Source organism: Gopherus flavomarginatus, chromosome 3 (assembly GCF_025201925.1).
Source record: "Gopherus flavomarginatus isolate rGopFla2 chromosome 3, rGopFla2.mat.asm, whole genome shotgun sequence".
In the NCBI taxonomy this organism is placed as follows: domain Eukaryota; kingdom Metazoa; phylum Chordata; order Testudines; family Testudinidae; genus Gopherus; species Gopherus flavomarginatus.
This window is the reverse complement of record NC_066619.1, coordinates 37,475,674-37,619,852: the sequence shown is the minus strand read 5'-3', so window position 1 is coordinate 37,619,852 and position 144,179 is coordinate 37,475,674. Positions and strand designations below refer to the sequence as shown.

Genomic DNA, 144,179 nt, shown 5'->3' with positions numbered 1-144,179 from the left:
AAGTGGATCTAAGTACATTGACTTCAGCTACGTTATTCACGTAACTGAAGTTGTGTAACTTAGATCAATCCCCCACCCAGTGTAGTCCAGGGCCCGATAAACATACATTTCATATGTATAAAACAGCTACATCATGGTGGGAAGGGGAGATTGAAACCCAGACAGTCTTAATCCTCCTCCTACCCAGTGTCCTCCTGGAGTCAGAACTATGCAGGGAGACTCCCCACCCTCCACCCCCAACCTTCTGGTGTAGGCAACTGTATCTATACAGCCACATCCTTTTCTCCAGACTTTTCCATTTGGGGAAGAGAGAAACTGCTGAGAGGAGGAGGAGCCAGCACTAGAAGACGCAAGCAGCTTCAACGGGGACTGTCAGATGCTGATGACATGATCAGATTCCAATGGTTTTTTTTTTTTTTTCAGTTTTCCTCTGGGCATTCTCTCCCTTCTGGTCTTTGTTCCAGCTCCCTTTCCTCAGTCTCTATGCCCTCCATTCTCCCTTCTTCCCTCCTTTTCTCTTGCCCCTTCTCTTCAATGTCCTTGGTGCCTTCCTTTGTCTCTTCAGCTAACCCCCTCACTACAAAACGCTACTCCAAAAAATTACAAGCAATACATTTGTGGGACTAATGCACCATTTACAAAACCCTCACTCTGCTTGTATGTTCTATCCCTGTACTCTACCTATCTTGTCTATTTGGACTGTAAGCTGGAACTGCCTCTTGTTCTATTTGTATAACATCAAGCACAATGGGACACTGTTCTGGGTAAGCCTTTAGACATCATAGAAATAACTAGTATTGTCATGGTGAAAAGTGCTAATGGTGGCCATCTTGTATGTCTTTTATCCAGAGACAACTGCAAAAGTTAAGCCAATGGGTGTGCTGGAAGGAACAATTAAGACACTTGGTGTAATAGAGACTGTTCCAAGTGGTGGAAGGACTGCCCAAGGCACATAATAGGTCAAAGCTAAGCTGTGTGAGCTGAGGCTTTCCCAGCTTGGAAACTCTGGGGTAAGGATGTTGGTTTTGCAACCCATGTGAGTTTAGAAGCAGAAAGTCTGGAGGAGTTGCAACCCTGAGATCAGAGGTGAAAGTAAGCCGGTACACCCCAGGCTCTTTAAATTGCCAACAGAGCCCCACTGCTGGAGCCCTGGGGTTGTGGCAGTGGGGCTCTGGGGGCTATTTAAAGGGCCTGGGGCTCCCGCTGCCTTTACAGCCCCGACCCTTTAAATAGCCACCAGAGCCCTGCTGCCAGAGCCCTGGGGTAGCAGAGGCAGCCTGGGGCTCCAGCAGGAGTTTAAAGGGCCAGGTGGGGGAGAGCACTTACCGGTACAGGGTGGGCCAGGGCCTGCTCTGACCCACTCCTTCTGCCTGAGGCCCTACCCCTTCTGGGTGCCAGAGACAGCCTCCAACCCAGCCCCATACCGATAAGTTCCTATTTCTACTTTCACCCCTGCCTGAGATAGAGGAAGAAAAGAGACATTGAACTCTCTAGAAGAGCACACTAGGAGATTTCTGAGCAAGCAAATGGCCTGCTGCTCTGTTTCTACTGTGTTGAGGGAAACAGGGCCTCGTGTACATTTGATATAAATAAATGTAAGCAGAGTCAGGATGAGCTCTACCCTGACATCTGGCGGTGAATTATGGGAAGTGTGGAAAGAATTTCAGGAAGTGTGGAATCTCAGATATTTGCATGGGCACACCCAGCATAGCCCAAGGCAGCCTGGGATGGTTATTTTGACAGCTCTGGGATCCCCAATTTCTTTGTTATTGGGGCAGGATAAATAAAGTGTTGCCACCTGATTATGTGAATGAGGAACTACGAGACTGCTTTATGACAAAGATGTCTCAATATAAATTAAGTGACACTTGCTAGACAAGGGGCATGATTTCCAAAACCCAGTGAATGGAGAGAGGTTGGGGATTGGTGTGTATAGCTGATGGTATGGGCCCCTTTTGAGGGCCTGGAACACCAATTGCACATCCTCCTCTCTCCACTGTTAATGAGTAGAGTTAATTTTGTTTCCATTAGGAATCCATCTAGAGACTGCTAAGCTGAATTCATGTTGGGCTAATGGTGTACCAGCACTAGGGCTCCCCTACTAAGAGCTGAAATCACTGAGTGCTGTGTTAGCTAGTGGAGGAGCCTGAAGACATATCGCTAAGCAGCTGGCAGAGCGGAGCAGTTTGCAGCATGTTGGAGAAGCCCATGGAACAGTGAGTGGAGTGGAGTGGTTTGCAGGGACGGCTGGAGTGATTCATGGGTTGGCTGGAGGAGTGGCACAGCTGGAGCTGCTCGTGGTGAAGGCTGCAGCAGAACTCCACGGAGAGGTGCAGCAGTTGGCCCTGGCCCATGTAAGGTGCCCCTTAACACCCTGTGTGGGCTTCCCCTCCCGCACCCAGGCTGGGGGAGTGTAAAACTCTGCAGATAAACTTTTGAACTCTGGGGTGGCACTGACCAGCGACTTTTGGGTTGTTGGACTTTGGGGTGATTGGACTTAAGACCCTAAGGGTGAAAGGACATTGCCAGACGTACTTGGAGGTGGGTTTTTTTTTTGCTTATGGCTTGTGCTATAATCCCGTTTGTGGTATTTCTCCAATGTGATGCCACATTGTTTCCCTCCTTTATTAAGAGGATTTTACTACACTCAGACTCCGTGCTTGCGAGAGGGGAAGTATTGCCTCCTGGAGGCGCCTGGGGAGGTGATAGGTAAGTGTTCCCAGGTCACTGGGTGGGGGCTCGAGCCGGTTATGCACTGTGTTATTAAAACGGAACCCCTGGATACTGAACCCGGCCCTTGTTGCTGCCAACTCAGAGGGGCAGAAGGGTTACATAAAGACTACATCAATGAATGCACCAGTGTCATCGATTTCTACTTCTCATGGAAACTCCTCTACAGGGCTCTGAATATTGGCTAACTGCTTGGACCAAAGGGGCGGTGGCAACAACAACAATAATAGCATAAACAAGGTCCCCTGCAAAACTTAAAGGGGAATATTTATCACTTTCCAGTGGCAACCATATGTGAAGATGAGGCCTGTTGCACTGGGGAAGAGGGGAGAGACTATCCTGCTAGTAGTGTCATAGACCTCTGATTTGAACAACTTGTTCTTGTTGTACTGATCACCATTCACTTTCTGCTAGAGTCGTTTGTGCCCTTTACACGTCCTAGTTTTCTCTTTTTCCTGGAAGAGGGTCATTGCTATGTAAACGTTTTGGCATAAGCCTAAGGTTGAAAACCTTTGTTCATAGGTGAAAACTCTTCATTGTGAAACTCCAAACTACATGAAGGTCACCTGGTTGTGAGCACATGCATACACTCAAACCAGCCAAGTTTAGCTGGAAATATTTTCGGGCCTGGAAGTAATCCTGATTGGCAAGATCTTAAATACTGAGTTTCACTGGTGTGGTTTTGGAGTCCATTTGGGTTTGTCCTGAAAAGTTTCCTAGTGTGCAGTAAGTCCCACGTTAGTAAGTCTCTTGGGTCCTAGGTTGTCATTGTAGTGTATGTAGACATACCTGCTATTAAACAGCTGTGGCTAGCCCGTGTCAGCTGATGCAGCTCAGGCTGCAGTGCTTTAAAATTGCAGTGTAGGGACCTCCTTGATATCGTTACCCATCTCTTGTCTGCATCAGCCACCCCTAAGGAATTTGGCTAGGTCTCTCTAGCCATTGAGTCAAGCTGAGTCCTGCAGCTCAGTGAGGTGGAAATTCACCCTTCTGTGTTGCTGTACATTGTTGAACAGCTGCTGCATTCCGCTGTAGAAGTAACTGTGAAACAGCCTAATTAATAAGTACTGTATTATTAATAATAAAAGTTTAGAGAATCGCCATGAATATTGTCATAAACAGTTCATGTTTCATTTGCTTTTCTTCAAGGTGCTCTAACAAATGTATAGCAGTTGTAATCTGTGTGCAATACTTTTGCAGTTTGGGATCCCTGGATCAAAGGTACCGTATAAATGTTATTGGTAGTCCAAAAGCATGTTGGTTGTTTGTTATAGTGGGCAGATCCTTTCTCCACGTTTTTTTTAATGATTATTTTCATTGCATTTAAAAGGTCAATATGACATTCAGGGCAATATGTTATAAAACCAACAATGGAAACAATACCTGACATCAGCCATGATTCTAGAGAGCCTCTGGAAAAATAATGGAATAAAATAATAGTAATAACCCAGTTAAACAGGATAAAATTATGACTAATGATCACTATAGCACCTCCCGCAGCAAAGTGTGGGATTTTTATTTCTATTCTAATCCTGAAGTTGTCTACTTTTCATTGTTTTTCATGTCTGGTAAGCATTTAGAATGAGAAAGTATTTGCTGATAGTCTGGGTGGGTGCAAGTCTGCTGGACTGATTTGCATGATGTTGGCTTTTATGTATGGGATAGATCTGCCAATATTTTGGAACAAGAATGTAGATCATGTGGGAGGGGGCAAAGGTGACTTTAACCTACTTGAGCTGCTCCCAGATCCTTGGACTGATTTATGCCAGCCAAGGTCCCTGCTACAAGTTAGAGGTGCTGTTAGGCTGTTCTAGCTTTATATCAGCTTTCCAGGGTGCCTAACAGATCATTCCATTGGCCAAGGATCTCCAAGACCTAGAGATGCTTCAGCTATGCCCCCTTTGTCCCGAACACACTTCCTCTACCAGTGCCAAATGTGAAGATGATATAGGTGTACAGTGCTGCTACTGTGGCTCTATGCCAGGAGAGGCTTCTCCTATACAAGAGGCATTCTTAAGGAGCCAGATAAGCTAGATTTAAGGCTGCTTCATTTTGCAAAGTGGCTGGAGTTGAGCTGAGGAATGGCCCACTGAAATGTAAAATATTCTCTGAGGTGGCAGACTGGAGCAAGCCTTCCATGAGATTGTTCTTCTGTCTGATATGTTTCCTCACTGTTCTTTGGGGTGCAGCCTCTTCTTCCTTTTAATCCTGTAATAGCAAAGAATGGTTATTATGGCTGCATATATTGACTGTCATGGTGATGTGCATTATCATCATGAGGTAATTGTTAGACACACTGGTTGAGTCTTCCAGGTATAGAACACATGTCATGAGGTCTCAGCTGAAAAATGTTTGTTATTCTGTATAATGATAGCATATAATTCCTAGCACACATGCCATCCATAAACACGTTCTATTTTTGCCCTTCAAAAGCTTCTTTGGTTACTGATTTACATTTAGGATCATTGCAGTTCATTTTTTCATAGGCTCAAGGTTAATGACGTAGCAATTAAAAAGGTCTTGTCATGTGTTCTTTAACAGACAATAACTTGTTCATTTTCTAGGTGATATGCAAATTGCAAACTTTCACTAATATGAATAATAGGACTTGGAAAGTCATGAACATTGTGTTTGCAGTAGGTCACAAAATAGATAATTGTGTTCCTTCTCAGTTATAATATAAACCTTTGAAAGTTCTGCATGAACACTGTGCACATGCTACCAGGCATCCAGGGGCTGGTAATTTGGGAAAAGGTTAGTCTCTAGTCATAGTGAAATGTTCTGTGCTTCAGTGTGGGGAACAAGTAAAAGTTAATCACAAAAAAATAAAAGTCCTACAATGTTCCTGTGGAAAGACTTTTTGTTACTTTCTCAAAGGGTAGGCCATCAGCTGAAGCACTAATTGCCACCATTTTTCTTATCTCTTTATCTTTTGGATTAAACCCTGCTGCTTTCAACACCTTGTCAATTCACTGAACAATTTACAGTGGTGTCTACTGCTAATGGTCACCAATTTTACACTGCCTGTAGAAGCATAGCAGAGTTGCAAGCTGGCTTTGTCTGCTATTACTTGTAACATTAGCATTCAAGAAATATAAATTTGACCTAGCTGAAGTGACAGCTGTATGACTAATAAGAGCTTTCATTACTTTCTTGCCATCCTCCTCCTGCCCCCAAGAGACTTCCCTGCTAGCTTGAGGGCACCTTTCAAAGGCCAGATTTTCAGAAATTGTACTTTCTTTTTGCACCTACAAATTGTAGGCACAGCTTTGTTCCCACAATTACCATCACTTGACCATCTAAGCAGGTGTATTTACATGTATCATTCTACTATGGAAACTACATGCTAGAAATGGGGGGAAAGATTATGCTTGTAAACTTTTTAATTTGCAGGTTTTGAAAATGTAATAACCACATTATTAAGACACATCAAGGCATTTATTTTACTCCATTATCACACACCTCAGTTTGTTGAAGTAAAAAAGCTGCTGCTCATGCTTCACAATGTATTAAGTGTGTTCATTGGCCTTTGAAACATGCCTTGCCATGACTCAAGGCACTTTCACAAATTTGTGAAAGAACAGATACAGTATTGGATACATTTGGACACCCATAGATTCAGCTTTCAGTGTCTTCAGAATTTAATTCACCATATTAAAATACCCAGGAATGATGCTGCAAAGACTTAGGCATGTGCTTAACTTTAAAAAGCCTGGGTAGTCAATGGAGTGACTCAGTGTGTAAAGTTCTATACAAATGTTTAAGTGTTTACAGGACTGGGGTCTTTGAGCTAATTTTTCCCCTACCTAAGAGATTGGTTACTTCATAAATTTGGATTTACAGGTGTTCCCTCAATGGGGGCAGCTTTTCTCTACTGCAGATTAGACAGAATGGTTGGCCCAGAGAACCTGCAAACCTCTTTAGATACATATGGGACTTCTGAGATCTGAGAGAGACAGGGACCTTCTATGGAGAGTCCCTGTGCTTCTGCACTGCCTCCAAGTTCGCTTCCCCAAACTCCATGGCAAAATGACTCAACTCAGTTCACATAAGCAACTAAAGAACCATCAGATGATAACTTCTAGTCTCTAGTGACTTGGGTTGGATTTGAGCAATGATAAAAACATCCCATTACCAACCCTCTGTTAGGCACTCAAACCCAACGTTCCCTATGGGTCTGACTACACTCTAATGTAAACCCGGGCTCAAGCCTAAGCCCCCTTGTGTCTATACTGCAATTGCTCTAACGCAGGCTGGAGGGTCTGAGCTCAAGTCGAGCCAGGACCCAGGGTCTGAGTCCTATTGCTTTGCAGTGTAACTACAACCCTGGCTGACTCAGGTCCCAGAGTCATTTGGAGCAGGGCCATCCTTACTCATATGCAAAGTACACAGCTGCGTAGGGCACCAGGAAACATGGGGCACCAAACTTCCTGGTGCTCTGCACAGCTGTGTACTGCTCCAGCCCCTGCCCTGCCTCTTTCCCAGGCTCCTCACCCCAGCCCTGCCTCTTCTCACTCCTGCTCAGCCCAGCCCTGTCCCCACTCCACCCCTTCCCCAAAGCCCCCGCCCCTGCTCCACCCTGCCTCTTTCCCTTCCTGCTGTGCTCCAGCCCCGTCCCTGAGGACTGCAGCAGGGCTGGGCCTGCACTCATTGGCAGTGGGAAGTGCAGGGACCTGACCCCAGCTGTGCTGCCAGTGATGGGGGGCGGTTCTCCCCTGCCCCCTAAGCCAGCCTCCCCCCCATGGAGGCCTGGGGCCAGCCCACTCCACCTTCACGGAGGCCTGGGGCCCCACACCCGTCCCCCCATGAAGGGACTGTGTAGGGCCCCAGAATAGCTAGGGACGGCCCAGTTTGGAAGTATTCCACAATTCCACGTGACAATGTCTTTAGTCCTCTCTATCCCAACAATCTACAATCCACTCTACTGAAAACCGAAGCCCCCTCAATTTTGCAAACAGCAACAGCTCAGGTCAGCATTAACCCATTCTCTTCTGATCACTGATCTGCAAGCACAATATCAGTGTCTTCTGGGTTTGCAATGGAGAGCAAACAGATCAAGCCATTTGCAAAGCAAGCTGCTTCCTGGTAACGTGCAGGGTAGGCAGTAAAGTTTTCCCACAATGTGCCATGGTCCTAGGACTAGAGCAACCACATTTTGGGGAAGGGAAGTGCTAGGGACTCTGGGATATGGTTATCTTGACTCAGGTCTGTGCACTGCAGTGTGGACACCAGAGCCCTAGGTTCAAGTATAGGTTAGAAAAGTCTTAACATAGGATTAAAGATACAATTCTGGGTATGTCTACATGTCAGTGTAAGCATAGGTTTAGTGGACTTGAGTCAACTGACCTGTGTTAAGGAACCCTGGACTAGAGCGATAGGCAGCATGTAAATTGCCTGTTGAGTGAGGCTAGCCCCCACCCTCTGCTGGAGCTCTGAGACCCCCACTGTGGCCAGAGGAGCCCAGCCTCAGCCGTCCTGAGTCACCCGGCCTGCCCAGTGCGCTGGTTAGCCCATCCTAGCCCCAGACCCGGGGCACCACCCACTTCGGGGAAGAGCAGCAGCCTGAGCTGGAACCACTAGGGAAGAGCAGCAGGGGGCCTCAGGGTGGAGTGTGGGTGGGGCCATGCCTGGTTGTCTGGGGAGGTTTAGCTTCCCCTGGCCTGCAATACTCACTGCCCACAAGTTGAGCGTTTACCCTGGGTCTGAGCCTTGGGGCAGTGCAATTGCAGTGTAAATGCAAGTGCAGGGAGGAGAAGGCTTAAGTCTGGGCTCACGTTTTGGTGTAGACATACACATAGATCTCCATATTTTTATGAGAAGAATTCCCTCATGGTGATATGGGTTAACTCTGTCACCCCACAAAGGCAGTATATTGTACAATTTTTCTTAGACGTTCCCACCTGGAGCATTTACAATGCTGTTAAGAAATAATTGCATTTATTGAAAGGCCTCTGAGGAAGTTCCAGCAGACTGTGAATGAGATGGGGGCAGGGTTTTGGTGTTGTGAAGAGGTTCTCAGCTTTCTCTTTTGGAAGCTTGTCTATTCGGAAAGTCAGCATCAGCAGTATCCTGAGTGCTTATTACTTGCTCATTGTCCTTCAGACAGCATAAGATCCTCTGCATTAACATATTAGTCACTGACGATGGGTAGCCCTAGCTTTTAGCCAACTGGATTTCTTCTTATAGAAGAAAAAAAAAGAATAGCATGGGAGCTAAAAGTAAACAGGAAGATCCCATGCGGCAAAAATGAAAAGCACTTAGATCATACTGACTGTTACTAAGCAAGTATGACCATTTTAGAACTCACCCATAGCAAGATCATTTCTGAAACACTTGGGAAAGGTGATTAATTTCTTTAGGAGCATTAATATTGTAAAAGAAGGTTTATGGATTTGTATATTAGTCTAGAGAGAGAGAGAGGATGAACAATCGTTTATGCAGATGACATTTTAAATGTAACAGTGTCCCAACCTAAGTATTAAATCAAATGGCGCATAATTGGGACAAGATTTAAGAGATTTTTAAAAAATCTATTAAACTCCTAATTCTGATATAAATGAAAGGAAAGTTAACCCCCTTCAAAACGTACGAGTATCAGTTATTTATCAACCAGTTAATATTTGAGAATAATTCCAGTAAGTTTGACAAGTACAAAAAAAATGCATACGGACTGATTCTTCTCCCACTTTTATACCTCTAGGTAAATTAGCCTGTTTTGGTCACTTTTAATCAAGCACTCCATATTTTGGATAAGATATGTATGAGATAAAAATGTGTTTAGTGTTGTTCTTGTCAGACCTTTGAAACCCAGCTGTGGGGTGGCTATTGTTCAGTTTCAATGCATTTTAGTGCATACTAAAGTCAATTTCCTTTCTGCTGAGGCTCACGGATATATGTGACAGCTTTTTTATTTTAATCACACAGACCTTTGTGTCCCTCTAGATGGCCTGATAAGCAGCCTGTACGTGTGTGAAAGGAAAGGAAACAGGAATTCCGTTAGGAAGGGTGACAATCTTACTCAATGAATTGCTAGCTCAAGGCAGATGTTCCAGGCAGAAATCTGCTGAAGTGCATCTTAAAACTTGCATAGCTGCCAGAAATGAAACTCACATTTATTTTGGCTCTTATTCTAATCATTGACCTTGTGTGATTTAAAAAAAAACACACACACACAAAAACTCCAAAAACAGCTATAGGGGTGCCAAGAATTAACGTTCAAGCATGTTGATACATGAAAAACAGGATCTGGCAATATAAATGCAACAGAATATGGTTGCAATGGCTGTATCATTAGCCTTTTGTTTGAAACATTCAGATTTCTGTTTTATTATAACACCTCAAAAGTGAAACCTGGTATTTCATTAAGGGTATGCTAATATGGTACTTGTAATGTAGACATGAGAGATGGAGAAGACCTGTTTTGTCATCCTGTATATTCCCCATGCAAGAATGTTTCCTACACCACATCTTCTGATGTTTAGTCTAGCCTCTTTTTAAATGTCCCAACAGATGAGACTTCTGTCACTACCCTGGGGAGATTATTCCATAGCCTAAGAGACCTCCCTGCCAGGAAGTGATTCTGGTATGATCCTTTTCAGGATTAGGGCCACACTGCTTAAATGTCCCTTATTTAATTTCATCCCATTACCTGGCCCATATGCACCTCAACTGGAGCATTGCTCCCTTACATTGAAACCCTGTGAGGCAGTGATAGAGAAGTCTCAAATGGTCCCCAAAGTAAGAGGTGGTTACAAGCCATACAAGCTTGGAACTATATAGCAAACCACAGTTTGGATGGATTCTACTCTGGCGCACTCCTGTAAATCTGGAACAGCTTTACTGAAGTAATGCAGTTGCTCTGGATTCACTCTGGTTCAACTGAGAGCAGAATTTAGCTTCTGAAGTCCTGAGCAAGATGGGATTGGGGGAGTACAAATTCAGAAGACTTGGCAACCAGTAAAAGTTAAATTTTTCAATAGTAGAGGTAGAGAATATACACCTATTAAAGAGGCTGGTGCTCAGAGTTGCTGAGCATCCTCGCTTCTCCCACCCTAGGCAAAGCCTGAGAGAAGAGGTGAGTTTTTCGGAATGTTGGGAAGGCCTCCCAATCTAGACTGGTGAATCAAGTTGGGAAGCGAGGTACAGAGTCCAAGATCTCTAACAAAGGACTTCCTACCAGCTACTCTGTAATAAATAAAGCAGGGAGCTATTACTCCAAGGCCTAGGATTAGTCTACACTGCCCTTGCTTCACTGGAAGAAAAAAACCAATATAATTCAGTGAACTCTAACTTTGTCATTGTCTTTCAAATGCTAATAAACCAGCCTAAACAAAGGATAATAAAGAAGGAGGTTAAAGCCCTGATTATCTTTAGAACAGAGGGCTTGAAGCAGCTTGGCTAAAATTAAAACTGAACTAACCACTGAGTAAAATTCAAGCAGGGCCTAAGCTGGAGCTTTTACCAGGTTTTTTTTTTCCTGGCTGCTTCTGCCCACCTCCCACACTCGATGGAGAATGTCTTCTTGCCCACAAGCCTATGCTACCATGACACACAGCACTTAGGAGTAAACCATTCATATTATCCTGACAAACCTGTGGTGGTTTGGACTGTGCAACTGGGGTGAGATGGGGAGGATAAGCTGATGGAGCAGAAAGTGACTGTCTCCTTGCCATGTCCCTTTGTGCCCTAGATCTCTGGAACTCAATTTTCAGAGGCAGTGGAAGGCCTTCTGTGAAACCATAGAGACAGCACACAGTGTGTGGACCTGATTCCCCTCTGGTGACTACGTTGTCAGGATTTATGGATTTATACTCCCCTCCCACTCTCAGAAGCAGACTGGAGCCCTTGAATTTAGGTGGCAGAAGGCTGGATGAGCTAGGAATAGCACCTAGGGGCCAGGTTGTCAACCCTGCTGCACTTCTTGCAACACTCCATAGTGCCTTGCATACCAGGCAGTTCTGAAGGGGAGTCCCTGGGTCATGCACAGCCTGCACAGATCTGGGCCAGGCTCTCTAGTCCTTTGATTACGAAACTGTCTGTTAGGGTGAGATTTCCTGCTTGATTCCAGAGGCCTCTATTGTATGTTTGCTGGAAGAGCAAATCCACACCTGGCCCCCCACAGGAAACAGCCTAGCCAAGCCTGATTGGATGAGTTGGCTACTGAACTTTACACAGTATTAGTACACGCATGCAGTGGGTATTGTGTTCAATCCTTCTGGGTCTCAGGACTGCGAGGGGTTGGCTCCAAATGATGTTCAAATTATGTAAATTTCCAAACCTTGAATGAATATTCACTGCAAAATTAAAGCACAGCAGTTAATGTATTTATTTAGACCCATAGACTGTAACACTTTGCTGGTGCCAGAACAGATTTCTAACATTTTTTTAAATTATTTCTTTGCAGAATTACGATTTTGCTAACAGCTGTTCAGTCCTGGAGACTGCAAATATTCCGTTGCAGGATGTATTGAATCCATATGTTGCTCAGCCACAGTTTTATTAGTCTCTTTGGTTGACTGGCATTTTCTTTCTCTCCCCATCCAATAAGAGTTTGATGTCTGGCAGAATTTAATCACAGCAGTTTTGTTCTCAGGCAATTTAAGCAGTGTGGTTTTTACCTTCAAATAGAGTAGGACAAGAAAATGTTTTAGCAAGTTATAGAGTTATGCTAGGACTAGGATGTAAATAGCAGGTAAAAAAAAGTAACCATTTAACCTATTGAAATTCAATTGGTAAAATGGGGGAACTAGGGGTGTGGGGGTGATGCAAATCCCTATGTTTTACACAGGGCTCTGCTGTCCCCTCTGCATGCCCAGGATCCCACAGCCACCCTCTCTCATGCGCCTGGGATCCCAGCTGCTCTCCCCGCATGTCCGGGGTCCCACCTACTGGCCCTGCATTTGGGGCTCTGCTGCCACCAGTGCCTGGCATTTGGGTGAGGGGTCATTAGCTGGGACCCTGTGCATGGGCCAGCAGCAGAGCCCTGGGTGCGGGGCCGACAGCCAGGACCCTGTGCATAGACCGGCAGCAGAGCCCCGGGTGTGGGGCCGACAGCTGGGACCCTGTGCATGGGCCGGCAGCAGAGTCTTGGGTGCGGGGCCGAGAGCCAGGACCCTGTGCGTGGGCCAGTAGCAGAGCCCCAGGCACGTGCAGGGCAGCAGCTGGATCGCGGGCAAGTGGGGAGGCAACAGAGTTTAATCATTAACTGGAACTGATAAGCATCAAGCATCATAGCCTAACCAAAAGAAGGTTGAGGGGGGATATGATTGCTCTTTATAAATATATCAGAGGGATTAATATTAGGGAGGGAGAGGAATTATTTAAGCTTAGTACCAATGTGGACACAAGAACAAATGGGTATAAACTGGACACTAGGAAGTTTAGACTTGAAATTAGACGAAGGTTTCTAACCATTAGAGGAGTGAAGTTCTGGAACAGCCTTCCAAGGGGAGTAGTGGGGGCAAAAGACATATCTGGCTTTAAGACTAAGCTTGATAAGTTTATGGAAGGGATGGTATGATGGGATAGCCTAATTTTGGCAATTAATTTTGGCAATTGATCTTTGATTATCAGCAGATAAGTATGCCCAGTGGTCTGTGATGGGATGTTATATGGGATGGGATCCGAGGCCTGGTCCACACTATGCTGCTAAACCAATTTTAACAGCGTTAAATTGATTTAATGCTGCACTCGTCCACACTACACTGCTCTTTATATCGATTTAAAGTGCTCTTTAAATCTATTTCTGTACTCCTACAAAACGAGAGGAGTAACGCAAAAATCGATATTACTATATCGATTTAGGATTAGTGTGGATGCAAATCGACATTATTGGCCTCATTCTTTTACAAAAGCTACCCACAGTGCACCGCTCCAGAAATCGATGCTAGCCTCGGACCACGGACGCACACCACCGAATTAATGTGCCTAGTGTGGAAGCACACAATCGACTTTATAATATCTGTTTTACAAAATCAGTTTAAGCTAATTCAAATTTATCCTGTAGTGTATCCTGTAGACGTACCCTGAGTTACTGCAGAGAATTCTTTCCTGGGTGCTGGCTGGTGAGTCTTGCCCACATGCTCAGGGTTTAGCTGATCGCCATATTCGGGGTCAGGAAGGAATTTTCCTCCGGGGCAGATTGGCAGAGGCCCTGGAGGTTTTTCGCCTTCCTCTGCAGCATGGGGTATGGGTCACTTGCTGGAAGATTCTCTGCAGCTTGAGGTCTTCAAACCACAATTTGAAGACTTCAATAACTCAGACATAGGTTAGTGGTTTGCTATAGAAGTGGATGGGTAGGATTCTGTGGCCTGCTTTGTGCAGGAGGTCAGGCTAGATGATCATAATGGTCCCTTCTGACCTTAAAGTCTATGAGTCTATAAACTTTTACATCCCTAGTAGGATCAGGTTTCAGTAGTTTTTCTCAGGCCAAGTCTGGGTCAACACCTATTTTCATAGGCAGGTCTCTTGGGTAGGAGGACATGCATGGTCAAACTTGATGAAGAACAGCAGAAGAATGCAAAATTGGGTTTGTTTTTATCATTGACTAGTAAATTGCAGATACAATGCCCACAAGGATATCAATCCAGTAAATAACTTTAGATCAGCGAGGATTGGAGAAGGGTCCAAACAAAATCCCCAGATCCCACCAAATTTAGCTTCTCTTTTGGGTCCTGATCTTTTGACTGACCTCAACTCCCACTTAAGTTAATGAAATCTAAGTGCACTTAGTACTTTGTAAGGGCCAGCCCATGAATCTGATCTGTGTAGCTTGGAAGTGCCTCTAGGAGGGATGTGATACTTTCCCTGTTCAGAATAATTTTGGATATCATCCATACAAGTCTTAACTATTCAGATCCAGAGTGCTGATCTTCATTCCTCAAATATAAGTATCCAATCATAAATTAATCTGCTCTAAAATCAAATTTAGAACTATATACAACAAAAACAAATTGGTTGAAACTTAAGGAAAATAAATCAATCATCCTGCTGCATCTCTTCAGGTCTTCTCTTCCCTAGTTTTAGCACTTCTAATCCTTATAGCAGGCCCCCTTCATAATTTTTATCATAGCAGAACTCTAGCTTCACTATAGTTAAGGTTAAGGATCACCTTGTTTAAAGATGGACTATTCTAAGTGCTCTCAAATCCTTTCTGTGCCTCAGGAGGATGCTGGGTAGTGTTAGTGGTCGAAATTTGGGGAATATTTAAGCAAAGGATTCCCAAGATACAGCCACAGCAAAGCCCCCAACATTTTACAAAATTATCTCCTAATGTTTTTTTGTGCATATCTGCAGGGTAGACTCTAGACATTTCACCGCCCCCAGCATGGCGGCATGCTGCGGGGGGCGATCTGTCGGTCGCCGGTCCTGCGGCTTTGGTGGACCTCCCGCAGGTGTGCCTGTGGATGGTCCTCTGGTCCCGCGGCTCCACTAAAGCCACGGGACCAGCGGACCCTCCGCAGGCACACCTGCGGGAGGTCCACCAGAGCCGCAGGACCAGCCGACTCTCCCCAGGCATGCTGCCGAAGGCTGCCTGCCTGCTGCCTTCCTGGTGACTGGCAGAGTGCCCCCTGCGGCATGCTGCTCCAAGCATGTGCTTGGCGTGCTGGGGCCTGGAGCCGCCCCTGCATGTCTGGGGGAGCCTCAAACTGGCTCTTCCCCATCTCAAACTGGTTTCAGTCACTTGGGATTTATGTCAGCTAGTGCATAGCACCCACTTACCTTTCAAAGGGGTTAGTCTGAAGAAGATATTCAAGGCTAAATTTGGCAATTTCAGGGGCCCCTTCCATAAAAAAAAGTTGCAGTACTATAGAATACTATATTCTCTTGTGAACTACTAACTAATGCATATTTGTTAGAGAGCAAATTGCCCCACTTCCCGCCTCCTGCCGCCCTGGGCAGCTCTGAGAAAAATAAACATTTAAAAATAAACATTTAAAAATCTTCTGCATCTCGGCACAAACCCAGTTTTGAGATAACTTCTTTTCAGGTCACCTTTACAAGGTACCACTGGTTCTCAGCATCAGCTAGTACTAAAAGGAACTAAAGCTCATTAAAAGGGTTGGACAAATATTTTCCGTCAAAACGTTTTTTGGATCAAAAACTAGGGAGTTTTAAAAAGCAGAAAAAAATCATAGACAATGTTTGCTTTCCTTCAAGATTTGTTGTGGTTTTTTTAATTGAAACGCTGAAATTAGTCTGCCAAAACCTGAACATGGTTTGGGGTTTCAGAAGTGTGTGGCCAAATATTTGCTGCCTGCTGTGTTTGTTTAAAGATACAATAAAAAATATTCTGCTGTAAAATAATCCAAAACTTTTGAACCACCTCAGCTTGTGACCAAATGCCGAGCCCATCCAGTCGGAGATTTTTCTAGGTTTCTGATACTCTGCTGGCTTCCTTGACTCATATCTGTCTCCATAACTTTGGGTTCATTTAGCTTAGAACATGAAAATGACCATACTGGGTCAGACCAAAGGTCCATCTAGCCCAGTATCCTGTCTACTGACAGTGGCCAATGTCAAGTGTCGCAGAGGGAGTGAACCTAACAGGGTAATGATCAAGTGATCTCTCTCCTGCCAGCCTTCTCCACCCTCTGACAAACAGAGGCTAGGGACACCATTCCTTACCCATCCTGGCTAATAGCCATTAATGGACTTAACCTCCATGAATGTATCTGTTTCCTAGAGACTGGCTCCACGGGGTCCCTCACAAACTGGAGATGGTTACTGCGGGTTTGTCTTTAGTATAGCTTATGTACATACTCCATGAACTCAGCATTTGAGCTTGTTCCAGAATCTAGGATGAGCCTGTGTTGTGAAAACTGAAATGCTCAAAATAGCACATGCATGTGAATGGACACAGGGTGCTAAAATTAAATTAACCCAGGGGTTCTCAAACTGGGGGTTGCGAGGATATTACTCGGGGTCAAGAGGATATTACTGGGGGTTGCGAGCTGTCAGCCTCCACTCCAAACCCCGCTTTGCCTCCAGCATTTATAATAGTGTTAAATATATATAAAAAAGTGTTTTTAATTTATAACGGGGGGGTCACACTCAGAGGTTTGCTATGTGAAAGGGGTCACCAGTACAAAAGTTTGAGAACCACTGACTTAATCCCTTTGGAGCCTTGGGAATGCAGGGCAGGGGATGGGTCTCCCTTGGTAGGGTTGGGAAGAAGGTAGATGGTTTGGATATTGCTCTTCTCATGTGACCCCTCCCCCATGGAAAAGATAACAGCTTGGTTCTTTGTATTAAATAGCTGCCTCAAACTGCTGAATGAGCTTTAGGGTAGGGAAGGCTGTGCATTCCCAAACAGCCTGGCCCTGCTGCCTATCTAACTGCAATCCACTTCCTGCCCCCCGACTGCCCCCCTCAGAATCCCTGACCCATCCTGCTCCTTGTCCCCTCACTGTTCCCCCGAGACCCTCTGCCCCCTCCCTGTCACCTGACTGTCCCCGGGACTCCCTGCCCCTTATCTAACCCCCCGGCCCCGGGCCCCTGCCATGTTGCTTACCCCCACCTCTCCCCTCTCTCGGAGCCTCAGCGCACTGCATCCAGGAGCTGCCCTGGACAGCCCTGCAGCGGCCTGGTTCCAGTGGGACCTGAGCTCCCGCTGGTTGGCCCGGACCTCGCAGCCCTCCCCCTTACCATGCGGCACTGAGCGGGGAGGAGTTCAGGCCCCGCTGGTGCCACGCTGCTTTAGCTCTGTCCAGGGATGCTCCTGGGTTACCCCCACCTCTCCCCTCTCTCGGAACCTTAGTGTGCCACGTCCAGGAGCTGCCCTGGCCCCTGGACAGCACTGCAGGGGCATGGCTCCAGCGGGACCGGAGCTCGCAGCCCCGCCCCCTTACCATGCAGCTCTGAGCGGGGAGGAGCTCAGGCCCCAATGGAGCCACACCACCTTAGCTCTGTCCAGGGCCGCTCCTGGACGCGGCACACTGAGGCGCTGGGGAATGGGGAAAGGCAGAGGCAGGGCCGGAGAATCTCATGGGGGCCCCTTCGGGGCCCGGGGCATGGGGCAGATTGCCCCACTTGCCCCCCTACCCCCCTCCATGGGTGGCCCTGCTTAAAAAAGTAATGCATGTGCATGCACAAAGACTAGAGCTCTGTTAAAGCAAAAGGATTTCCAGGCAACCTACCATTCTAACTGGGTGGCTCAAGGTGACATATTGTGGTTATTGAGCCTGAGCTATAACCATGCACTGTGAGCTTGAGTCCTCCTTAGCATTTTTCAGAGCTTTGATTTAAGGTTCTTGAGCTCTCTTTCTGCCCTGTCTCTGCTTCTTTTTGGGGAACAGCAGTCACTAGTGCTAGTGCCATAGGGACCAATATGGAGGTCCTCTTAAATTAAATTACCACTGAAGTCCATTTGAGTTTTTCCTGGGTAAGAACCTCAGGATTTGGTTCTGTAACACTATCGGTTTGGCCATGGGTCCTTGGAGTGGATCTGCTAGGGAAGCATCCAACTTAGCCAGCTCTCTGTCCCTTCCAAACCTGAAGCCCTTGCAGAGGGACCATATAGGAGTGAAGGAGATTATGCCTTGGAGGCGGTACCCCATTGTTCCACACCCTCAAGCCTGGTTCAATGAATGCAGGCTCCCATCCGTGTGAGGAAGAAAGGGAGCATGGGGTACTATCCCTTTATATACGGTATCTATATACAACTGCTAAATGAACTACTGAATGGGTCTTTCTTGACCTTGGTATAACAGCTGGAATGGTTGTTTGGGAAGGTGGGCCATGCTATGTGTCACTAAAATGTAGAGAGAGGTGCCAGAGTCAATATAACCTGCTGTCCGTTCCCTGCAGAGGAAATCCTGGGTCAATCTTGCACATTTGTTAAATGGGTGTGAGATAGGTAGAGGTTAGGGGGGATTTGTTGTGTCACACAAGCATCCACATGGAGAGGAGGTTTGCCAAGTTCCAGCAGAGGCCAAGGTGACCAGGAAACAGGCTTCAGGAGTGACGTAGAGGAAACTTGGTGGAGTTGCTTAATTAGATCACTCCGCAAAGAACAGCAGAATTAATGGCCAATGCAGTTGGCAGAAATCTTTTTAGTCCTTTTGCTCCCTAACAAACATGCATTAGTTAGTAGTTCACAGTTTATGCCTCTTCTTTTTTCTGACAAATTAATTAAACTGGTTTAATAGGTTTACACTCACTTCCTGTGCTAGGAAACAGTGTCTATTTCCTTTCTCTTTCCTCTAAGCTCTTGGCAGCCAAGGACCTGAAGGGGATTCCTTTGCTGCCACTGTGTATGTAGGCTGTCAGGATTTTATTTTTAATTTTACATCTTCTGTGAAGATGAAAACCTGGCTGCAGAAGCTTAACATGAGTAGTAAAACCAGATACCCTGTACTATAGGCTAGACTGTGAGATATAGCCACAGCCCTGTGTGGGGGTGGCATGCCTCTGTGCTGTCCCTGGCAGTGAGCTGATGGGAACACACCACTCTTGGAGAGGATGCACTCTCTTTTGTTTTGGTGCCTTGCTTGGAGTGGGGGCTACAGCTGGGGTAAAAATAAAGTAACATTTTCATTACCATTTAATTAGTTGAAATTTTGGTAAAAAATTACACTGTCATTTCAAATTTCATTTAGTGCCTCTGGAGTTGGTCCAAGCAGGGCCAGCTCTAGGCACCAGCGTTCCAAGCATGTGCTTGGGGTGGCCCTTTTCAAGAGGTGGCACATCTTTTTTTTTTTCTATTTTTTTTGGCTTGAGATGGCAAAAAGCCTGGGGCCAGCCTGGGTCCAACATTTTAAAATTTTCTCAAACTGCTTTGTCAACATTTTAATTATTTTTTTAAAAGTTTTTGAGTATTCAACTATGGATTGTTTTTTCCAAATTTTGAAACATTTTGACCAGTAAGGCCATTACAGCAGCTCCTCCTGGCCTGCTTTACAAAGGCTAATTGCTTCTCAGTCTCTTGTGGCTCATGCAGCTTATAAAATAAATTAAGGTTCATCAAGAAGTTGAAACTAACAGAACTTCCAATCTAGGGTTTTAGTACCTGCTCTGTAGGCATGTGTGGTTTCTTACAGAGAAATGGCAGGGTCTTCATACTTAGACTGCATCTGGGATCCTGTTACAAAACTAAGACTATGTCTAGGCTACAGCCTACAACTGGCTGTAGCTATGTTGGTCAGTGGTGTGATCCCGGACAGGCATAGCCGTGCTAGCAAAAGCTGTTAGTGTAGATTCAGTTATACTGGCAAAACTGCGCTTTTATTGGTATAGCTGGTTTCACTCGTGGGGTGCTGCATCCATGGTTGGAATGCTTTGCTGGTATAATATAATGGCATTCCATAAAGTGCTCCTAGTAGAGACTTAGCTAAATATTGATCTTGCTTGTAACTTCTACCCCCTGCCCCCGCCACCCGAAAAGGAAGAGGAATCATGTGTTCTCAGATTTTATATCTAAAACATACTGTAAAAAAGTTGACTAAAGTGAGTATGTACTTCTAGAGATGAAGACTTTAAACTGACTTTTTGAATTGTTTGCAAAATGTTCCTTTTGTGTGTGTGTGGTGAAATCGGCATCCCTTTATCTTGTTAAGGGAACTGTCTGTTTCACAAGCAGTGGAAGGGAGATGTTGTCCATAATCATTCTTGTTCTTGCTTTCAAGTGCTTGGGTTTTGGAAATGATCTGAGAGGTAAGACATTTTTTTGATATTGGAATTTCACAGGGAGCAGATCTATTGAGCCAGAAAGTGCTATTTTTACATACTGCTCTTTCAGGTTAGACCTGCACTAGAAGCAAAAGAAGGAATTTCCCTTCTGCTCCTTACCTTTCCCATTACAATCTTTCTTCTTTTCCCTTCCTTTTGTCTCTTGATTTTGTGTGTTAAATTTGTCTTAAATAGCCCTGTTGCCATGGAAACCAATGTAGCTGTGTTACAAGAATCAGAACACCAAAGTTATCCCCTGCTGTTTCATCTCTGGTTTATTTTAGTGAAAGCATGCAGGAGGGTGAACTGTGTCTAATGATTGGATCCTTGCAGTGCAGTCACGCAACTGTGTCTTCAGCTTTTGCCAACACTACAAAGGAAGGAATAAATGTGATTTGCATGACTCCAGTACTATGTAATCTTGGAGGGAGAAATGGTTAAAAAAAAAAAAGGAAGTAGATTAGTGGATTCTTGTGAATTTTAGTTCATTTACATTAAATAAGGCAGCTTTAGTGAAAGATTCATAGAGTTTAAGGACAGATGGTAGATCATCTAGTCTGCTCTCCTGTATATGACTAGCCATTAAATTTCACTCAGATACCACTGTATTAAGCTCAATAATTTGTGTCTGAATAAAACATATTTCATGTTTGGTTAAAGCGTATTTTCTAGAAAGGAGTCTAATCTTGCTCTGACGACATCAAGAATCCACCACTTTCCATAGTAGTTTGTTCCAATGGTTAAACACCCTCACAATTTAAAAATGTGTGCCATATTTCTAATTTGAATTTGTCTAGCTTCAGCTTTGTGCCATTGGTTCTTGTTATGCCTTTCTCAGCTAGATTGATAAAAAAAACCTTTCTGTACCTGGTACTTTCTCCCTGTGAAGGTATTTATACAATCACATAATCAAGTTCCATCTCAATCTTCTTTCTGATAAGCTAAACAGTTTGAACTTCTTATGGGCTTGTCTACACATGGAACTATCTAGGAACAGCTGTTCCCCAAATATTGCCATGTGTGGACACTCTTATTCTGGGATAATGGTGTCTTGTTCCTGTTTAGCTTAATCCACTTGGAAAGTCTCTCACACTAACGTGTTTTTCTCTAGCCTTGAAATTGTATAATTGGCTCTTTCCTGCAGCCTCTTCCATTCTTCAACATCCTTTTTTCAAATGTGGATCCAGGAGGAGGAAAAAGTATTCTAGCGTCGACCTCTCCTTATGAAGCGCCTTGTGAACTGTTGCATTCTTCCTTATCTTTAATTTGTTTTCCCTGTACTTTCAGTGAATCTATTTTCCTCTTTTTCCTGCTATTTCTTTTTGCCTCCTCTCCTGTTTTGAGGGGAGAGTGCAGCACAGAAAGTAGCTTTTAAGTCACCTTTTTTTGCCAGTGACATTCTAGGCTGCTCTGTTGGCTGCAGCAGCCAAAAACATTGTCGGTTTAAAAAAACCAAAAATTTTAGTGCTTGGGGTTTCCATTAAAAATTGTAACATTTTTGTGAAAAGTGAAAAAAAAAAACCCACCACTTTTTTTTCTTTTGAAAATTTTCAGACAATGCTGACTATTCTCTAAGCAGCTCTGTATGGGATATTTACTCTAGAAGAGTCCAGTCCATCAAGCTCTAATCTGTTTTGCAAAGGCTGTAATCAGTCTTTCACTGCTCAAGATGCTGGAAAGCAAGCTGCTCATGATGTGAGCAGAAAGGCATGGTGGGGAAAAGGCTTATTTAAACTTGTCCATTGCTAAGTGACCACATGTACGTGATGTCATTGGCAAAGCAGTCATGTGCCAGCACGTCAAATAGAAGTGAGTGTTCATCCCTCAACAAATTTCTTTCTTGGCAACAAGCTGCTGTGTGGGGCAATGAAAAATTGCTTCTTCAGAACTCCCTGTGACATGTAAGAGCACATGGCATTGCCGGGGAGAGATGGATGTTGGGAAGTACATCTTTCTTGTCAAACTCATTGCTGTGTTTTCAAAAGGATCGCCAGCCGCAGAGCTTTGAAGTGTCCTGAGCTTTTTAGCCAAGCGTTACAACTGTCCTTGCTAGGGTTGCTTCAAAGTCCGATTGTGCAATGAAATCTGTAACAGTTGCTAAGGAGCTTAAATTGAAGTGATGGATAATTTGAAATATTTGTTTCCTTTTTTTATGGATCTGTTGCTTCCATGGCAACACTGAAATCAAAGCCTGAGGGTAGCACCTTGCCAGATTTTTACCATTGGCATTTACTGATGCAGGAGATCATGGGCTTGATGAATTAAGAGCAGCCCATCCAAAGGATAAAGAATACTAACAGATTTAGTGCAAGAACTAGAGCTGCCAAATCCCCCTTACCATAGATATGAAGCAAGCATCACTTCACAAACACAGCAAGCACTTTAGCCTTTGCTAGAAATCGTGCTTTGCAAGGGCAAGAGAAGCATGTCTGCTTACCAAGAGAATCAGAGAATGCAGGTTACCTCTCTACTTTAAAATTATCCAGTTTGTGTGACAGATGCAAATGCAAGTATCACAGTTAAACTTAGCCTGAGGTGCTGGGGAGATTGCAAGGCTTAGCTGTTAGCCATGGGGGACAGAGATCAAAGGCAAAATACCTAGTAGTGATCAGTGCATCCTCTTGAGCCCCTATCTCTTGGACTTTGTGTTTGAATTATAGGCAAGGCTGTTAGTGCCACTTATTAAGGTTACTTGACCCTTCCCATTATAAGGCTATGTTTTTACTTTGCTTAGAATTTTTTCAAATTTACTGTTTGGGCTGAAATTTTCCAAGCCAAGTGTTTTTCTGAGGCTGATTATTTTTGGAAAATTTCTGACAAAATAGTTAGCGATATCCAAGAACAAGGCTGGGAGAATATATGTTTTACTGATGTTAAAAAATTCTAATGACCCTTTTTAAAAAAAAAGCCCTAGTCACCCCCAAGTTTTGGATCAGGGATTTGAAATTTGGCCAGAGGTGGCCTTTGTATCAGGCATGTGTCTTGTGATGTGTCACCCAGGCCATCCAAATTTGGCTAAGTTACAAGCCTTTGAAAAATCGCACTTGGCACATGCTCAGCAAAGACTTAATTTTGTGATGTAAACATACTTTATGCTGACCTAAGGTATGTCAATGTACAGCCACCTCAGTAATTAAATCACTTTTGTATGTCCACACTACATTCCTCGTGTTGCTGATGAGTGTCCTAACCAGGAGCGCTTGCATCGATATAACTGCCAGTGTGGGGCATTGTGGGACAGCTTCTGAAAGCCAGAAAGTCTATGTAAGCAATGCAGCATCTACATTGACACTGTGTTGGCCTAACTATGTCAGCCTAAGTGCTATGTGTCTTGCAGAGGTGAAGCCATTAAGTTGGTGGGGAGGGTGAGTTACATTATCAGGAGCAACGTTTTAGTGTAGACACTTACAGAGTTAGGTCTACATAAGCTGTTTTGCATTGACCTAACTCTGTGGTGTATATCAGGGCTTAGATTGTAGCTAAATTCCCTGAAGATTCTGTCTACACTGAGCATGCTGCAGCCTGGGGTGGGGACTTTCCCTGCCATTGCAGCTTTGGGCTGCTGAGGCTATGATAGATCTAGGCACCTGAAATAAGAGCAGAGTGCCTGCTTTCAGTGACCCCTCCGCACCCTGCTGGGTCCAGGCAGCCTGGAGGAGAAAGCTGCCTGATTCAAGTATAGAAGGGATGAGAGATGGATCTGCAGGTGAGGTGGCATGAGCGTATGGAGTGTGAAGAGAGTATAATGGGGCAGGGAGACTGGGACTGAAGCAGTGGCGCTGGAATAATTTGTACAGTGATGGTGCTGAAAGCCGGGAGTGGGACTGTGGCTGTGGGGAGCCGGGAGGATGCAGACAGGGGTAAGGAGGCCAAGGCTGGGACCCCATGTGTGGAGCCAGGAGTAGAGCCCCCAGTGTGGGGCTGGCAGCAGCTGGGACCCCATGTGCAGATGTAACACTGATGGACCCCAGTCATTGGTGGGAAGGCTGTTAGCTAAGGCTGTAGAGCAGACTCATTAATTGCTCTTTAAGTGGTCTCAATGCCACTAGATGGGACAGAACACCACGCCCAGAAGGTGTGTGGGTTACACACCATGAACAGAGCCCCAGGTATGGGGCTGGCAGACGCTGGAATCCTGTGTGCAGAGCCCTGGGGTGTGGGGCCAGCGGCAATTGGGACCCCCCATGTGGGGCCAGGAAAAGTGCCCCAGGCAAAAGTCCAGCAGCAGCTGGGACCCCGCATGGGGGGCTGAGAATAGAGCCCTGGGCTCAAGTCCAGCAGCAGCCAGAACCCCATGTCCAGGGTCGGGAGCAGAGCCTCAAGTGTGGGTCCTGCAGCCAGGAGTTGGGACCCCAGGTGAGGGGACAGGAGCGGAGCCCTGGGCACTGGGCTGGTAGCACTGGGACCCTCAGTGTGGGGTGGCGGGCACGAACCCGCACAAAAACTGGGGGTGCTGGAGCACCCCCTGCATCGCTAGTTCCCGTGCCTATGGACTGAAGGCTGGCAACAGGGGAACAGGAAAGTGGGACTGGAAGTGGGGGCAGAGACTGGTATTGGCTGGGCAAAGGGATGGTGACTGGCAACCAGTAAGTGGGGGTGAGGGAGACTGAAATCTGATGAGGTGACTGCCTGGTCTGAAAGACACTATACATCAGCTAGAGATAAGTGACTCTATGCTACCAAAGAATTCTTCTCCGTCAAGGAGAATGCTTTTCTGCCCTCTTAGGGTACCTTTCTGGCTGTTTTGTGCTGCTGAGCAGACAGAACTGTAGTCAACTGTCATTATTTGAAATCATTTTACAAACCTTTTCAGGTCAGAGTAAATAACATTCATGAAATCTGAACTCTCAAATCCAGGCTGTGTTCATTAGTTATGATTAGTTACATGTGCTATTCTTTCTGTTCCCTGACTGGATGCATATAACTCCTTTTATGATGAGGTTTCTGGTGTGAATAATATGGTTATACCACATTCTGGCCTCAGAAATTCACAGGTATCAGGCTGCATGTGTTTGAGTCTTGAATCTGTAGCTCCTCTGTCAGCATTATGCTCCAGTGCTGTACACAAATCAACATTTTAGAGTGCAATTGAGAGAAAAGCTAAGAAGATTGATTCTGGCTCTCCTCTATATCAGTGTAAATCTGGAGGAATTCTCTATTGAAGTCAATAGAACTACACTAATGCAAAATCATTATAATGGGAGCAGAATCATGCCCAAGGTATCCTGCACTGTGGAAAGATTAAGAAAGCAAAAGCATGGTAAAAAAATTATTATTGCTTGTTAATACACTGTGCCCTTTTTCTGGCCTTTTATACCCTTTTAAAACAAACTGCTCAATGGGTTACTTTGGGGCTACAGGGGTAACTCTGTAAAACCCTGAGCAATCCCAGTGATTTCTGTGCAAATATTTGATGATATTATGGATTAAAAGATAATAGCGTCTTCTGCAGTTTAATCTCATCCCTAATAAAACACAACAGAGCTGCATTCTGCATAAAGATAACTAGTTGGTGTCTCAGTGAAACAGGTGTAATGGCATATATATAATTATGGATAAGATTACATAAAGGATAGAAAAAAGACTGGAAAACCAAAAAAAATTTTAGATGAAAAATAGGCATAATTTGCACTAGCATTACTTGAGAAAACCCAAGAATTCAGGGTCCACTATAAGAGCTGGCAGATTTATTCTTTTTTCCCTGTGAGGTGTCTTGGGGATACTGCCTTGGGCATGTTTGCCTGCACGCCACATTGTCCATTGTTTCCTGGAGCTGTTGCCTTTTCTAGTCTTAGAATTTTCTATTTTAAACTTCCAACTAAACAAAAAATATCAAGTGACAGTAGTCATTGATGACAAGTCCCTTTAGAACAGTTCTGCACAGTTAGTGAAATACCTAGATGCCTAGACTTTCAGCAGGCAGTTGAGCACCCAGCTCTTATTGGTAGTCAATGGGAGTTTGGCACCGGGATGATCTGGGGAATCTTTCTGTACCACTTGTGAATTGTGGTTGACATTATGGAATGGTTACTGTGAGAATTGCTGTATCATTAAATGCTTCTATATAAATGTGGAAATCACCGTTGCTGATGGGTCTATAAGTCTGTCTTTTTCAGACCAGGGACAGTGGTTGGTTGTTAGGCCTTAAATGGTTGTCTATTCAGGTGGAAACACCTGAATGACAAGGGGTTGGGTGAGGCTGATAGAAGCTACTTCCTCCAGCTTGTCTGCAGGGAGAGAGAAGTGGAGAATGTGGAAAACTCCCAAAGATACAGAGGTGACAAAGCAGGGGTTTAGAAAGGACTCATGTGGGGAAGGCTCGGGAGAGACGCACTGGAAGTTTGGACAAGAGAAGAGTCAGGCAGGATTTCCTAGAGGGGGGTGGCTGGTTTAGCTGAGGGACCAAAGGCAGAGAGAACAAGCTGGTTTATGGGAAGAGAGGCACCATGGTTCGGAGGCAGAAGGGTCCTAGATACCATTAGAGGACTCTGATCCTAGCCCAAAGAATGCTCCAGAGTGGTGAGGAAACTGAAGAAGAGAAATGCAGATAGGGTTTATTATTTTTGTATATACATGTGTGTTTTGTGCAGTAAAGAGCAATGGTGCTTTTAGAATGTTGTGCAAAGGGTATGTTATACTTATTGTGTGGCTTTTGAAGAGTGAACCGATGAAACTAGAGCATCCACGTGACTGGAGTTCTGGGTGAGGGTGTGGGGAATCTGAGGGATCAGCATTAGTTGCAGGAGCTAGACAGCTGGACGATGAGGTCTCAGCTCTCAGGCGGGGACGGTAGAAAAATTGTAACCTGAGTGTGTGTCTAAAGACCCCAAACCAAGGCAGAGCATGTTCTCTATTCAGACTCCAGAGGCTTAAATCACAGAGGTATTCAGCATTTGGATCCCCTCACAGCACTCTGGTGTGAGTATTTGACTAGATCTGTGACAGGCACCTCACTCCATTTATCTTTGAAAGTCTCCCCCAGTCATCAATCCCAATATATGGTCTAATAAGAGCTAAATATTCTTATTCTGTACAAAAAGGGCCTGGTTCTACACTCCTTACTCAGGCAAAATTCCCATTGACCTTAGGTGTAGTGTTGCTTGAGTGTGCATGGGGGAGATGGGGCGGGTTCAGAACTGGACGTACATTTTGTAAAGTGTATCAGATTCTTTAAGATAAAGTAGATGGATGGCCAGGATAATGGGCTCAATTCCTGCAAGTACAAGTGCCCTCAATTCCCACTGAAGCTAGCACTTTGAAGAAGGTGCTTAGCACTTCTTAAGAAGACAACCCCTTGCAGCATCAGGTCTGATGTGGGTGGCTGCAAGCCTCACGGTTTGGTTTGTAGTTGAAGAGCTGATTCCTGAGACAGCCCTTGTGGCAGCCAGGTAGCTAAACCCATAGGGACTAAGGCCAGGTCTACACTACAGACCTATTGCTATATAACTATGTCGCTCAGAGATGTGAAAATTCCACACCTCTGAGTGATGTTGTTATATTGACCTGACCTGCCGTGTAGACAGTAGGGTGACCAGATGTCCCGATTATATAGGGACAGTCCCAATTTGTGGATCTTTTTCTTACACAGGCTCCTATTACCCTTCACCCGCTGTCCTGATTTTTCACATTTGCTGTCTGGTCACCCTAGTAGACAGTGCTATGTCAATGGGAGAACTTCTCCCATCAACACCTACCACCTCTCGGCGAGGTGGATTAACTACACTGATGGGAAAAGCTCTCCCATTAGTGTAGCAGCACTTTCACTAAAGTCTTACAGTGGCACAGCTGCATCAGTGCAGTTGTAGTGCTGGACATGAAGACAAGCCCTAAGAAAGAATAAGCAACGGCAACCTTAGCAACTACTCAGACCAGCACTCAAAGATCCCAATCCGGGATGAATACAAGACCTTGTGATTGACTCCTGGGGCTATTGTTAAGAATCTTTAAGGAAAGAAGAGTTTTTGTTGTGAATGGGTGCTTTATTGGTGCAGCAAGCACACACATACACCCACCAAATATTTCCAGATGCCCACCTGGGTGGTATTTGATAATAACACTTTATATCTGATGATGGTGCAGTGCTTCATGAAGATGAGTAAACATCACCCTCCATTTACAGATGAGGCAATGGAGGCACAGAGCACCTAAGGACTTGCCCAATGTCCCATAGTGAGTCAGAGGTAGAGACAAGAATTGACACTCTGACTCCCAGTTCAATGCTATGTTCTCTGTAGCATGCTGCCTTCTACACCTTTTTTGGTCATTTTTCACACCAAGTTCACAATCTCTTAAATGGAGTCTGTCTATGAGAATCGGCCCTCAGTCAGGAGCTCTTTCCCTATGTCCAAAATCCCCACTTCCCCCTCAGCACGTGCCCTCTTCATCTTATCAGCCCCTACAGTCCTGCAAAATGGCCAGCTGGCTTGCAGGCATTCAGAGGACAGCTCCACCTTGGAATGCTCCTCCTCCCTGCTGTATCCTGTCTGGTAACCCAGCAGTCAAAGGCTTCCCTCTGAAGGCCCTGTGGCCATCCCACACGCCCTTTCTGAACAGACAGGTCTACATTCCACACTGATAGGCTTCAATGCCACCATAAAAGTAATTTCCTACTACTCCCTTCACCTTATTTGATAAGGCACGTATCCACCACAGGCTCCATACAGGGGAAACATTTATTTTCATGCATTTAAAAATAGAAATGTGACATAAAATATAGAATGGATGCATATATAACATAGAGTATATTAACATAGTTAATATATATTTTTAAATTATTTGACTTGATTATATAATGACATCAGGTGTGCATATCTTGCTTCCAACCCAGTATATCTGATTTCATTAGACTATTGATCTAGCATGCTCTCGCTCTTACTTTGGTCCACCAGACATTCTCAACCCACTGGAATTTCTGCTCTCCCCTACTTCCAGCCTTGGCTTGGTCCTGGTTGTGGTGGACATGTGAACAGTGCAAACGATCTTTCAAGAGCTTATTTCAAGCTCTGATATCAACATGAAATATTCGCAATGACACAAGTATAGAGTGCTGCCAAAATGGGCACATGATTCACATTATCATTTTTTAATTTCTGTTTTATTGATTTTTTTTCTCCACAAATAAGAGGAGAACAAAGACACAAAGAGCATGCACAATAAAGTACAGGAATGAAAAGAGGGGGAAAGGAAAGGAAGAAAAGGGGGCCGGGAGGGTAAAGGACAGTTTGCATCTGCTAGGAATTAATCAAAAATTTCTAAAAGGTCAGACCGAATCTTTTCAACTTTTTCAGAGGTCCCTCTTCTCTGAAATGTTGCCTGCTCTTTAGCTGCCAGGTTAGCCAAATCACTGTGCCAAGCTTCTGTCCTTGGAGGGACTTTGCTCTTCTACCTAAGCAATAGGAGTTGTTTGGCTTCAATCACTGCTCTAGAGTATCAAGCTTTGACTAGGGAATTTCCAAGCTGATGGGATATATCTCAAAGCACAGTTCCGGGAAGTAACTTTTCAGGAGGTATCCATTATCTTATTAATCCTCCTGTGTACTTCTAGCCAAAGGATTGTATCCTAGGTCAGTCCTAAAACATGTGAGCCAGTGTGGCTCCATGAGACAGACATTTCCAGCAGCGAGCAAATCAAAATAAAACCACTGCTATTTTGCACAGGAATAACATACTATCATTTAAAAACTCATGATATAATAAAGTCATGACCTGGAATGTGTAGGCCAATGCTGAAGAAGGAAAATACCATATAAGCTGCCTATCTGTTGTTGAGTAAAGTATGACACAGAACCAGTCTGTGGATGGTATCGGATGTGATGGTGATGGAAAGGCATGAGAAATAAACATGACTTGCACATATCTGAGATGGATATACAGTAATGTAAATGTGGTTCAGGCACATTCCTTTCCTGGAATGTAGTCATCTGGTATGAAATATACTGTACAAATGGGCATGCTTTCATTCTGTACAGCTGTCCTGGTGGCTCTGTGCATGCAATTGCTTGTCAGAAAACCTTACAGAACATGTGAGTGCTGCCTCCTGTGTGGCGTGAGATCTGTTGTGGAGGTGTTTCTGGGAACTCCCAGGCACCTGTGTCTGTTCCCTGTGCCTATCTTTAATTGGATCCTCTGAGAGCTATGTTGTTATATCAGCATGCTAATTAACTATGGAACAAAATGTTAAATAGAACGCTGGGAACAAATTCTGCTCCCTGCCTTCTCCTAGCACAATAGCCCTAAAACACAATGAAAACAGAGCAGTTCTGCTGTGGGAGAGAGCTGAGGTTGAGAGGTGCAGAAAGCTCCAAAGATCAGCACTCCAAACACTATGCAACTGAGGAGGCACCATCCGTGCTTGTATAGAGGGGTGTTTTGGGGAAGAGCGGGACTGGTTGGTTGTGCTTTAGCTAGTAGAGCCACTATGTGTATAGATCTACCAGACAAACTCTCCTAGTGGGCAGGGAGGGCAATGTTGCAGAAAAGATTATGGGAACCCTAACTGAGGTCACAGAGTAGCTCAACTCTTGCTCCAAGTCTTGAGAAGATAGTCTCAGTTTCTCCCACTCCTCATCCCCAGCTGTCACTGAATCTAGGTGCCTAACCTGCTTACTCAGGCTTGCAGAAAAGGGATAATTTATCCTTGGATTGAACCTTTGTAGCATTCTAATTGGTATTAAAGGAATTTCATAACATTCTGGGTCAGCACCTAGTGAGTGCTCAAATTCACTGGGGATATGATCATAAAGGACACAGTTCTTCTTCGTGTATCCTCAGTAACAAACACACTGCAAGAACTGTGTTTTGTCTTTCAGAATCACAGTGAATCCTGGGTCATACCTTGTTTCCCACACAGAGAGAGGAATAACTGGATCCTTGGAACCTGAGAACCCTGGAACTAGCATTCATGGACCAGAGAGAGCTTCATCTGAACGGCCTGGGAAGGGTGAGCATGATGCTATAATGATTAAAGTGCATTATTCTCTTTAATTTTTTAATATTTGACACTTTGCCTGGTGGCCAGTTTGACTATAGACTGGGGATGCTACATGCTATCCCTGCTATTATGCAAGCTCTGTCTCTGCAAACCATATAAGAATCTTCCTTCCCTGTGAGGTCCCTGCAGGCCTAGTGAAGGGCCACCAACAGCAGAAACTTTGCTCAGAAAGGGGAGTGAAGGGGTGTCTCATAACAACTCTCACTCCACATGGTGACCTGCAGCTGGCTGGCATAGTCCCCCAAACTGGATTGTGTTGGCCAGAGACGGTTTAGTGCTCAGGTACCCAAATAATGCACTGATTCTACATAGCCCACAGAAAGCATGCACCAGCAGAGGATCCTATGAAACCTCATTTGCAACTTAAAACTGCCTTCCCCTGAGGGGAGAATCCATCCTATAGCACAGCAGCCTCATTTGGCACAGACACTAGACTATAAACATTCAGCTTGCATCAGCTGGGGTCATTCAAGGATAGCAACTCCCAGTGATACCAATCACAATGTTACCTACAAAAACAGATGGGCAGGAGAAATTAATTGTATACACAATTTTAGTGCCTGCACTGGTAGTTCTGTCTGAGTGATGAGTGCAAGGCCAGGCCCAGTGGCAGTGCTGCTCTGCTAACCTTGCTATGCCGTGTGATGTGGTAGAGGCCATGATAGAGGGCTGAGGGTTCCTTGTGCTAGGTCCTGTCCATGCATCCACTGAAAATAGTCCCTTTATACTGAATAATCCAAATACTTTTAAAAAATCCAGTTTCTGAAAGAGAAGTTCCTAAATAGCATGTCCTGAATTTAAGAGTCCTAAAAAAAACAAAAAACCCCCACAATTTTAAGGATTTTTCTGCTCCTCAGTTGATGTTTATAGGGGTCTTTTCAGCAAGGGAGAAACTGAGTATCTAATGCAACAGAACAGTGAAACTTACTATACACAATGTGCTGTCAAATATGCAACACAGAAAATAGAGGGAAAAATGCTACCTTCAAGTGCGTACTACAGTGATAAGAGCCTTATTGGCATATGTGCACATAAGAGCAAAATGTATCTTTTTGTCTTTCCAGGTTAACCACAGTTTCTTTTTCATTTCCAAGATACTACTCATCTCCATTTAGAATGAAAAAGACCCACATTTGAATCCTAGTTGGTCTCTCCTTATGCAGTTTTATATGTATGATGGGAGTGAGGCTATTCATGCAGGATTGAATGTCAACTTCATTCCATGCTGAACAGTTTTATTTTAATAGTTGCAAATCTTTCACAGTAGAGGAAACTAAGTGTTCAATTGCAAGTGTTCCTCCATGACTGCAGATTAGTTGCTGTGCTGATTGGTGGTTAGTCCATATACTTCCTCCACAAATGGAAACTGGGAAATCATCCAACACGTCCCATTTTCCTCAGAGGAAGCTAGTCATAGAAACAGGAAGGCTGTGTCAATAAAAAGTTACAGCTAAGCATTTCATGATTGTTTTCAGACCATAAATATTATGCATTGACCATAAAAAATGTATATTTTAAACAGTTGACTTGTTGACATTCTTTAGAAGAAAAAAATAGCAAGTTTATTGACCTTTCAGCAAAGCCCACTGTAAAACTATGAGAAGTGACACGTCTGTAACATTTTACCCCTCGTTAACACTGTTGTGCATCCACTCACGAAAATTCCACCTGGGATGTAGGATATTTGGTTTCTGCGCTGTACACTATCTAACAGACTCGAGCATCAAAATCCCTTTTAAGCTCTGGACACAGTTGACCTATATAGTTCTTAAACATTCACTGGTTGGCAATCTGGGAAAGGCCTGTTGCTCTTTAAGTAGCTCTCACATTGTGAAGTCTATCACAAGCTGTCTTGCTTCCATTCACTGTTTATTAAAACAGTTAAAGGACAGAATACTAGGAAATTATCGAAACATTAATAAACAGACCTGATTTACTTCCTTTTTTTGTTTTTTTTGACTTTAGGCTGTCAGCTTGACTTTGAGAAGTGGCTTTTGTCTGTATTTTTGTGGGTGCAAATAAATTGAGGTGCCCATGATGTCATTCACACATTTAATTACCTGGCTGTGCAGGTATATCTGGTGTATTAGAGCACAGTATATTAGAGCACAGACATGGAATTTGACATCAGTTGCACCCACACATGCTTGTTTCCTCAAAACTACATTTATGTGCACTTGAAAACTTGTGGGTACAAAATGGGAGGCTGGATTTAGGCCCCTGTCACAATCAGCACCTTTGTGTGCAGAGTTTGGAACCATATTTTTCAGATGAAGGCAAAAACTGCACAAGTATTCCACTGGCAAACAGCCATGATTCTAGAAAATTGCTCTTCAGAGTAATTGCATCTGGAGGGAGGGAGTGTGTGGAGGGTGTGGGTGTGGGGGTGTGGGGGTGAGGTTAATCCAGTTGTCTAGGTTTTTTTTTTTGAAGATCCTTGTGTTGAAGAAGCAAGTTAGCAAACATTAGCTAATATCAAATATGTGTCAGGAAGCCTGCATCCTATGACATTATTACTTAGGGCACCAGAGAAAGAATACAGTGTGAGAAAATGGAGACGGTTGACTTAAAAAAATAATCCTGATCAAGTTTTCTATTTATTAGTAATTCAGAAAACTTCCCATTCAAAGCCATATCATTCACATCCATTCCTTTCTCAGCCCTTACCCACTGCTCCGGTGAATGTACAAAGAAACCAAACATGAATTTATGTGGAAAGTGCTTAAATGCTGCATTGACGGATAGCAGTATAAAACTCTAAAAGAGATAGGAAAAGTTTTAAAATATTTCATCTCATAAACCTGTGATCCTTATTAAAGGTTAATTTTCCATATTTGACTGATTCTGACAGAACGGCTTTTCCTCCCTTAAAAATCTTTCCCTGAAGATTAGTGGTTTAAGTGTAAATGGCTCCATCACTGTTGTGCAAATGGGGGCACAACCGGGTTAAGGCAAGATTCCATCACGGCATCAGAAAAGGCCATGTAGCATGCTGCTGCACTTCAGCTTCCTGACTGGCTGTGAAGTTTAGCTGTCATATGTTTGGAAAGCATACTGTGTTCCAGTGAGCAGCGCAGAGCTCTCAATCTTCCAAGGTCTAAATGTGGAACTCTAAGGTCAATATTTTTAATCGCACTTTGCAGTTAATCTGATTTTTACAGTAGAACTAAATGGTTGCTTCATTTCCACACCCATAAAGTAGGACTTTGAAAATACAGCCTTATTCATTTGACTATTTTACGGTCTATATAAACTGGCACAAAATGTCCTAAAATCAAAGGTCTGTGGAGAAAAGGCATCTTTCCTCAACTCTGTAGTCATGCTAGAGGAAAAAATGAATGCTGTGCTCTAACAGAGCGGAACAGAGAAATGGTGCTTGTTGGCTAGTACTTCAAATCTATATAAATTACCAGGTATCGTCCAGCTTTTGCGTGAGGAGTCGGGAAGGATCATTCAGTTTTATGTTATCATTTGAAGTTCATAAAAGGTGAGGCAGCCTCCACAGTGGTTTATAAAATCATCTTCTGTTTGACAGGTTTCAGAGGGAGAGGCATGTTAGTCTGTATCAGCAAAAACAATGAGGAGTCCTTGTGGCACCTTAGAGACTAACACATTTATTTGGGCATAAGCTTTCATGGACTATAACCCACTTCATCAGATGCATGGAGTGAAAAATACAGTAGGCAGGTATAAATATACAGCACATGAAAAGATGGGAATTGCCGGGGGGTTGGGGGGGTGCGGGAGGATCAGTGCTAATGAGGCCAATTCAATCAGGGTGGATGTGGCCCATTCCCAACAGTTGATAAGACAGTGTGAGTATCAACAGAGGGGAAAATACTTTTTGTAGTGACCCAGCCACTCCCAGTCTTTATTCAGGCCTGATTTGATGGTGTCAAGTTTGCAAATTAATTCCAGCCCTGAAGTTTCTCATTGAAGTCTGTTTGAATGGCTTCCAACATCACTGCCATTTTATATATTAAGCAGTATTGTTCCTGGATACAAGTTTTTCTGCTTTGATAGGGAAAAAAACACAGTTCTCAGGGTAATAGCCATCAAGAGCCATGTGACATCCTCCTCATCTTGCAGCTAGCAGGTTGCCTCGTGGGGCCAGTGGCCCTCTCCCACCTCCTGCAGGATCCCAAGGACATAAAAGAGAAACCTACTTTATTAGTTAGGAATGGTAACTATTAAGCGTGGACCCAGGTTTGCATTTCATGACTTTGTATTGTATCCATTTATTTCCACCACTCTTGTCTGTAGTTGACTCTGTTCTTACTTAAATAAATCTACTTTTGTTTTAGTAATGTGCTCACAAATCTGTGTGACTTCAAAGAACAGGGTAAAACTAGTAAACTGGGCTACACTGCTCCCTTGGGGGCAGAGGATCTGGGATTTCTGGGAGTAGCCAGTGTCAGGGGCTGGATGTCATAGGGGAATGATTCAAAGAGACTTGGGGGCTGGAGTGCATCTATTGTTAATCTGCAAGACAAAGGCAGGGTTTGTATAGCCCAGAGGAGAGTTCTTGAGTGGCTGACAGGCTGGGGGCATTAGGGAGCTGACACCCAGCCACCTGGGCAAAGCTACCTCTCACTAAAGGCTGGGGTAACAAGGTGTCTCACAATCCTGTGTACCTCGAGAATCATCAAACTTTTTAAGGCTGTTACTAATGGAAGGGGCAGCAGTCCACAAGGGCTGGGTTCCAGACAGTGCCTTTTTTTTTCTTGAGGATCCACAGATTAAGCACTAGCTCTCCCTAAACCCTGTGAAGTCAGTGGATATTTTGCTGTTGACTTCAGCAGGCCCAAGGTTCTACCCCAGGTGTACCCAAGTCTGAAATCAGTTAAAGTATACATCCAGGTAGGTCAGTGTTCAGACTTTAGATGTGCAGAAAGCCATAAATTATTATTTGTATAGAACTTGACCTATCTAAAATTGTCCCAGATATTTTTATAACATAAACGGGGGTAGGTAAGAAATGTGTATTACTAAACCTGTTAGCATAAAATCTTACGGAAACCTTCCCCAGTAGAGGAACATATTATTCTATCTTTTATTCCTGGAGTAATTAGTGTACAATATTGTGGTTTTTTTCACATTCTAAATAGTAGCATTGCATGTATAGAAGATGGTTTGAAACATTTCCTATGATCATTGTTCTGTCTCTTAAGATTGTAATACAAAAAGTTTGTTGGTTTTTCTTAATTTTAGTATTTGAACAAACAAATGCAGAAAAATAAAGCCAGTCAATGTTACTATTAATAATCAAGTGATATTTATTGTTTAGAAAGCAAGTTACTCGAAGGTGAGAATGACCTTTGGTGGTGGTGGTGGTGGTGTTTGTTGTTTTTTAAATGCTAGTTTTGTTGTTTTGCTTGAGAAAGCAAAATATCAATATTAAACACTCCCCTTTTGATTAACATTCACCAGTATTTTGACAAGTTATCATTTCTGTTAATCACAGCTCTTGAGAAACAAGGAAAAATGCTGTTGGATAATAAGAGTAGGAGGTAAACACATGCATTATAAACTACACAAAAGCCACCAATTTTCTTCCCTAATAATCTCCAGTTGGGGAGGCAGCAGATACAAATCAAAGAGCAGTACTAAACAGCCTTTCAGCTTTTTGTGGAAAATATTTCAACTGGGATCAAATAGGATGATGTAGAAAGATCATCTTCAATTAATTGTATTGCTCAGAACTCAGATTCAATTTCTAGGCTTGAACTTGATCTGTCTAGTTTCAGTGAAATATTTTTGCAATTACAAAAACAATACAAACCTACACATTGTCCAAGAAGTATTCTTTTGTGCAAGTAGGTATGTCAGACAACCTAGTTTAATAGGTCCCACAGCTTGAGCACTAACTCTTCAGGTGTCTAAGAGCCAGGGTCTGATCTCGATTAGGAGGGGGATAAAGTGGGGTTTGACAGGACTTCCAGATGGCCTCATCTGCTGCTTTCACATTCTCCAGGCTATATGAATTGCCTACCAGACTGAACAGGACACCTGAGCCACCTCTTGAGCATGCCAAAGGCTCTTTACCAGAATACCACAGAGAAGCCTGACTGTCATTCTGCTTTGCTGGGATCTGCAGACTGACTGTAGAAAGCCTGTCTCCTATAAATGACAGGGTGTATCCTAGGAAAGCACTGAAGTGCTTTTTGCAGCAGCCACCCTGCCTATATTGTGCTGTTTTGCTTTCAATGAGCCTTGACAGGCCTGAGTTCCTTAGAATAAAGGAGTCATGATAGGATCCTGCGTACTTGGCCAACACACAAGTGAAGATCTGCTTGGCTCTGCAGACAGCCAGCATGTTTTGGGGACTAAGTGGATTTCCTGTTTTTGTAGGCTGCTGCATTGTGCTACCTGGGAACCCGCAGATGTGTGGACGGAGTCAACTAAACACAAGGCAAGTGGGAACTGTGCCATTGCATGGACTATGCAGGTGTTTATAGCTATACATTCAGCACTACTGCTTGTTCCTCAGGCCCCTTCCCCTCAACAGCTGCCTTTTTTGAACTCTTTTGTCAAGCTTGCAAGGGAGTTCTAATGGCAGCTCACTTCGTGTGCTTCACAGTTTATGCCTGCTTGGACCCCCATTAATTGGCATGCATCTAAGTTAGCCCATGCAGTTCCCTGGAATTTTGGAAGCAGCTGCAGACACCTACCCCAATGGCTACTCTCACGGTCTAGCCCGTTTGAGTGCATGCATCCTTTGGCATGTCTTTTGAAATTTCCATATGCATGTAGGTCCCACTTGTGCCCTGATCTAAGCACCCATAGAAAGACTCGCATGGCTGTTTGCTTCAGAAAAGTTGTCCATCTCATCTCGCTTCATAAATTGTCTTGAGGTTGTTGGATTATGGTTATTATTTGTATTATGGTAGTACCTAGGAGTCCAGTCAAAGACCTGGACCCCATTGTGTGAGGTGCTGTGTAAATGCAGAACAAAAAGACAGTCTGTGCCCCTAAAGGGTTTACAATCTCAATATGATAACACATTAAAATAATTACAATCTAATTACATACGAAATTACACTCTGAGGATAAGAGATGCTATCTTAGTGCAAAGTATGATTATTAGGCTGATGTCATTTAACAGCAATAAAAGCGAGACATACTGGGTGCCTGTGAGTCAGAGGTTCATTTGTCTGTAGTGGGTGAGTGCCCTCTTAATGAAGAACAGCTGAAAGACATCTGCATTGTGTTTTGTTTACAGGGTAACTGATACATTTTCTTTCTTGTCAAAGATAAGCATGTTTTGACACCTATAATGAAAAAAAATTATGTAGAAGGGAAAAAAAGACTAATTATTCAGTTGTTTTTTGGCACTTATTGTGAGCATGGGTTCAGTGTACAGTATGTCTGATATGAGTAGAACGTAGAGGATCAGAATCATGCAAAAAAGGGAATGAAGTATGTGAGGTTTATAATGATTATTTTTGTTGGATCATTCTTCTGTTGTTATTTTGGTTCTCTTGTCATAGTTATTCACATTATTGTTCTATGGGTGATTTCCTTGGAGGATCATAGTTGTTTAGTGTATTATGACATATAAAGTATCTTTCTGTGAGCAGCTATTGGCTTTTCCAATACTTAAATATTTATTTTTTGACATACATAACAATTCTCAGAGAACATTTTGTTCCTCTCTTTGAAATAAGTTGATAAGAGAAGTTGTAGTATAACCTAGCAGGGAAAAGTTTTTTATATGATGTACACTAAATATCTATGATCTCACTTGATACCCACCACACCCTGATATAACTACTAGATTGTCCTGGAGGAATATTATTGCCTACTGTTTTATCAATTAATTGTCAGTGGAAGGACTTCAGAAATCCTTAACGACTTATTCTAATTCCTAGTGAAGGCAATAAAAGTCTTTCCATTGGCTTAATGACAGCAGGAGCAGGCCCAATGTTTGTACTTACGGGTCACTGCCCCAGAATGCTGGTTCTCTTGTTCATTTGCCATTTTGTTTCATGAAAGCTGCACTAGGGGATAAGCAGGTGCCCCCTGGGGGATACATGTGTAGACTAGATGACTTTGTATTCTTGCTATAGAAATTTAGATCTGAGTAATAGTCTGCCAAAGGCGCATAGGGCTCAGTCTGGTCAGAGACAATCTTGTAATGGAGCAAGTCTTAGCAAGAACAACACAAACCAGTTGGAAAGGAAATGAGAAACCATAATCAATTATTTCAAAATAAATATCTCCCCTACTATAAGATTTTGTATCCATGTGATAGTATGAAGGTTAGTATAGTAACTCCCCACTTAACGTCCTTTTGCTTAATGTTGTTTCGAGGTTACGTCTCTGCTCCATCACAGAACATGTTCCTTTAAAGTTGTACAGTGCTCTACTGTTGTGTCGTTTGTCTGCCTGCTTTGTCCACAGCTGGCAGCGCCCCCATCAGCTCCCCTATGTTCCCCCCCAGCCCCTCCAGCCCACTGGTGGACCCTGCAGATCAGCACCTTCCCCCTGCTCCCCCTGCCTCCTGCCTGCAGCAATCAGCTGGTCTGCGGCATTCAGGAGGCATGGGAGGGATGGGGGAGGCTGTGCGCAGAGGTGAAAGTAAGCTGGTATGGGCCGGTACGGAGGACCGGTAAGAAAAGGAGACTGACTGAGGGAGGGAGAGGGAAGCCTGCTCCCTGCATAAGAATAGTTTAAACTCAGCTGTTCCCTGATGGTTCAGTCCCTAGGGCTAGTTTTCTGGCATCCTTGTTAATTTCACTCACAGTAGTTGAAGGGAGGGGGTCTAGGGGAGGGTGTATTTGACCATGGCAGGGGCAGTCCTTTTCTGCCCCCTGGATGAGAGGATCTCTCCAATACTAATATACACAATAAATACAAGCATTTGGCTGCACAGCTTAAATCCAGAGCTAATAAAAGCAGGTGGAAGGGGAAAACTCACTGTCACATTGGTTTCTCAGCTCTTGCCTCTCCCTCCTCCAGCCAGCCTGCAGACAAGGCTCTGCATTCCTCCCCCCCTCCCACCCCCAGCAGGGGTTCTCCTCTAGGCTCTTGCTTGCAGTAGAGACACTGGCTGAGATGCCTGCTGCTGCTGCCTGCAAAAGAACAGTTTAAACTCAACTGTTCCCTGTGCAGTTCAGTGCCCAGAGTTAGGAGCCCTTTCTGGCATCCTTGTTAATTTCACTCCCAGTTGTTGTTGGGTGTGTGTGACCATGGCAGGGGCAGTTCTTTTCTGCCCCCAGGATGAGGGGATCTCCTAAACACAATCAAAATCAGGAACCATTTCCAAATTCAAATCTATCCTATTCCCTCCCCAGTAGAGGATCATGGTTGTGATGTCCAAACTGCTTGCAAATCCTCTTGGAAATGTTACTGTTTAAAAAAAACAGCACAAAAAACATGGAGAACATGGTGGAAAGATGTGTCATGATGATTAGGGTTTATTTTGGGCAAAGCAATTTTGCTAAAGCAAGTAAAGATTCACAGGGAAAGCAAATAGCCCCCCTAGACAAAACCACAAAGGGATTGGAGGGGAAAATGGAATATTTAGGGAAATTATTGTGCTTCCTTTGAAAGAAATAGTAGTTTTCATTCCAATCCACCCTCTTTATATATTGATTTAAACACCCGAAATGTCCTTAGGACATCGGGTTCAATCTCGGATCTCTTTGTTTTGTCCTGCCTGCAGAGTGCAGAGTCTGAAATTGACAAAACTTTCTCTAAATATCTTGTATATTTCATGAAGGCTATTCCAGTTGTCCTTCATTCACCCCTGACTTCCCCTCCCCACTCCCAGCTCCCTCCCTGGCTGGCTGGCTGTGGTTTTTGCCTTGGTTACTTACTCCTTGGCAGACCCAGCCCAGTGGCACCTGCTGGCTCTCTGCAGGCAGCAGCCCAGAGGGGCCGGTTGCTGGGGTCACTGCTGATCCGTGGTAGGCTGCAGCTGCATTGTTTGTGACACATTCATACACATACACATATACAGTCAAAGGTGAAAGTAAGCCGGTCTGGTCCGGTATGGTGTACCGGCAAGAGCCAGTACGCCGTGCTGGACTGCATCAACTTCCATGGTGGGGATTGAAAGGGCTCTGGGCTGCCCACAGTGGCAGGGAGCTCTGAGCACTTTAAATCTTGGCTGCAGCTGAGATTTAAAAGGCTCGGAGCTCCCCACCGCTGCGGGCAGCCCAGAGCCCTTTGAATCCCTGCAGCAGCTGGCATGTAAAGGCTCCGGCGGCTGGGGTGGGGCGGGGATTTAAAGGGCTCAAAGCTCCCGGCGGCTGTGGGCAGCCCAAAGCCCTTTGAATCCCAGCCACGGCTCTGGTGGCTGGGCTGGGGCCAGGATTTAAAAGTCTCCGGGCTTCCCTCAGCGGCAGGAGCTCTGGGCCCTTTAAATCTCTGCCCCAGCCCCACAAATCTTGGGGTTCCCCCTGGTGGCCAGAGCCCTGGGCCCTTTAATTTGCCCCTGAGCCCCGGGGGGGCTCCCAGCCACCTCTGCAGCTGAAAGCCTCTAGTTGATTTAAAGGCTCTGGGTCTCCCAGCCGCAGCCGTTGCCCCAGGGCCTTTAAATCTTGAGAGGCCATGCCTCTTCCAGGATGAGGCCACGCCCCCCCGGACTCAGGCAGTACCGGTAAGTTCTGTAAGTTACTTTCACCCCTGGCTGTGTGCCACATCCTTGCTAATCCCCCCAGCCTCCTGAATACCACAAGATAGCTGATTGCCATGGGCAGGAGGTGGGAGGAGCAGGGGGAAGGCACTGATCTGCGGGGTCTGCCGGTGGGTGGGAGGCACTGGAGGGGGGTGTAGGGGAGTTGATGGGTGGTGGCTGCCAGTCTGTTTAATACCTATGTTAAATTGCTTGTTTAAAATGTATATAATGCCTTTTGTCTGGCAAAAAAAAATGTCCCTGGAACTTAAGCCTGCACCCCCCCCCTCCCCCGTTTACATTAATTCTTATGGGGAAATTGGATTTGCTTAACATCATTTCACTTAAAGTCACATTTTTCAGGAACATAGCTACAATGTTAAGTGAGGAGTTCCTGTACTACCTTGGCTTCTGTTGTTGGAAAAAGTACAAGTACGTTCTTGTAATATATAACATTTTAAAATGTATCATATTAAAATAAAATAGACAAACCAAATATCTTTTTTGTTGGTCCACACAAATATACTGAGGCATTCTATCAATGCTGCCTGAGATAAACACTGGACTAGGGATTTGTCTACACTACCGCTTAAGTCAATGTAACTTAGATCACTCAGGGGTGTTAAAAAGCTACATCCCTAAGTGACATGAATTACATTGACTTAAAGCAGTGTCTATGCCACACTATGTCAGTGGGAGATGCTCTCCTGCCAACATAGGTTCCTCCTCTCGTTGAGGTGGGGTAATGATGTCGACGGGAGAGTGCTCTCCTGTTGACATAGCACATCTTCACCAGATGCGCTACATCAGTGCTGCTGATGTGCCAATGTAGCACGGTAGTGAAGACAAGTCCTCAAACGCAGGAGGGATGGGTTCTATTCTTGGCTCTGCTACTGGGTTACCTTGGGTAAGTCACTTTACTGCCCTGTGCCTTAGTTTCCTCACTTGTAAAATGGGGATCATTATATGACTTCCTTTGTAAAGAGCTTTGAGATCTACTGATGAAAAAATGTTGAGTGTTTTTATTATTGGAAAGACCATGTGTCATAAACAGATAGTTAAGGGTTAATGTCTCTTTTACCTGTAAAGGGTTAAGAAGCTCAGTAAACCTGGCTGACACTTGACCAGAGGACCAATAGGGGGACAAGATACTTTCAAATCTTGGTGGAGGGAAGTTTTTGTTTGTGCTCTTTGTTTTGGGTGTTGTTCGCGCTTGGGACTAAGAGGGACCAGACGGCAATCCAGGCTCTCCAAATCTTTCTGAATCAGTCTCTCATGTTTCAAAATTGTAAGTAATAGCCAGGCATGGCAGATTAGTCTTATTTTTGTTTTCTCAACCTGTAAATGTCCCTTTTTTGCTGAGAGGCTGCAGCACTCTGCTTCCTGTAACTTTGAACCTAAGGCTAGGGGGGTTCCTCTGGGCTATAGGAATCCGATTACCTTGTAAAGTATTTTCCATCCTGATTTTACAGAGATGATTTTTTTACTTTTCTTTCTTTAATTAAAAGCTTTCTTTTTAAGAACCTGATTGATTTTTCCTTGTTTTAAGATCCAAGGGGATTGGTTCTGGACTCACCAGGGAATTGGTGAAGTCCCTCAAGGCAACCCAGGGAGGGGAAAGTTTTGGGGGGACAGAAAGTGCTCCAGACACTGAAATTTCTGGATGGTGGCAGTGTTACCAGATCTAAGCTAGTAATTAAGCTTAGAAGTGTCCATGCAGGTCCCCACATTTGTACCCTAAAGTTCAGAGTGGGGAAGGAACCTTGACACCATGAGACTGTATGGGAGACTGAAACTGCTTGACATTTGCAAGTTGTGTATATCCCATTACATGACCATGAAATGGGTAAGTCCTAAAGCTGCAAAATAATAATGTGCAAATCTTTATTTTATCTAGTTAGTTTCATGACCATTCACTATTGAAATTAAAGCCACTACTGGCTTTGCATATTTTAAGACTGTATTCCAGAAAGGATTTAGGTTCTATTTTGGAAAGTCAAATGGACAGCAAAGTCTTTGTTTTTTTAGAAGACTTACACCTTTCTGAATTTGGAGGAAAGTAGCCTAAACAGCACATGCAAATGAAACATGAAGTCATTCTTGCAATTTGTATTAAGACTTGGAACATCTGCAGTCTCCTATTGTGAAATACACTGACTGCATATTTGTGTGCATTATACAGGTGGACCACTGCTAAGTCCTTTTTCACTTATTTGTATTCTTAACTGCAGTATGTTCAGATTTAATAGCCCCTGGCTAGAGAACACAGCTAGTTACTACACTACAACTGGTTGAGTTTTGGAACTAAGGGAGTACATGCATGTGGGGGGAGGTCATACATCATTGGAATGAGGCATCTATGGAGTCTCATTGTATCAAAAAGAAAAGCTCTTCACATACACACTCCTGTGTACCCATAAAATCTCTGGCAACTTCTTCATTGTCTCCCAGAAATTCAAGTCCAATTAGAAAATTGGGGGAGTCCAATAACAAGAATAGAGTACGATATAGTTGGAATCACTCTTGCCATTGCCATGCTCATGCTAGTGAGAATTTTGCGGACAGAATGAGGGCAGTGTATGGACTGCTTAGGTTTCAGTTTTTGGAGAGGATGTGAGTCAGTGCTGTCGTGGCTAGTCTGCATTATAAAGCAGGTGCCATTTAAAGAACATTAAACCCAGACCTTCAAGTGTGATGCAGCTGGCTTTCTGCTACACTGCCAGTTAGCGTATAGGTAACTATTCAGTAGCATATAGCTGATGGAGGGACTCAGACACCACATGCTTCCTTTGCTGCCAGTGTAGCAGGGAAAAGGGGATGCGGCTGCATTCAGGGCACCCCTGTGCTGGGCAAATCCAGACCTGTGTTTTCAGTCCCATATGACCATTAAGGGTTGGCTTAAATTAGAGCAGAACTCAGGCTCCTCTAACACAACCAAGGGGAATGGCTATGCACCAGACAAACCCAGGAACAGGCAACACAAAGCAACACTTTAAGCAATTTGTTCTTAGTACTTTGCATTTCCATAGTGCCTTCCAGCAGAGGTTCTTGCAGCACTTTAAAAGCCTTAATGTATTAAACCTCATCATAATCCTTTGCGGTAGGGAAATCTTTCTTACATGGATCTTCATTTTATAGTTGGGAAACTAAGGCACGGAGAGTTTGTGACTTATCCAAACTCATACAGGAAGTACATGGCATAGCTAAAAGTAGTGCTCAGCTCTTACTCTGTCCTGTGCGCCAACTACAAAATCATTCTTCCTTCCGATAGTAAGCACTGGAGCTTTCCACAACCCAAACCCTCCAAGGGCAGTGAAGCTCTCATACAGTTGCCTCTGTGATGGTTCCATCTTGTTAGCCAGGGCTGATATTCATATGTGTAATTGTAGAGAGTAAGCCATGAAAAGGTACACATAAGCATAATGTAATCATTAATTCCAAACCCTTCTTGCTTGCCTTTTGACTTTCTTCCTCTGCCTTTCCCTTAACTGTTATCACTTTCTGGTGTAGGAAGCTGAAGCTTCAGACTGATGAAAGGAAGCTGACAACTGACTTTGCAGCTCATCCCGTTCTTATCTTTTTGTAAAGTGATGCTAATAATCTTGCCTGAACATGTCAGAACAATGGCTTTAGCAAGTTTATATTCTGTTACTTTGGAGCCCCTGTACACTGCTATTTCCATGCCATTGTATGGCTGTTGTTTGAATCTGAGTCTTCATTGAGGTACATCTGATGCTACATACAATGCAAAGGACCTTGTCTCCACAGTTATTTAGATCTAAGGGAATTGTTTATATTATAATACTACATATGTTACTCTGGTGGACTTTATGGATGTTCACGCACCACACTGTAGTAGTTTTGGCTAGGAGACTCTTACATAGAATGGTGGTTATAGACTATAGGAGCAAATTTTAAGCAGCTGCGGTGGCATCTGGCATAGTTGTTCTATGTTGTATTCTAATAGAAATAAATTCAAATGGCGTTAAGGAGCAGACTATTCTGATTAAAGTAGATTGTCTTTGCTGGGGGAAGGGAGGCCCAGACCTGAAGAAGACCTCTGTGCAAGCTGAAAAGCTTTCCTCTTTCCCCAACAGAAGTTGGTCTCATAAAAGATGTTACCTCACCCACCTTGTCTTTAGTCTAGGCTGTTATGACTGCTATATGCATTCCAGCATATACAGCAAGAAAGCTGCTACAGAGCGGTTCTGAGATGTCAAATACCTAGATACAGTGGGACTAATGATGGACAGAGTTTCAGCCTCAAATGTACACAGTTAAGTTAAAAGTTTAAGCAACTATCTATTTTTTATACAGTATCTGTTGTCAAATGTAATTTGATGTCTTTCCCAAAAAAGCACACTTTGAGTCTTACAAAAACAACAAAACCAAGTTACCACCAAAACAAAACAAAAAAGCAACAAAACCCAATCAAACCAAAATAAAATAAACCCTCTCTGCCAAGAGCTCTGAGCAGAGACATAGTAATTTAATGTGTCTCCCTCTTGTTGCTTTGAGAATTGATTAAAACAATGGTTCTAAACTGGAGATTTTGAGACCGCATTTCCAGAATTGCCCCTCTAATAGACAGCAAAATTTGTGTCCCCATTAACTGCCAGCAAAATCAACATTTGCATGAATAAACCCAATAATTCCATGTTTTAAATATTTTGTGTATGGAAGTATTAATTTTACAGATAAAGGTACAGACACGGCCATGTTTGGTGGGTGTAGTTTAGGCGGCTAGTTTTGAAATGTTTCACTGAATTATAAATATTCAGCCTTTTGTCAGTGCTGAATATAGTACAGCATATGTAGAATTCTATGGAAAATAGAATCCCAGTGTACTGATGGGACTTTACAAACTTGTTTTTTACGATTACAGCCCAAGTTCCAAGGTTTCTGTCTCAGCCATGGTTCCCAGATGAGTAGGGAGCCTGGAATCCCTGAGAGTTCAGGCTGGCGCGCTGTTGTGAGGCCATAGAGATGGAGGGGATAAGGTCAGTTGAGAGTCACAAGAGGCTTGTTAGATGTTGCCAAGATTGAGTGGAGAGGAGGAGGCTTCTTGGGGCTGGAAAGGTGTTTTGATGGAGGAAGGGAAGCTTGTGCAAATCGGATCTAGCATGAAAAATGGCAGCGGTTTGAGGCAGTTCATTCTTTAACAAACTTAATCCAATTTGTAATTGCAAGGTTTTTAGATACTGTTTTCTATATGAAACTTTAGAGAGCAATATCAATTATGAACAATCGTGTAGACATAAGTGTTATACATAAACATCTTTAGTTTATTTTTTAATCTAGCAGTTGGTTCTTGTCTTGCTCACCCCTCCTTGCATCCTCATTTCCCAAAATGTGGTATGCCCACACCTTGAACACTGCATGCAGTTCTAGTCACCTCATCTCTAAAAGGATATATTAGAATTGGAAAAGGTACAGAGAGAGGCAACAAAAAGTGATTAAGGATATTGAACAGCTTCCATCTGAGGAGAGATTAAAAAAACTGGGACTCTTCAGTAGAAAAGAGATGATTAAGAAGGGATATGATTGATGTCTATAAAATTGTTACTGGTGTGGAGAAAATGAATAAGGAAGTGTTATTTACTCCTTCACATAACACAAGAAGCAGAGATCACCCAATGAAATGAATAGGCAGCAGGTTTTAAAACAAACATAAGGCAGTACTTCTTCACACATTGCATGGTCAACCTGTGGAACTCATTGCCAGGAAATGTTGTGATGGCCAAAATTATAACGAGATTCAAAAAAGAATAAGATAAGTTCATGGAAGATAGGTCTGTGAATGGCTATTCTACCACATGCTCTGGTTATCCCTCACCTCTGATTGCCAGAAGCTGGGAGTGGACGACATGGGTTGGATCACTCGATGACTGCCTTTACTGTTCATTCTCTCTGAAGCATCTGGCATTGGCTACTGTCAGAAGGCATGATACTGGGTTAGATGGAGCATTAGTCTGACCCAGTATGGCCATTTTTATGTTCTTAAAAGCCTCTAGTCCCTTCCCTTGACAATGAGATAACAGGGGAGGTATCATGTAATCTGCTAACAGAATCTGAGTCATGCAAAGTCTACCCAATGAATATTCTCCTCCTTTACCTGCAGGGATTAGCAACAATTTATAAAGCTACTCACCATTTAGTCTGTATGTATATTTCCAGCATGGCCTATCTATAATTCAGACTGTTCTTTTCCAGTCAGAGAGCCTGAGTTCTGATTGGTGAATTCATTTGTGTTTTGAACTTCATGAGCAGTATAGAACTTGCTTATCCAGAAATCACTGGATCAGCATGTTTCTAGTGTGATATGTTTCAGGAAAGTATCAGATGGGCTAATATTGTACAACTTATTCAACCCTGCATAGATCTGGCCACGGGCTCTCGGGCCCTTTTAAATGACCCAGGCAGCCGGGCAATTGTCCCCTTCCCCCACCCCTGGTCAGCGGGCCTGCATCTGTATCTGGCAGTGCAACTACTGCTGGAATACTATGTGCTGTTCAGGTATCCATAATCCAAGAAGGATGTTGATAAATTGGAAAGGGTTCAGAAAAGAGCCAGGAGAATGATCTAAAGGATTAGAATACATGCCTTATGGTGATAGACTCAAAGAGCTCAATCTATTTATCTTAATAAGGAGAAGATGAAAGGGTGACTTGATTACATTCTGTAAGTACCTACTAGGGGAACAAATGCTTGATAATGGGCTCTTCAATCTAGCCAACAAAGATATAAGAAGATCCAGTAGATGGAAATTAGATACATTCAGACTAGAAATAAGGAGTAAATTTTAAGTGAGCGTAGTTAATCATTGGACCAATTTTACTAAGGGTCATGATGGATTCTCCATCGCTGGCCATTTTTTAAATCAAGGTTGGATTTTTTTTTTAAGAGATGTTCTAGTTCAGAAGGAATTATTTTGGGGAAAGTTCTATGGCCTGTATTATACTGGAGATCAGACTGGATGACCACAGTGCTCTCTTCTGGCCTTGGGATCAAAGAAAAGACCTTGGGTGAAATCCTGGCCCTAATGAAGCAAACTGAAGTCAATGGCAAAACTCCAATGAGGCCAGCATTCCCCCCACCCTTTATTTTTAAGTCGTATTGGAAGTCTTGAGCTAATCCAAATCTCATTGACATAACTGGAAAAAAATCCATTGATTTCAGTGGGCTTTAAATCTCGCTTGGGTGGGGGAACAACAAAAAGCTCAGGTTGGAGTTCTACTGTCCACAACATTCATTCAACTCAAACTCCTTCTTCCTATGTTCTGGGGTGCTCCAAGAGCACAGTTCCCTTCTCTGCCAACTGCTGCTGCATATGGCAGGCTCAGTGACTACAGGTTCCCTGCACCCAGGGTTGCTCTTGGACTCCCCCATGCAGAATGGCTCATGTCACTCCTTACATTGAAAGACACTGATTTAACTGAATTCTACTCCCTAAACCACCGGAATTCTTGCCATGCTTTAGTAACAAAGCAAGACTACATTTAGAAAGTAACAAATTGAGACTTAGACCCAACATCTTTTCTCCACGACACCTGTGCAGCTCCACGGACTTCAGTGAGGGGCTGATTCAATTTGGATCAGGCTGTGGTGTTACGCTACATTGACTGAGAGCAAACATATGGATGCACTTCTAAAGTTTTGAGCAGGGATGGCTTAAGCTTTTTTGCCGCCCCAACCAGCGGGGAAAAAAAAAGAGGAAAAAGAAAAGCCCGATCGAAAGCTGCTGAATTGCCGCTGAAGGCTGAGGCAGAGTGTTGAGTTGCAGTGGAAGTGCTGCCCGAAGGACCTCCCACCAAATTGCCGCCGTAGACCTGGATGTGCCTCCCCAATAACAGATGGAGTGCTGCCCCTGTCTATTGGCCACCCCAGGCACCTGCTTTCTTTGCTGGTGCCTGGAACCAGTCCTGGTTTTGAGGATTGATTTAACTCAGTGACTTGTGCTGATTTTAGCGAGTCATGCAGCTAAAACCCCTATGCACCATTTTAAAAATATGCCCTGTGTGTGAAGAACAAGAATTACATAAGGATTTGCTTGAGAGGTGTCTCTTTCAACAACCCATCTCCTCTGCAATCTAAACAGGTGCAGGATAGCCAAGGATTTTGTATTCTTGTGCGTGGAGACAGTCACAGCAGTAGGTGTTGCAGCTTCCCGTTATACGACTGTCTGATAACAACTTCCTCTTTCCCCTGCAGTGCTCCTAGCAACATAGAAACCAGAGAAACAGATCTAGCTCCGGATCCATGCCGTCTGTTCTGCTCTTGAGGATGTCAATTTTTGGTTTTCTCCCTGTTAAGTATTAAGAACTTAAGAACCGCCACACTGGGTCAGACCAAAGGTCCATCTAGTTCAGTAACCTGTCTTCTGATAGTGGCCAGTGCAGGTGCCCCAGAGGAAATGAACAGAACAAGTAATCATCAAGTGATCCATCCCTTGTCGCTTCTGGCAAACAGGCTAGGGACACCATCCCTGCCCATTCTGGCTAATAGCCATTTATGGACCTATCCTTCATGAATTTATCTAGTTTTTTGGAATCCTGTTAGTCTTGGCCTTCAGAACATCTTCTGGCAAGGCGTTCCAGAGGTTGACTGTGAGCTGTGTGAGAAATATTCTTTCACATACTCCAACTTGTGATGCCCAACCTATCCTGCTGCTGTAATCCATCATTCTTCTATTTCCTCCTGCCCACTGCCATTTTCAAACTATTGATGTGTGTTTCTTCAATTCAGCATTGTCACCATGTTTCACTTAGGAATTTTAGTTGCAGAATGAGCTATCGCTGCTCTGTCCACATTGCTCTAGATTTGAGGGTAGTTCAGCTCTGTCTGTCTGGAATGGGGCAATGTCAAATTCGGATGTGATTTCCGTTAGGGTATGCTAGCTGGGATGGCCCCTTTTTGTGCAAAATCAGAGACTAATTCTTAGCAATGTATTCATCCCTATTTCCTCTTTAATTTTCAATCTTCTGATTTATGCTCTTGGTCAGATAAAGGGGCGCTATCAGGAAGTCAAGGTAAAATCTGTACAGATTATAGAATTTTAAAAGTTTTAATGTAATATTAATAGAATTTTAGGTGATGAGAACCCTATTGTTACTTAACACTGAACTGAGGTTAAGATATTTTAAGCAGAGGCCTAACTTTCAGCCCGTGAGCAGTCTGACTTCAGTAATACTACTTCTGCTTAAAGTTCAGCTCACTCTTAAATACCCCACTGAACTGGTGCCTTAGAGTGTGAAAAAAGCTTTTGTCAAGATGAGAAATCTATTTTTAAAAAAATCCCAGAAGCTTTCATATGGCAACAGAACACCTAACAACCACCTTAAACACAGAAAAATTCTTCCTCCACCCATTGTTACAGTTAATTTTTCTAATCATAGCTGAGCATTTCAAGATGTTCGTTAGCACTGAATAAAGCAATTCTCAGGTGAATTACTTAATTTATCCCTTTGCTCCCCACCCAGCACATGCACTGTGCATTAAGCAACACTCCTGGTCTGTTGTGTCTTAGTATGGGCAGCAGACGAAAGTCCAGGCTGCAGACTTTGGATCAGGACTCTAAACTTTCCTATAATGCGAAGGCATTTGGATACAGTGTTCTGGTTTGGGCATAGCTTTATTTTACTGCTTAATTTGTGTAAATCTTCATATTTTGCTAATGCACTCTGACATTTATATTCAGTTTCTGCTTTTGTGAGATGAGGATTCATTGACGTGAATTCAGGCATGGGAAACTGTGATCCAGCGAAAGCATTGTTTTGAAACAACCATGGCAAAATGCAGATTGTTTTGCATTTTTGTGTTTTGTTTTTTACTTTACTCTTTTTTATTAAAAGTAAATTAAAACCAAACCAACATGAAATTGACATTGTAAACTAAAAGCTACCAAATAAGGAGAATCTTGGTTGAGGCTTTCACTCAACTCTTGGCAGGGCTGGAAGGAAGAATAAGTTAAGGAGACCTAAGCAGAAAGATGGAGTGAAAGCTTTGAGTGTTTGTTTTTGTTTATCAGAAAGAGGAAGATTTTGGTAAGTCTGTCAGTGCACGCGTCTATTCTAATATCATATTTGTTAAGTAAGGGCCTTGATGTTGTAACAAGAACCTATGCATGTTCTTAACTTTAGACATGTAAGTAGTCAAATGAAATTGCTCCCATTAGTAAATTTAAGTATATGCATGTTTGTATCATCAGGCCTAGGTTAGCATTCAGCATCCCCAGAGGAATACCTGTCCTGGATGCCTGGTAGGCAGCACTAAAGAGGCTAAGAACATAATTTTCTCTGTGCCATCTCTTCTGATCTGAACAATTCCTTCTTTGTATTGTTTCTGCTAAGTTTGATCTGTGTTTTTTGAACCACTTACAAGTCCTGTCATGTCCCCTGTGCCAGGGCTTGTGAGGCAGTCCTCAGAAGACAGCTTGTGGCTGCCTCCTTAGTCCCTGGGTTGCGGAATATCCTCCATGGATTAATGCTGTGCTTTTCAGAGCCTCTTTACATTGTTGTGACCCCTTTTATCTGGCATATAAAGGCCTGAGAGATCTCATTCATTATCAACACTAATTAGAAAATGGTGACAATTGTTTCACTACATTTTGCAAAAACTATTCCAGAGTTCTTTCTGGGCTGTTTCACAGCCCAAAAATGTCCCATTTTTTTACATTTTCACAATTGCGCTATGAAGTCAGGAAAAACTGCAATATTTTTGCATTATTTGAGGTGGAAATTCACAAGATCCCCTTTTAAAGAAACTCCCTGCACAATTTCACAGTGTAAAATCAAATCATTTACAGTAGTTCAAAACACAATGTGAAATCTAATTCAGGGGTTTCAAATTTCTTTGTGGATATTTTGCGTGACCCCAATGACTGCTAACAGACAACACAAAGAATGAACTAGTCTGTTACTTTTCCCTAATTCCCTTTCTGTTCAGTGTTTCCTTCTCTCTCCTCACCTGCTTATCAGCATGTGTGACTAAGACATGTGATAAAGGACAAAAAGGAAATCTTTCTTTGGATAAAAGCTCTATATAGTGTACCACACAGTAGTTGCCAGCTGCCTTTCTGTTGTTGTTACCTAGCTGTGTAATATCTATTTTGAGAAGGATTATCCCACTGCTTAGGGCACTGTCCTGGAGCCATGTTCAATTTCCTTCTCTGCCACAGACTTCTTATGTGACTTTGGGCGATCACTTAACCTCTCTGTACTTTGATTCTCCATGTTTATGGTGGGGATAACAGTACTTTTCTTCCTCACAGGAATGTAGTAATTAAAGCTTGTGAGGTGATCCGATACTATGGTGATTGGGGCCATATAAGCGCCCTAGATAGACAGATGCAGGGCACTTTATATACAAGTATAAAGACAACAACTTACTTGGAAGACAGCCTTTCTCCCTGTGTCATACTGCCACTGCAGTGATTGGCAGAGGCTCTTAACCTAGCTCGCCCTCCAGATAAGTGAGGAAACTGCTGGCAGAGCATTCCCTATGAGTCCCTTTTCTTTGGAATGCTTGGCCTTCCAAGGTTCAAAATAGGTTGAATTTGTTGATCTTCCAGTTATTTTGCAAAGTCTGTCTATTGAAATGTGGGCACTGGTGAAAGGGTGAATGTGGGACTTCCATGGAAAGGTGTTGTGGGACTTTTAAGCTGCATTGGTCACATAACTTGTGTCCAGCCAATGTGTAATAGGAATAAGTGCTGCTGCTCTGATTCTTTTGATTTTTTTTCGTTCATTTATGTCTCCTAAGTTCTTGTGTTTGTAAAGTATGTCAAGGGTATGCAGAGCTTTGGGGTGGCATGATTTGGTGTGCAGTTTATATCAGACCCAAAACTACAAAAGAATCCTTGACCCTAAAAACTGATAGTTTAATTCCTAGTAGTACACCTGTCTCTCTAAAATTTAACTTGGCATCATCAATATCACTATTTTTTAAAAAAAATCTGTGCTTTAATCGCAAAAATAATATGATGAAAACAATTCTTATTTTGTTTTTTCACAAGGGAGCTGGAAATCTCTGGTCTAAGACGGGATTCAAAATGACAGTTTCCGTATGTAAGAAGAAGGAAATGAAATCTGACAAGAAGTCCAAATATGTCAATGTGTCCCCTGCCCCTTGTGCTAAATAAAGCTCCTGTTGTTTCTGGTATGCTTCTTCCTGCATGTCCAACCCAGAACTAAAGAAGGAAAACTCTCCCTGGGCTTCCAAGCAGCATTACAATATTACTATAGTCTTTTATTTCTTTCGTCTCAGTCACCTATCCAATGTGAGAGACAGAATTCATTATAACCATTTCACCAAAGACCACTCTGAGCATTTGCAGTCAAACGCCAACAGCCAATACGCATTCAGGCTGCAACCTGAAGCATAATGATTTCAACCGTTGTACATTTTCAAACCACACAAACACTGTCCAGAGGCTGATAGCTGACAGCCAGAGTAAACACGAAGCCTAGAGAATGAAGATTAGGGTCAGACAGGTTTTAGGACTGTTGATCACATAATGTGGGTCTGAATGTAATTTATCTACTACTGACTCATCATCTACTACTGATACCATTTTTCAAAACCCTCTTCACTTTAGAGAATCATGTTAAAAATACTAGAAACCCGGCAGCAAAGCACACATCTGTGGGCAATTGTCCAGTTTATGAGCACAAATGAGGGCACTGTGGGTGCAACAAATGCTTCCTTCCTTTGAAAATGTGGCTGTTAGGAGGAAGGAGACAGAAAGGGATTGAAGAATGGAGGAGAAAAGTAAAGAGTTTTTGTATTGCTAAGCAGAGTTGTGCAAATCACTGAAAAGATTTTACTGTAGTTTCTAGCAAGTCTGATTTCACATCAGGTTTTGGGTTGGCCTATGATACTATCTAGTTTAACATGATACATAGCTAGGGTGACCAAATGTCTCAATTTTTATATAGACAGTTCCAATATTTGGGGCTTTGTCTTATAAGGTGCCTATTGCCTCCTGATTTTTCACCCTTGCTATCTGCTACACACAGAATGGCACAATGTAATTTAGCTCAGGCCTAAATTTGTGCCCTAAACACCGAAGGCCTGCTTCATCACCCTGTTACTCCAATTGTATGTCATTGTAACTCAGTGGAATTACCCTGGTTTACAACTGGCATATCTTCATTGAGTTACCCTGATATGAAACTGGAGTGGGCAAGCAGCAGGGCCGGCTCTACCTTTTTTGCCACCCCAAGTGGCATAGCAAAGGAGAAAAAAATAAATAAAAAAGCTGCCGCAGTAGTGCCGCCGAAGAAGGGGAAAAAAAGAAAAAGCTGCCACCAAACTGCCATCGAGGAAGAAAAAAAGAAAAAGATGCCGCTGAAGTTCCGCCGAAGAAGGGGGAAAACAAAAAAGGTCGGAGTGCTGTCCCAAGAATGGACGGAGTGCCGCCCCTTCAGATTTGCTGCCCTAGGCACCTGCTTTCTTAGCTGGTGCGTAGAGCTGGCCCTGGCAAGCAGATGCTGGAAACATAAGGCACAACTTTAAAAAGCAATTTTATATATTCAATAAAGACAAATCTTTCTGCCCTTGCTAAAGTGGGTTATGTAGAGGAAGGAGAGGACCTCTGACCTCCTTACAGATGCTTCAAAAATGATGCTGTCTGTTCTCTTAGCATCAAGGGACTCTACGGAGCACACTAGTTGAGGCACCAGCCTAGTACTCCAGGAAACGTCATGTCCACAACCACAGGTGCCTACTTTTCCTTTACCCTGGGGGTGCTCCACATCTGCTCTGCCCCATGGCCCCGCCCCCACTCTGCAACTTCCCCTGAGGCCCCACCCTTGCTCCACCTCTTCTCACCCCCACTCCACTCCCTCCATGAGGCCCCCACCTGCTTCTCTCCACCTCCCTCAAGCTCTCCCTGAGCCACTGAACAGCTCAGCCACAAACTGCTGAGCCACTAAATTGTGCCCCCCATCAGCTATTGGGTGGCAGCAGTGCCGCCCTCCCATCAGCTGATGATGGGGCAAACAGACAGCTATGGCTGGTGTGTGCTGAGCACCTGCTATTTGTTTTCCATGGGTGCTCCAGCTGCAGAGCGCTCACGGAGTCAGCGCCTATGCCTTTTGTTAGAAAGAGGCTTCTTGTGCTCTCTCCCACCAGACAAGGCACAGTTTCAGGATAAGGGTTTTGGTCACTATCAGACTGTGGAACAGCAAAAAGGACTCAAAGCGGAACAGAATCAGGCAAAAGTTATGAGTGTCTGAGAACTTGTACAGTGTCTTAGCATAAAAATATGCTTGCCATCACTCTGCTAAAACTAATTGTGTCAAATCCCAAAATACTTTAAGCCTGTGCTGTAGCTTTTCGGATAATTTTTTTAAGGTCCAGCTTCCCCTCTCTCCTCCTCCCCGCAAAAGAGAGAGAGAGAGACTTCATGTACGTACAAGAAAAGTCTTGGGGAGTCACCTTTACAATATTACTACCTGAGTCTCCAACCTGAACGTCAAGGCTTGAGTTTTGAGATGGGAGTGTAGATAAAATGAGGTTAATTACAACATTTCAATTTATGGCTGATTTTTAAAAAGAGCACCTGCTTTAGTTATTAGAAGAAAACAATACAGATGTTGTCATATAGCTCTAGGGCTATATTCTTATTTCAATTTGCAGCACCTTACCCATGCAACTGCCATTAATATGATGAGGATGAAGATTATGACAGCAATATGGGAACATTGCACCTTTCCTCTGGAAAGGTTACAATTGTGTTCTTCCAGAAACTGAAACAATTGTTAAAGCCTGGAGTCTGAGACTAAACAGAACTATTATACGTGCTCTGTTTACTAATAGCAATTCCAAGTGATACTTAATTGATTCTAATCCTGCTTTATCCTTGAGATCCTGCCTTCAATCACTTGCATTAAAAATCTAGTAATGTGTAAAATCACTCAGATTGTTCAGTAAAAGTGCTTCTGTTGTGAGCTAGAAAATGAGGCACAAATTAGTAACATCAAGTGAAGCAGCATCAGTGTCCAAAAAGAATTCAGTGCTACCATAGACTAGACAAAACCACTTCAGAAAGTGTGTTTGAGACCTGCTGGAAGCAAGTCTTCTGAAATGGTATTGAAAACTGTTTTGAATGGTTTTGTCTCTTCTATACTTGCTCTTAAAGTTGTTTTTAGCCCTAGTGTAGCTATGTTAACAGTGTGTACCATGGCCAGGCTTAAACTTTTGAGTGCCTGCTAAGTACAACGTTGCAAGACCACTGATTACAGTACGCTTTCCTTCCCATATCAAGTCCCAGGAATCTGAAACTGCTGTACTAATGTTTTCCCTTTGGAAACATTCATCAGCAAGATATAGCATTCTGCTCTTGCTGCTGGCATCTCTTGAAATACAGGAGAAGAGAGTAGCTGAATGCAGCAATCTTCTCGGACTGAATCAGCAGATCCAATTCATTACATGCCATAAGGAGAAATGTGATTTCAAGTGACTGCTTAATCTCCTTGAAATATCACATGTCACACAGAAAGGCCTTTCAAGTCTCCTGGGAGAAATCTGCCCAGCTTCCTTACTAAAACCAAACATACTAAACACAGATCCACAAAAAAAGCCCCCAAATCCCCTCAAAGAAGAACCAAAAAACAAAAACCTCTTTACATCGAACAGCAGCGATTTTTTTAAATTACAGAATAATTCCAGCTATCCAAATGGCCTGGTGGACATCTGAAACTTTTGGATAACTGGGCTTTTGGATCAACAGAAATGCTATTAACTAATAAGACTACATGGGGGATGCACTGTGGATTTGGATTAATAGGATTTTGAGATAAAGGGAATTCAGATAACTGGAATTATGCTGTATTAAACTCATGCTGTTAACCAGGAATTTGTTAAGTTGCCCTTAGAATAGACTCTTCTTCTGTGCTTTAGACAGTGTCAAATTGGACACCTGTGAGTATGGAGACCACTAGATCCGAAGCAGTAAGTTCAGACTGATTTTTTCCGAGAGTTCCAACATATTAGTCAACAACAGCAGAATCAGCCAGGCCAGGATGCATTTAATGGAGGAGGCAAGAGCACTCAGCATATCCCTAGGGGTGCAAACCTGGGATTTATTCTTGGTAGTAGATTGCATAGATCAGCAGTTCATAGAATTGTAGACTTTAAGGTCAGAAGGAACCATTATGATCATCTAGTCTGACCTCCTGCATGACGCAGGCCACAGAATCTCACCCACCCAGTCCTGTATCAAACCTTTATCTGAGCCATTGAAATCCTCAAATCATGGTTTAAAGACTTCAAGATGCAGTTTCTCTATGGTGGGATAGGAAGATATCAGAAACCTTGGTCTCTAAAAGACTAGGTCCTCATTTAACAGTTGTACACCTTTAGAATTCTTTCTGTATTATTGGCATGTAGGAGAAAGGGGTTGAGGGAGCATTGCATTGTCAGATCCTCAGGGCTTGTCTACACTGCGACGTTGTTGACAAAACTTGTCTTTCACGGGTACTTAAAGTCCCCTGCGAAAGAAAAAAGTTTTGCCGAAGCAAGTGGCCGTGTGAACACAGCTTTGTTGGCAGGAGGGCTTTCCTGCCAACAAAGCTAACACCGCTCATTGGGCTAGAAGTATTTTGTCCGCAAAAGTGCCAACAGAATACCGACAGAGAGCATCCACACACGCTGACTTTTAGCGACAAGGCTGTGTTGCCTTGTCTCTAAAAGCTGCATAGTGTAGACAAGCTCTGTGTCTGGCAATTCTGCAGAGAGTGTGACACATGTTATTGTCTCCACTGAAATCACCACACACCGAGTGCTTTGCACAGGTAACACAGTTGGCAACTTATTACCATAGAGAGAATGAAATTTTTCCCCAAATGATATAAGAATTTAAAATGTCTTACTCCAAAAGAAGTTGATGAAGCAAAGAACATTTCAAGCAATTTTCCTGCTTTCATCACTCAAACCTCAGAAATTCTGCATAGCTCTGTTGGGAGAACAGTCACTCTTTTGTAAAATGAAATACCTAATATCTGTAATTTATTAGGGATTATTTGTATTGAAGAAACAACCTAGAGGCCTCAGTTGGGGTTTAGGGTTTGTGCAAAACACTGTAACCACATAACAAAAAAGAAAAAAGTCCCTGTTCCAAAGAGCATATAATCTTCTTTGCAGAGAAGAGCAAGAAAAACGTCCCTTTTCCTCCACCTTTTAGGCTTTATTTTTCCTGTGCTTCGCTGCTTGGAAACTCAGAGAAAGAGAGAGATTTGTGAAGGTCTTACAATCCATGTATCTCCCTTCTAAACACAAAATGGGATTTAAGGATTAGGGCACCAATCAGATAAATAGCAGGGTCCGGAACTCAGCTTTGCGGGTTTTTACTAAGCAGTGGGGAATAGCAGCAGGACCGAGGCTGGTAGGGAGTGAGGGTGGGACAGTTTACAGGGAGTAAGGGTGGCTGAACAGACCTGGACATAGAGGGGAAAGCAGCTTCTGGAATACCTTCTAGCAGCCCACAGAGTGGGCCCCTTCCAGTTTTCTAGGATCTTGTGTATTCATATAAATCCAGACATATGTTAATTCTGAGTATGTTGGCACTAGATGTCCGTAATTTAGTAACATCTGCTTCTCTGTTTTTATTCTCTTCGGTCCTTTCTTTTCCTTCACTCCAGTCTTCTGTTTTCCCTTCTACCATGACACATCTGTGCACCTCCCCCTCCTTTGGTTAGCCATCTTTCTTTCAGTCTGATTTCTCTGTAGCATTAATCCTGGATTTCTTTCCACCCTCCTTGCCCTTCAGCCCCTTCTCCTGGGTTATATTCTCTCTTCACCCTAATCCCCATGATCCCAGTTCCTCCCTGCTTCTTCCCCCATGTCCTCTCTCCCTCCATTTTTATGCTCAACATTTCCTTTGCCTCTTTCTCTCCTTCCACAGCGTTTGCTATCTCTCCTCCTTAGTGTATCCTTCCTTCCTTCCTTCCTCACCCTCCTACTTGGATGCGCACTCTGCCATTCCCATACACCCCACACAGACATTTGCTCTGCCACAGTCTTCTCCTCTCCACAGCCACTTTTTCTGTCACGCTTTCACCAGTGCACACATGTAGAGGCTTCTGCCAGGCTCTCATCCCTTCATACTGGTGCATTTGCACCCTCCCCACTTGCAGGAACACAGCCATACTCTTCCTTCCCCCCATGTCAGGCTCTCATGGTGCCATTCTTTTCTATCCATCCTCTCTCCCACTCCCAACCAGCATGCACACACACACACACTCCTACCCATATACAGACACCTTGGACTGGGTGTCAGGCAGTGCTTAATTTGTCATGAAAGAGGTGCCAGGGCTCAAGCAATTTTTTTACATTAATAACTGATGCAGCAAGCCTAGAGGTGCCGGGGCTATGAACTGCCAAGTCTAGAGGTGCTGGTACTCAGCCCTGGCACAAATTAAGCACTGGTGTCAGGAGCTGCAAATTCCAGTCTTGGAGCTGCCATAGAGTTACTGTGCAACTTGAGACAGGTCATTTAAACTGTTGGTGCCTTGGTTTCCCTTTTTTGAAAGTTAGGAGGATAACCCCTGTAAGGCAGGGGAATATGTGAAGCCTTGTCTGACTAATATTTGCTTTAAAAAAAAACTTGAATGGAAGCACTGAAGATGAATGAGGCGCTATGGTTATTGTCATATTATTCAAAATTACATGTTCACTTCCAGCTGAGGTGGATTGCTGGAAAGGCCATTGGCTGCATTGCGGGAGACTCCTAGAGTTAAAATTGCAGGCTGCATCAGCGTTCCCTCACTAGGAGGTTTTTTTGCTCCTCTTTTTTATGAGTCTGTTTCTTGTAGCATTTTTGCCTCCTCCTTAAATGTGCTAAATATAAAGGAGGAAGCAAATAAATTCAGCCATTTTTATAATAATATTCCACTGGTTCAATTTGTTTTGTGCGTATTTACATGTGGCTGCTTATCAGCTAATTGTAGAGCTATTCAAAAAACACATTTAATTCATCCAACCAGCACTGTGAAGTTCAGGACTATGACAGAGAGGAGGGAAAAATAAACATTATTATTTAAATGTTTGTGCCTTTTTCAGCACTACGGGATGTAATGTATGGAAATCAGCAAACATTTGCATTGCAAAATACATTTGGAAATTGCTTGTGTTTACAGTGCCAAGGGGAATGTTGCCACCTGATATTTTCTAATGGTCCCTGAGCCCTGGAAACATGGGAAAACTCAGGATTTGCCTTATGACTTTGGGCTCCAGTATGGCATCCTATGGTGAATCTGAGAATACAGAGAGAAAGTCAGTCACTCCTCTCTTTCTTATGACTGTCCAGAGGGTACTTACTGAGGAGCATTCTGGAATATATTAGCTACTGTAGAAAAGGACATGGTGTGGACTTACTTCATTCCTGTTGTTCTAGGATGAATTAGATGCCACAGAGCCCAGTTCAGTATTGCCCCGAAGCCAATTTGTAGAAGCTAGGCTGGTGCAATGGGGTCATAGGGCAGATATGCACCCCTCTCCCAGAGAATATCCCCAGTGCAACAGAGGTCTCCACCTGGCATTAAACCTGCTCAATAGCCTTTGTGCAGCTCCCATAGCAACACCCACACCCTAAGGAGGCATTGCAGAATGGGATGGGACAGAGTGGGGTCAGGCTGGAGGAGGGAAGGGGACATGGCTGGGGCAGATCTGAGCCCTGGCAATCCTATGTCCTGAAATGGCCTATAGAAGCTACTGAAAGAGGGACACCAAATTCCTTCACCCAGTCCCTGAATAAGTGAGGACCAAGTCACCCATCATGAATGTGGCCCATGGTTCCCTGTTCTTCGTTTTGTATCTAATAGCTACGTACATCTTTATTTACTAGAGCTATTACGGAGGGTTCCCCTCCCCTACCCCCATTAATGAAAATGTTTTGGTTTTGTCTTCTTGGTTGTTAAAATGGCAAAGAATTGGTTTTCAGGTATTTGATGAAAATTTAAACAATTCAATAAATGGAACTTCTCTATGAAAATTTCATTATGTTGAAAAGGCGTTTTTCATAAAAATAAATGACATTTTTTTCAACCATCTGAATTATTTACTGAATTTATGTCTTCTGGAAACTGCAATGCTATTTTAGGGGCTTTCCTCTGTAACTTGGCATAATGAAAAAATTGAAATTATAATTTCTAGTTAAAATCAGTGATTGCCAGATTCTATTCTCACTGATATCAAAAGGGTTGCACAGGTATAAATAAGGAAGCAATGTAGCCCCATTGTGTGTTAAGTTCTTTCCCCTGAAAAAATTGTAGTAATTGGTTCATAAGCACCTGTGGAGTCTAGAACCATATGAAATCCAAAACCACATGAACTCACCTTGGTTTGAAGTATTGTTACAATGCCAAACTCAGATTGCGTTTGCTGAAAAGCTTAAGGTTCACAGACACTTTGAGCAAACCTAGAGTCAGTCTGGAATGACTGTAGTCTGCATCAGAATAACAGACTCAATGGTTTGGACATGAAAGCTGGTGAGTTTCAACTGAGTTTCATTTTGTGATTTTAGGGCTGTTGGAATCCTAAACTCAAAGTGAAATTTAGGAAGGTATAACCCAGCTCTGGTATAACTATATATACTGAATCCTGTGGCACCTTATAGACTAACAGACGTTTTGGAGCATGAGCTTTCGTGGGTGAATACCCACTTCCTCAGATGCATGCATCTGAGGAAGTGGGTATTCACCCACGAAAGCTCATGCTCCAAAACGTCTGTTAGTCTATAAGGTGCCACAGGATTCTTTGCTGCTTTTACAGATCCAGACTAACACGGCTACCCCTCTGATATATATACTGAATCAGCCCTTGGATTCTACAGACAAATGTAACCTCAAATGGTGGGATTCTTCCAAACTTTAGTTCTGCCTGGCTCAACTGACTGCACTATGATTATTTATGGTAGCTTGTTTCCTTCTGTATCTCATCTAAAACCACCTGCTGCTAGTCTGTTTCTTATGAGCACAGCACTATCACCTGAATGGACATATTATTATACTAAAGAGTGTAGCTTTATTTTTGTTTTCCCTTAATCTGAAAGCTCATCCTTGCATACACACTTATTAATGTGCAGTTCAAAGAGAAATGGGTATGTTTGATTTATTGCCATTTTAATTAGTTAAAAGTGCAACATTTAATTGTACTTTAGTTACAAAACATACCACCCACTACTAGAATGCTCAGTGTAAAAGCTTGAAACTAAACATTTGGACCCACTATTCCTAAATTGAGGTTTATAGTTGCATACAAATAAGATACAATACATATTTTACATGCCTTTTCTCATATATGCCTTAGTAAGCTTTAAAAGCAGCAAAGAATCCTGTGGCACCTTATAGACTAACAGACGTTTTGGAGCATGAGCTTTGGTGGGTGAATACCCACTTTGTCAGATGCATGACAAAGTGGGTATTCACTCACGAAAGCTCATGCTCCAAAACGTCTGTTAGTCTATAAGGTGCCACAGGACTCTTTGCTGCTTTTACAGATCCAGACTAACATGGCTATCCCTCTGATACTTAGTAAGCTTTGACATTTTAAGCTTCTGAAAGAAAAATCCTGGGATACACATTATCCCATTTAATGTGACTTGGGCAGAGTTAAACATTTAAATGCTCAAGGTCCTACAAATGTTCTGCTCTGTTGCAGTGTCTTCATTTAATAGATGGGTGTTTTCCAGATGCCACATACTCAGCAAGTATTTTGAGTGCTGCAGTAGCAAATTTATTGCACTTACTCTATTTTTAACTTAGTTGAATGACTATTTCAAATACACCATTGCTCATTATGATCCTGTTGATAAATGAAGATTTATGTACACTGATAGAATTAGTATTAACAGGAGTTATACATACAAAGACTCCCCCTCACCCCCCCACACTTCCCTCAGGACATATATTGATAGAAGACTAGATCTTCAAAGGGAAACCTGTAACATACAGGACTTCAATTACTACATCAAATTACAGAGATGAGCACATCATTAAAAAATTCCTTTTAAAGTGTATTTCTAAATGATAAAAGTGAATTCATAGCAATTATCTAGAATGCTACCATCTTGAAAGTCTGGAGTACAACTTTGAGAATGCCTCTTGGTGCAAGTATAATAGAAATGTTTAATAATAATGGAAATGCAGCTCCCACTGAGTTCAATGAAGCTTGCTCAGGCCACAAGGCCTTTGTAAATCTTATTACAAGACTTAGGCCTTGCTTTCTAGCATGAGCTCCCTTTTGCTGATGTATTAGTAGTGTTACAAGAACAGTTTCCACTGAGAGAACATAAAGACAAATCTCAGTTGTGGAGACAGTGAAACAGTGATAGGTAGCTCTAAAAAAAATGTTTTGACAATTAATTGTGTGTGTGTGTAAAGATTATACCTGACTGTCACAGAGAGAGAGATGGGCCAGAAACACAACCACGATCCAATCTTCTTCCAAAATTGCCAAGATTCAGAACTGGACTTCACAGATTGGGCCCATTTCTGACCTAAGGGCTTGGCTACACTTGCAACTTACAGCACATTAAAGGAGCCCCAGGCACCCTAGCTCACTCCCCATCCACACTGGCAAGGCACATAGAGCTCTCTGATTCCACGGCTAGAGCGCTCCTGGTACTCCACCTCGGCAAGTGGAATAACATTTGAGGCGCTCCCACTGGAGCGCCCCAGTGTCAGTGTGAATGAGGTGTTGCATTACTGTGCTCTGATCAGCCTCTGGAAACGTCCCATAATCCCCTTAAGTCAAGTGGCCACTCTTATCATTGTTTTGGATATGCCCTTTGACAGCTCCATTTGATAGCTGGCTGCTTATCTGTTCCAAGACAAAACAACCATTACTGTGGAATGCTGTGTGTGAGAGAGAGAGAGGTGAGGGGGGGACGGGGGAGTCTGCTGCTGTCTGAACTTAAAAGACAGCATACTGACATGCTCTCAGCCCCCCCCAGAACCGACTCTCTCTTTCCCCCACATACACACAACACACTCCCTGTCACACTCCAACCCACCCCCACCATTTGAAAAGCACGTTGTAGCCACTTGCGTGCTGGGATAGCTAACACAATGCACTGCTCTCTGCGGCCATTGCAAGAGCTGCTAATGTGGCCACGCTAGTGTGCTGGCAGCTGGCAGTGTGGACAGACTACAGCGCTTTCCCTACTTCACTCTAGGAATGCTGGTTTAACTCAAAGCACTCTACATCTGCAAGTGTAGCCATGCCCTAAGATACTGTAACTGACCATAGCAGTGTCTGATTATTAATATACTGAAATATACATACCTGCTGCAGCCTTTGTCCCATGGACATCTTTAATCATTAGAACCAGTGTAACAAATTAAATGTAGGTGGAAGGAATTCATAGATTCCAAGATGGCATAAATTGCTTCAATGCTATTGATTTTGATGGAGCTATACCAATATGCCCCTCAAACTACCCATGCTTTTCTGTAAGGAAGCAAAAACTATATACACTCCTTGTAAATTTTCTTTAGGCATTTATCTTAAAAAAATAAAAGATTTCAATAGAATCAGAAAAAATAGAAATGGAAAAGACATACTAGGTCATCCTGATCTCTCTATCAATGCAAGATTCCCCCCTGCCCAAATAGTATATTTTGGGGAGCTTTGTCCAAATGACTCTATGTTTAAAATGACTCAAAACAATGAGGATCCCAAGAAAATATGACAAACTTTTTTCATTTTCTGCATTACCACTCTGTCATATCAGCTGACTACAATACAGTGCAAATAAAACAGGATTATGAGCTACCCTATATTGTTCATGAAAACATTTTTGTTAGGCTAATATGATGCAATGCTAGTAAAACGTAATGGAAAATTGCAAAGATGGTACCCTATTCCAACCTGTCCTTAAGATAAAATCTCTACAATATCTTTTTCTAAAAATGAAGCTCTTAGAAAATGTCCAGGAACAATATTTTATTATAATGACATTGCCATGTAGTCTGCAGGGATAAAATGAGATCAGTAAACCAAGTGTGTAGAATTACATTCATAAGAATCATCAATATGAAAGGTGAAATTTCCTTTTGCATCTGACTTTTTTGTCCTGTCAGCTCTTACAAAGCTAAAGCTCAGTGCAATAACTAGTTTTTAGGATCAACGGATATATTTAATTAATTCAAAGTACCTGCTTCATTGCATCTAATTCAACCAATTAAAGTATTGTCAAATTATTAAACAGACTATAAGCATTTTTCCCACTGAAATTGAATGAAAATAAAATCAGTCATTTAAGGATAAGTTCTTTTTGTGCTGACACTTTCAAATATTAACATTCACCTTACCTGATTACTGTGCTTAAAACACCATAGAATGGTGATGGAAATGGTAAGCAAAGAAATGAATAAACAAAGAAATTAGAAACAATTCATAGACTACATATGGAAATCTTCCAACCTGCTTTCCCTATTCTATGGATCCTTTGAAAGTGTGAGATGAACAACCCAAAGGCTTCAGGCTATCCTAAAGCAAGTAGCAAATTGAGTCCCATATATCACATGCAAACGTTCACAAGCTAACATAAGAACATAAGAATGGCTGTACCGGGTCAGACTAAAGGTCCATCTAGCCCAGCATCTGTCTACCGACAGTGGCCAATGCCAGGTGCCCCAGAGGGAATGAACCTAACAGGCAATGATCAAGTGATCTCTCTCCTACCATCCATCTTCATCCTCTGACAAACAGAGGCTAGGGACACCATTCCTTACCCATCCTGGCTATTAGCAATTTATGGACTTAACCACCATGAATTTATCCAGTTCTCTTTTAAACGCTGTTATAGTCCCAGCCTTCACAACCTTCTCAAGTAAGGAGTTCCACAAGTTGACTGTGCGCTGTGTGAAGAACTTCCTTTTAATTGCTTTAAACCTGCTGCCTATTAATTTCATTTGGTGACCCCTAGTTCTTGTGGGAATAACTAAATAACTTTCTCCACATCACTCATGATTTTATATACCTCTATCATATCCCCCCTTAGTCTCCTCTTTTCCAAGCTGAAGAGTCCTAGCCTCTTTAATCTTTCCTCATATGGGACCCTCTCCAAACCCCTAATCATTTTAGTTGCCCTTTTCTGAACCTTTTCTAGTGCTAGAATATCTTTTTTGAGGTGAGGAGACCACATCTGTACACAGTATTCGAGATGTGGGCATACCATGGATTTATATAAGGGCAATAATATATTCTCAGTCTTCTTCTCTATCCCCTTTTTAATGATTCCTAACATCCTGTTTGCTTTTTTGACCGCCTCTGCACACTGCGTGGACATCTTCAGAGAACTGTCCACGATGACTCCAAGATCTTTTTTCTGACTTCTTGTAGCTAAATTAGCCCCCATCATATTGTATGTATAGTTGGGGTTATTTTTTCCAATGTGCATTACTTTACATTTATCAACATTAAATTTCATTTGCCATTTTGTTGCCCAATCACTTAGTTTTGTGACATCTTTTTGAAGTTCTTCACAGTCTGTTTTGGTCTTAACTAACCCCCATCGCTCATCCCACCAGTGGGACTGCTGGGGCATAATAATAATGATAATACACCTCTACCCCGATATAAGGAAACCTGATATAACACGAATTCGGATATAACATGGTAAATCAGTACTCCGGGGGGACGGCGCTGTGCACTCCGGTGGATCAAAGCAAATTTGATATAACACGGTTTCACCTATAACGAGATAAGATTTTTTGGCTCCAGAGGACAGCGTTATATCGAGGTAGAGGTGTATTTTGCATTTGTGGCAAAGTCCACCTGGAAATCTCAAAGCACTTTAGCAATTTTAATCTGTTAAACTTCACAGCCCCATTGGGAGCATTATACTCATTTTACAGATGGTCAAGCACAGGCAAAGAAAAGTTAAGTGACTTGTCCATGGTCAGACAGGGAGCCACAAGTAATACCAAGAGCAGAACCCATGTCCTCCAATAGCCAACCCATGCTTTAAACAACAGGGAATGCTTCCGCTTGTGACAACATTTATATTGCTGCCTTGTCAAAGATGTGGTGTGGTTGACCAGCAGTTTTCCATCTGTAGCCTCAGTGGTTCCACACTTAGTCACAATTAGTTTGTTGACTTTCTCATTAGCAACTGATGGCTCTTGAGTTGTAGGTGTGGTTATGATAAGTACCTAAAGTTAGAGGTGGAAAACACCTATTGATCATCCAGTCCATACCCCTCCCAATGCAGCATTGCTCACAACAGTACATTTTCTAGTATGTTGGCCAATCTAGTTTCTAATGTCCCAAGCGATCGAGGGTCCATCACTACCTTTGTGAGTGCACAATGCACTATCATTAAATCTTTCCTGATATTTGACCTAAACTTTCCCCTTTTGTATTTTTATCCCACTACTCCCAGTTGTACCCTGTGTGCATCACCCTCATTTCTCTCTTTCCTGGGTGTTTCCATTTCAGCTAAACTGATGCCATGTTCCCTCCCTTACTTGTCTCTTAGCCAGCCTATATGGGTGAAATTCTGACCCCATTGAAATCAGTGGGAACTTTGCCATTGAATTCAGTGGAGGAAGAATTTTGCCCTACCTATTTAGCTTTTTAAATCTCCCCTAGTAGCCTTATTCTTGTTTCATCGAAGTAACTGAATGGATCCCTGTGTTCCCTACATCTGAGGACTCCTTGCACCAATAAGAAGCTACTGAACAATATCATCTGAGACCTCAGAAATGGAACCATTGAATACCTGTCCTACCTAAATTTGCCAAATTCTGCAAGTTTATCAGCAATATACTGTGGTCAGGTGAATCAAAGTCTGTCATAGGTCTAATACATTCAACTTGCATCTCTGTTCTTCATCTAAAGGATATGGTTTACCAAATATATCCGTGCTCTCTCTATAGCATGCATAGAGATCTAAAAACAGACCAACAGGGAATGCAGGAAGTCAGAGCAATTTCTGTATCCAACCGTCTCAATATCCTTCCCAACAAGGGAATAAATTTATATCTTCATATCACTTAGCCAAATACCCCGGCCGAAAAAACAGTTTACTGTTTCCTTCTGACCTTGGGACAAGTGGGTTATTTTTGGTACACGACCACTTCATTATTTGCAGTTGCTATCATAACTTTTAGACATTAAGACTAGAAACAGGAATTGTTTCCTGTGTATGTGCAGATAGAGGAAAAAATGGAAATAGCACTTTCTCCAAAAGGGGAACTCTTTCTCTTTGGATATTGTTTTTTTAAGATAATTCCCCCCAACTCCTAAAATCCATGGTTTTCTCCAAATTTTCACTTTCGTATTTTTTGGTCACACTTTTCAGTTGACACGTTGATAGGCTGTAGCATTCATGTGGTACTTTAGAGACCATCTGTCAAGACTATAGCAGTGTATCCATGTGATCATGGATCCATTGAGGGTGGAAGTTCCTGCAGATCATGGCTGTGTGGCACACAAGACATCTCTGTATCTTGTCTTGTCTGCTGTGCAAGAACCACAGTGCCTCTATTGCATTCAGGGGGTGAAGGACACATGCCCTTCTGTGTGGAATTGGTGGCTCCAATTAATTCCCACAAGAGTCTGGTATTTAGTACTTGGGTTATAGCAAAATTATTTCTTTTCTGACTCATCTCTAGGAAAGGCATTAGCAAAACTTTGGATAAGGTTTTCAAAGGTGAGTGTCTAAGTTGTATCTGCTAATCCTGCATTACTGCACAACTGAGCAGCAATATGCCAAGTTACCCACATAGCCTGTTCAAAGGCTGTTTTGGGAGCATAAAAAGTGAACGTGCAAATTTTGTGGGCACAATTTACTTGTCTGTCTGTGAAAAATTGGACCTCAAGGGCTTCATGCAGTATCTGAATGTTTCAGATGAGGTCATTTATCCTGGGCAAAGCAAAACATAAGTGCTCTTAACATTGTTTGTATGTACTGGAATTAGATTTCAGCTTGTAAAGCAGCATGAGTTAATCAAAAGGTTCCAAACCTGCAAAACTGCTGTATCTGGAAAATGTGCTGTCACTCACTTCACTTCCAGTTCACAGGAGTGTAAGCTGCGTCAGCACTTTGTAATGCCATCTGCTGCTAAAAGTAAACAGCTACCATGCAGATCAAAGTTTCCTTCTGGTTTTAGGCTGAGTAGCCTAGATTGGGCTGCTGACAATGGCCTCTAGCGAAGTGAATGCCCTGCATATCTGATCATTTGATATGATTAGGCACGTTCCAGTTTCAGTCCAGATATACTGATACGAACGTCTTGCATTTAATTTATCAGAAAAAGAAACTATTAACTTCAAGTTTTAGAAACTTTCTCTTTGTTTACAGTATTTGCTTAAAATCTTCTCTCTGTGGTTTAAGGAAATACTGGTTTTGTAGTCTCACATTGCATACCAATGAGCGTAGCAATATTTCTAGCTGGTAGTGGTGAGCAAATATCCTGTGTACCAGACTTCAACCATTTTTTGGATTGAAATAACTCAAGCAAGGGTTTTAGAAATTCCTGCTTTATTTAAAAAGAAAAGGAAGCAAGCTAACTTTCTTTATTTTCATTGTATATGAGTTGCCTGTTTTTTTAATTAAAGAAAGAAAGATGTGGTATCATAAACATTCCATTCCTGTAATTGAGATCAGAAATACGTACTACACTGTAGCCTTGTAAATATCATCATAAACTGAGAATTGGAAACATTTGTCATCAGGAGTAAATGCTCCTGTGCCATTTGACATTTCTCCTTCTCATTTGATTCAAAACAAGAAATACTTCTAAACACACACACACGCACACATGCATGCATGCTTACTTTCCAATATAAACAAACATATATAAATAATATATATAAATTCATGCATATGTCCCAAGTATATGACATATTCATATCCAGTGTTTAACTTTGCAATGTGGACCCATTTCTAACATATCTGGAACACACACACTACCTCTCAAGGATCAGAATTAATTTGTTACAATGTATAATTAATACTGTTTGTTTCACAGCAAAAAAATTGAGGTCTTATTCAGATGTACCCAGTACCAGCAGTTAGATGGGAATCCAGAATGCGTAGAAATAAAATGTGGATGGAGGCAATTGATTTCAGGTCAAAGCTCAGATTTACAGTGTCAAATAAATGTGGGATTTTCATTGCTGCTGTGCCCTCAAAGCACTTAATTGATTTCTGAATTGTGAATGAGCCTCTAATAAACATGAGACTGGCTCATAAAATTACCTCTCTGAGTTAATGCATTGTGACTATTTTATAAATTGACTTAAAAACTCATTATCCTTCCATTTCCCCATATCCATAGTAGAGAGCTCCATTGCTGTGCATTTGCTTTCATTGAGGGAAGTGCCTCATTCAAAATAGCTGTTTATATGGGTCATTTTTTCCTCTTGTTGCAGAAATACGCAAGTTCGGAAGCTATGAAAGAGAGAGAAACGGCACAGTTTTCAAATTAACCCAGATTATATCTAGACTCAGAGGGGTAGCTAAGTTAGTCTGTATCCACGAAAACAATGAGGAGCATCCAAAGAAGTGGGTTTTTTACCCACAAAAGCTTATGCCCAGATAAATCTGTTAGTCTTCAACGTGCCACCGGCCTCCTCATTATATCTAGACTGGTTCTCATATCTCTCCTACTAATCTTTTACACTTTTCACCTTAGTTATACAATCTCTCCCAGCTTTGATTTAGCATGTATTTTGACTGGTGTCTTGCTGAAGCTCATCCTGGCTTCTCCAGGCTTGGAGGTTCTTGACCTTTTCCATATCATGTTCCATGTTATAACAAAAAGTTTAGGACTGCCCTTCTATCTAACCATAAAGAGAGGGTGAGAGAGAAAGAGAATCTGTGGCTTCAGATTGAAAACCCGTGTACTAGCCCTAATAGAGCATTTAAATTAAGCTAAAGTGGAACCCCTAAAATATTTTATGTCACTCAATGCACAGAAATCCATGTTAACTCTGAATGAATCATTACAGGCAGCGTCCATGCTTGTGGCATATAACTTTCTTGGCATGATTGTTCAATACAGAAGGGTAAATGTTGTACCAATTATATTAGACCAGTAAAAACCAGCAGGATCTTATTAAAGGGGACAAGGCAAAGATGCCACATTTATTATGATAACAATTTATGACTAATAACTAATATCTTAATTCTTATACACACACATTATACTTAATACCTATACACACACACACACACACACACATTCACACACACACCCACATTCATCAGGTGTTCTGCAGCTGCTGCATAGTTACCAGTCCTGAAGATAGCTTAAGTTCATGGCTTGATTTTGCAGCTTGGGTTCGTAGTTTGTGGCAGCTAACTGGCCAGGAAAGCTGGGCACAAGGCTGAGCTGGATCTCTGTTGGGCAGGCACCGATGTTCTTCCATGTTGGCAGCAGAATGTTACCCAAAGTCTCTCATCTCACCCTTCTTTTTTATAGGATTTTAGTTTGGATTCAAAGTCTGTAGGTCTTGCTGTGTCATACTGCCTCTGGGTTTAGATTGATTACCCATCAATTGCAGGCATGACTTTCAGCCTTGGACCTGGCTTTGATCTTCCTTCTGTTGTTCTGTTGTCCTTTTCTTTTTAGGGTGGATGCTTCTTACTTTGTTTAGGGCTGTTGTCTAGGTCTTCAGCCGTTGGTATTTGAACTTTATCTCATCAGGACAGGCTGGGGCTGGAGGTTGATTCCATCATTCATACATACCTCATTCACACATCTAAACTAAACTAATAAGATTACAGCAGGGTTTGCAGAAATGAAGGTTGGAGGAAGCTTTTACAAAATGGAGTGAGTGTTTTAAAATGGGGTTTGAATTACAATATGGAACAGAAGTTACAGCATAGGCAAGTGTAGTGAATGGTGAACAGAAGTTACATTAATAAAGTGAACAATTGAAAACAATTTCATTTATCAGTTCTACATAAAAAACTTAAGAGTAGGAGAATGAAAGAAAATTTTGGTTGGTCCATCCAGCTTTGCCTGGAGAAGAATGTGAAGGCCATTGTCTTTGATCCTCCAACTACAATCATCCAGGTCTCTGTCTACTGAATCCTTTGCCCTTGAGCAGAGCAGGACTCCCATTGACATGAAAAGGAGATGTGCGTGGAGACTGAGGGCATAATATGACTTTACATGTTTGATTGCAGGGCTCAAACTCCTCCCCTCCCCACCCCATCCCAAACACATTCCTACCATTTCTTGTAGAAAACTGTAGATTGATGGAATCTCTTGAAAGGGCCTTTCTGCTAATTCTGCTGAAGTCTGAGTTATTAATGGATAGCCCCTAATGCTTTACTCTTAAAGGCAAGTCTAAAAAGGGCCTTGAGGGGTTCCTTGCTTATCATCTCTCCCTGATTTCCATTTCTAATGTGCTCAGCTGACAAAAAGATGTGCTCATTGACTATCAGCCTTGCAAAACTATTGTGGGTTCTGCAAAGCCAATGAGTTCTTGAATTGCACATATGAAACCTCATTGTCTTTCAACAGTGTCCTCAGTGGCACCTGTGGTGATTGCCCTGTGGAGGTTGGCTACTCTAGATACCCGCTGCTCAGGTGGACATGTGTTTGGGGTCAGGAAACCTGGGCTGGGTAAGTCTGCCATGGAGTTTGGCATGGCACTACATAGGTGCATAACATGTCAGAGAACATTGAGGGGGTTAAATCATTAGGATTCCTGTGCTGTGCAGTACTCTCTTTATCTTGCTAGGCCTCTGTGTCCATTCTATCTCCTCCCCCTAAGCCTATCTAACAAGAGATGCTGCTTAGTAGTGGTGTTGATCTTAGTGGATCATTGTGGCTGATTCCAGAATGTGCACTCAAGGGGGCCAAGCAATATATATGATGAAAGAGTTGTTACAAATTCTAGGTTTTTCAGGAGTGGACAAAGTGGACAAACTCTCTCTATTGAATAGTATTGACGTTAAGGGTGTCCCTATCCCCACTGCATTTCTAGGTCCATACTTTCCATACTCACTTTTTACCACAGTTAATTAAATCAAACCTTAATTACACAAATCTGAGAGATGCTGAGGATATGTGTACACTGCAGTTAGACACTCACGGCTGGCCTATGCCAGTTCACTTGGGCTCGGGCTGCAGGGCTGTTTAATTGTAGTGCAGCCTATGCTCTGGAGCCTTCCACCTCACAGGGTCCTAGAATCCAGGGCCGCCCATGGGGGGGGGGCAAGAGGGGCAATTTGCCCCAGGCCCCGGGCTCCACAGGGGCCCCCAAGAGAGTTTTTCGGGGCCCCTGGAGCGGGGTCCTTCACTCGCTCGGGGGCCCCAGAAAACTCATAGACTCATAGACTCATAGACTCTAGGACTGGAAGGGACCTCGAGAGGTCATTGAGTCCAGTCCCCTGCCCTCATGGCAGGACCAAATACTGTCTAGACCATCCCTAAAAGACATTTATCTAACCTACTCTTAAATATCTCCAGAGATGGAGATTCCACAACTTCCCTAGGCAATCTATTCCAGTGTTTAACTACCCTGACAGTTAGGAACTTTTTCCTAATGTCCAACCTAAATCACCCTTGCTGCAGTTTAAGCCCATTGCTTCTTGTTCTATCATTGGAGGCTAAGGTGAACAAGTTTTCTCCCTCCTCCTGATGACACCCTTTTAGATACCTGAAAACTGCTATCATGTCCCCTCTCAGTCTTCTCTTTTCCAAACTAAACAAACCCAGTTCCTTCAGCCTTCCTTCATAGGTCATGTTCTCAAGACCTTTAATCATTTTTGTTGCTCTTCTCTGGACCCTCTCCAATTTCTCCACATCTTTCTTGAAATGCGGTGCCCAGAACTGGACACAATACTCCAGTTGAGGCCTAACCAGCGCAGAGTAAAGCGGAAGAATGACTTCTCGTGTCTTGTTTACAACACACCTGTTAATGCATCCCAGAATCACGTTTGCTTTTTTTGCAACAGTATCACACTATTGACTCATATTAAGCTTGTGGTCCACTATGACCCTTAGATCTCTTTCTGCCATACTCCTTCCTAGACAGTCTCTTCCCATTCTGTATATGTGAAACTGATTGTTCCTTCTTGCGGGGCCGGGCCTTGGAGCGTCTTCCGCTCCCGGTCTTCGCTGGCGGGGGAGTCCTTCCGCTCTGGGGTGGAAGGACCCCCCGCCATCGCATTACCGCCAAAGAGGGACCTTCCGCCGAAGTGCAACCCGGTCTTCGGCAGTAATTCGGCGGTGGGGGGCCCTTCCGTTCAGGGACCCACTGCCGAAGTGCCCCGAAGACCCGCGGTGGAGGCCCCCCGCCACCGAATTACCTCCGAAGAGCGGGCTGCACTTCGGCAGCGGGTCCCGCTTCGGCGGTAATTCGCCGGCGGGGGGCCCCCGCCACGGGTCTTCGGGGCACTTCAGCGGCGGGTCCTGGAACGGAAGGGCCCCCCGCGGCCGAACAGGGCCGGCTCTAGACATTTCGCCGCGCGGGGGGCCCCCTGCCGCTTGCTGGTCCCAAGGCTCCAGTGGATCTCCCGCAGGCATGCCAGCGGGAGGTCCACCGGAGCCGCCTGCTGCCGATGGCCACAGGCCCCTGGAATCCTCTGGGCGGCCCTTCTAGAATCCTCAGCCTGAGCCCTGTGATCCTGAGTCAGTTGGCATGGGCCAGCAGAGAGTTTTTAATTGCAGTGTAGACAGACCCTGATTCAGCTAGACACTTAGCAAGTAGTGGTGCAGTGTGCTTTGAAAGCTAAGTGTTGTCTCACAGTGATGTTTAGTGCCTAATGCAGTGATTATAACACTTGCCTGCTGCATTTTGCAGAACATATGTGAAATCAGGGGTGACAGCTTTTGTTGGTAGTGGAACTTGCTGTAAGCTATCCATATCTGGATAGAAGCAGACTTGTGCTGGGAATCATACAGGAACAGGTTTTCTCATGAGATCTCTATTACTTCTAATTTATAGTAGGACCAGGGAAATATCAAAGACAACTGTGTTCAGAGCACATTTCTTTGCACTTTAGCACCTGGAACAGATCAGTTTAAAAGTGGTGAGAAGATTTTGGCTGATTCACATTTTATCTGAACTGGTTCGCCTGTCCTTAGCATCAATACAGGGACTCTTGCTCCAAAGAAACTGGCAGACTTGAATCTGACATATACTATTTGGACATGTACTAATTATAGCTAGCTTACTTTTCAGATTTTGTGAAAGCAAAGCTAAAGCTTTCAGAGCATTTCCTCTTGAACATTTTACAGGTTTAGGGAAAGTGACATTAATGCAGCAGAGATTAAGCTAATTATTTTTCTTGGAAATGTTTGAAAAGATCAGCTGAGGCTCTCATTTTTCTTCCCATGAGCTCCTACAGCTCTGTGTTTCAAGAGATGAGTGCTCAGTAGAATACAAAGCACCGGCTAGTTAGACTTTATACTGAATAACAATTTCTCTTTCCTCTCTAAAGTTATCAGAAGGAAAACTACTTTGCTCAGTATAACCTGATGGGTGAGGTACCTTCAAAGGGAAGGTAAAGATTACTGATTACAAACCGTCATATCTGTATATTACCAGAATTCTGGTTATGACCTTAAGATTTAAATCCATCCAGGTTTCACCTAGAAGTGCTAGAGGATAATCTAGCCACTCAGCAATGTTTTGTCAAACAGCAATGTTTGTGCCAATAATAGCAAAAGGAAATATGTAATTTGGCTATCAGTTTTTTTCGCCTTCTTGGTGATTGTAACAACAAATGGTTCTTTATACTTTGTGGTTTGGCTTTCCTAAGGGAGTTAGTTGTCCAAATCCTAATGAATTAGGATGGAAGCTGGGCACCTAATTGCCTCAGTCTCTTTTGAAACTCTCAATCTACATCTGCTCTTTCTCAGTTTGCTGGCATTGTGTGATTTAGTCTTATCTTTTTATATTTAACACAGTGCTCTTATGGCTCAGCCTCCCAATCATTCAGATGCTTTGCTGTATCAGTCCTGGGGAGGAGGGTGGCTGCAGTACTCTGAATGGAAAAATGACTGATGCTCCCCAGGACCACAATCAGCTTGGAGAGTCTCAAACTCATCCTAACCCCAAAGGCAACTAGAATGCCCCCTTCCTTACAGTTCCTTTTAGAGCCAGGGCGATGCAATTAATTATAGAAATGTGACTAAAGAAAGATAAACTGCTTCTCTTTTGCCTTTTCTCCTCTTCTTTCCCTTTCTTCATTCTTTTCATTCCATCCCATTTTCACGTGGTTTCCCTCTATGTTCCTGTTCTAGTGCACTGCTTGTATCCATCTTTTCTCCCCCCTTATGGTTCTTTATAAAAGTAACTCTTCTCCCTTTGACATGCGTGCTTCCCTGGTTCCACTACCATCTCCAGTTCTCTCTTGTCCCTCCTCTCATCCTCATTGCTTTGTTCCTTCTTCTATGGTCTGACTAATTTTTCCTCCCCTTCTTTTGGCTACCTCTTTCTCCCCTGGGGGTCCTGACTGCCCCATCTTTTACTGCTTCAGCCTCCCCTTTCCCCTTTACACCATCCAAAGTTCCTGGTTCTTTGCCCATCTCCAGCACCCCTCAATCTAATCCCAACTCTCATGAGCAACTCTTGTCCCTTCCTTATCTATCTCTGTCTTCTCTCTCCTTAATACCTGAAAGCCCTTCACACGGAGGAACTGTTCTCTAAATGCCTCTGTCACTCATGCAGCCACAGGTTCATGTTCAGGAGGAGGTGAGCAGCCACGTGAGTTGATGGGGTAGCTGCCCACCCACCACCCTGAGGAAGCCTGCCCCTATGGTGGAGCAGTCTAGCATGGATGACCATGTGTAGCCTGTGCAATAGGAGGAGAGAGAAAACTCAGTGGTAAGAAGGGTGTGGTTCTAGAAAGTACAGGTAGGCCATACTGATACATACCAGTCCAGTGCTGTCCATCTAGAAGGCCAATGAAACAATTACTGTTTCAATTATAATTGCAAGTGCTCTACATAAGTACACCCAAGCTGCAATTCCAGATCTATATCCAGATTCAAACTTCCCCGCAGTTCAGATTGTGGTGGGGCAGATACAGGCCTATCTCTAGTAACACAGAAGTGCTTGAGGGAAATGATTGCTAAAGTGCCAAGACAAGAATCTTTTGGTTTAGTAGTTACCGGGGTGAAAACTGACCACGTGCAGAGGGCAAGCAAAAGGCCTATGCATTGCTTAAGTCCCGCTTAAATCTTGAAGTGCTTAATTGGGACTTAATATGGTGCAGAGGGTTTGCGCTGGCTTTCTGCACAGGGATGAGTTACATGCAGGATGAATGTGGCTCAGACACACAGCATCTAACGAAGTGTCCCCAGTGAAGTACAAAACTCGCACATTCCTCATTTTACAATCTGAGTGCCGGTTATGAGAGTGCATACTGTGAAGCACTAGATCGTTGGGGTCAGAGGTCAGTATAAAATAGAATAGGCTGCATGTGAACTAGAATTTTTTCTTCTGTATTCTCTGTCCTTCCTCACTGTGTATGTTATAAATTTATATTAAAGCTTGAGTGACCTAGTGTCCTTCAGAGCATGCATTGCCGTCTTTGGCAGTGTAATCTCAGCAGTTCATTCAGTGGTGCTCACCCACTGGGGGCAATAAATAAGAATATTTTGCCCCCCCCACAGCACATACTAATAATTAATAGGGGGCCCCCTTGAGCTGCTCGGGACCCTAAGCAATTCCTTAGTCTGCTTATGCCTAAGACTTTATGCCAGCTCTGACCTCGTTCAAAGTAAACCTCTTGGTGAGAAAGCATCTTGGTTCAAACTGGAGTACCTGACTCTTCGTTCTTTATATAATCTTATTTTTCATTTGCTGTAGATTCATAGATTCTAAGGCTAAAAGGGACCATTGTGATCATCTGGTCTGGCCTCACGTGTAACACATACCATAGAACTTCCCCAAAATAATTCCTAGAGCTCAACTTTTAGAAAAACAACTAATCTTGATTTAAAAACTTCCAGTGACAGAGAATCTACCACGACTCTTGGTACATTGTTTCAATGGCTACTTACTCTCACTTTAAAAAATGTCTGCCTTATTTTCAGTCTGAATTTTTCAAGCTTCAATTTCTAGACATTGGCTTTTGTTGCATCTTTCTCCACTTGACTGAAGGGCCCATTATCAAGTATTTGTTCCCCATGTAGGTACTTTTGGACTTTAATCTAGTCATCCCTTAACCTTCCATTTGTTAAGCTAAATAGATTGAGCTCCTTGACTTTGTCACTGTAAGGCACGTTTTCTAATCCTTTAATCATTCTCGTGATGTCTCTTCAATTTAATCAACATACTACTTGAATTGTGGAAACAAGAACTGGACACAGTATTCCAGCAGCGATAGCACCAGTGCCAAATACAGAGGTAAAATAACCTCTCTACTCCTATTTGAGATTTCCCTGTTTAGGCATCCAAGGATCACCTTAGTCTTCTGGCCACAACATTGCACTGGGAACTTATGTTTAGCTGATCATCCACTCAACCACCCATCTCATATCTTTTTCAGAGCCACTGCTTCACAGGATCGAGCCCCTCCTACATTCTTTGTTCACAGATGTATACATTTACATTTAGCCATATTAAATGCATATTGCTTGTTTGCAGCCAGTTTACCAAGCTAACTAGATGATTCCTCATTTACAATTACATTTTGAGTTCTATCAATTAGCCAAATTTTAATCCATTTAATATGTGCTGTGTTAATTTTATATTATTCTAGTTTTTTAAATCAAAATATTATGCGGTTGCGAATCAAATACTTTACAGAAGTCCAAGTGTATTACATCAACAATATTACCTTTATCAACCAAACTTGTAAACTCATAATAATTATTATTTTGGTAGAATCTATTTTCTATAAATCTATACTGATTGGCATTAATTATATTGTTTTCATTAATTCTTTATTACTCAAGTCCTGTATCAGCTGCTCCGTTATCTTCCTTGGGGTCTATGTCAGACTGACAGGCGTATAATTACCTGGGTCATCCTATCTTCCCTTTTTAAACATTGGCACAACATTTGCTTTCTTCCAGTGTTCTACAACTACCCTGATGTCCTAAAACGTATTGAAAATCATCATTAATGGTCCAGTGAGCTCCTCAGCCAGCTCTTTTTAAACGCTTAAAACTTGTCCTTACTCCAGTTCCTCTCTTCCATCCTCATAGTTGATCCCCTCCAGTCTGTCTTTTGCCACCTTCCAATACACTCACCAAGGTAACAACCTGCTCCTTCTAGGTCCTCCTCCCTTCCCTTTCCATGACTTTATGCCGTCTTAGTTCACCAACCTAGCCAACGGTTCCTTTGGTCATGTGGCTTTGGATTAATTTATTTTTTACCTCCTGTTGTGGATAATCCTTATTGCTTGCTGGCAAGACACTTGATACAACACTCAGTAATGGGCATATATAAAACCTAAAGATAAATGATAGAATTTGTTACCTTGTAAGGGATTTTCTGCTTAAAAGATAGAATTGATTTCCATCACATGAATTTTATGAGCCCAGCTTCTCACCCTATACACTGTTTGCAGTGTTGTGTTCTCTTATAATTAGAGTGCTGTCATTCACCTCTCAGTTCTTGTATTTTTCCATTCTATTTATATATAAATTAAACAAAAACAAACAAACAAAAAAGAAAACTATCTGAACAAACTAAAAAGCACCAGTATGCCCTGAAGGTAGTTTATGTGCTGCCATAAATATACACAAGGCAGCTATACTGAATGGCCTTACCTGTAAGGGGTTAATCAGTTCAATTAACCTAGAAGGACCAATGGAGAAAGAAGATACTTTCAAATCTGCGGGGCGGAGGTGTTTGTTTGTGCTCTCTTTGTTTGTTCCCTCTCTGAATGGAGAGAGGGTCCAGGCAGAAAAAACTTCTCCTGGAAATATACCTAAAATGAGCATCTAAGATTACAAAAATTGTAAGTAAGGCAAGGAAATGCGTTAGATTACCTTTTGTTTTAGCTTCTGAATTTTCCCTATGCTAAGAGGTAATTTCATTCCTGTTTTGTAACTGGAAAGCAGAGTCAGAAGGGAATTCTCTGTGTTTTAAATCTTTTTATTTACCTTGTAAGGTTACTTTCCATCCTGATTTTGCAGGTGTGAATCTTTTACTTTTTTTAAAAAAAATATTATTTTTCTTTTAAGAACCTGATTGATTTTCAGTGTCCTAAAAACCAAGGGGTTTGGTTTGTGCTCACATTGTAACCAATTGGTTAGTGTATTATTCTCAGGCCTCCCCAGGAAAGGGGATGAAGAAGCTTGGGGGAATATTTTGGGGAAACAGGGACTCCAAGTAGCCCTTTTCCCCGAATTTTTATCTAAATCACTTGGTGGTGGCAGCAATACCATCCAACTACAAGGAAAGGATTTGTGCCTTGGGGAATTTTTAACCTAAGCTGGTAGAAATAAGCTTAGAGGATCTTTCATGTAGGTCCCCACATCTGTACCCCAGAGTTCAGAGTGGGGAGGGAACACGTGCATACAGTAGAGGTTCGGAATTATGATTTTTAATTAGGCAAATAATACTGTCATTGACGTTTCTAAAAGATGTAGGTAATTTATATTTTCAATAAGAGCATGTATACCTTGGTAGATCAAGGATGAACTCTGTTAAATGTAAATCATGGAAAGATATTTTCACAAACCTCAATCAAAGTTGAATTGGTGCCAAATGAACAGCATTACATTTAAAGATTAGTACAATTCTTTATACTACAGAACCATACAGTATTCCTCTCGGGTGCCATTTAGTACAGTTAAAATAAATAATAATAATATTAAAAAAATGGTCTCAATGTGCACCATCTCCATTAAGGAAGTTGATCTTGTAGCCACTGCATATTAAAATATTTTCTTCTTGTGCACTTGCCTGCATGCCACTTCTTACTTCTAAGAAGAATATTTTAAGAAGGAAAGGTGGTAACCTTAATATAGTTAACAAAGGCCACCATTTTCAAAGATGCCTGAGTCAGAACCCCAGTCCTACTGAAGTTAGGCAACCAGGACTCTTAGGCTTTCTTGGAGAACCCAGTCTAAAGAACTAACCCTGCAAGCACTTACTAGTGCCCACTTACTGCTTCTCACTGAGGTAATTCAGTGCATTAAAGACCTCTTCACTTGTAGCAAGCTCTGTTATTGGTTGTAATTGCTTGCAGAGTTGAGTCTTAATACAAGGCTAATAATAATTCCAGTTTTAAAACAAAGAAACCAAACTCTTCTGCCTCCTCCACCCTAAACTATAACTATATAATTCATTTATGGAATGATTCTTTTCAATCTAGAACATCCACCAACTGAGCTTTCTGGAGGACAAACATCATTCACTAAATTAATTATATTTTAATCAAACAATTAATTTGCAGTCAGGACTAGCTGCCACTTATTTCCTAAGTCCAATTCATGTCAGTGTCCCCTTCATGAATGTGACCACTGGTGGCTAGGTGGCACTAATATTTCACCTACGTAAACCTGAGTTTATATTCCAGCTCTCAGGACGCATGTGGAAAAGTGAAAAACTTTTGTGATACATGCAACCATATAGAATGTGCACAGTTTTGTTACCAAATCCAATTATGGCCCATTTTTGGACAGGTTTGTGGCAGATTCTCAACCCCCCAGAATTAATAACCTGGAACGTGGGCCCACATTGGAGTGACACTACTCACATGGTTTCAGATGGGATTCAACTGTGCTCTGACTTCTGTGTCCCCTTCCTGGGGTCCACATTGGTATGGGGAATAGTATAAGGAAATAAACATTTCTCTTCTCTTCTCATTTAGTTCATATGGATCATATGTCCAGAGCTTGCTTCCTTATGTATGTGTGTGCCCCTGTCTGCTTTGATTGAAGTACTATTCTGAAGATAACTAAGGAAAGCAGACATTGTGTTCCCACTACAGAAGAAATATCTGATCCCAGCATTGGAGTGGAAAATAGAGAATCCTTTAGGATCAAAGGCAAATGGAATGCAGTACTTTTCAGTTCTCTTTCTTTTGGTATGTGGAGACTTGTGTTCTTAAGGATGACTGAGAGAGAGGGCCATTAAAGAAGGTGCGTGAAACTGACTTGATCAAATATGCTGGACACTCTCAGAATGTCAGAAATGCAATAGTTATTTTCGTCACAACCTTATTATCAGATACACAGAATTTGTCTCTGGTTTATGATATACAGTGATACGGTCAACATCAATCACCTTTTGTAGGAGATGTTTGTTTTAGAATAGATAATAACTGATTGTGCTGCATATCTGTTATTCAAGAAAGAAAAGCTAAACTGCATTATGAGCTCAATAAATGCTTGCCAGGGCCAGACCAACTTCGTATAAACTTTTTTTTTTTTAAGGATTTCATAGTTCAATCATGAGAGGTTGAACTGGATTGAAATTTGGGACAAATATGTTTGAAAACAACACCATTTGGCTGTTAAGTAGTAAAAGATATTAAGTATTTAGCAGTTTCAAATTTCGTTTTTGCCTTTGTAATTTGAAACATCCTCCTATAGCAGAAAGTTGGTCATATAAGAGGGCTGGAATTCACATACAAGAAATGAGACTATGCCCTTTAGCTCTGAGTCAAGGGTGATAAAGACCTTACTATACAATGATTATCTGCAATAGTACTACTCCTCAGTTATATAGCACCCTTAATCTTCAAAGGGCTTTGATCTATTAAAGATAAACCATAATTATTTTAAATGAAACAAATTTTCTACCTGTTACTGGTATAACATCTTAGATTATTAATTTAAAAAGGAACGTTGTAAGAAAGTAATTTACTTTTCACAATTGATGCTATTTGTTTACTTTTTGCATTTCACCCAACTTGGATAATGATGACTGGATCTTGAGTTGCAAGCAAGGGATTCTTGTGCAACGTGGCATGGGGGAAGGTTTCAGAAATTGCTGTAAACCGCCTTTGTGCTTCCTCAGTCCTAGGGCTAGAGTGGTGCTCTGGGCCATCCCAGACACAGATTAGAACTGCCTGAAGGAGGCTTTAATCTACACCAGCTGCCCATGGCCCCCAAGCATCATTCCCTTCCCCCAGCTATGGCCCCAGCACTGGTGGTCAGAGGGATCTATGCCACTGGAGGATTCCCATTCACAAAGGGAGCTGGCTTTAGATCAGAGTTGCTCTTTCCATTGCTGGGGAGCACCTGGCCTTTAACTCTAGTTTTCATGCACTAGTACAGTGATCATCGAAGTCTACAGTGCAGGAGTGTGCATAGGAATACAAATTTGCCCCTTTTGGAGGAGCACTTTCTGTGCCCCCTGCAGCTGGAGGAATTGGTTCTCCCCGCCTCAGCCCCGGGGACAGTGGAGCTGGCTTTCCCCAGCAGCCGAAGGATCCGGATCTCCCTCCATGGCCCAAGGGCTGGAGGATCTCGCTCTCCCTGTCCCATAGTTATTCAGAGCCCCCACTGATTGGGTAGGGAGTGTACCTCTGCTTGCCCTTCCTTGCACATGCCCCTGCTAGTTTGTCCCATATCATAATAGACAGATTTATCGTCTGTGCACCTTCTATTCACAATCACCTAATATCCCTGTGCAAACCACAGATATTGCTTACACGGAAAAGATAACATTAGGAATGTATTTATATTTTTAGCTTCTCTTCATACACTTTAGCATCAGGAAAGAAGGGGGAAGAGCCACACCAGTTGCCCAGCCCAGTTGTTTGTGAACCCACACCTGAACTGAGGACCACGAAAAGTCTGAGGGTCACTGTTTGAGAGCCACTCTACTAGTACAATGCTGATTGTGTCTGAGGTTGCAGATGGTACAGGAGGAATGTTTGCATATACGTATGAAGCTTTAAAAATGCATTCCTGGAAATATTTATATTGAGATTGGGGTTTGTACGGTGAGAGTTTAGATGTTAACACCAAATCTAAATGTCTCTTTTAATTAATCCTCGTAACGATGCCATGAAGTAGGTAAGTAGCAGAAAACACTTCCAACAGCTGGGTTAAAACACCAAAAACTCCACAAAAAAGCTTAGAATCGCATGTAAATTATATATATATCTATAGGCCTCTTTTCTGGCAATTCATTGAAGACCTTCAAACCAGTGATGATCACCCCACAATTATTGGAGTGCTGTCTAGACTTAGTCAACACACAGCTGGGAGGCTCTGATTAGAAGCACAGGGAGCTGTACATTTTCAAGTGACTTCCTTTTTTATTATTATTATTGCAGAGCAGCCACAGACAGTGAAGTTCAGAGGCCATCAGGATGTTAGCGTGATTGGGACAAATCCAGGGAAGGAGCAGGGTAAGCAGAATTTGTCCCAGTGAGGCTGCACACAGTGTAAGCCATTGCAGTATTAGTTCCAGTCTCTCTTACTCTCTCTGGCAGCAGAAAAGGGAACACTAAAGCAAGCCAAGCACCAGTGTTCCTTCAAAATAAAAGCTTTTCTGAGGTGTAACGCCCACAAAGGTGAGATCTCACAGCTCCTCCCTAACTCTCACAGTGCCAGTTTCTCCTTGCTGTTGGAGATTCAGTTGTGCAGCTACCATGCTTCTAGTATCTCTTCAAAGGAGATATTTGTTGGGCAGATTAGCCCCTTTCCTTCTCTACCTTTGAATGATAGATCATCTGCATTTAGTCATGCTGATTATTTTGGGGTTAGAGGGCAAGTCTGCAAAATGACTGCATGCAACCTGCCTCTTTCCCTTTGCCCAACTTGAGTTCTTAGCTTGAAATTTGCTTTAAATATAATTGTATCATTTTGGGTTTGGTCCTCTTTGTATTTCCCCCTTAAGTTTGTCATCAATAAGGTGTAGGAGACTCCAGCAGTGCAATTTAGGTGGTGAATATGTCACAAACCAAATATAAAAAGTCTCAGAGAAATAATAATATTGCAGCAGTAGATGCAGCAAAAGTTCCATCTCTACCAGTCATCCCACAGCATGGTTACCAAATACTTGGAAAGGACTACAAACCCAAAGCATCATGTGGCATATTAACCCTTTCTCTGCTGGCTTCTGGTGCAGTGAAAAGTGGCTACAGTCTTTGAAGTGGGGTGTTGCCAGTTCAAGAGTAATGTGCCTGGTATATGGGGCAGGACTGGCTGTGCATTTTGCTATGAGGTACATGAAGCAACACTGAAGTAGTTAGTAATAATACTCATCAACCTATAATTTAATGAAGGTACTTTTTTGTGTGGTTCAGTTGATAGAAATTAGGCTTTGAAATGTTTTATGAAATAATTGATGTCACTAGTCTTATAGTCAAATAGAAGCTAGAAAATGAAACATATTAAAATATAGTAACCTCATGAGTCATGATAAGTGTGGAAGTGGGAGGGGACTTTCTCCTTTATCCCTTTTGCCTGCAGACTATTTCTTTCTTTACAACAACCATGAAAATCTAAACGGGATCTAAATAATGTGCCTAATTTCCATGGGTGCTTGACAAGATAATAGATGTTATGGCACATAGGATGGGAGTAGAACAGAACCTAGAACACTTTTCAGATTGGTAGGCCCTAGAATTCAAAGCCAGGAACAATGTTTTAAAATATTATTCTAGTTTGACAGGAAATATTTTATAGTAATTAAAGTTGAGAGGAGGTTTCCATTCTAAAGCTTCAGTACTGGGGGATGCAAGAATCTTCCTGTGTTTATCCAAGTGCAGGATCTAAAGAGCTTTTTTAAGCTGCTCAGACCTTTCCTGACAAACAAAACAATTGGCACTGAAACAGTTCTTGATTTTTGTATATTGTGTCGCTCTCTGTATATGAAATATAATTTTCTACAGTGGTGTCCCTATCATTCCTTCTTGTCCCTGCTTACCAAAAACTTACACTAAACACTGTGCTTTTATCCTTCTATATCAATATAGATTGAGAATTCTAGGGAGTTCTCCCACTGTTGGCCTAGCATCAGTGCAGCTCCACCATTGCTGCCAATGGTCACATGTGTTTTATTTTTAATTATATTTTCTAAGTAGTGATGGGCCAAATCTACTGACAACTTCAACCCATTTTCCATCAGCCTTCTCACTGTATCATCTTCTAATCACAGCTGACTCAGTTTAATATGAGCCAGTGATCTAGAAGTGAAAGCTACATATCCCATTTCCAAGTCAGAATCATCCAGAGGCTCACACCCACATGGAAAACTTAGATCTCCTTTCCAACCTAAAAAGCTTAATTAGGCTCCTGTCTTCTGCCCTCATCACCTGTCCAAAGAAACAACCAGCATGAAGAGAGGGATTGCATAGTATCTTAGTGCATCTGTGGAGGCCTGAGACCAAATCATGCTTCAGACAAAGTCAAGAGTCTAATCTCATGCTGGTGTCTGTTTGGCCAGCAGTCAGATTGCAAAACCACCACACAATTTTGAAGTCTCTGTTCAAAGGACAACCGGGATCGGAATCACACGGGTGTGGCAGGCTCAGAATTAGCTGCATTGTTAGAACTGTGTTGAGCAATTTGCATAGTACATGCCTAGGCTGTGCCTCACTCCAGCCAGTGCTCTGTAGTCTGTCTCCCACGATCAGAAAATTCACCCACAAAATCAAAATGAAGGCAAAGAAAGAAACAAGACAGAATGATTCCAAGTAAATATACCAGTTTAGTTGTATTTATCTGTTCTCCATCAAAAGCTATCACAACAGTTTAATGCTGGTCTGGACAAGATTTTTGCATGTCTTCCTGTTACTGACTGCAAGAATAGCTGCCTGAGAACAATTAAGTAGAAAACATCAAACATTTTTCTCATATGAATCCATTGTTCTATTTATATAGGGTGACCCAATTTTATAGGGAGAGTCCCGATTTTTGGGTCTTTTTCTTATATAGGCTCCTATTGCCCCCCACCCCCTGTGCTGATTTTTCACATTTGCTGTCTGGTCACCCTATATTTATAAACAACTATGTTGTTATCTCAGCCTGGAAGAACCACTTAGTTTAATCCAACGTGAAGCTTAAGGTTTGTTAGTTCCCAGGCATTACGCATGCTGAAGTTGCTGTGCATGCACCTACAAGAAACATTCCTTCCTTACATTCAGATATGTAAATAATAACCATGGAGCCAGGAAATTGTTTTGCTCCTGATACTAATTAGAATCATTAACCAGGAGCTCTGTATCGCATAAACAAAAATGACAACAGTTTGTAAGCAGGTGAGCATAATTTGCATCCAGGTAAGTAATACAACTATTCTTTTGCTACTGAATTTTTAAAACCTCTCAGGGTTGCATTATAGTCTTTAGTTCAGGAGAGAAAGCAAGTATCTGGTATCACTTCGTTGTCTGCTGTCATTATTTTCCTCTTCCTGTTCCTCTTTTCCCTTCCTTTCTACCTTATTTATGGAGTAATTGCTATAGATTTAGAGGAATGGGGCAGTTGATTAAAAGCCCAATCCTTCCTGCTTCTCTCCTATTACTTTGAAGACCTGACCCTACAAGGAGCTGAGACCCTCAAGTCCCCTGGGAATTGAGGGTGCTCAGTGTCTTGCAGGAGGTGTGTAGCCCTTGACATAATCAATGCCTAATTCAGTGCTCCCAGTCACGCAACTTTAGGGTTTCAGAGTCACCATGTCCATAATAATGGGTGTAGTGGCAGATGATGGCACAGGAAAGACAGACAAACAGTTGCTGGGGAGAGGGGAGAGAATCTATTACCAGACAAAAGCTGCATGTCACAACCACCTATGCTTTATTGAAGGGTGAACACACACACAGAGAACTGACAAAAAGTCAAAGTTCAGACAGACTTTCCTTAACTCAGGCCCCCTGATGTTTACAGACTGGTTTGCAGCCTTTGAGTTTCTTGGCGTTTGTTGGCTTTTATTGTGTAACAGTGATCATACCATTGTCTAAACATTGTTTTTGAGCAACAACATAAAAAACATAGACTCATATAAGTAAGGCAAATATTTAAAAATCTCTGCATGCATATTTCACCATTCTTAAAGGCTGAAACACCCCCAAGTTAAGAGGGCAAAAGTCAAGGCACTTGCACAACTCAAGTCTCACTTAAGATCTGTTTTGAGGACGTAAGTGGTGCATGGCCTTGTGTAATGCTCTGCACAGGGATGAATATCACCCAGTGAATATACATTACAGTATATGCATTTTGGTGTTGAGTTTATATTTGTTTGATAAGTTGGAATAATTTTTCTCCCTTGGGTAAGAATCTATTTTGGTAAATGCACTCACGTTAAAAACCAAAACCCCACCTTGCATTATTTACTTGGACGGTAATAAATCTGAAAGGTAATTAGTAAGGAACTTTTTAGAAAACTGTCAGTAATCTTGGAGATAATCAAATGGCTGCTTGGGTGGGCTTAAACTCTCCTCATCACCACCTCTCAGAACTAATAGGGTGATTTAGCCTCTCAATCAAACCTCTATTATGCTGTTTGGTAAATATCTCTTCATTTGAGTATTGAGAAATCAAAAAGACATTTTCTGTGTGTCACAAACAAATACACATGCTAAAAAGCTGGATGACATTTTAGTTGAAACTGCCTGCCCAAATTATAGCATTCCTAGTTAAAAAATAAAGGGAATAAGCATCGAAATAATGCACACAGCCTTTCAGGTCATCAGTAGCGCTTCCATAATAAATTATAAACTGTGCAGTGTTATTAGAAGAAGTTGTGTCCACAGCTTATTGGTTTTATCTTTACCCTTTTCAAATATGGTGCCAAATGCTAACAGGCTCTGAGCACCTGCATTCCCCATTTGTTTTGCAATGTCCTAGGGTGTCCTACAGGAGTCTCAGGTTGCAGCAGTGTCTTCAACTGACTTTTTTCATCTACAGTTTGTGAAGAAACTGCAACCTTTCTTCCCTGGTGCAGACCTTGCTATATTTATCCCACTTTGGTGACATATTACATGGTCTCCATTTATAAACAGTTTTTTATAAAGTGCTAATAAATGGTTAATAGATGTTTTAATAAACAGGTATTCAATTGTCATAGAGTCCCACATGTCAACAGTTTGTTTATAACCATAGCTTATAACCCTCCGTAACACCTGTTCCTGGTGTGTTTTAATCATATCTAGCACATACTGCTCATGTCTGTAACAACCTTATAACAATTTGGGGTCATTTATTAACCCTTTATAGACCATTTATGAAAGACACCTTAATAGGAACCTCTGTTAGGCTGGTTTCAAAGTTAAACTGGCTTCCGTTCACCAAATACATAAATAAATAAATAAATAAATAAAATAAATTCCAGTTGCAAACCAGTCAGTGATCTGGGAGCTAGATCCATTCATTCCCCTGGCTTCTCTATGCTTCAGGTAAATCAGTGGTTTTCAATCTGTGGTCTATGGACCCCTGGAGGGCCACAGATTATGTCTAAGATTTCCAAAGGGGTCTCCATTTGAAATTTGTTAGGGGTCCACAAACAAAAAAGGGTTGAAAACCACTGAAATAGATGATACCTTTGCAGCAACAGATGAGATCCTAGAGAATTCGCATAGCAAATTATACCCCCTCGTAAATCTTTCAACCTTCCCAAGATGACTTAGTATTTTGCTTTTGTGTTGCACGAATGCCACCTGATCTGAGTACACATTAGTATTGAAGGTGAGCAACCAGCATTTCTACTGTTTGCTATCACCTGGTCCCAGGCTCCTTTTAACCTATTACACAGGCTAGGAGACTTCCATTATTAAGAAATAAAAGAAACTTGCATAGCTTGTAATGCATCATGTGTCAGTGTTGAAAAGCCATTTTTATACTTTAATTATTATTATTATATCTAGGTGTAAGTACTCTGGGGTGGGGTTCCAGAAGTTAGCACTGCAGTTTTCCCAGAGGTATGACTGAAGGTAGGAATATGGTCAGGGAGATTTTGAAATAGCACCACCCCACTCCTTTGAACATATCATTGGAATTATTTCAGTGGTAACACTGTGTTGCAACCATGAAAATAGTTAGGTCAGAGACATTAACATTCCTTTGGCTATGTTGTTTTGGCAGGGTGACTAGACAACTGAGCCCATTAAAGTAATCGAGGCCAGGTGATTTCCCCAGTTTTACTGAACATGTGGTATATTTCTATGAAACCATAAATAAAGTGCAACAAGGCAGTTTTAGTAACTATTTGATTACAGCATAAACCATAGAAATCCACATATACCAAGGTACCAAAGCATGTGCCTAACTTTAAGCATGTGAGTAATCCCACTGATTAATGCTTAAATACCGAGCCTTAATTGGTGCAAACTTATTTCATGGGTTTCCCATGAAACCCAAAATGAAAATATTTATCTCAACCAAATCATTGTCCATAGTCCTGGGATCTAGATAAAATGGGATCTGGATTCAAAATACCCTTTCCAAAACAAAACCTGACCAAAAGAGGTTTGCAAAAACAAAGCCATCCCCAGTTTTGCCATCTCTATTTTAAGCCCAGTGACACTTAATGGTAATAACTCCTGCCTACTGGGGACAGTAATTATGCTTAATTGTAATGTTGCCTTCAGGTGATTTAGTGGAACTTAGATCTTCATGTCTCAGTCTGTTCCTGGTTCTGTATGCTTGTAGGACAACACTTTTCAATTCTTCCTTACCTTGGATACCTGAGGAAAGCATATGTAAATGATGGAATGCTTTGCTATTGCTTCATGTGACTGTCAGTTTGCTCCTTCCATGTCGCATACTCGTATACTGCTGTTCTGGGTCTCTTACAGCTGACCCTTAGGCAGCAGGTTGAGTCCTTATCCAAGAGCAGATAGTGCTTCCTCTACAATCTACCGTGATGTGACAGGATCTCTGCAGCGCTATAAAAATAATTGCATCTTCTGTTGTCAGAAGTTTAATTGGGATAAAAGACTATCCAACAGGACATCATGAGTTAACAGATTTTCTGTACTTTGGGCTAAATTCTCTGCTGAATGAAGTTATGTTGGCAGAGAATTTGGCTCCTGTAGCAATGTATACATTAAAATAATTCTGGATTTGCAGTGCTTACCCCACTAAACTAATGCACATTTTTTTAAAATACTGCCATTAAAAATGTTTATCAACAGTTATTATATGGCAAAATCTCTGATACCACAGTGTGATAATAATAATAATACTTAGCTCTTATGCAGCATTTTTATCAGTAGGTCACAATGCTGTACAAAGGAGGTCAGTATCATTTATTCCAGTTTACAGGTGGGAAAACTGAGTCACTAAGTGGATGGTGACTAGAGGCTGGCTATTTAATTGCAACAGGTGTACACTGAATATATTCCATACAATTTAGGGTATGTCTACATGGTAGGGTAATGCACACTATAGGGATATGGTTTCTAAAGTGCCCTAACATGTTGCACTTTAATTGATCCATGGAGATCCTGCTGGTCCATGCTAAAAGTCCCTTCATGCCATTTAAAGTAGTACTGTGCACAACATTAAAGTGCACTAGGAAACTTTTTACTTTGCACCAGTAGGGTTTACATGGGCCACTGAATGTGCAGCACACATCAATGAACTTTGGAAATCACAACCTGTAGTGTGCATTACCTCACCATGTAGACACACTTGAAGATTATAAGATCTTTGGGGAAAGGACTGTCACTTATTATGTGTTTGTACAGCACCTAGCACAATGGAGCTTAACGTAGCTGTAGGCACTACACAATGTAAATGTTAAATAATAACTACTACAGTTACTACCCCTCTGCCCCCCCCATCATAGCCCACCCACCCGGGGCACATCTAAGTGTCCCCTCCTAGGGACACCACTGCTGTACCAGTGGGTCCCCAGTATATGTCATTTCAGTATCCATAGCCCTTTTCAAGAACACAACCCCGACGTATACCAGGGACCCACTGTATTATTGATAGATCAAAAGTAGTTCTTGATCTAGCTGTATGGGATGAGGGTTGGAAGGTGGGCTTTCTAGTGATTAAAACGGAGGATGGGGAAATCAGTACTCCTAACTTTAAATCCCGCATTTGCCAGTTGCTTCCCTTGTGACACTTAATCTCTTTCTGCCTCGGTTTATCACTCTATAATATGGACTACACCATAATACCACATATCTACCACACTAGTGTTCTCCAAAGCTCAATAAAGTGATTTTTAAATCACTGTGAAATCCTGGAATGAATACTGCTATGTGAATATGACAGATGTCATTCATAATAATATTTGCATTGTCTCTAGCTCCTGGTCTGTACAAAGCCTACCAGACCTGGGCCTTACTTGTGTTGGCCTGCTGAAAAGAACTGCCTTGTTTGTTCATCTAAAATACGAAGCCATGGTGAGAATTAGTATGCATAGTCCTCTGCTCTGTTCGCACCATCTGCTGCAGTTCCAATCATTTTATCATATGGACATCTTCCCCCAAGCCTTTTGCAACTTGTTTTCCCACACCAGGAGGTCATTCCTTGTCTTCCATCCTCTGAGTGCAGCTAAGATGTTTCTGTGAATTAAGTGTTATTGTAGCTGTGTTGGTCCCAGGATATTAGAGACAAGGTGGGTGAGGTTACTGTAATACCTTGTATTGGAACCAGCTTCTGTTGGTGAGAGAGACAAAATTCCAAGCTTACACAGAGCTGTTCTTCAGGTGAACTCCTGAGCACAGAGTCTGCTCCCTTTTATTAACTCCTCGGGTACTAGCCACTCCAAAGAGAGCTGAGAGGAATAGGGAGCCCTGGGCCTTCCTCCACCTGCACTGGCCCTGGAGGGACTTGGCACTGAGATAATCCCCCTCATGCTGTGGAACTTGAGGAGGTGTCAGCCATGAGGCACAAAACCAAAACCTCCTGGTACTTCAGCTGTCGAGGTGCTGCTCTGCAGTGGCTAAAATGAAGGCTGGTAAAAAAATTGCCTTTGAAATTGTTTTGACAGAAAACTGGGTTTCCAGCTAAACAAATGTTTTCCTGAAAAGTTTCTACTTTCCTGGGAAAAATTCCTTTAAAAAAAAATCCTGAAGGCCTGAGAACTGGAGGAACAAAAATCAGTCTTCACCAGTAATGAAAATAGTTTGATTCTGAAATGCATTGCAGTACCTCATGGGTAGTTGAAGTTCAGGTGTCTCATGCTGCCGTGTTCTCCTCTATGGGCTGGAATCTTCATTTCCCATGATGCACTGGGGCCATGTGACTGCCAAGAGAGGATACCATTATACATCATGGGAGAAGTAGTCTGATTAGAATGCCAGCCTATAGAGGAGAATGGGAGCATAAGGCATCCAAACAACAACTTCCTTAAGACACCACAGTAATGCATAAATAGATTGGCAATAGCCCTCATTCACAATTCAGTGTCTTACACATAGTTAAGGGTCAAGTGGGTTTTTAATTTTTTCTCCTAATCACTGGTCTAGGACAAAAGCTTGGAAAAGTGTGCTGGTCCCGAAAGCATTTATACTCTTCCTTCACAAGCTGGCTAAGTCCTGGCAGCTGGCAAGATATCAAACCAAACAGTTAAAATATTATGCTTATTATCATTTCATGTTTTTCCGCATTTCAGTTGTGACATGATTTAACAGCTGATGTCTTACCAGTTGCTGGAGTCAAGAGGTTAATGCTGAAAAGGTAGAGTTTTGAAAGGTGTTCCAAATGTTATACAGTGTTTGGTTTTATTTCCAGACATTTTTGAGAAAGCAGCTGTTAGAATCAAATCAGAATTGAAGTAAGGGAGGAATAAAAAGAGAAAGATGTTAATCAGAATCTAGTGATCATTGTAAGGGTCTGTTATCTAATGACCTGCCATGGTTTTGCAGCTATCATGCTGTATATAGCATCTGTTTCTAAAACAGTTGGTTCGCAAGATATTGGACCTTAACGTTGTCACTGGTGTTTTGATTTGGCAGTGCATTTTTGGCATTGGTTCAGGATTGAATATAATATGCCCCAAATCTGGATCAATATACTGTCAATCAGTCCCCACTCTCCGTCTTAGAACTTTAAATGGCTTAGTTGGAAATGGAAACGCATAACATCAATTTCTCTTTTACAACTACAGTGTTTCTATAGGGTGTGATAGTTTCCTCTGAAGCCCTTAGTATTGGCCTCAATGAATGACAGAATATTTGATTAGATGGACCACTGGTTGGATCAAGTACAGCAATTCCTATGTCTCTATCACCATTTGTATCTCAAATCTTGAATTACAATGTATGGGAAAGGAAAACTTGGACAAAAGATTTAACCAATGCATATAAAGAGTTTCTCACTTGAGCCAAAATTTCTAGGGCCATATTTTCAGATAGAGAGGTCTGAGATCAGCACACAAAAAGGTGTTGTTATACCAATTATATTAGACCAATAAAAACCAGGAGGGTCTTATTAAAGGGGACAAGACATTTGTCACATTTATTGTGATAACAATTTATGACTAATAACTAATATCTTAATTCTTATACACACACATTATACCTAATACCTATACACACACACACACACACACATGCACATTATACCTAATACCTATACACACACACACACACACATTCACACACACACACCCATATTCATCAGGTGTTCTGCAGCTGCTGCATAGTTACCAGTCCTGAAGATAGCTTAAGTTCATGGCTTGATTTTGCAGCTTGGGTTCGTAGCTTGTGGCAGCTAACTGGCCAGGAAAGCTGGGCACAAGGCTGAGCTGGATCTCTGTTGGGCAGGTACCGATGTTCTTCCATGTTGGCAGCAGAATGTTACCCAGAGCCTCTCATCTCACCCTTCTTTTTTATAGGCTTTTAGTTTGGATTCAAAGTCTATAGGTCTTGCTGTGTCACACTGCCTCTGGGTTTAGATTGATCACCCATCAATTGCAGGCGTGACTTTCAGCCTTGGACCTGGCTTTGATCTTCCTTCTGTTGTTCTGTTGTCCTTTTCTTTTCAGGGTGGATGCTTCTTACTTTGTTTAGGGCTGTTGTCTAGGTCTTCAGCTGTTGGTATTTGAACTTTATCTCATCAGGACAGACTGGGGCTGGAGGTTGATTCCATCATTCATACATACCTCATTCACACTTCTAAACTAAACTAATAAGATTACAGCAGGGTTTGCAAAAATGAAGGTTGGAGGAAGCTTTTACAAAATGGAGTGAGTGTTTTAAAATGGGGTTTGAATTACAATATGGAACAGAAGGTACAGTATAGGCAAGTGTAGTGAATGGTGAACAGAAGTTACATTAATAAAGTGAACAATTGAAAACAATTTCATTTATCAGTTCTACAGTGTACTGTACCATCAGTTATGGAGGCTGTATATGCAGTTATATCAACCGTGCATTCAATTGTGCATGGCCCCTTAATATCTCTCTCTGGAAATTTGACCCTAACATTTAAAAATTTAAAGGAAGGTTCCTGATACATTTTAGAATTAATTTGACTTCTTTAATATAGGTATGTCCCTGTCCCTGTTGCTCACCTAGAGTGCCCTTGACAGCTCTGATTCTCAAAAGCAATGGAAATATCTACTGTAAGAGACACAAAACAGGAACATTCTGAACATGTTCAGAAAGAATGTTGATAAACTGGAGAACGTTCAGGGAAGAGCCACGAGAATGATTAGAGGATTGTAAAACATGCCTTATAGTAGGAAACTCAGGGAGCTCAATCTATTTAGCTTAACAAAGAGAAGGTTAAGGGGTGATTTAATTATAGTATAATAGTACCTACAGGGAGAAAAAATATTTGATAAAGGGATCTTTAATCTCCGAAAAAAGATGAAGATAGACAAATTCAGATTGAAAATATGGTGTACATTTTTAACAGTGAGGGCAATTAACTATTGGAAAACTTACCAAGAGCTGTGGTGCATTCTCTATCACTGGCAGTTTTTAAATCAATATAGGATTTTTTTCCTAACAATATATGCTCTTGTTTAAATGGGAATTATTTTGGGGAAGTTCTATGGCCTGTGTTCTACAGGAGGTGAGACAAGATGATCACAATGGTCCCTTCTGGCCTTAGAATCTATGAATATTATCCTAAGGGCTGAGTGGTATAAGAGAACGATGTTAGAATAACCATTTAAGGTATTATTGAAAGTGAATACAGTACATAAATAATAATGAATGAGTAACACAGAAAGTGGTAACACTGTACAGTTTAAACTGGTCTTTCATAGAGCAAAGAATCTATCAGAAGGAGAAATTCCAGGGACAACCTCTGATAAGTCATTATCAGAATGAGGATATGGGATGGAGGCCAAAATCTTCTGTCATTGAAATACAAGCAAACAAGCAAACAACCAGTAAGGAAAAGCTGATAACATCACCTCTGCTAAACAAACCAAGTTATAGGGCCTGGAATTTCTGTTAAAACAAACCAAAATGGGAATATAGACAAAAACAAGCTTCTGATATATCAAAGGAAACACTGAGTCTTCTTATGCACACTCCAAAACAGGGAATGTCTTGTGACAGGCAGAAAACTGCGTCAGTTATGAGCAGGCTGTGCATGAACAGCATAGCAAGGTATTGTTGGTAAAAGGGTGGACAGAGATATGAATGCCCGAGAAACTCTCTAGAGCGGACATAAAAGAAGGATGTATTCTAGATAACACGCAAGCATTGTCTCCTCTCATTGGTCTTCTGGAAAATGACATTATAAGCTGGTTCCTCTAATGCTTTGTCAGAGATTGTAGGCTAGATCCTTGGCTTGGCCATGCCTAAATCTCATTTGTACCACTCCAGCTTCACAAGGGATACTTAAAGGTAAAGCTGCCTTAGACAAGTTGCTGAGGTTTCCCTAAAACTAGCATAAAACCAGTCTAGCTGCAATAAGCTTTATAACAGTTGCTCCTCTAATTCAGGTGTAGGAGCAGGACTGGAGCAGAGAGAAGGGTTAGACAGCACCTGGGGATTTTGTGGCTCCAGCTCAGCTAATATGTGCAGCACATATTTCCAGCTATCTAACCTGTTATAGTCTTACCCCATTCTTAGATTTCTGTTTCCATTGGCAACATGTCTGCTCCTTGACACTGCTCTGATGAGCGCTGTGATAGATATTACCAGTGCTGTGCCAGCAACTCTTGCCTCAATCCAAGTAAACACAGGGCCTGAAAATACCAAACTGGTCTTGGTTTAAACAGATAAAGAGGAGTGAGACTTTCAAAGGCATAGATGGCAATTAGCTATTGATGGCACATGGGAATTTGAGGTCCAACTTCAATTTGAAAATCCCCTCCACAATGAAGTAAAATTAGGTAAATATTTCATTGAAATAAAGTTGAGTACTCTCCCATTACCGTCGCCACATGTATACAAAAACTGGAGGTTACTATACCTTACACTGAAAGAAGTAAAAAGATTTAGGAATCTCAAGCTCCATGTCCTCAATGTTTTTAACCCACAGCAAACATTTTTTGTAAATTTGCTTTTCTGGTACATGTATCTGAAAGGCTATTCAAGGTGTTCTTAGGTTTTTTCCTTTCCTCCCTGTGTTTTCTCCATCTCCCTAACATCTGCCTAATACTCTTTTCTTTATGCCTTTTGCTTTATTTGAAAAGTTTTCATTAGAAAAGTTTTGTTTTTTAAATAAATAGTTTCAGTATGTCCTTAGGTATGTTAAAAAATATCATACTTAACTAGAAGAGCTAAATTCTCAAAACTATCAAATTCAAAGGTTTGTTATGTGGTTTTTTCTTTTAGAAAAAGATATAATTTAAAATTAGCTCTCAAAGTTCTGCATTTACAAATGAGTACATCTGTTGGGTGCATACCTGGACTATGCTTGCAAAATGAATATTTGAACACACATGGCAGCATAAGTGGTTAACTGGCTGTGTTAATTTAGGGGACTACAAAGGTGTAAGTGCAGTTTATGCTGGCCTGATTGAAATCAGGACCCAAGTCTTAAATTGTTGGGAGAGGAGTGTCGAGGGGTAGGGAGAAAGGGGTAGGGTTTTTGTTTTTTAAAAAGAAAAAAATGGAAATTGCATAAATTGGCAATTTGACCCAATGTGCAATTTTTTTTAAATCAATCTTTCTATCTTTCTTTCTTTCATTGCAGTAATTACAACAAAATAAAAAGCTCATCAGTATTTTGGAAAGGTGACAGGTTAGGCATCATGTAATTAATCTATTTTTTTGTAAACATAGTGCTTGCTTAACTCCTTGCATACAACTGGCATACAGTGGTTGCTGTCCATTCACTGTTGTGTGCACGATGGGCTAAACTTGATAAACTACTTTACCATTTTTGAGATCCAATTTTTGGGCCATAGATTTGGTTTGTTAATCAGATTCGTCAAAGTTTTCTTTACAGAACTGTAAGTTTTTTATGTGCGGAAATGCCCACCCTACCTAACTGTTCACAGGTGCTTCACAAAGAATAACTGATCTCTTTGTAGCAAGTGGAATTCACCATCCAGCACTTCATTTTTACTTCTAGGAGCACCAGGTCTGCAGCACAAACCCTAGAGATGTTATGTCAGGAGGAGGGGGAAAGTGTTGAATCACTGCACAGGGACAAAGCATGACTATGTAAACAACTGTATATTGTAGCACCATTCACTCATTCCAGCTTCTGCACATGTGCGGAACGTTTCTTCCAAAGGAATAACGCCATCTACCCTTTATCAGCTGCTATAGCAGCACTGATAAATCCAAGGGCATTTTCACTAAAAAAAGAAGTCTTGAACCTGTCTCAATATATTTATATCTCAGGCCAGACTACCAGCTCTTTGCCAATCAGATAAAAAGCACAATAACATTGAACAACACAAAGGGTCAGTTGTTCCTTCTTCCACTGAGTGAACTGTGAATTAGCTACAATAAACAAGCAAGAACTAAAGATCTCAATTCAGGTGTTGGAGATATTTACTTGGTGCATTAGAATTAGATGCCATGTGTAATTGTGTCTATATAATTTTGTTTTAGACATTATGCCCCATCATTAATCTCCCTCTCATCAATGTGCAGAGAATTTACATGGGGTAACTCCCATTCATTTGAAGTAGATATAGGTATTGTATAAGACATGGCTACCCTGTTTATGTTAGAGTCCTTTTTATTGTGTCTGCTGAGGAAGGAAGAGAATGGCAGGCCATGAAATCACACCATCCTACTCTGTACTGAAAACCATTAATATAGTGTAAAACACTAAACCATGCGGAATGGCCAGATTAGGCTCAATTTAAAGTAATGCAGTTTAAGGGCAATGTTGTGGAGTGATAAGATGCTAAACCAGATGCACGATGTAGTTCAAATAAGTAGATTGCAATGAAGAGATGCAGTAAGAGTGACTGGGGACCAATGATTTGTGAAATGAAGAGTGACTGGCAACAAACGATTTGTGAAATAGACACTCCACTGGCCTCATTTAAAGGAGCTCATTCAGCTTCTTCGATAATTGGTTTCTTGTATACTTTTCACTTCATTGGGCTAAATGTATGAGTACCCAGAATACCTATTACAACAAAGAAACCAGTGGTAATAGTCAGTACTTTTCATCTGAGGATCTCAAAGGGCTTTTCAACACTTAATGAAGCCTCACCCTTCGTTAACACCCCTAGTGAGTATTGTTCTCCCAGTTTTATATATGGAGAAGCCAAAGCACAGTAGTGTTGTACCATTTGCCAAAGGTGAGACAGGTAGTCTGTAACAAAGCCAAAAATAGAACCCAGTCTCCTGCCGCTTACTCCTATAATTTTAACACAAAACCCAACCTTCCTCTCACATTATAGTGCGGAACAGAACATTATGCTTTCAAATGTAGAATAATAAACAGCAGGCACTCAGAAAAACAATAATGCTATTTTCATGCAAAGGTCTCTAATAACAATAATAGAAATTCAGGGGAAAAAAATGTTAGCAGAAATAGCTGTAAATGGGGTGTTTCTTCCGAGGTTAGGCATTGAAGAAAGAATGCCTCGTTTTCATTTCCACTGTAAAAAATGAGTCTTTGCCACACTATTGTAAAATCTAGCTCCTGATTAAACATATAAAAGCATGCTTATTGCACTTGATGCCAGTAAGGCTTTTTTTCAATTTTGTCAGCAGACTTTGGGACTTGTACATGTATTTGATTAATGAAGAAGTTGGTACAACAGCTGCAAATCATTTTATGTCTGATGGTCAGTGCTTCAGAATGAAACATTAAGAGCAAGTTTCTAAAACATGTGGGCTTGGATTTATTTTATTTGTGTTTAAGGAAATGGAATAAAACTGAAGGAATTTACCTGGGGCAGCTTTTCATTCATACTGTTCAAGAAATTGCAAGGAGTCTCTAAGCCTGAAGAAGACTACCTGGAAAGTGGAATCTGCTTGTGAAATGTGGTCTTAGAAGAATGTGCTTGAAGACTAAAGGTGCTCAGATTGGTGCAGACTTGCTAACATTACATAGGAACACAATAAGAAAGTTAGAGCCACTATGGAAGCTCAGTGAAAAATAGGAACCTGCTGTATAATGGTGCTATAAATGACAAGGTGAATCAAAATTGCAAGCCAATAAATGAGAGGACAAAAGTAATGACTGATATTTTAGAACGATTAAGTGAATAACATGCAAGATGTATATTGAGAAAGTATAATGGAAGATGGGATAGACTGGCCACTCCAATAGAAGGAGACCCAGGGTAGGGAGGGGGGCTACAGAAAAGGAGGAGCTAAAGCCACCTAGGTTTCTTGCTGTGGCACTTTGTAACTCAAAGCAGCACCCTGGAGCCCCCACATTCGCCACCATCATATTATTATGATATGTTCTTGTCATAAACAGATAGCTAAGGGTTAATGTTCGTTTACCTGTAAAGGGTTAACACAGGGAACCAAACACCTGACCAGAGGACCAATCAGGAAACAAGACTTTTTCAAATCTGGGTGGAGGGAAGTTTTGGGTGTGAGTTCTTTGTTCTTTGTCTTGGGTCTGTGCCCTCTTGGCTCTGAGAGTGATCTTTCTATCTCCTGGCTTTCTAATCTTCTGTTTCCAAGTTGTAAGTACAAGGATAGTAAGACAATAGGTTTATATTGTTTTCTTTTGTATTTACATGTGTGTAGTTGCTGGAATGTTTTAAATTGTATCCTTTTTGGATAAGGCTGTTTATTCACTTTTTTTCTTAAGCAATTGACCCTGTATATTGTCACCTTAATACAGAGACTATTTTTAATGTATTTTTCTTTCTTTTTAAGACCTGTTGGAGTTTTTCTTTAGTGGGGACTCCAGGGAATTGAGTCTGCAGCTCACCAGGGAATTAGTGGGAGGAAGAAGTCAGGGGGAAAATCTCTTTGTGTTAGATTTACTAAGCCTGACTTTGCATACCCTCTGGGTGAGGGGGAAGAGAGATTAGATCTCTCGGTACTTGTGTTTCAAGGACTGGAAGCAGGGAATAGCCTAGGGTCGTCCAGGGAGGGGAGCCTGGGAGGAGGTAGCAAGGAAACAAGGGGAGGGGGTTATTTCCCTTTGTTGTAAGACTCAAGGCATCTGAGTCTGGGGGTCCCCCAGGGAAGGTTTTGGGGAGACCACAGTGAGCTAGGCACTGTATAATTCCTAGCTGGTGGCAGCGATACCAGGTCCAAGCTGGTAACTAAGCTTGGAGGTTTTCATGCTAACACCCATATTTTGGATGCTAAGGTCCAGATCTGGGAAGAAATGTTATGACAGTTCTGTACAAAGTATGCCTTGTGAGGTATCGTTTTAAAAGTCTTGACCTGCTGAACATTAATATCCTGTTGGATCATACATTATATCATTGTATGTGAAGTTATGAAGTTCTGCTTTGTGTGTGTTACTGAAATATGTAGTGAAGTTGGGAACTCCCACAACCCACTTTTCAGGTACAACAATGGAGTAGCCAGACAGCATTAATGGCTCATCAGCACCCATCAAGGAAAGAATTCACTATCCCAGGAACTGTATGCAATGGAGACTTCTCAGAGAGTGCACTTATACAACGGAGACTGCTTGACCCACATCATAGCAAAATATCTTTCCAGCATGCTGGAAGAAACTATAAAAGAGGGAAAGTGACATCATGACTTGGCCTCACTCCTCCCACAACTCTTCACTTGGAAACACATCTGGAGGACAAAGACTTTGAACTAAGGAGGGTGGTCCAAGGCTGGAAAAGAGTCCAGCCTGTGTATTAAGGAACTATACTGGGGTGAGCAAACTTTTTGGACTAAGGGCCACATCTGAGTGGGGAAATTGCATGCAGGGCCATGAATGTAGCACTAGGGTAGGAGGTTGGGGTGTGGGAGTGAGTGCAGGCTGTGGGAGGGGGTGCGGTGTGCAGGAAGGGGCTCAGGGCAAGGGGTTGGGGTGCAGGAGGGAGCTCAGGACATTGGGTTGGAATGCAGGAGGAGTGTGGGGTACAGTGGGGGCTCAGGGCAGGGGGTTGTAGTGCAGGAGGGATGCAGTAGGGGGCTCAAAGCAGGGGGTTATGAGGCTCAGGGCAGGGGGTTGGGATGCTGCTGGTGGCTCAGGGCAGGGGGTTGGAGTGCAGGAGGGGGCTCAAGCCAGCGGTTTGGGGTGCAGAGAGGGGTGCAGAATGTGGAAGGGGGATCAGGACAGGGAGCTGGGGTGTGGGGTGCAAGAGGGATTTGGGGTGCAGGCTCTCACCTGGTGCTACTTACCTGGAGTAGCTCTGAGGTGGCAGTGGTGCACGGCAGAGCTAAAGCAGGCTCCCTGCCTGCCCTGGCCCTGCGTCGCTCCCAGAAGCAGCCAGCACCATGTCTCTGCGGCCCCTGCAGGGGGGCAGAGGGCTCCGCGTGTTGCCCTCGCCTGCGACTACCTCCCCCGGAGCTCCCATTGGCCAGGAACAGGGAACCATGGCCAATGGGAGCTTCAGGGGAGGTAAGCACAAGTGAGGGCAGCACGCGGAGCCCTCTGACCCCCACTCCTCCCCCAGGGACCGCAGGGATGTGGTGCTGGCCGTGTTCGGGAGTGGCGCGGGGCCAGGGCAGGCAGGGACCCCATCTTAGCCCTGTGGCACCACGGGGCTGGCAATCCCGCAGGCCGGATCCAAAGCCTTAACGGGCCATAGTTTGACCACTCCTGAACTATACTATCCATCAGGGTGAGACACTGCTTGATTCAAATCCTGTTTAGTTTGTAGAACTTAGACTGTGACTTTACTTATATTTCTTAGGTAACCGATTTTGATCTCTATGCTTTCTACTTAAAATCACTTTCTGCAGTTAATACATCTGTTTTATATTTTATCTAAAACGATGTGTTTTGATTGAAGTGGTTGGGAAATCTCAGCTCAGTTTACAAAGGCTAGTGTATGTCCATTCCACATTGAAGGAGAGTCAGACTGGGAAATGAACTTACACTGGTCAGGCTTCTGACTAGGGCAAGACAGTACAGTTCTGGGGTGTAAGGCTCGGGAGCTGGGGGGAATTGGCTGGAGCCTCTCTATTGTTTGTTCATGAGTGGCTGGGGAAAGCATTCATGTAACTCAGTTGGGTGTGTCCCTGCCTGTCTGTGTAAGTGCAGTGCCTGCCAGAGGTTTGTAGCTTGGCAACAGTGTCACAGTGTGAGAGGGATACCCCAGGTTGGTGGGATAGAGAGCTCAGTGATCCCTCAGTTAAGGTTGTATCCCGGGAACCCCGGCGCACTTATCGTAGGCTGACAAAAGTGTGTGTGTGTGTGTGTGTATTTGTGTGTGTGTACAGTTCATTTTGTCTGGCTGTAGGATTGTCATTAACCACCCACCCTTTCCCATCACACAAGACTGAGTAACCAATGCTCCAGGCTAAAAGCAGTCTGTCAGTTTGCATGTCAAAATTTTCTGGTGTGCATTGACCACGTTTGGACAAATGTGCCCATTTGCATACACAAATACAATTTGCATGTAGCGGGGGCAACCAGAGAGGTCAGGTTGAGGCCTCACTGAACACTTGTCCTTAAACTAAAACAAGAAATCACACTGATTAAGTCACAACTTCTGGGTTTTTTTTACATTAGTGAAGAGATATAATGAAATGATTTTTTCTGGGGAAAAAAAAAAACAGTTAATGAAACTTATTTTAATTGTGTAGATTGCAGCCCAAACTCCCTACCTCCCATTGGCAGTTTTGAATACAGACACTGTAAATTAATAGAGTGGGTTGAACAAAGGGTAGTTTCAGTCTTTCTGAAAAATAAGTGATTATAAATATGCTGATGCTCAGCTGTGTCTGCACTTAAATCTGCTATAGAGTAACCAAAGTTGCTGCCTTCTATATACAATTCTTCAAGTAAGCCACAGACCACTTCGTGGAGTCACAGCTAAAGCTAATATCTCTAGTTATTGGAGGAGTAATTTATGGCTGACTAAATACAAGGCCTTGGAGAAGTAGGTAAACATTGCTCCAGTAATATGACCCTCAGCCTTTGCTACAGAAATTTGATCTTTTTTGACATTTAGTACAGCTGTACTAATAGTGACTAGGATTGAATTCACCATCCACTGGAATCAGAAGGAGGGAAGGGGTGTGTGTGAAGATTTCAGAACTCAGTGAATATTCAGAATCTGGAGTATTTTTCCCAAAAAAGATACATTAGAACTGCAATAGTTCTATAGGGATTCAGAATCCACTTTATTTCCTCTTTACAGAGGTGGACTACTCAGGTACACTTCCAAATTGATGGGAAATCTTAAAAAGAAACAAAAAACTACCCACCACTGACTGATACTTTTAATTTAACAATCGATGGAACAGCCAGTTTAACAAACTTCAGCTCGAAATGATTTTCCCAGCATTTTTATTCAAAGATATGAGAGACATTGAATTATTCACTTTCCCCCCGTAGGTGGACAAAACTGAAAATGTGAATAGTTTGTATTAACATATAGAAATCAGACTTTACTAATTGCAGAGGTGGTAGCCACAGTGTTCTATAGAGAAGTGAAACTGAAATTTATGAGGGTATTTAAAATTCTTTGCAGTTGTATTTGAATTGGGCGTGAAATAGCCAGTGGCCAATCAGAATAGAGCATTGGACTGATGGAAGTGCAATGAATGAAGCAATGGGAAAAGATGGAGTTTAAACTTCTTGCGCAATATTTCGTTATACAAATCCTGTGGTCTTGCTTCCAAATTGTGCTTGTCTGAAAATATACATAGTAGGAAATGAGCTAAGCAAACATCACAGGCTAACAGCTCTTTGGAGGTGAAAGACTTTTACTATTACCAAAAATCTGGCCTCTCTTATCTCTACCACTCACTTTAAAAAGAAAAAAGAAAACAACGATAATTAATTGAGACTGCATAGTACACACACACAAAGGGAATTTTCTGTTATAGCAGTGCTCTTCAGATGCTATGACAGTGAAAATCTGGTGTAAAGCACCAGTTCATTGTTCTTGCATTATAAGGCATATTAGTTTCCCATAGTTAAATATATTTACTGTGTTTTCAAAGCAGGCAGAATTTCCATTGTCATCTGTGTGCTGCACAAGGCTGTAGGAAAATGGAATAAATAGTGAGCAATTGAGTATATTTTTACTCCAAACTGAAAAATGTCACAAATTAAAACACAGAAACACTTGCATCCATTAAAGCTCTGGATCGTATGGAAAAACATTGCCAAACTGTCTGCAAATCCTCGGTGTATCCTATTCATTGGCAGATAAGCCATTTTCCTAATGGAGGTAAGTTTCTTCATATGCATTGTTCAACATCTGGGTGACAGATTCCCTGGTTCCTTAATGAAGAGCAGCCATATCTTCCTGGCTGAGGATTCCCTGCTTCCTTAATGAAGAATATTCATATCTTCCTGGCTGACGATTCTGGGCTGTGAAAAAGTTCTTAGTGGGTATGGAGCCAGCTTAATTAGCTGCTATGCCAACCTCTTTATCTCCAGTATAAGAAAGTTAGAACAGCTCCTCCTCCCTCCAGCTGTTCTAATGTACAGTACTGGCCCCATGATCTAGGAGCTGTAACTAGCTCTGTCTTCCCCTGCCCCACATACCCACTCCCCAAAGAATCCAAACCATTATCTCCTTCTGAAACGATTAACTTTGAGCATTCTCCCTGGTTACGTAATGACATGGTTCAGAGCATTTCTGGCAATCACCTGTTTGATAATAGCTTTGGCTGTCAAAACCCCCAACAACTTCAGTACTTCCAAAAAACCCTCTGTCCAGTGTGACATAAACTTTCTTGAATGTATTTCTCTTCTCTCTATTCTCTTATCACAACCTAAAATATAATGTGCCAGGGACTACGAATATCCTCATATTACTTACACACAACATTAACCCTCTAGTTTTCTGGAGGACAAGAGAGTTTGAATACATAATAAATAAAAAATGCATTAGGGCAGTGGTTCTCAAATGGGGGTACAAATACCCCTAGGAGTATGCGAGCTCTCATCAGGGCATACACAGGAAAGACCTGTAATGGTGGACAAGGCACTTGATTTAGTAGGACTTGGCAATCTAGTCCTAAGTATATTATGACCCTATCTCAGGTGGGGGTACACAGTAGACTACATTATTTGGAAAGGGGTTTGCAGTCTAAAATGTTTGAAACCCATTGCATTAGGGTACAATTATGCTCTTTTGAGGGTGACACCATCTAAAAGGTAATATAATAATGATTTAATCCCAAAAGAAGTTAATAATAGAAACAATTTATTAGGAACAGTGCTGGTTTTTCCAGTGGTGAACTGAAAAAGAAAGAGAGGTAAAAAATATGTAACTGATTCAATTACTTCAAATAAACATCAGTAGTTTTGGATGAGTGAATTCATTCTGCGTAATCTTGAACTCATGCTAAGATGGCGGCGTGAAGTTTGACTGTAACTCAAAATCATCATTTGCCATCTATTAGGAAAGAGAAAAGAAGAAAGGAGGAAGATATTCATTTATTCATTGAATATATGGGATAACAAATGCTGGGGAGGGGAAGGAGAATGTAAATCACATAGAGAGGGAGGCAGGGAGAGCAGAGATGGGAAAGAGACAAATTCTAGTGGAAAAAATAAGGGCTGGAGTCCCTGCTTCACTAAATCCACTTTGTGTCCCAAACAGACATTTATACGTTTGCAAAATGGACATAAACTGGCCAAAGTGGCTGGCAGACAATTCCACCCCTCCCCCTGAGGGAAGCTCACTACTAGTGGAAAGGTGGCAGATGCAATCAGGCTTTTTCCTCCATCAGCAATCACACCACTATGGTGTATGGGGAGGTAGGGGGTGTGCTGGGGAGGAGGACAGGATGAGAGGGGGATGGAGGAAGGGAGGGGCATGACTCCATAGCATCTGTAACTGATGCTAGTGCTGGGTAGCTTCTTGGAGCTTCATCTCCACTGTGAGAGTAGCTCTCAGGTGCAGACAAAAATAGTAAGATATCTTATATAGGGGGCCAGCCAGGGGTGTGAGGATAGATGTCCTTCTATACTCAGTGCAGAGCCTATGGAAACACTCATAAAAATAACTGACTCCCCCTTTGTTTAAAACAACAACAAACAACCCAGATTTTAATTACAGGAAAAAGATTTTCAAACTCAAATTATTGTGTGGAGTTTGAAGATTCTGAAACAGCATGAGACACACCCACCTCCCTAGAATGAACGCTTTACCTGCTCCTTGGTGGGGAGCCGTTAAGGGAGTAGCAGTTATACTTTCCCATAATGCTTCTCTCTCAAATGACCTCTCTTTTAGCCCATGCTTCTTTGTATCCTTAATTTCAAAATCTGCTTAGACACCAAGGCACCTAATTCCGCAGCAGTGGTGACAGAACCAGTCTCCAGGGCTCTTTATCACAATATTTGATCCTTTCCAGACTCTTATTCCCATCTCACTATCTCCTTGCTCCCAGACGAACTTTTGTCAGCTCCCTAATTCTGGTTTCATAAATAAAGTTTGTCTGATGTACTAATACCTATCAGTCAACAAGAGATTAGTTCCACATTTCAGGTTTCCCTGAACATCCTGGGTAGCCCTGTTCTTCAATGGATGGCTGAGAAAGCCTGTCCTGGCAAACTAAAATAATTTGCTTAGAGTGCTGAACTGCTGTTTTCTGGGCTTCTTATTAAGTCAGTCATCCCCTTCCTTGAAGCTGGAATCATCCATATCACCAAGTATAATTACCTGATGTGTCTGTAGCCCTTGTCCTTACTTTGCATTATTAACCCAACAGGTGTACGGCTTCTTTCATGCTTATCAGAAAGTATTGTAAATACTGAAAGCTCAAATGCAATCTTCATAAAAATCCAGCATGCAGGGCCGGTGCAACCATTTAGGCGACCTAGGCGGTCATGTAGGGCGCTGGGATTTGTGGGGGGGAGCACCATTTTCTTTGTCAGTGACCGCGGCAGCTGGATCTTTGGCTGCCCTAGTCGCCGCCGGCATTTAGGCGCAGGGAGCTGGGGTAGGGGAGTGCAGGGAGGGCCACCTGCAGCAAGTAATGGGGGGGCTGCGGGGAGTTCCCCTGCGTGCAGCCCCCCCATTACTTGCTGCAGGTGGCCTGCTCACTCCTGCCCCACCTCCTCCCTGAGCATGCTGTGGCCACTTCACTTCTCCCGCCTCCCAGGCTTGCGGTGCCAATTAGCTTAGGCATTACAAGCCTGCGAGGTGGGAGAAGTGAAGCAGCAATGGAGTGCTAGGGGAGGAGGCGGGGCAGGGGTGAGCAGAGGCGGAGGGGTTGCCTTGGGGTGGAGAGTGGGGGGTGGGGAGTTACCGCAAGGGGGGGAGCCTCAGTGCGGATGGGGTAGCTGCCGCGGGGGGGGCCTCAGGCTGGGGGCGCAGGGGGGGTGCAAGATGGAAGTTTCGCCTAGGGCTTGAAACATCCTTGCACCAGCCCTACCAGCATGCCCTATCTGTGGGATTTGTTTTACATTTTGGCATTCTGTAAAGCAGTCCATTGGTATGTAGTGTAGTTAGATGTCTTTCCAAAACTCATCATGATGCTGCCTAAACATTTTATTCCGGGCTGCAGGATCACTCAGCCAGAAGCATTTCCCCATTCATTTTTCATGCATCAACTTTTCTTGGGGGTATGTGACTGTGATGTGTTGCTAACACCCTGAGATTTATTCTGCAGCTTCCTTTGATGAGGCAGATTACTTCATTAAGTCAATCCCCATGCATTTGCAACTCTAGGCCTAGCTGTGTGACGTTTCAAATTAACAATTTATCTCCCAAATTGATCCTTAATGTTACATTTATAACTTATATTCTGTTTGTGTAAAGCTGAAGAGCATAGATGTAACATTAAGAGACTTAGGGCTAGATCCAAAGCCAACTGAAGTCAAGAAAAGGTTTTGTCTCAGGTACATACTGACCTCAACTTTGTTGCAGCCATGTAGTTACATTTCTGCGTAACACGCACAGTCTCTCTCCCAGCTCCTGGTCTGTGAAGTGGTACAGTCCACTCAGATAATAGCTCTGTGGACTGCTGTGAATGGGAGTGGGTGGCAGAGGTCACTGTCAGCTGAACCATGGCTCACTCTTGCTGCCAGTTTGAAGGCACTTCCATGAACATCTTTGTGCCTTTGCTTTAAAAACTGGAAAGAAATTCTTGCATTTTCAGCTTGGTCTGCTCCACCAGTGTAACGGCAAAGGACCTTTTCCCTGCTCATCACAAGTCCCTTTGATTTTGTAATTTACCTCCATTTGGTATGGAGCTGGGTGAGAATCTAACTAGAGCCAGGTCTACACTAGGAGTGCTGTATAATATACCAGCAAAGCACTCCAAGTGGAGACACAGCTTATACTGGCATCTCAGTACGGCTTTTGCCAGCGTAGATGATTTCAGATCCCTGAGTGAAAGAAGCTGTGCTAATTAAAGCATAATTTTGCTGTTACAACTGGGGCTTTTGCTGACACAGCTCATCACACCCCTGACTGACATAGCTCGTCTGGCAAAAGTTTGTAGCGTACACCCAGCCTGTACCCAAGGTACACAAGAATGTATCAATCCGGACATTAGAAAATCCTCTTTTAATTTCTCTTTAAAGGCAGCTAAATGGGGGAGAAAGCAACGCCCCCACCTCAGCTTTAAACTGACAGAAACTATTAGCCTGGTAGCTTTGCTTCATTGACCTTTAAAGATTTTGATTGCAGAAAAAGTGCTTCCAGTTTGACTCATTCTTTTCCCCTCAGATACTGTCTCAGTTTGTCATTAAGGAATGTTACAAAATCAGCTCTTGACAAAACATGCTGGGGTTTTTCAGTTATAATGGGAAGTATAATTACAGGATAAGCTGTAATGAATTTATGCCAACACACTCAGCTTATGTCATGTGTCAGAGAGAGTGAATTAGCACAATGGTAGCACTAAATCTTCACTTGTTCTGCCTTCTTGAACTATGCATTTGAAAGGTGAGTATATCTATTTATAGAGACAGACTTATTCTGCCCTCCCCAAAAACCAAACCAAACCAGTCTCTTCTGTTATATGGAACTTGTGAACACAGGATTTACCAGACCTGATCAGATTGCTGGTCTGGCTAGTCCAAAAAGGCTGGGTGAGTTGGTTGGTTTGTTTTTGTGAGCAAAACTCTAAGAATACCTATTAATTTTAATCAGGAACAGCTTGATCTCAGGGTTTATTACACATGTTTATTTCAGCTGGGAATCTTCATCTTTTGAAGTGAAGAAGAAAATGAGACCAGTGTAAGAGTGCTACACTGCTCTGCTTACTCATGACTAATGTGCTAGATCTTTGAGTTCATAGCCAACTGGTGTAGCTTAGAGCAGTCCCAAGGTTAACCCAGGGCCAGTGTGGAAATAGCCCAAAGAAGAGAGAATTCCCTCTTAGCTGCCCTGCACATACCATACACTAGGTTGCAGCTGAGAATTCAGCATAATAGAACTCCAGATATCAGTAAGACACTTGGTTATGTATGGAATAGGAAAATATTACTTATAGCCATACAGGTTCCTTTTCAATATTGTATCTCAGTGTGGTCCCTTTTTCTCTTCCCCCTCCTACCCCATCTCATTTATTTTACAATGGTTTAAATATTTTTTAGATTCTCTCCTCATAATTTGGCTCTATTTGGGGCAGGAGGGAGTTTTATCATCTGATTTCAGTCTGATCGGCTCTGTTATGTCTCTCACTTCTTGAAATAAATAACTGAAGAAAAGGGAGGAAAGGCAAAGTGAGAAATGAATCAAAGTGAGATACAGACAGACACTATTAAATCCTGAAAGGGAGCAAGATTAAACTGTGAAACCTGGAAAGCTTCTGCAGTATCTCTCTTCTGCATTATTGTCACAGTACCTCTGCCAGGAGCTGGATTAACTAACATGATTTGCAGCTTCTACCTGATTTAAAACATGATGAGCCTTCAATGTTTGAAAGGTTTATTATAAAGCCAGGAAGCTGACTAACTACCGATCTGGTTGATTAGGGGACCTAATTTATGAAAGGCAGCAGGGAAACATGTACAACTGTTTCTTTTCCCCATAAGATCCATGCATATATTGCTGAAGGCTGGGAACTAAAGGAGTTGAGTATGGAATTCCCTTAGCCATATTTGCAAAACCCAGTCAAAATCACTGCACAATGAGTGTAGTCGCTAGTTTCAGCACTGGGAGAAATAATTTACTGTATATGCCTGAAATATATTACATACAGTCTTAAAATCTGCATCACAGTTTTAATTTTATGAATACCTGTATACAATAATGTATTTTTCTTTTCCCATCTAAAGCTTTATTAAAGCATAAAATTATTCCTCTATTTAGAAAACTCCCCTCAACTGTATCATACTCAGAAGCTTATAAAAGTCCCTGAAAGCTTACAGTTCTTACTGTGGCTATCTAAACGATTCCTATAGAATGATATTTTGTCAAAACTCTCTTTTCTCTTTCACGCTCTTGCTACTGTTGGACCAGCTGCACTTTTTCTGGTATGTTTCTTGGAATGCAAAACAGCAGCAATCTATCCAGACCCACAATCCAAAAGGCACTCTTTAATAGTCATCCACCCACCTCTACTAGGTAAGAGAGCTTTAGGAAACAGTTTGCAAACAAACTTCAAATGAACATTTTACAACGGGAGTTAGAAGTCAACATTGCAGGGAGAGATGCTCAGGACTGTGGAGTCTGAGAAAATGTTATTTAGCAAATTCTTTAAAAAAAAATTCTATCCAAGGTGTAATCGGAAAAGTCTCTAGCCAAGCAATTAAACTTATCCCCAGGCAGAAATTAGGTGTCTCAGCTGTTTAAGGCACCAGTTTCTTGAAGAACTAAGCCAAACTGTCCTTCAGGTCACAAATTAAAATGGGTTTGGTGATCACATTCATGAGCCTGGTCTAAAATTCATGGAAGTCATTGGAAAAACACAAAGTATCTATTGGGCATTTGCTGGCATGAGAAAACGACCATATCATTTGATGTGACTACCAAACTTTGCTCAAGAGGTGCACAGGCCTGGAACAGCAATTGTGTTGGAAGTGAAGACTGAGGCGCTTTGACAGAGCTATTGGAATGAAGCTTCACCACAGCTTTAGTTGGTGCTATCAATTCTTCACTCCCAGGAGCCCTTTCATTCACAAATATATATATTTTAAAAAATAATCTAAAAATGATGCAGGACAGAAGGAGGACGACATTTGTCAGATGCATTCTGGGATGGTCTTGGAAAATCTACGATGGCTGCCTAGCATGAGACACCCCGGGATCTGCTTAGCTCAAACTCTCTTTAATAATAGTGGTGGCATAGGCAATTATTGATGCCTCACACGCTCTGATTTTTTAAAAAGTGCCTCGCTAGAGAAATTAGTCGAGTGAAAGGATACAATGAATGGTTTGAATCTTTTAATTTAAATGTCTGCATCCAGATTTTATGTCAGTTTGAGGAAGTTAAACAATACAGTATATATTTATACTAGATTTATCTGGGCCCCAAACTGCTGTCTTCTATGCCCATTGTATTCAGGAGAAACATGGAGCAAACTGGGACAGGAGTATCTGTGTGTGAGCAAAGGCTGAGAATGGAAATGGATCACGCTGGTTTGAATAAAATAAAAAACAAACCCAAATAGACCCTCAAATCTCAAACAGAGCCAGGACATGGTCCAAAAAGGTAGTTTAATTTTTATTTAAAAGGTGTCCACACCTAGACACTGTCTAATTTTGGGTAGAAACGGAACTATCAAAATACCCCAAGAAAGGTTGTCAAGTATCAGAGGGGTAGCCGTATTAGTCTGGATCTGTAAAAGCAGCAAAGAATCCTGTGGCACCTTATAGACTAACAGACGTTTTGGAGCATGAGCTTTCGTGGGTATTCTGATGAAGTGGGTATTCACCCATGAAAGCTCATGCTCCAAAACGTCTGTTAGTCTATAAGGTGCCACAGGATTCTTTGCTGCTTTTACAGATCCAGACTAACACGGCTACCTCTCTGATACTTGACGCCATGCAAGGCACTACATTTAGCCGTATGGAGTGGAAATCCGCCATGCATCTGAAGAAGTGAGTATTCACCCATGAAAGCTCATGCTCCAAAACGTCTGTTAGTCTATAAGGTGCCACAGGATTCTTTGCTGCTTTTCCAAGAAAGGTTGTTATTATAGGACCAAATTCTCAAAATCCCTACCCAGGCAGAAATCCATTTGACTAGGGAGATCTCTTTGCAGTTGGGGATGGTGTCATGGAGATGGCTGACTCTCCTTCCCTCCAAGCACGACAAAGGGGATCTGCATGGAGGGGCTTATCACTAACAGCATTTTGAACTTTGTCCAAAATGTCTCTAGCAAATCTGTGTTATTTCACACATTAAAACTCATCTTGTAATCAGGAAACAACATTATGTTAAAGGAAACTGCTGCTGGAGGAGATAGACAAATTGTACATTGTTTAGCAGCTGAATTCTTTAGGATAGCATGAACACAGTCTGCGGAGCCCCCATCATTAACATGTACAATCCTGGCATACTCACACAGACAAAACTACCACTGAAGTCCTTGAAGGATCAAGCTTAATGTCCTTGTCAAAAGATGTAGCAATTCACAAATGTGTATACAGAAGAGTAGCCACAAGGAATAGGAAGGTGTGATGCATGAATAGTGATCGATCCCACAGATCTTTACACAAGAGTGTGTCTCTTTGAGACTATTCGCATGAGAAATGTTACTCACACATGTAAGTTTTTGCAAGATTGGACCCTTAGGTGCAATGTCTAGCATTCACAATGGAAAGTACAGTAGTAACATATAGAGCACTAAATAATTGAAATCATTGTTGGAAGTGTATGTCATGTCAGTATAACAAGAATAACATTTATGTGGCTTCCTGGTATTGATGGGGGTTACAAAGTTTAGAGCAGTCCATAGGGGCTTGTGATTTATGTTAGCCTGGATAAGACTTTACATTGAATTGGTATTGTACTACACTCATACAGATAAAACAAAGCAAAATAAACCAGCAGGCCTGCTTGCAAGATGGGGTGCAAATCCAAGAAAAAGCAACATTTTTTGTAAAGAAACAATTAAGCCAATGATTTTTCCTCTTCTTTGAGGGCTGCTCCCTATGTATATTCCACACATGGGTACCCATGAGCCCGAGTCTTAACAAGCAGTGTCCATTGGCCCGCACATGTGCAGTTGCTCTCCTTGTCCTCCAGATAGAGAGCGTAAGAGGCAGTGCAGGCTGATGCCTCTCCAGTTCCTTCTGACCTCCATATGATGTGAGTTGGAATCCTGTGTCCACAGGTTTCTCCAGCTTCTTTCTTATAGTCCTGTAAATGGATATTGTAAATAGTTTTTATATTAGCATAGCTAGAGATTTTTATAGTGTAGTTAGTATAGCTTGTTTTCTGCTTTGGTTGGGAGTGCCTCCCCATGGCCTGGGGCTATGCCCAGAGTCCTGGAGTTCAAGAATTTCATCTCTTGCCCTCGTTCCTTCTCTGTGAGTGATGATCATCAATGCTGCCTTTACTGTTTGGGTGAGACACACATCTGCAAAATACAGCATCTGCCACTTGTTTACCCTATCAACACACGAAGGTTGTGAGCTACTGTTGAGGAAAACTTTATGGAGAAGCTTATGAGACCTTATTCTGATCTGGGCCAGGGAGAGCCCCCTGCACATTGGCCCCAACTAACAAGTGCAAGCTTGGGAGTGGATCCTAGAGCTGCTAAGCCCAATGACACATCATCCAGGGCTTCACATGAGAATAAGGGATGCACTCTCAGTTACAAGGGCAGATCCCCATCCGGGTCTGTTCCTAAGAGAAGAGATCCCTCCCTGGTCCCGTCCAGGTCAGGCAAGCTTTCACGCTTTGATCCTAAGGGCTCAGGACCACTTAAGATCCCCACACAGAAGGATAAAATGTAGAAGAAAAAGGATCCATTGGTTCCATTGGTGGTTCCAACTCCCAGACATAAAGACCAGTATCCACTGGCACCATCCAAGAGTGCTGAAGCTAACTCTGTGGTGGTACTGACCCACACTTCTAAGGACTGGCTACCTGCAATGACTTAGGGCACATTCGACTCATCAGTCCCAACTGTCAGAAAGCCCCAAACACTGTGACATATGGACAATCATGTCTCACTGGAGGATATCTTCCTCCCTTATCGTCATTCCCCTCTTCTCTCGAGCCCAGTTGTCCTGAGGGACTTTGGCACACCAGAGGACAAATTTAATAACACAGGAATCCTTTCTGCTTCAACTCTCAGGCACAAGTATTCACCCAGTACCAATGTATTCACAAAGATTTCTCTGTAGTGGCAGCCCAAATAAGACATCACAGCTACAGGGTCTTTCCATCTTTGGATGCATAGATGACCCGTGCCTGCTGACAGTGGGGGGGCACAACCCTGGAACAGTTTGAGTCACACCCCTCCTGGAAAGCAAAAGCCCCTCCAGGTGCAGTTCCCCGGCTCAGCTGCTCCGCTGGTCCATGAGACCAATCAATCGGGAGGGAGGGCATGTGACCCTGCATGACACCTCCCCACACACGCATTGCCTCTGTTTGGATGACTAGCTCCAAATGAGTCTCTCCAATCATGAGGTCAGATCAACAGCTTTGTTCCTCCTCCATCTTCTAGCAGCACTAGTTGTCTTCATGAACAAAGACATTTTATTTTGACTCCCCACAGAGGCAATTAACTTTATCGGAGTGACCCTGGACTCAGTTTCAGCAAGAGCTTTCTTCCCCACAGAAAGATTTCAATCAATGAGCATTCTGATAACACAAGTTACTCGCAAACCAAAAACTATCATAAAAAGTATGCCTTTCTCCACTTGGCCATGTGGCCTCAGGTACGTCTGTGACATCATTCACCAGACTTCTTTTGTGCTGCGCACAGGCCTGGCTCCAGTCCATCTACTCACCAGACAATGACACATGAACACTACAGTGACCATTCTCGCTATGGTCCACACCTTTCTTACCTCATGGTCAAAACTGGAACCAGTGAGAGTCTCCTTCTACTCTCCTACCTCTAGTGCCACCACTATAACAGACGCATCCTTTCTGGGTTGGCGGGCTCACCTGAATAACCACACTATACAGAGCTCTTGGATCCCCAGGCAGGAGATGTTGGACAATATTACCGTAGTCTTCAGTGTAAAAAGCAGGGTGGAGAAAGATCCCTTTCCTTCTGCCTGGAAGCATTGACCAACTTACCTGTTTTCTTTCCAAAAGCATGTGTTTCCATTTAAGAGAAAATATGTCATTCCCTCGGTGTCAGATGTGCTCTGGCATTCTACCTGCAAAGGTCTGAACCAATCAGAAAATTACCAAGACTATTTCTCACTAGAGCAAAAAGGTCATGAAGACAAGCAAAATCTTTTCAGAGACTCTCTAAATGGATGTCTGGTTGCATCATCATGTGCTAACAGTTAGTGCGTATCTGTTCCCCAGGTGGGGTATGAGCACATTGCACTAGAGCACAGTCTGTTTCTGCAGCATCTCTACAGGAAGTACTGATACTGGACATATGTAGAGTGGTTACCTACAGCACCGTTCACCTGTTCACAAAACATGATGTGCTAGTTCAGGCCTCCGCTGCAGATGGAGTGGTAAGGACTGCAGTTCTTCAAGCATCTTTATTACCGGCATCCTTGCACCCCCCTCCAGTCTGAAAGAATACTTCTTGTCAGTCACCCATACACATAGGGACCAGCACTTGAAGAAGAAATGGAGGTTACTTGCCTGTAACTGGAAGTTCTTCTAGGTGTGTGGTCCCTATATGTACTATGCTACACACCTCCATCCCTTCTGCTTCAGATCCAGTTGGATTTGTGGTAAGAAGAGGAACTGGAAAGGCATTGGTCTACACTGTCTCTTATGCTTTTGGTGTGGAGCATGAGGAGAGCAACTGCGGATATGTGGACCAATGGACTCTGCTTGTTAAGAATCTCTGGACGCTGGTGCATGGCATGCAGGCATACCCACGTGTGGTATACAGATAGGGCCCACACATCTCAAAGAACTTCCAGTTGCAGGTAAGTAACCTCCATTTATAACTGCTTGAATTCCATTTTAGGTAATTATCAGAACTAACAGATCGACATCTGGTTCTATACTTTGGCCCATTGCTAATACTTTAATAATGCTCAGCCTACTATATGGTACTTCTTCACAAACAAATACAGTAAAACAAAGATTTTTATTTCACTGCCACTGGTATAAATCTGGAGTAACTTAATTGACTTCTGCGATTGGCCCGAGGTAATTAAGAGCTGAACCCTGCGAGGTGCTGAACATTCTGACCCTGAGTTAGCAGAGCATGTAAGCATGCACTTAACTCTAAGGATGTGAGTAGTTTTATTGATGTCAATGAGACTAATCACATCCCTAACTACATGCTTAAGTGCTTTACTGGATATGGGCCAAAGTGCCCCACAGTACCTGGAAGAATTGAGCCCTTAAAGTATTTTTATAACTGAAGGAGGTTTACAGAGTTTATGGAAGATTATTTTTTAGGAAATCCAATTCTGCACTAGCCTATAGCTTCTCCATATACTTGTCAAATTTAATGTCTTCTGGGCTGTAAGTAATACTCATAGAAGACATGAAAATTCATTATCAATGAAGTTTTCATTCATTATAACCCACAAATCATCTTCCAGATTGAATAGAATGTTTAGTTTGGGAAATCTGTTTCTGTCTGTTCTACGGAACCTTCAGTGATGCAACCTTCAAGTGCTTTTATAAGTGCAATGCACGGGATTAGCAGCACTCAGGGGAGATAAGGAAACCTTTCTTTTCCATCTCAGTAACTTATTTCCCTATGGAGGGTGGGAGTTCCATTTTCAAAGGTATGCTAGAAGTAAGTCCACAAACCTTACTACTGGTTAATATTTACCCATGTAAATCCTGGGGCTTTCCATTTTCTTTTTTTAAGAGGAGGTGACAAAATATTTGCAAGTAATCTTCTATGGTCAAATAGCTACTGACACATAAAATGCGCTTAGAGTAGTATTTACATTAGAACAAGGAGACATAAATTGTAAATATGCTGATTGAAAGGGAAGAAATGTTATCTAGTGGTTAAAGTCAGGGGGCTGTGAATTCGGATGTCTGAGTTTTGTTGTTGTCTGGTATTAATCTGTGTGACCTTTAGTGAGTGTCCTCCACAGTTTACCCATCTGTAAACTGAGTATTGTAAATCATATTTAATATATAAATAAATAATATAAGTTGCATTGTAAGTACTCTAAAAGATGCTACCATGAGTGCCCATAATTGTTATAAATGTTACAATTTGGATTCATTACACTATTGGTCACCAATCATTTTTGCAAGCCCTTATACCATATTTCCTCGTTGACAGAACAATATATTTCTTCTAAAAGCTTTTCAATATGAAACTGAAAAAAATGCAGAAAGAAAATTTCATGCCTCACCTTACATGTCCCAAACATGATATGAGCTGCTAATATTTCATATTGGGTAGTTTGACTTCTGCCTATTTTCTCTTTTCCAAAATTTTTTGCACTGGGGAGAATGTCCCCACACTCTCAAAGTGGGTTTATGAAGTGTCAAAGTAAGATGTCAGAATTATGCCTTCAAATTCCTCATGTTAAATCTCAAACCCCAATCCACTACCTCAAGTCCGTATTGATCCAGGTGCGGCAAGTAAAAGGTCTCTGCTACACTATTTGTCCTCCCATGAAAAGCAGGGACAGTTGGTTACTTGTCATAGGGAGAGAGCCCGTCAGAGGCTGACCTGAACAAAACTGGTTATTTTAGAAATCATCCAGGTTAATCATTACCACATTTCTACTGATCTGCTGTAAAACTGAATGTCTTTACTGAGTCATATCTCTGGCATGTGCTGCCTCAGTTCTGCAGCATAAAGACAAATATTTTCGCAATACTGACGTCTATACTTAGATGACTGAATGGACAATGCAAACATGAATTATGCTGAAATCAAGGGCCTGATGCTGTGAGATGCCAACTGTTTATTGGGTATGAGCATCCTCAACTCCCAGTCAGCACTTGTGGCCTGGGGGTATGGATAGGGTCAGGGCAGTCAGGGGACTGGAAGCAGGGGGGTTAAATAGGGGGTGGGGTCCCAGGGACGGTTAGGGATGGGGGTCTGGGGAGGTGGTGGTTAGGGGACAAGGAGCTGGGGGGGTGTTGGATGGGTCGGGGTTCTGAGGGGAGCAGTCAGGGGGCAGGAAGTGGGAGGAGTTGGAGATGGGGCGGGGGCCAGGCTGTTTGGGGAGGCACAGCCTTCCTTACCTGGCCCTCCATCCAGTTTTGCAACCCCAGTGTGGCCCATGGACCAAAAGTTTGCTTACCCCATCCTAGAGGATTTTGATAGTTTAAATGCTGAAGTAAGCATCTGGAATACTCTGGGCTGTGCCAAGGACCATTCAGTGCAGGTTGGGTAGGTAGAGGGGAGCAGATGGAGCAAATATGTCATTAAGCTTTTGCACTACCTTGATCCCAAAACCATTCAGGGACTATTCCACTCCTGAATGTAAATTTATTGTAGCTGCCAACAGTCCCAATTGACCATTCTGGCATCCAGAGTGTAAGAGAGCCCCAATCATGCTACACTTTAAGAACATAACGGCCATACTGGGTCAGACCAAAGGTCCATCTAGCCCAGTATACTGTCTTCTGACAGTGGCCAATGCCAGGTGCCTCAGAAGGAATGAACAGAACAGGTAATAATCAAGTGATCCGTCCTGTTGCCCATTCCCAGCTTCTGGCAAACAGAGGCTAGGGGCACCGTCCCTGTCCATGCTGGCTAATAGCCATTGATGGACCTATCCTCCATGAACTTATCTAGTTCTTTTTTGAACCCTGTTATAGTCTTGGCCTTCACAACATCCTCTGTCAAGGAGTTCCACAGGTTGACTGTGCACTGTGTGAAAAGGTACTTCCTTTTGTTTGTTTTAAATCCACTGCCTATTAATTTCATTTGGTGACATCTAGTTCTTGTGTTATGAGAAGGAGTAAATAACACTTCCTTATTTACTTTCTCCACTCCAGTCATGATTTTATAGATCTCTATCATATCCCCCCTTAGTCGTCTCTTTTCCAAGCTGAAAAGTCCCAATCGTATTCATCTCCTCATATGGCAGCTGTTCTCAACCCCTAATCATTTTTGTTGCCCTTTTCTGAACCTTCATAGAATCACAGAATATCAGAGTTGGAAGGGACCTCAGGAGGTCATCTAGTCCAAGCCCCTGCTCAAAGCAGGACCAATCCCCAACTAAATCATCCCAGCCAGGGCTTCATCAAGCCTGACCTTAAAAACCTCTAAGGATGGAGATTCCACCACCTCCCTAGGTAACCCATTCCAGTGCTTCACCACCCTCCCAGTGAAAAGTTTTTCCTAATATCCAACCTAAACCTCCCCCACTGCAACTAGAGACTATTACTCCTTGTTCTGTTATCTGGTTCCACTGAGAACAGTCTAGATCAGACATGGGCAAACTATGGCCCGCAGGCCACATCTGGCCCACAGGACTGTCCTGCCCAGCTGGGGAGCCTAGTCACCGGTCCCTGCCCTGCAGCCATGCCGCCACGTGAGCCGTGATCTGGCCCACTGCTCCCGCTGGGCAGCATGGGGAGCGCAGCTAGCTCTGGCCAGGTGTTGCAGCTGCGAGCTCCTGCTGCTGGTAAGGGGGCAGGGAGTGGTGGGATTGAGTAAGGGAGCGGGGTATCCTCAGGGGCAGTCAGGGAGGAGGGGGCAGTTGGATGGGGCAGAGGTTCTGGGGGTGGTGGTCAGGAGTCGGGGAACAGGGAGGGTTGGGAGTGGGAGTTCAGGGGGCCTGTCAAGGGGCAGTGATGTGGATAGGGGTCGGGAGGGCAGTCAGGGAACAGGGAGCAGAGGGGGTCGGATAAGGGGGTGGGATCCCAGGGGTGGAGGGTCCGCTGGTCCGCGGCTCTGGTGGAGCTGCCACAGTCACACCTGTGGACGGTCGGCTCCTCATGCGGCTCCGGTGGACCTCCCGCAGGCACGACTGCGGCAGCTCCACCGGAGCCGCGGAGCACCAGACCCCCTCCTCAGGCACCACTGCGGCAGCTCCACTGGAGCCGCGGGACCAGCACACGGGGCAGCAAAATTGCCGTGTGCCTAGGGCTCTCAAACCCCTAGCGCTGGTCCTGGTCAGGGGACAGGGAGCAGGGGGATTGGATGAGTTGAGGGTTCTGAGGGGGGGCAATCAGGGGGTGGGAAGTGGGAGGGGGTGGATAGGGGGCAGAGACCAGGCTGCTTGGGGAGGCACAGCCTTCCCTACCTGGCCCTCCATACAGTTGCACAACCCTGATATGGCTCTCGGGCCTAAAAGTTTGCCCACTCCTGGTCTAGATCCATCCTCTTTGGAACCCTCTTTCAGGTAGTTGAAAGCAGTTATCAAATCCCCTCTCATTCTTCTCTTCTGCAGACTAAACAATCCGAGTTCCCTCAGCTTCTCCTCATAAGTCATATGCTCCAGCCCTCTGATCATTTTTGTTGTCCTCTGGTGGACTCTTTCCAATTTTTCCACATCCTTCTTGTAGTGTGGGACCCTAAACTGAACACAGTACTCCAGAAGAGGCCTCATCAATGCTGAATAGAGGGGAATGATCACTTCCCTCAGTCTGCTGGCAGTGCCTCATCTTATACAGCCCAAAATGCCAAAAACCTTCTTGGCAACAAGGGAACACTGTTGACTCATATCCAGCTTCTCATCCACTGTAACCCCTAGGTCCTTTTCTGCAGAACTGCTGCCTAGCCACTCAGTCCCTAGTCTGTAGCAGTGCACAGGATTCTTGCATCCTAAGTGCAAGACTCTGCACTTGTCCTTGTTGAACCTCATCAGATTTCTTTTGGCCCAATCCTCTAATCTGTCTAGGTCCCTCTGTATCCTATTGCTACCCTCCAGCGTATCTACCACTCCTCCCAGTTTAGTGTCATCTGCAAACTTGCTGAGGGTGCAATCTACGCCATCCTCTAGATCATTAATGATGACATTGAACAAAACTGGCTCCAGGACCGACTCTTGGGGCACTCCGCTTGATACTGGCTGCCAGCTAGACATGGAGCCATTGATCACTTTCCACTGATCCTGACAATCTAACCAGCTTTCTATCCACCTCATAGTCCATTCATCCAGCCCATACTTCTTTAACTTGCTGGCAAGAATACTTTTTCCAGTAACATCGCCTTCCTTGGATGTTGGTTGAAGGGTGATGACACAGGAACTGCTCTGTCCCACTGAAGTGTTCCCCCATGTAGTGGAAATCATTCAGCAGCAGGCTAAGCTGTTTCTAAGTGGGTTCTATTGCACAGAAGAATCATGTCCTTCATGTAAAAGAGCTGAAACAGTGATACACTCCAAAAAAGGAGATGGGGTGGAGGGTGACCAAGAATGAAAATAAATGGACAGGAGTGATTACCCTTCCTTTCACACTGGGCCAATTCCACTGACCAGAGTGGCATTGCTCCTGATTTATCTGGGTGTAAGTTAGTGGAGAATCAGGTCTAATGAGTCCCGCCACCATACTGAGTGGCAGGCACATTAGGACAGGAGAATTTTGGAGGAGAGGAGGTGTCACACTTCCTCTCATACCCCTCAATGGTTGCATGTAGTACTCCAAAGGTTTCACAGGCATTGCCAGTGCCTGTCTGTATGAGTGCATCAGCATCAAATAAATGGGAAGAGACTGTCTAGGAAGGAGTACGGCAGGAAGGGATCTAGAGGTTATAGTGGACCACAAGCTAAATATGAGTCAACTGTATGATGCTCTTGCAAAAAAAGCAAACATGATTCTGGGATGTATTAACAGGTGTATTGTGAGCAAGACACAAGAAGTCCTTCTTCCGCTCTACTCTGCATTGGTTAGGCCTCAACTGGAGTATCGTGTCCAGCTCTGGGCACCACATTTCAAGAAAGATATGGAGAAATTGGAGAGGGTCCAGAGAAGAGCAACAAGAATGATTAAAGCTCTTGAGAACATGACCTATGAAGGAAGGCTGAAAGAATTGGGTTTGTTTAGTTTGGAAAAGAGAAGACTGATAGGGGACATGATAGCAGGTTTCAGGTATCTAAAAGGGTTTCATAAGGAAGAGAGAGAAAACTTGTTCACCCTTAGCCTGTAAGGATAGAACAAGATGCAATGGGCTTAAACGGCAGCGAGGGAGGTTTAGGCTGGACATTAGGAAGAAGTTCCTAACTGTCAGGGTGGTTGAACACTGGAATAAACTTCCTGAGAAGGTTGTGGAATCTCCATCTCTGGAGATATTTAAGAGTAGGTTAGATAAATGTCTATCAGGGATGGTCTAGACAGTATTTGGTCCTGCCATGAGGGCAGGGGACTGGACTCGATGACCTCTCGAGGTCCCTTCCAGTCCTAGACTCTATGAATCTAAGACTTCTTAATATCTTCCTCCTGCAAAGGTTCAATTCACACATGCATATGCAGGCAGAAAGTTCAGGCATTGCAGCTGCACTGGTTCCATTAGTCCTGCCAGCACAATCCCATCTGGCTCCTAGCCACCTTCAGTGCCAGTCCTGAGAGCTCTTTCACCTATCAAACCTTCTCCAACTATTTTCATGATGACTCAAGAGAAACCAAGATAATTCTTGGCTGGCTTCAGCTCTGCCTAGTAGTTCATCCCCTCCTGTGAGGAGGAATTCAGGATGCAACACAGCTTCTTAAATAAAATATTATTTAGAATATGGAATTTTTATTACAATAAGATACTCTTACATAAAAAAAATTGTGTATGTGTACACAATGGGTCTTCAGCTCCTGAAAACACACACACACACACACACACACACACACACACACAATCCAATAAGCACACATGACCAAGTGTAAATGTAACCACTGGGGCAGAAAAGGTAAAGAAATACCCCTTACATCAGAGGCAGTGTTGCCTAGTGGCTAAACTACTAGACTGAGATTCAGGTGATCTGAGTTCTGTTCTCAACTCTGTCCTGCTGGGTCACTTTAGGCAAATTGCTTCATCTTGCTGTGCCTCAGTTTCCCTATTTTTACAGTCCTTTGAGATCTATTGATGAAAAGTGCTATGTAAAATCTAGGTACTAATTAATTATTCTTACTACTATTTAAACTGTCTTGTTAATGTTCCCCTCAGAGTAGTTTCCTATCTCCCATATTTTCATCCTGGCTCTCGCCACCCCTCCCAAATATTCTTGTGAGATTAGTCCTCTGCTACAAACACCCATGCACATACTATGACCCAGGTACTTCTTAGTGCCAATTGGCAGAGGACACAAGGTGCATAAGAGTTACAGGGATCCCCTGGATGTAGTATTTGCATACTTGTTCACCAGAGTATCATTATGGTCTCTGCTGAAAGCCTGTATCACTTGCTCATCATAATTGTCACAATATGTATGAATGGAGAATATGTGAAGAGTTATGTATATATACTTAAATTTATGCTTTTCAGCTCTGTGAGTTGGAGCCAGTCACCAGAAGTTGATAAAAAAGTTTCTTTTAGGCTGAAGATGTTTATCTATCAGTCTGTTTCCACGTAAATTGAGTATTGTGTACTTCACAATGAATGCCTATTCATAATCTAAGCAAAATACTAATTTAGTGATTGCAAAGTCTCCTGGGGAGATGAAAACCCTGGAAGCAGGGGTTAGTCTATCTGCAAGTGAAGACAATGGATTTTTGGACTATAACGGTAGGTACAGAGACTGACTCCGGATTCTTTACCTAGGCAATAAGCTGACAGTGGGTTAGCTTCATGCAAAAAGGATCACAGGCAACCAGGCTGTTAAATATTGGGAGAAGAACTTTGGTAAGATAAACTTCACTAGGCAGGAGGGTATCTTGTTGGTTAAGTCTAAGCTCTGGTCTGATTGTTATGATTTAATTTGATTTCTGCTTGCTATCATTTGAAACTCTGTTCTTCGTTAAACATGTTTATATTTGCTTTCTCTATGAACAAATCTAACAGTTGTGTATTAAGCAGAGTTGTGTTCAATGGTGTAACTGGTCAGCTATGGTGCACTGTTCCTTTGGGAACAGGAGATCTGGGAATTCTGAGAGTGTCCCATGGATCAAGGGCTGGATACTGCAGTCACTCAGAGAACTCAGGGGTAGGTGTGTGCCTATTGCTAACCTGCTGGGTGGCAGTGGAGCCTGCATGGCCTGAGAGGAAAGTGCCTGTGGTGTCAGGGAACTGACTGACAGACAAGGCTGCCTCACCCTAAGGGCACGTGGTGGCTGTGACACTCTGAACCTCAGGGGAAAACCCTGCACCCCCATGTTCATCCTTATAATATGATTGTGTGGTTCCAATGCAAAGTTTGTCATGCTGAGTGTCTTCGGAAGACCCATGATACATTGAGCATTGTTACAGTAATGCTGTAGGTTGTAATTTCATGTATATAGTGATGAGGCTGAAAATGTGTCCTCATGGCTTAAAACAAACCTAGGCAAAAAATCTCCAGGAACAGAGGGGCAGTTCACACCTCATCAGGGCATGTATGGGTGCAGCGGGGTGGTTACCCGGCTCCTGCCTGAAGGGGTTAAAAACAGCCCAGGAGAGGGCTGTGGCTGGGGCAAGCAGCTCCAAGGCTGATTGGGGAAGCAGCCTCAGCTGGGGCCATGCCCCAATCAGGGCCCAGCTGGCCCTTATAAGAGGGCAATGGGCCAGGAGCAGACAGTCTCTCTATAGCTGTGGAGGGAGATGGGCCTGGCTGTCAGGGAGCTTAGAATAGGGTACCTAGAGTGGAGCAGGGCTGGAGAAGGCCAAAGGAGCTGGGGAGCTCCAGCCTGGAAAACCCCCAGGCTCCAGGCCTTGTTAAAAGCTGAGAAGGGTACTGGCGTTGCAGAGGCGCAGCCCAGGGTAGGCAGAGGCAGCAGGTCCAAACCTTCCTTGCCAATGATGAGTGGTAATTATACTGCAGTTCTCCCTGGTGAGTGAGGGATAGTGACTGGCAGTAGCACAAGACCGAGGTGAGGTGGGGATAGGGGCTTTGGGGGGTTCCCTGGGGAGAGGAGACCCAGTGAGACTGTGGGGTACTGCAGGGGGCAGAACCCCGATAGAAGGGGCACCGGGAGAGACACTGGGGCCGTGACAAGGTGAGACACCGGTCTACAGAGGTTGCTCTGGAAGCTAGTGAGCTAATTCCCAGGATGACCAGCAGAAGGCGCTGCAACGGTGAGTTGTCGCCCAGCTACAATGCGACAAACCCAGCCCAGCCTCACAGGAACAAAGGATCCTGGTCTAGGCAGCAACAATCAATCTGTTGGACTCTCAAGTGAGTCACCCCACTTCCCTTGGTCAGTTTGGGACTACGATGAGGTAATGCTCACCTGACCCTGAAGGGTGGGGAGCCAAGAGGGAAGAAAGAACATGATAAAAGTCAGAGACATTTGCCATGCTGGCTCTCTTGTCCACCTTCATCTACAGACACCACGACCACCAAGTGACTGAAGTGCTGATCAAAGAGGAGAGCCTGGCTGAAGGGCAACCAGCCAGCCTGAGGTGAGAAGCATCTAAGTTTGTAAGGGCATTGAAAGTGTTAAGATCAGCTTAGAATGCGTTTTGCTTTTATTTCATCTGACCAAATCTGACTTTTTGTGCTTTGACTTATAAATCACTTAAAATCTATCTTTGTAATGAATAAATCTGTTTTATTCTACCTGAAGCAGTGCGTTTGGTATGAAGCATGTCAGAGACAGCCCTTGGGATAACAAGCCTGGTACATATCAATTTCTTTGTTAAATTGATGAACTCATATAAGCTTGCAGCATCCAGCAGGCATAATTGCACACCGCAAGACAAAGGTTCATAGGGTTGTGTCTGGGACCAGAATATTGGCCAATGTCTTCTAAGGGTGGATAGTTCAGTGGTTTGAGCATTGGCCTGTTAAACCCAGGGTTGTAAGTTCAGTCCTTGAGGGGACCATTTAGGGATTTGGAGCAAAAATCTGTCTGGGGATTAGTCCTGCTTTGAGGACACACAGCGAGGGAGAGTTGGTATGGCAACTGGCAGCCTCAAATGGAGTAGCATGAAGGAATGTCCTCCTCCTGGCCTTGACCTTCCTTGTGTCTAGATCCCCAAGGGCTGCACAAAAGAAAAGGAAAATGTCAATTTTGCAATGGCACAGTTAACCTCTTGTGACCAGGTGCCTGGAATGGGCCACACTGAGAAAGCCACACTCCAGGTGGGCTACAAGAAATAAGGCAGACAATCCCCAAAGCTGATGGTTTACTCTATAATTAGATTCACTAGGCTAGTAATAAAAGTGTTTCTGCAGTACCCCACTGATTAACCGGAAGCCAAACACAGTCCTCTCTAGGCATTCCAGCCCGTGGTTCCCATCCAGACAGCCAAGTCTAATACAGTGAAAGGTTATTGAAAACCTATTTCACCATATGTGAGGTTCTTTCTAATCGCAAAGGATCACATATCCCCAGATCAATATGAATCTCAGATCTAACCCAAATATCGCACTGTCCACCAATTGTTAGTAAACAAACTAAAGATTTAATAATAAAAGAGAGATATAAATGGTTAAGGAATCATATACATACCAGTGATTGCAAAGTCCTTATATCAGGTTTGTAGAAGTAATGGAATAAACCGCTAGTCTGCAAAAGTCTCTCTGGAATCATCCAAACAGATTGGGGGTCATCAGTTCTTGTTCAAAGTTTCCTTGTTAGAAATCCAGTCCAGAGAAATGAAGCAGAAAATGAAGACAAAATAAAGATATCTCAGGGGTCTTTTATATCCTCTGCCATGTGTATGGAGATTTACTGCCCACAAACAAAGCCCACAGCCTCTGTTTGTGGAAAGTTAGTGGCCCAAGATGGAGTCCAGGGCCAGGTGAGCATATCGCATGTCCTTACGTGGTTTGATGACTCACAGAAGGTGGCCATGGGCTTCTCAGGAAGAGCTATCTGTGCTGGATGAGTTTATTCAATGGCCCATCATTAGAACTGAGTATTCTTGATGGGCCACCAACAGATAGAATTTATATTAGGATTAGACAAATATTTAGGGGTGTCACCCATGAATACAACACGTGTAAGATAAAAGTACATAGTCAATATTCATAACTTCAGCTACAAGGATAGTACATGCTTATAAACAGGATCATCATACTCAGCAAATCATAACTTTTCTATTGACACCTTACATGGTACATTTGGACGAGATTTGTTGCAGCTGTATAACAGTGATAGCAATATACAAATAGTCATCTTTCTTATACACAACATCACACCTCTGAGCTGTTTACAGAAAAAGGCTGGCTGTGTAGACAGACTTCACTGCAGTTTAAAGATTGCCAGAAACACTTAGCTGCAACACTTAACTTTGCAATGGTTCAGCTCTTGAGAGTAAATGGGGCTCAAGTGGCAAACATTAAAACAACACTATTTAAAAAGCATGTGTTGTTGAGATCAGGACTAGGAGAACATGGCATTTTGCCTGTCTCAGTAAATTACATAAATACAGTAGGTTGTGTGTAGACTGTTCACTTTTCATATGCAAAACGCAGTGGGTACAGAATGGCTATGAATTACACATGCTCAATGCTGAGACTGAGTTACCCAAAGGCTTCCCTTGTGTCAGACCTCCTTTCCTTTTTACTGCCCTGCAGGGTTGCTCTAGAATTACAACAGAAGAAAAGATGTGATTCTGAACTATTCAACTATTGTGGCCCTGTCAAGGAGAGAACTGCCGCCACACAGTAGGAGACTTGATTCCATACAAAGTATGTCAGAATAAGGCCAATTAGTTTACAAAGTAAAAGACATCTTAGGTGCTCGGTCAATAGGAATGACATTTTCTTCAGTCAGATGTTTTGATGCAGATTGATTTCATGGCTAATTGTTGTATAAATGATTGAGCTCTTTCTCCTAAAATGTATGCTTCTGCATTAATGTGTGCCGAGCCCCCTCCATGCTGAGAAACTTAAGCGGGGGTTTCTTTCGGGAGCAGCAATGGGCAGGGACATCCAATGAATCTGGACATCCAGGGAATGGGGGAAAATAGGAGACTCTGTGCTCCTGGTAAACCTCCAAGATCCCCACAGATCATAAGAAAACTGGTGTTTTATGGGCCAACCCCCTGCCTGTCCTGGTGAGTAGATAATATGCCTGCCTCAGAGAATATTTTGGGGAACATGCATTGAGGGGAACATTGTGGAGTTGTCCTTCTCCTAGGGCCACCTCTTTCTGCAATAGGGTATGATTTCAACTCCCTATCCCTACTGAGATCTATTCGAATACTAGATAATCTCCCATTGGTTGAGATGTTGAAAACCAGACTGCACTAAACAGTGGAATACATAACCTAAGCAAGAATCTTGCATTGCTAGGGAGACGCCTGGAATGACCTAACAGAGTGTTGCCACCTCTAACTGCAGCAATTGTCTGAAATACTGTTACTCACTTTATACAACTGCTTTACTGAGAATTGATGTTAGAGGAAAGACCACTGGTGCCAAAGGAAAAGGTAAAGATAAAAGGCTTTTATTCTGTGCTTTATCTTCAGCAAGATATATTGTGACAGGTTTCAGAGTGGTAGCCATGTTAGTTGTATCAGCAAAAAGAATGAGGAGCACTTGTGGCACCTTAGAGACTAACAAATTAATTTGGGTATAAGCTTTTGTGGGCTAAAGCCCACTTCATCAGATGCATGCAGTAGAGAATACAGTAGGAAGATTATATATATATATATATATATATATAAACATGAACAAATTAGTGTTACCATACCAACTCTAACAAGACTACTCAATTAAGGTGGGCTATTATCAGCAGGAGGAAAACAAAGTTTGTAGTGATAATCAGGATGGCCCATTTCAAACAGTTGGCAAGAAGGTGTGAGTAACAGCAGGGGGGAAATTAGCATGTGGAAATAGTTTTTACTTTGTGTAATGACCTATCCACTCTCGGTCTTTATTCCAGATTAATTTAATGGTATCCAGTTTGCAAATTAATTCCAGTTCCGCAGTTTCTCATTGGAGTCTGTTTTTGAATTTTTTTTTTTTTTAAGAATTGCAACGTTCAGGTCTGTAATTGAGTGGCCAGAGAGGTTGAAGTGTACTCCTACTGGTTTTTGAATGTTATAATTCTTGACGTCTGATTTGTGTCCATTTATTCTTTTGCATACAGACTTTCCGGTCTGGCCAATGTACATGGCAGAGGGACGTTGCTGGCACATGATGGCATGTATCACATTAGTAGATGTGTAGGTGAATGAGCCTCTGATGGTATGGCTGATGTGATTAGATCCTATGATGGTGTCCCTTGAATAGATATGTGGACAGTTGGCAACGGGCTTTGTTGCAAGGATAGGTTCCTGGGTTAGTGTTTTTGTTGTGTGGTCTGTGGTTGCTGCTGAGTATTTGCTTCAGGTTGGGGGACTGTCTGTAAGTGAGGACTGGCCTGTCTCCCAAGGTCTGTGAGAGTGAGGGATCATCCTTCAGGATAGGTTGTAGATCCTTGATGATACACTGGAGAGGTTTTAGTTGGGGGCTGTAGGTGACGGCTAGTGGCGTTCTGTTACTCTCTTTGTTGGGCCTGTCCAGGAGTAGGTGACTTCTGGGTATTCTTCTGGCTCTGTCAATCTGTTTCTTCACTTCAGCAGGTGGGTATTGTAGGTTTAAGAATGCTTGATAGTGATCTTGTAGGTGTTTGTCTCTGTCTGAGGGATTGGAGCAAATGTGGTTATATTTTAGAGCTTGTCTGTAGACAATGGATCGTGTGATGTGTATTGTGTGTGACACTGCAGATATGTGTCACTATATTCATAATGTAAAGCCAGGTTCTGATTTACTCTAAAGCTCCTTTACACCAGTCCAGTTCTCAGTTACGTAGAATCATAATTTAAAACATGGGCATAAGTGGTGTAAAGGGGCCTTAGTATAAATGAGAATCTATTTCATAGTGTTAAATGATGATTTACATCAGATTGAAGATTTAGTTCATTGAGATGTACACCATCAGCTGTTACATCTGAAGATAATCCTAAAAGACACCACAGTGACATGACTGTTAAAACCTAATGTCTCCTCAAAGCCAGATTCTGCCGGTGGCACCCCGTCATACCAGACTGACTCCACTGAAGTCTGCAACATTACTCCAGATTTACACATTTGGTCCTCAGCTTGCATGCTACACACCTTGCAATATACAATCAAGCTTTTCATGAGTGATTTAAAAAAAAATCTTTGATTAATGAAACAACAAGAACTATTACTCCTTAGATACCATTTGTAATTAATTTTGATAACCTGAGCCATTTATATAAAAATGATTCCTACAGCAACTTAAAGTCAGGTTGAGGAGTTGGAGTAGTTAATTGGCATATGGTGTGCGTAGCTCAATAGCTTGCTTCTATCTCTATGGTAACATAACTGTCATTTTACATTGATAACACAGTGATGAGAGATTTTTTATTTCTTTTTCTCCCTTCCAGCACCTTGTGTTTATGTAATTATGTTTTTTTTAAAATATATAGCTCTTGGACCAAGAGAAGCATAGGGAAAGGAAGCATTGCTCACCTCAACTCAGCATAGGAATTCCTGAACACAAATTGCATACATGCCTTCCTTTTGTGTTCTGTGCTCTGCACTCTGAAAAAATGCACAGAATTGAATTATATTTGAAATTGTATAAAATATTACAAACACAAAAATCCATTAAAAGAACATAAAGGTTTCCAGTCCATTTGCTTTCTAGTATCTAATTTTTATTTGATTTTAGATGGTACAGAAACATCTTATTCTGCCCTATTCATTTTGCCTTAGTGATAGAGAATGTTAACGATAAAATCATGTTATCCCTTTCATTGGACAGCCAAAAAGGAATACCATATGCTAGTGTTGTTAACTGGGTACTGTGGACAGAATCTACTCGATACCTCACTTAATAATCAGAGATTAACACTATACACATTTGAGGATTGTTAAAACAAGCCAGAGTGTGCCAAAAAATGCAACCACACTCACAGATGAATATGATAAGAACTGAAGCACAATGGATGAATGTGTTAGGGGAATGTTCCACACTAGAGCTAAATCAAATGCATGAATTTTTCATAACTTCTTCTCCATTCTTTTAGTGAATTCATTCAAATTACTATTATGGAGCTATTAAAAGAAATCTCTCCTAATTAAAGAGATGGGATTATTCCCAGAGCCTTTTAAAAATATTTTTAGTTCCCCTGGTGTTAATTCTCTTTGCAAATGATCTCACTTCATCACTTATTCATATTTCCCTAATGCAGATAGACAAAGAGAATAAAGGAGCTATTTCTAATGTGAGTTCAATCATACAGTCTTTCAAAACAAATGGTCATTTAAAAACTGGATCAGGTATCACAAATTCCAAATTCTGAGAAGTTTACTATACCATACACTGACACATGCTACGCTGAGAGAATTCCATACTTTAATACTGCTGTGAGCCCCTATACTGCAATCTGATCAAACACAGGCACTCAGAGGGAGTCCTGCTGACTTCAATGGGATGCCTCTTAAAACATGGGGAGAGAGGCAGTCCCGCCGGAAGGCTGGACCCAGATCGCATAGGGCTTTCTAGGTCATGACCAACACATAATTAAACTCCACTCACAGACCAATAGGCAGCTCTGAGTACAGATCCCAGAGCACGGGTGTCATATGCTCCCAAAGGCCTGGTCTACACTAAGTGTTTAAACCAAATTTAGCAGTGTTAAACCGAATTAACCCTGCACCCGTCCACACAACGAGGCCCTTTATATCGATATAAAGGGCTCTTTAAACTGATTTCTGTACTCCTCCCCAACAAGAGGAGTAGCGCTGAAATCGATATTGCCATGTCAGATTAGGGTTAGTGTGGCCGCAAATCGATGGTATTGGCCTCTGGGCGGTATCCCACAGTTCACCATTGTGAACACTATGGAAAGCAATCTGAACTCGGATGCACTGGCCAGGTAGACAGGAAAAGCCCCGCGAACTTTTGAATTTCATTTCCTGTTTGCCCAGCGTGGAGCTCTGATCAGCACGGGTGGCGATGCAGTCCCAAATCCAAAAAGAGCTCAAACATGGACCGTACGGGAGATACTGGATCTGATCGCTGTATGGGGAGACAAATCTGTTCTATCAGAGCTCCGTTCCAGAAGACGAAATGACAAAGCATTTGAAAAAATCTCCAGGCTATGATAGACAGAGGCCACAGCACAGTGCTGTGTGACAAGTGTAACAGAAACCAAAGAATCAAATGGACACTCATGGAGGGAGGGAGGGGGTACTGAGGACTCTAGCTATCCCACAGTCCCAGCAGTCACCGAAAAGTATTTGCATTCTTGGCTGAGCGCCTAACGTCTGTAGGGTCAAAAACATTGTCTGGGGTGGTTCAGGGTATATCTCGTCAATTTACTCCCCCTCCCCTCTGTGAAAGAAAAGGGAAAAAAAATTGTTTCTTGACTTTTGTCAATGTCGCCGTATGTCTACTGCATGCTGTGCTGTGGCACTGAACAGCAGCATCCTCTCTCTTCCCCTCCCCGGTGGCAGACGGTACAGTACAAAATGACTGATAGCCGTCCTCATCATCCTGTGAGTGCTCCTGGCTGGCCTTGGTGAGGTTGGCCGGGGGCACCTGGGTAAAAATAGGAATGACTTCCGGTCATTCCCGGCAGATGGTACAGAACGGCTGGTAACCGTCTTCATCATAGCAACTGGGGGCTGAGCTCCATCAGCCCTCCCTTTCATGTCTAAAGAAAAGATTCTGTACTGCCTGGACTGTCATAGCAGCTGGAGGCTGCCTCCCCCTCATTTTATCTCACTAAAAAGTCAGTGTTTCTTATTCCTGCATTCTTTATTACTTCATCACACAAATGGGGGACACTGCAATGGTAGCCCAGGAGGGTTGGGGGAGGAGGGAAGCAACAGGTGAGGTTGTTGCAGGGGCACCCCCTAGAATGGCATGCAGCTCATCATTTCTGCGGGAACTGACACGGAGCAGCCGTGCTCTCTGGTTCTCTGGTACACTGGTTCTCTAGTACACTTGCCCCATATTCTAGGCAGGACTGACTCTATTTTTAGATAAAATATAAAGGAGAGAATGACCCGGGGAGTCTTTCCCATTTTTGTCTTTGCGCTCCTGGCCGACCTCAGCAAAGGCCAGCCAGGAGCACCCATGACAACAGAAGACGGTACAGAACAACTGATAACCATCATCTCATTGCCAATTTGCAATGGCACAGCAGACAGTACAATAGGGATGGTAACCATCTCTGCTACATTGCAAAGGCAAATGAATGCTGCTGTGTAGCACTGCAGTACCGCCTCTGTCAGCAGCATCCAGTACACATATGGTGACAGTGACAAAAGGCAAAACAGGCTCCATGGTTGCCATGTTATGGCGTCTGCCAGGGCAATCCAGGGAAAAAGGGCGCGAAATGATTGTCTGCCGTTGCTTCCATGGAGGAAGGAATGAGTGACGACATTTACCCAGAATCACCCGCGACACTGTTTTTGCACCATCATGCATTGGGATCTCAGCCCAGAATTCAAATGGGCGGGGGAGACTGCGGGAACTATGGGATAGCTACCCACAGTGCAACGCTCTAGAAATTGACGCTAGCCTCGGTACATGGACGCACACCGCCGAATTATCGTGCTTTGTGTGGCCACGTGCACTTGACTTTATACAATCTGTTTTACAAAACCGGTTTATGTAAAATTGGAATAATCCTGTAGTGTAGACATACCCAAAGAGATGCCCTGCTCAGAAGGCACTACATTCTGCACTACCTTCAAACTCCTAGTGATCTTAAAGTATAGCTCCATATAGAGTACTTTGTAATTGTTGTTACCTATCAGCTCTGCATTCTTAGGGAACCAGGGCACAGTGTCCAGCCTGTCTGACCTATGAAAGACTTCCCCCCCACCAGCCTCTGCTTGAACCAGAACTGATCAGAAGAAAGACTTACAAAAAGCAATGAAAAGGCAGTGAGAAACACACTTAAACCCCATCGGACAAGGGTGACAGGATTAAAGAAACTCCCCTAGCCTCATTTGCATCAAAGATGGGACAGGGAGGCATCTCTCTTAGCATACAGAATGGAGAACAGAGATTCCAAGGCAAGAACCGCACAGGACTCTGGGACCAGAAAAGCAGGGAAGCACTGCATGATGGGGTATCTCTGCTCCAGATGTTAATGAACCCACGCCTGTACACACCCAGCTCATTAGTTATCAGACCAATTCTAGTAATAAATCCTTTATTGGTATTCAAAATACTGAAACTCCCTAATTGCATTGTGAGCTCTCTCCAGGGAACACCACCCATAGCCAGGAATGATCAGTTCCTATTGTCCAGCTGAACAAAACAACTTTGGTAAACTCCCTTGAGCCATCAGTTTACACATAAACAAATCTAGTGTTCTCCCTGGAACCATTGTTCTTTCCCTGTGAAAACCCCTACCCCCGCTCAAGTAAGTGTTCTGATTTCTGGATCCAAAATCTGCACGAATTCCGCTGGGACTTCATCTTCTCTTGACTGATTTATGCTGGGGGCTCTGCCTGTCTCCCGCACTTTGGACCCTCAGCTACCACCACCATCTGGGACCCCCATTCGATTCAAGCTTCACAGAGTGGTGAGAACCCAGCTCACTCACTCTCTCTAGGTAAAGCCTTCTGACTCTGAGTTGTGTGATCAGTTACAGTTTTCTAAACCTGACTTTTATTATCAAATTTAACTTAGATTTAATATTGTAATTGTTTTGTTTGTTTGGCTCCCCTTGTATGGTTATCACCTGGCAATAAATAACTTTCATGGTTAAGCTGGTTGCTTCTCTCTCTCTCTCTCTCTCTCTCTCTGCAGCAATGCTCCTCAAACCTAAGCTAAAGATCCCTACAGCACCCAAAAATCCTGTGGAGTTTGCTCATCAAGTGGGTTACTACCAGAACAATTGTAACATGAAAGTTGGGATAGGAACATGCTGAACTTGGAGCAGATGAGGGTTGAGTGACCAGACAGCAAGTCTGAAAAATCGGGACAGAGGGTGGGGGGTACTAGGAGCCTATATAAGAAAGAGACCCAAAAATTGGGACTGTCCCTATCAAATGAGGACATCTGGTCACCCTAGATGAAGGTGGCAGCTTGGCAGTGCTGCTCGACCCAGCCGACTGAGTCCAGGGACGTTTAAGGATGACAGCTTGGAAGTGCCTCAGGGGTGTGTGTGTGTGTGTGTGTGTGTGTGTGTGTGTTTGTGTGCGCTCATCTGATTCTGGGGCTGGAGGAACCCAGCCCTGGGGAAGCTAGGTCCTGCAGGATAGCTCCACTGGGAGGGAACTTGCAGAAGGGAGAAGTAGAGCTCCATACAAAAACACAAGTGACACAAGCAGTACATTGATAGAATTACAGAAACGCCCCCAAGAAGAGTAACCCTAATAAATGAGCGTACCCCAAAGTAACAGGCAAATCTGGTAACAGTCTAATCTTAAAAAAAACAACAGCATGTGTAACAGTGGCAAGCTCTGCATTTGAAAAGAAAGGATTATGAAAAACATGATTATAAAATGTGTTCTCATGATGTTGACAGTACAATAATAGTCTTATGTGTTAAAGTTTATAATTGCTTTGTAATTGGTTGCTCGCAGATAATTCCTATTAAGTATTTTAAAATCATCTACACCTGGTGACTTACTCACATAACTATGGACCTACCAAATTCACATCCATGAAAAATGCATAAGAGACTGTGAAATATGGTCTCCCTATCCTGTGAAATCTGCTCTTTTGTGTGCTTTTACCCTATACTATACAGATTTAACAGGGGGAAACCAGAGTGTCTCAAATTGGGGATCCTGACCTGAAAGGGAGTCGCAGGGGGGAGTTACAAAGTTATTTTAGGGGGATTGCGGTATTGCCACCCTTACTTCTGTGCTGCCTTCAGAGCTGGGCAGCCAGTGAGTGGCGGCTGCTGACTGAGGGCCCAGTGGTGCAGCCAGCAGTGCAGAAGTAAGGATGGCAATACCATACCATGCCGTGCTTGCTTCTGTGCTGCTGCTGGTGATGGCTCTGCTTCAGAGCTGGGCTCCCAGCCCACACCCACCGCTCTCCAGTTGCCCAGCTCTGAAGTCAATGTGGCTGCCAGCAGCAGAGCAGAAGTAAGGGTTGCAGTACTGCAACCCCCTCTACGATAACTTTGCTACCCCTCCCCCCCCACAACTTTTTGGGTCAGGACCCCTACAGTTACAACACCATAAAATTTCAGATTTAAAGAGCTGAAATCAGGAAATTCATTATTTTTAAAATCCTGTAACTGTGAAATTGGTAGGGCCCTACTCATAACACAGTGCTAATCTAGCATTAACAATCCTGTTTAGATAAATGAGACACACTATGTGACAATGGAAGTCATTGAAGCTGTATAAATGTGAACAGCTCTGATAAAGCTGCTCTGTATTTTTAAAGTCAGGGGCTGGTTTTCTAACAATGCCTGGTTAGTAATCCATTGATGTCTGTAATGGACTTGGATTCCCATAGACTTCACTGGAGCCAGGATTTCCCACTAGGTACTTACTAGGTATTGATTATTATTATTATTTATTGTTAGAATTATTTGCATTCTGTCTTTCCTGAGGCAAGCAGGCCCCATAGCATTTCTTAATGTCTTGGGAACTGCATAACAATGACCTTTCCACATGCCACAGACAAATCATATAGTGATAAAATGAACACCTGCACACCTCCTTAATGCACACACTCTTAATAAAGACACTACAGCTGTGGTAGCAGTGCTGAAGTCAGCATAAATCAGCACAGTGGGTCCTCATCCCTCACTGATGAACTGTCAAATTTATGGATGAAAAATGTGATGCTAGAGGAAAGTGGCAGTGCTCTTATCCATCTGCAGAAAAGCACTGCTGGAACGTGCATCTGGTGCCCTTCTGAATGTCCCTTCCCCAATGACACTTCCAGTGCTGCACATATGTAATTGATTCACAATCAGAGTGGCCATGGTCATTTTAAAAACCAGATTCCCAATAAGGCACCAATGCTCAAGCAAGATAAATATGAATGAAATCCAGGGTAGCTAAAATGCAGATTGCTGGTGCAGTGCAGCCCTTGGGGTGCTGTCATGTGACTGTCCTCATCTTTAATAGAATCATAGAATATTAGGGTTGGAAGGGACCTCAGGAGGTCATCTAGTCCAACCCCCTGCTCAAAGCAGGACCAATTCCCAACTAAATCATCCCAGCCAGGGTTTTGTCAAGGCTGACCTTAAAAACTTCTAAGGAAGGAGATTCCACCACCTCTCTAGGTAACCCATTCCAGTGCTTCACCACTCTCTGAGTGAAAAAGTTTTTCCTAATATCTGAGCAGGAGTGACAGTCAAAGACTAAAGGTCCCAGCATGAGAGACTGAAACTTTTTATATTGAGATGGAGTATTGCATGGTCGGGTCCATAGTTTCTGCAGGCTACTCCTCCATATTATTATTATTATTTAGTTTTCATTTAATTTTATTATTTGCATCAACACAGCATGTAGGAGCCCCAGTCATGAACCAGGACTCCACTGTGCTAGGTGCTGTACAAACACAAGACAAAAAGACAGTCCCTGCAGAGACACAATGCAGAGCAGGGTGACTGCAATCTGAGCCACATTATGAGCCTGATCTTGCTCAGTTTAAGTAGATGGGAGCATCTCCATTTACTTCAATGGGCTCAGGATCAAGTCCTATTGAAATACATTACTCCAGTTTGCTGGCAATTTGCCATGGTGTGGCCCTCATTTGGGAAGAGTTTGGATGCATCTGCATTAACCGTTGCATTTTAAAGTGCTGTGTGGTGTTACAGCCACCTGCCTCCCCTTAAATATATTTTGTTTGTTTATTATTTCTTTAGATTTAATGCACTACAAAGGACACCTATCCATACGCTTTCTAGGCACCCTAGACAGGATTTAAAAACACTTTCATAAAAAAAAAATAGCACATCAGCATAACTGAAGTATAGCTGTGCCACTCAACGTAAGCCATAACTAGCAAACCATGCAAATAAAAAGCTAATACCACCCTCCCACAACAGCAATTCAGCAGCAGCATCACATTCCCTTGTTTAAAATAGGAGGTGGAGAGTAATGGGACACACTCAGAGTCACGTGGCTAAAATTCTGTTCAACCCTCTGAAAATCATCCCCTACAGATATTTGTCTTCCTGCAAATTTTCTGTTCCAGGTGAGACACACATGTTGTTGCAGAGTTGGCCACAAACATTTGGCACCTACTGCAAAACTGTTGCAGTTGCCATTTACGATAAAAGCTGGCACAGATCATATTTCACATGGGACTGTTCACTTCGTGCCATTTAGGCCAGAAGCAAAAATAATGTTTTTGTAATGTAATGGCTTATATTTCTCCAAACCTTAAGGATTGCAATGGATAGGGAGTGGAGATAAAGATCTAAGATGAAACACACTTCAGTGCATCACTGGAGCTTGAGGTAATTGTTGCTCAATAGTACCCTTAAGTCCTTATTGTGGCAAACCTACAAAACTCCCACTGAAGTCAATAGGAGTTTTGCCAGAGTAAGTACTGAGTAGTACTTCAGGACTGGACCCAGTGCCATCCTCAGCAGAGTGAGAGGTCATCCAAGTAAAATACTTCATTAAGGCCCCAATTCAGCAATGCATTTAAGCACGGGCTTCAGTTCTGTTGAAATCAAATTAAAGCGAGTGCTTTAGTATTTTTGTTGGTGTGCTCTCTAAATGTGTTACCAATAGGTGAACACTGTGTATCTTTGCTTGTGATAGAATTATAGAATCATAGAAATCTAGGGCTGGACGGTATCTTGAGAGGTCATCAAGTCCAGCTCCCTGGATTGGGGCAGCACCAAGTGTACCTATGATATCCCCAACAGGTGTTTGTCTGATTCTGTTCTTAAAAACCTTCAGTGACGGGGATTCCACAATCTCCCTTGGAAGCCTATTCCGGAGCTTAACTGCCCTTATAGTTAAAAAGATTTTCCTAATAGCTTACCTAAATTGCCATTGCTGCAGATTAAGCTCATTACTTCTTGTCCCACATCCTACTTATAACAGCCCTTAACATCTGTGAAAACTCCACACCACCACCACCAGTCTTCTTTTCTCCAGACTAAACATGCCCAGTATTTTTAACTTTTCCTCATAGGTCAGGTTTTCTAAACCTTGTATCATTTCTGTTGCTCTCCTCTGGCCTCTCTCCAGTTTGTCCACATCTTTCCTAACATGTGGTGCGCAGAATTGGACACAATCCTCCAGCTGAGGCCTCGTTGGTGCCGAGTACAGTGGGACAATTACCTCCCACGGTTTAAGTATAACACTCTTGTTAATACACAATGATAGTAGCTTTTTTCGCAACTGTGTCACTCATATATTGACTCATATTCAATTTGTGATCCACTGTAACCCCCAGATCCTTTTCAGCAGTGCTACTAGCCAGTTATTCCCCATTTTGTAGTTCTGCATTTGATTTTTTCCTTCCTTGGTGTAGTACTTTGCACTTGTCTTTATTGAATTTCATCTTGTAATCCCTCCTGTCTTGATGTCATGCACAAATTTTATAAGCATGCACTCTACTCCATTATCCATGTCATTACTGAAAATGTTGAGTAGTATCAGACCCAGGACTGACTCCTGTGCAACACCACTAGAGACCCCTCCCACTTTGACAGTGAACCATTGATAACGATTCTTCGAGTACTGTCTTTCAATCAGTTAGGCACCCACTTTATAGTAATTTCATGTAGACTGCATTTCCCTAGTTTGCTTATGAGTGTCATGTGGGATTGTATCAAAAGACTTACTAAAATCAATGTAAGTTTTCAGCTAAGAAATATAGTTGATTTGATTTCTGCTTATTATGAAGAATGGTTCTCCACTGTCCCCAGTCTCTACGTTATGATTCTGAAAGTATGTTGAACCCATGCACAAAAAATTATCAAACCTTTTCTGGGAAAATGTGACAGGCTCTTTATTCTTTCTTTGTGAATGCTGAGCTGAGTTTTACTTACCAAGGTTCTTTTTAGTAGGTTCTTTTTCCTTTGAGGTGTGCTGGACTCATTCCAAAAATGTATTTATTTCCTTATCTCACACTCTGGCATTAATTATTCTTGATAGTGGAAGGCTAACTCTGAAGCATGGAACTCACAGGACAGATACCAACCTGCATTATACCTCATATTAAAAAAGCACAACATACATAGTTCACCATGCACAGCAGGTGCCAACCCAGATTTGCATGCTTCATTTTGTGGTTGCTGGTTTTGTTATTTTGCAACAGCATCAAAGTAAAGGGCAAGACTCTCTCCTGTGTTAGGGTAGCTGTGCACTATTTTCCCAGGGCAAAGTTGCCCAGAGGTTAATCTAGCTGGCCACAGGAGGATTATCCCAGTTTAGGAAGATTTTTAAGTGGTGTAAAATTGCCCTAGCAACTCCTTGCCAACTTCTCTCCTTTGGCACACACCTGCAGGCATGGTGCTAGGAAAGAGGACATGACCAGGGCATCCATAATAGTTCCTTGGGGCCATTGGCAGCTGGCACAAGGTAGTGCTGCCTTCATGATGCCGTGTGGGGTAACTGGCCTGGGACAGAGCAACCCTAGAATAGAGCACAAGGGTAACATAAAGTCACCTCTTGCCCATCTTCAGCTGGTGCTGAGGATTGGCTCTAAAAGGTTTTACCCTATTAATTACTGACGCTTCCCTTGTTGATGACATATGATGGAGGGTGCAGTGGGCATATGCACAGAGGAGCATTGCATGTGCAAGCTGATAGTCAGGCACCTAGCCACCCAGCTGGCACACAGAGATGGGCGTTTGTGCAGGCACAGCAGAACAGAGTGCATTATTGCAGGCACATACTTTGCACCTTGCTTTGAAATAGAGCTCCTAGTATTAATCAGGAGTGTACAGGTGAGTAATGTCACTTTTACATCTCTGACATTGTGTCATGCTGCTAAACACACTTGGTTTTGGTTTCTTCTGGAAATCTTAAAATAGACATAAAATAGTATAATCAAAAAACTTGTTAACTCTTATAATTGAATAGCCACCCAACAGTCCAGGCTCAGGGCTGCCCTGGGGTGGGATGCGATGGAAAAGGGGAAGTAACACAAGTTTGTCACACCCACAAAAATCTGCATAGTTTTTAAAAGTGTTTGATCGTGGACTAAACTTTCTGAATACGTCAAAAAAAAAAAAAAAAAAAAAAAAAAAAAAGAAGGCTTTAGGGGATTGTGTCTCCGGAAAATCCCACTCACTGGAAGCTTTTCAACGTGATGGCATTAGTGCAATGATAGACTCTGAGTTTAACGAGTCAGGGAGGGCCCTCCAGCAGCTTTAATTAGAGGTTATAGTAGGATATGGTTACAAACATTCGGCATTATGCAGACACTTCCCAAACCCCAGCCCCTATTGCTGAAATACCATGGGACTGATAATTGTGGCTTTGTATTTGTACTTGATCATGAGACATGCTTATTGCTGACGTGGTGTTTTTTTGGAGCATGGAGACAGATGTAGCACATCGATACCAAAAGGTGCAAATGTACCTGATTCTTAGTAGTGTCAATAAACAATCAAAAATTCAATGTTGTTTGTAACATAAACACAACTGTGATTCTTCCCCGACAAATGCTGCCCTTTGCATTCTTACATAGCTCATCTCACCACATCCTGGGTGAAGCATTTGAAGAAGAATGTAAGAAATATTTGTGGTTCTGGTGCATGAAGAGGAAGTATTTGATGAATGAAAGAACATACCAGATACACCTATATGTGGGCAAAATGGAACATGAGGAATACAACTGAACTATTAACAAGTGGAACTGAGCACTATGTGGACAGTTCAAAAATGTTATCCACAGAGAATTTCCAAGTATATCATTCTGGTTTGAACAATTTTTAGTGGGTATTTGTTTATAGTTTCATTGGAGATGTTAAATCCTTTTGTAAAAGCAGCAAAGAG

The 144,179-nt window shown here is 42.7% G+C and overlaps 1 long non-coding RNA gene across 1 annotated transcript; it reads left to right on the top strand.

Moving 5' to 3' along the window:
• Positions 1 to 72,524: 72,524 nt before the first annotated feature.
• Positions 72,525 to 122,040, top strand: LOC127048073 (uncharacterized). Its single transcript, XR_007773553.1, has 3 exons — positions 72,525 to 72,633; positions 95,828 to 96,131; positions 121,979 to 122,040. It is a non-coding gene; the product is annotated as an uncharacterized LOC127048073 (long non-coding RNA).
• Positions 122,041 to 144,179: the final 22,139 nt, after the last annotated feature.